Below are 144,179 nucleotides of genomic sequence, written 5' to 3'. Positions count from 1 at the left end.
TCTGAGAAGCCAGGGGAGGGTCGAAGTTTCCAGTGAGGCCCTGCCCTTGGTGCGGAGAAGTTCCCCCGGCTGTGCCGAGTACTCTCCTGAGTTCACATTCATGGGGAACAACAGAGCCTTGTTGGGCCAGTCACAATGGGGAGCTTGTAGGGATGACAGGGATACGTGACACCCCACTGGGGTTTCCCTTTGAAATCCGCCTAGGGTCTGAGTCGGAAAGTGAAACAGCAAGATCTCAGGGCAATGCTGCAGGGGAGGTATTCCGAAACCCACGCTTATCTTCGCTGGCCTCCACCCTCTCCCTGGAAGCCTGTCTGAGTGGCAGTTGGAACCACTGTCTTCCCCGTATTATCTCTCCACCCATGCCCTGGATTCCTCTCCACTCAGCCTGAGCCTGTGAGATTAACACTACAAACTGGACCATTACCCTTTCCTTCAAGTGCATTTCTGCATATTTCAGATATGTGTGAAGAGAGGTTACAGAACTGTACAGAGTATCCTCCCTTTCTCGATACGTAGAATACTCCGCATCCACACAGATCATGGAGACAGACACCAAGTGGGAAGGCATATGATAGCTTTTTTTTTTTTTTTAACAACCCCCCACCCGCCTTTTTCCTTCCCAGCTGTACTTCACACAGAAGTCTTGCTCAGACTTCATTCATTCAGCAGCCTTTCATGAGACTGACTTTGTTGGAGGGACTGTGCCTGTGCTAGGCTTTGGGGACACAAAGACACCTGCTAGCTCTACCTGGAGGGGAGCCAGCTCTTCATCAAAATAAGGTCTCCACGAGTTACAGGGTTCAAGGTGCATGTGAGTTATGGTAGAAATACGGTCCGCGCGCTGCCCCATTACAGATGTACGTAATAGCTGTGCAACACATTTTTGGTGGGTGACTAGGTTAGGAAAATAAAGGCAGAACACTAATTGTGGAACAGAGTGGAAGCTTTTAGCTGGAAGTTGAACAGTGTTGGACTTTTATTTTTAAGAAACTTGCAAGGCACTTAATATCCGATTTAGAGACGGAAGCCTGCAATCGGAAAGGTAATTTAATGATAAACTAAATGCCTTCATCCAAATTAGGAACAAACTCAAACAAGAGAAGCCTGGGGCAGGGGGCCATGAATGTGGTATTCTTGAAGAGCATCAGAGTCCTCCTTGAGCTCCCTGTGTGTTCAGCATTGTTTGCATTTTGCATCCCCAGGAGCAGGGAGGGCGTGTGACATTAGGTCTTGTCAGCGCCTTGGGTGGCTCTGAGGTCTCTCTCATTCCACAACCTGGGGCAGAGATCTAATTTTCATTCATTTTCCCAGATAGTTCACTAATATTTGGAGGAACTCCAAAATCTCCTCCACCAGCATGTAAATCCTTCCCTGCTCCATGTGTTTATCGGCTTCCAGCCATCTGTTTATGGAGTTTGTGCCCGGGGAAAGCTTGCAGCCTCGCAGGGAGGCTGGACAGACCCACAAGAACCAGGGGCCTCGGCGCCCTCCGGCCGGCCCCGAGATAGAGAGAGCATCATCAAGTCCGATAAGGCCTCCTGCCTGGAGGGCCTTATCAGGTCTACAGAGAAAGAGCCAGCTCTTAGCCAGCTGGTCACCCAGGAGGAAGGCCCGGGAATGGAGAAGTGAGAAGTTTCAGCGCTGTAACTCAGGGCACAGCTCCTCTGACTGTGGCCGGAAAACCACAAATGGAAAAAGAAAAACTGCCCTGAGAAAACTTTGAGAACTTGCATGAAGTGCACACTATCAGTGCCGGGGCTTGATTTCCTTACCCGAATTCAACCAGGCAACCACACACTTTTCTTTTGGACTGCAGAGACCCCTCTGCCCAGCTAGTCTCAGCTTCTGGATGGTCTGACAATGGGCTTCGATGGGAAAGGCTGGGACTTGTGGGTCCTCCTCAGTTCGGTTTCCAGGAAGGCCTCGGGGAGTTCAGTGCCTGCAGCTTAGCCGGGGCCCCGCCTGGGACCCTCCAGCTGTGGTCCGGAGCCCTGCTGCCTTTCCAGGTCCCCAAGCCCTGGTTCTGTGTGACCTGCCAAGTTCTGTGCCAGCTCTGAGCTCAGTTTCCTCGTCTGCAAAGCATAGCCGCTGGTGGTGCTTCTGTCCCAGGCTGTTGTGAAGAGTACAGATTAGGTCCAAGAAAATCATTTTGGAAAGCCTTAAAGCACGATTTCAATCTCTGGGTTAACTATTAACTAAACGAATCACTCACCATAGAAAAGCCAGTGTCTACCCCAAACTAACTTTCCCCACTCTTTTCTCACTTCTTCTTTTTCATAGAATCGTTACACATTTTGTTATTAGACAAAGTCAGTAAACATCTAGTGAGTTCTGCAAGGACACTGGGCTATATAGGTTCAAGTTGAAGTGCCCCCAAGAACCTTACCGTCCAGTTGGGAAAAAAACATAAACACACTAGAAGTTTTAAATGGTACTCATGACAAATTATGTAAAAACAGGTAAAATGTAAAAAATATATATAAATTATATTTAAAAACTCCCTAATGCACCATGAATTACTGTATTAGTTTGCTAGGGCTGTCATAACACACTGGGTAGCTTTTGAGACAACAGAAATTAATTTTCTCATGGTGCCAGAGGCTAGAAGTCCAAGATTAAGGTGTTGGCAGTTTCTTCTGAGGCCTCGCTCCTTGGCTTGGAGATGGCCTTCTCCCTGTGTCTTCACGTACTCTGTCATCTGTGTGTGTCTATGTCCCAATCTTTTCATGTAAGGACATTAGTCTTTTGGGATTAGGGCCCACCCTAATGACCTCATTATTACTTAATTACCACTTTAAAGACCCTATCTCCAAATACAGTCACAGTCTGAGGTACTGAGGACTAGTACTTCAATATAACAATTGTGGGGACACTGTTTAGCTTACAACAATAACCAACTAAATGATGTAGACTAGGGATCCAGATGCTACCAGGGGAGTCTTGATGAGCCACAAATGGACTTCTGACAGCAAGCGTGGACAGACCCAAACGCACAAATCCTTCTTTGGTTCTCTTGGTGATAGGCTGCTTGCAAATTGGTGCTATTTAAATAAATTGCTATCGTCAACAAAACCAAAAGACAACCCACAGAATGGGAGAAGATATTTGCAAATGACATATCAGATAAAGGGCTAGTATCCAAAATCTATAAAGAATTTATGAAACTCCACACCCAAAGAACAAATAATCCAATCAAGAAATAGGCAGAAGACATGAACAGACATTTCTGCAAAGAAGACATCCAAATGGCCAACAGATACATGAAAAAGTGCTCAACATCTCTTGGCATCAGGGAAATCCAAATCAAAACCACAATGAGATACCACCTCACACCAGTCAGAATGGCTAAAATTAACAAGTCAGGAAACGACAGATGTTGGAGGGGATGCGGAGAAAGGGGAACCCTCCTACACTGTTAGTGGGAATGCAAGCTGGTGCACCCACTCTGGAAAACAGTATGGAGTTTCCTCAAAAAGTTGAAAATAAAGCTACCCTATGACCCAGCAATTGCACTACTGGGTATTTACCCCAAAGATACAAATGTAAGGATCCGAAGGGGCCCGTGCACCCTAATGTTTATAGCAGCAATGTCCACAATAGCCAAACTGTGGAAAGAGCCTAGATGTCCATGGGCAGATGAATGGATAAAGAAGATATGTATATATGGAATATTATATAGCCATCAAAAAATGAAATCTTGCCATTTGCAATGACGTGGATGGAACTAGACGGTATTATGTTAAGCAAAATAAGTCAGTCAGAGAAAGACAATTATCATATGTGGAATTTGAGAAACAAGGCAGAGGATCATAGGAGAAGAGAGGAAAAAATGAAACAAGATGAAACCAGAAAGGGAGACAAATCATAAGAGACTCTTTTTTTTTTTTTTTAAAGATTTTTATTTATTTGACAGAGAGAGATACAGCGAGAGAGGGAACACAAGCAGGGGGAGTGGAGAGGGAGAAGCAGGCCTCTTGCCGAGCAGGGAGCCTGATGCGGGGCTCGACCCCAGGACCCCGAGATCATGACCTGAGCCGAAGGCAGACGCCCAACGACTGAGCCACCCAGGCGCCCCCATAAGAGACTCTTAATCTCAGGAAACAAACTGAGGTTTGCTGGAGTGGTGGGGGATGGGAGGGATGGGGTGGCTGGTGATGGACACTGGGGAGGGTATGTGCTATGGTGAGCCCTGTGAATTGTGTAAGACTCATGAATCACAGACCTGTACCCCTGAAACAAATAATACATTATATGTTAATAAAAATAAATAAATTTTATAAATAAATAGATAAATAGATATCTTCTAGTTAAATACGTTTGATAAAATTCTTAATGTATTTTTATTTCTACAGGATATTGTATCAAACATTCAACTCCAAGGAGAAAGTTCATATAATCATTTGAATAAATGACTTTGCTTATGGAAAACAGTAAATGAGTTTATTGCAATACAGTTATTTTTGTCTCTCCCCTCTCTCTGCCTTATTCCTTTTTTAAAAGATATATTTATTTATTTGAGAGAGAGAGAGAGAAGGAGAGAGAGTGTGAGCACAGAGGGGAGGGGCAGAGGGAGAGGGAGAGAGAGTCTCAAGCAGACTCACCGGCGAGTGCAGAGCCTGATACGGGGCTCGATCTCATGACCCTGAGATCATGACCTGAGCTGAAATCAAGAGTCAGATGTCTGCTTACCCAACTGGACCACCCAGGCAACCCTTTCCCTTATTCCTTTGGAATGAGGATGGTCCACAGGCTGTGGAGACTTTACTAGACGCAGGCCATAGTTACAAAGGAGGTGAGCAGTAAAGCCAATGTGGGGCAGGAGAGATTTGGGGAAACTCGGTGGTGTGGAGCCTCCATATAGAGGAGGTGGCCCTGGTGCTGGGGACTGGAGTGTACCCATATATCAGTAAATCCAGTTTCCCCAGCTTGTCATATGGTTGCACGGAACTTCTCAACTGAGTTTTACAGAATACTTCTATAGTAGTTCAACGTGGTTCTAAATTGTGTTTTTCTATGTGTATGTACCACAATCTATTTAAAAATTCAGTTTTTTTTTTATATCTAGACTGTTTTCAACTGTTTACTCAAAAGAGCACTGCAGTGAACATCTACGTGATGAGTTTTATTTGCATTTAAATTCTTACTCTCCTGTAACCAGACTTTTTTTAGTACAAGCAAAGTGTTCTGCTCTCTGGACCTATGACGGCTTGCTTCTGCTCCTTAGTCATCAGGGTTATACCCAGTTACTGAGCTGGTGTGGCTATTATACCCTTTCTCTCCTGACACACACACACACACACACACACACACACACACACACTTCCCTGACTGCTTTCTTCTGTAGGGAGACACAACGCAGAAGGAAGGAACAGCAAAATCAGAGGCTGGAGTCTCCACCCCAGAGACTGGAGCCCTGCAGTAAGCCCCAGGAGACTTGTGAAGGAAAGGCTTTGAAAGTCTAGGTCGGATTTACTCAACTAGAGTCAACAATAAGGCCTGCCTTGCCACCAAAGTAAAATAGAGAATTAAGGGAATTGTTTCAGCAGCTGCTAAAATCTTGACTAATTTAGCCAAAGCCCCTAATTTCATTTTTTACAGTATCCATTTCACCTTAATGTCTATTCTAGAACAATTGTTTTGTTTTGTTTTGTTTTGCATAAGTATTTCAGAGACAACCATGGGTTAGCGAGTGCATATTTGGCACTTGGTTAGGAGAATAAAGATTAAATACAATACTTTTTGACATGGTTTTCCCCTTTGTTTGAGCTAATTCCTAAATATTTCTAGATTAAATTTTGAAATTAATTTCTAACTTCTAGCACTACTGGAAAACCAGAATCTGTCATATTAAAAGGCAAGTATTTCTTGTTTTATTTATTAATTTTGTTTTTGTTCAACTAAAAGGTAATGGGAACTTCTCGACTAATAGTAGAAGTCTGCCCCTGCAGCGTGAAAAGCTCTCATAAACAGTATGTAAATGAATGGGTTGTGTTCCAATAAAACTTTATTTATAGACACTGCAATTTGAATTTCATTTTCATTTGTCATGAAATAAAATACTCTTCTCCTTTAAAAACCTATTTATATATATATATATTTTAAAATATTTTATTTATTTATTTGAGAGAGAGAGAATGAGAGACAGAGAGCACGAGAGGGAAGGGTATCAGAGAGAGAAGCAGACCCCCTGCCGAGCAGGGAGCCTGATGCGGGACTCGATCCCGGGACTCCAGGATCATGACCTGAGCTGAAAGCAGTCGCTTAACCAACTGAGCCACCCAGGCACCCTAAAAACCTATTTATAAATGTAAAAACCATTCTTCTCTGACAAGCCTTACAAAAAAAAGGTGCTGGGCCAGATTTGGCCGGTGGACAATAGTTTGCTGACCCCTGACCTAGAAGAACTGAGAAATTTCGAATATTCACCACTATCCTTTGGTTAGTTACAGGAAATTGAAGGACGGTTGCTCTAAGATAAGTGAGATAAGGTGTACGAGCCAGGGAGTGAAGTTTTCTTGCTTTAAGTATTTCTAGAGACTGGCTAGAGCCCTAGGAAGTCCATAATAGTCGTGTCCCTCCCAGGTTGCACTGGTTACTTGTTGCGCGGTGGCCTTTAACAAGGGCCACAACATGTTTTGAATGAAAAAGCACCTGCTTACAATGCTAACCAGACTCAAAGGCAGAAAGCATAGCAAATGAAATCTTTCCATCCAAGCAGGCTTTTCCGGTAGTGAAACTAAAAACGCAGCAGCACATACTGGTCAACCTATTTTCACATTTGTACTTGAGGGCACGACACGGTGACCCCGCCTGGGAACTCTGCTACTCTGAGCAGCTGTGCAGGAGAAGCCGCCAGACTTCCCCAACAGGGAAGCTAGCTCAAGACTTTTGTGTAGTGGGCCTGCAACTACCTTTAACCTTGACTCCTTCTTTCTTTTTTTAAATGGGATTTTAAGTCGCATTACTTGAGTAATAATTACTTATTATTAACATAGAACATAACATATAACAATAATAATTACTTATTATTAACAGAAATAATAACCTGTACTTTCTTGGCGCCTTCACAACACTACAGCATCGTTTCATCAACATCCCCATAATAGTTCTGATGTTTTGAGGCAATACCGTTTCTGGAACAGTTGTGTGCTAAGCCCTACATCATCTATGACAACCTCTCAAACAAAGGGGCTTCAGTAAGACTGGGGGCTGTAAACGCAGGTGCGAATGACTCTACAAACTTGAGCCCCTCTATGACACCATCTCTTCGTTTCTACTCCCAATTATTTTGCGAACCTGCAATTGTTATTTCCATTTTAACGTGCAAAGACTCAGAGATGCTGAATCGCTTGCCCAAACTGGATCACATTATTGTCTTATGACCTCAAGCCCAGTATCGTCGCTTCTTTATGATTAAAACAATATGATCAGGAAGGTGAGGGTTTTAGGTTCAAAAACGAGAAGACCTAATGACGTTAATGTTCATGCCTCTAACTTTACTCATTTGCAAAAAGAAGAAAATTTAAATTTACAAAATTCTTAAGAAGGTAGTTTTTTATGTAACAAAAATAAAAGTTTCTCATCAACCTCCTGACAACCACTTTTTTATATTGAGATATAACTGATATATAATATTGTATTAAGTGGACAACATGATGATCTGATAGATGTATATATTGTGAAATGATTACCAAAATGAATTCCATTACCACACATGGATACAACTCTTTTTTCTTGTGATGAAACTTAAGATCTACTCTCTTAGCAACTTTTTTTTAGTATTTTGTTCTTTTTTTAAATTGAGATTTAATTGATTTAATTGATATAACAGGTACACAACACAATGATTTGATATTTGTATACATTGTGCAATGATCACCACAATGAGTCTAGTTAACGTGTCACCATAGGTACAAAATTTTTTTCTTGTAATGAACACTTTCAAGATTTACTCTCTTAGCAATTTTCAAATATGCAATATGGTATTGTTATCTATAGTCAATATGATGTACATTATTATATCTCCGGGACTTCTTTTTTTTTTTTTTAAGATTTTATTTATTTATTTGACAGAGAGAGAGACAGCGAGAGAGGGAACACAAGCAGGGGGAGTGGGAGAAGGAGAAGCAAGCTTCCCGCGGAGCAGGGAGCCTGACGCAGGGCTTGATCCCAGGACCCTGGGATCATGACCTGAGCCTAAGGCAGACACTTAACGACTGAGCCACCCAGGCGCCCCTCTCCAGGACTTCTTTATCTTACAACTGAAAATTTGTACCTTTTGACCACCTTCCCCATCTTGCCCACCCCCTATCTCTGGCACAATCTGTTTTCTGCATCTATGAGTTGGTTTATTTTTAAATTGCACATATAAGCAAGATCATATAGTTTTGTCTTTCTCTGTCTAATTCCACTTAGCATAATGCCCTCAAGGTCCATCCATATTGTCACAAATGGCAGGATTTCCTTCTTTTTTACGGCTGGATAATATTGCACTATCTATATCTATATCATCTATCTCACATTTTCTTTGTCCATTAATCTGTTGATGTATACTTGGGTTGCTTCCATATCTTGGCTATTGTGAATAACATTGCAATGAACCTGAGGGTGCAGGTATCTTTTTGATATAGTGATCTTGTTTCCTTCAGATAAATACCCAAAAGTGGAATGGCTCCATCATATGTTAATTCTACTCTAAAATTTCTGAGGAATCTCCATATTGTTTTCTAGAGTGGTTGCAGCAATTTACATTGCCACCAATGGGTCACAAGTGTTCCCTTTACTCCAAATCCTCATGGACACTTGTTAATTCTTGACTTTTTGATAGTAGCCATTCTAACAGGTGTGAAGTGATATCTCATCGTGGTTTTGATTTGCATTTCCCTGATGATGAGTGATGTTGAGCACAGTTTCACGTACCTGTTGGCCATTTGGATATCTTGTCTGGAAAATATCTATTCAGATTCTCTGCCCATTTTTATATTGGATTTTTTTTCTTTGAGTTTTATGAGTTCTTTATATATTTGGATATCAAGCACTTACCAGAGGTATGATTTGCAAATATTTTCTCCCATTCAGTAGGTTACCTTTCCATTTTGTTGGTTTCCTTTGCTGTGCAGAAGCTTTTTGGTTTGTTGTAGTCCCTCCTGTATACTTTTGCTTTTGATCTCAGATCCAGAAAAATCATTGCCGAGACCTGTCAACGAGCTTACCACCATGTTTGTGTCTGCTTTAATGGTTTCAGGTCTTATGTTTAAGTCTTTAATCCATTTTGAGTTGATTTTTGTGTATGATGTAAGAAAGTGATCCGGTTTCATTTTTTTTGCATGTGGCTATCAAATCAAGCTTTCCCATTGATTGCAAAGATTGTCCTTGGGGCACCTGGGTGGCTCAGTTGGTTGGGCATCTGTCTTCAGCTCAGGTCATTATCCCAGGGTCCTGGGATCGAGCCCTGCATCAGGTTCCCTGCTCAGCGGAGATCCTGCTTCTCTCTCTCTCTGGGCTTCTCCCCCTGCTTGTGTGCTTGTGCTCTCTTACTCCCTCTCTCTGTCAAATAAATAAATAAATAATCTTAAAAAAAAAGTTTACAAAAATTAAAAAAAGAAGAAACTGTCCTTTCCCCAGTGTCCTTTGTTATAAATCAGTTGACCACATATGTGTGGGCTTCCTTCTGGGGTCTTATGCTGTTCCATTGATCTATGTATCTGTTTTTATGCCGATACCACACTGTCTTGATTACTATAACTTTGTAATACAGCTTGAAATCACAGCGTATGATGCCTCCAGCTCTGTTCTTCATTCTCAAGATGGCTTTGGCTATTCAGGGTCTTTTGCAGTTCCATCAAATTTTAAGATTGTTTGTTTTATTTCTGTGAAAAATGCCATTGAAATTTTGATAGGGATTGCATTCAATCCGTATATTGCTTTGAATAGTATGGACATTTTAACAGTATTAATTCTTCCAATCCACAAGTATAGAGTATCTTTCCATTTATTTGTGCCTTCTTCATTTTCTTTCATCAAGCTCTTATAGTTGTCAGTGTACAGTGTTTTACCTCCTTCCCTAATTTATTCCTAGGTATTTGATTCTTTTGATTCTTTTATTCTTTTTGATGCAATTATAAATAAAATTGTTTTCTTGGTTTCTCTTTCTGATAGTTCCTTATTGGTGTATAGAAATGCAATTGATTTTTGCATATTGATTTTGTATCTTGCAACTATACTGAATTTATTAGTTCTAACAGTTTTTTGGTAGGGTTTTGGGGGTTTTCTATATATGATATCATGATATCTACAAATAGAGACAGTTTCATTTCATCCTTTCTGATTTGGATGCCTTTTATTTCTTCTTCTTGTCTAAATGCTCTGCCTGGATTTCCAGCACTATGTTGAATAAAAGTGGCAAGAGTGAGCACCCTTGTCATGTTCTTGATCTTAGAGGAAAAGCTTCCAGTGTTTCATTGTTGAGTATGATGTTACCTGTGGGCTTGTCATATATGGCCCTTATTTTGTTGAGGTACACTCCTTGTATACCCGGTTTGTTGAGAGTTTTTATCATGACAACCATCTTTGATTCCTAATTTTTCCTTAAGAACAATGACTAATACTAGCTAGTCCTTACCACATGCCAGACATACAGAGCACTTTACAAAGTCATGTCCATTAACTCATGTAATCTTCGTGACCACTTTATGAGATAGGTGTCATTATTATCTGTTTTTCAGTTGGAGAAACCAAGGCACAGAAAGAGAAAGTCCATTTCTAGATGCATCTCTGTATCCTTATAGGTCTGGGGCATAGAGAGATCCCCAGTTTGTTAAGTTTCATTTGGGCAGAAGAGTGCAATAATTCTGGAGACAGAGTATCTGGGTTCGAATCCCAGCTACCTTGTTTACTAGCTCTTTGAACTTGGGACAAGTTACTTAGTTTTCCAGTACTTCAGTTTCTTGATTTACAAAATCAACAAAATACTACCTATCTCGTAAATTTCTTATATGTGTTAATGAGTTAATATACACAGAGTTTTTACAAAGCTGTCATCATCAAGACAGTATGGTACTGGCACAAAAACAGGCACATAGGTCAATGGAACAGAGTAGAGAACCCAGAAATGGACCCTCAATTCTATAGTCAACTAATTTTTGACAAAGCAGAAAAGAATATAAGACAGTCTCTTCAACAAATGGTGTTGGGAAAATTGGACAGCCACATGCAGAAGAATGAAACTGGACCATTTTCTTACACCATACACAAAAATAAACTCAAAATGGATGAAAGACCTAAATATGAGACAGAAATCCATCAGAATCCTAGAGGAGAACACAGGCAGCAACTTCTTGCTAGACACGTCTTCAAAGGCAAGGGAAACAAAAGCAAAAATGAACTATTGGGACTTCACCAAGATAAAAAGCTTTTGCACAGCAAAGGAAACAGTTGACAAAACCAAAAGACAACCTACTGAATGGGAGAAGGTATTTGCAAATGTCTTATCAGATAAAGGGATAGTATCCAAAGTCTATAAAGAACTTATCATCTCAACACCAAAAAAACAAATAATCCAGTCAAGAAATGGGCAGAAGACACGAACAGATATTTCTCCAAAGAAGACATACAGATGGCCGCCAGACACATGAAAAAATGCTCAACATCACTCGGCATCAGGGAAATCCAAATCTTTAAAACCACGATGAGATCCCACTTCACACCAGTCAGAATGGCTAAAATTAACTACTCAGAAAATCACAGGTGTTGGTGAGGATGCAGAGAAAGGGGAATCCTCTTACATTGTTGGTGGAAATGCAAGGTAGTACAGCCACTCTGGAAAACAGTATAGATGTTCCTCAAAAAGTTAAAAATAGAGCTACCCTATGACTCAACAATTGAACTACTAGATATTTGCCCAAAGGATACAAATATAGTGATCTGAAGGGGCACCTGCACCCCAATGTTTATAGCAGTAATGTCCACAATAGCCAAACTATGGAAAGAGCTTAGATGTCCATTGACAGATGAATGAAAAAGATGTGGAATATTTTTCAGCTATCAAAAAAATGAAATTTTACCATTTGCAATGACGTGGATGGAACTAGAGGGTATTATGCTAAGTGAAATAAGTCAATCAGAGAAAGACAATTATTATATGATTTCACTCATATGTGGAATTTAAGAAACAAAATACAGGATCCAAAAGGAAGGGAGGGAAAAATAAAATAAGGCAAAATCAGAGAGGGAGACAAGCCATAAGAGACTCTTTACTATAAGGAACAAACTTAAGGTTGCTGGAGGGGAGGTGGGTGGGGGGATGGGGTAATTGGGAGATGGGCATTAAAGAGGGCACTTGATGTAATGAGCACTGGGTGTTATATGCAACTGATGAACCACTAAACTCTACCTCTGAAACGAATAATACACTATATGTTAATTGAATTTAAATAATAATAATAATATTGGGCGCCTGGGTGGCTCAGTCGGTTAAGCATCTGCCTTTGGCTCGGGTGATGATCCCAGAGTCCTGGGATCAAGCCCCGAGTGGGGCCCCCTGCTCAGCGGGGAGCCTGCTTCTCCTTCTCCCTCTGCCTGCCCCTCCCCCTGCTTCTGCTCTCTCTCCTTATCAAATAAGTAAATAAAATCCTAAAAAAAAAAAAATATACAGAGAGGTTTTAGAGCAGTCTCTGTCCATTGTGAGTACTGTATTATTTCCTTTACCATAGTAGGGGTTGGCTCTGTGGAGCTGTTTCCCAGCTCTAAAGATGACTTGTGCTGATATCATCCATTTGAATCTGCTTTCTGGAATGATCGAGGGCTGGGCTGACAAATAGTTAATGAGGAAGTGAGACAGATAAAGCCACATTAAAAATGATAGTTATATAATTACGTAACAAATACTACATATTGATGTATGATACACACACACACCACACTTTTTCATTTTTTATTGTGGTAAAGTATACATAAAACTTACCATTTAAAATATGCAGTTCAGTGGCATTAAGTACATTCACATTCTTGTGTAATCAACACAACTGTCCATCTCCAGATTTTTTTCATCATCTCCATCATAAATACTGTACCCATTAAACAGTAACTCTCCATTCCTCCCTTCCCCGAGCCCCCAGTAAACACCATTCTATTTCCTGTATCTATGAATTTGACTGTTCTAAGTGCCTCGCATAAGTGGAATCATCTGGTATTTTATATTTAGATACATAGTTTGAGCACAAAGAACTGTGTGCATGAGTTAGAGGTTATCCATATGCTACACACCCATTTTTTTTTCCTTTCTTCTTTTTCTTCCTCTTCATTTTAAAAAATAAACCATCTTTCTTTTTTTTCATGTGGAAAGAAAGATCCCCCAAATCTGGGGAGGAGGCACATAGACTTTGGGGCAGGGAAACAGTGGCAGAGGAGAAAGATGAGCCTCACAGGAGAGGAGGAACAGGAAATCATTAAGTCATCAAAATTATCCCTCTAAAAAGAGTAGTAACTCTCTAGAGTCTTATCTTCCTGCTGATTGAAGTGACTTAGACTGCATGTCCACTTCTTTTTTTTTTAAAGATTTTATTTATTTATTTGACACTTGCCAAAGCAAGAGAAGGAACACAAGCAGGGAGAGTGGGAGAGGGAGAAGCAGGCTTCCTGCTGAGCAAGGAGCCTGATGCGGGGCTCTATCCCAGCACCCTGGAATCATGATCCGAACCTAAGGCAGCTGCCCACTGACTGAGTCACCCAGGCGCCCTGCATGTCCGCTTCTAATCCAGTTGTTGTGACAGGGCAGATGTAACTATACTGATTTGCTTTGGCTACTCTCGGCCCACCCTTAGATGGCTGGGGGCCATCTACCCAAATCCCATGACAGGGAAATTCAGGATCCTTTTGGAATGACTGGTAGGTTGGTAACCATTAATAATATCCTCTATGATAGTGCATGGGTTATTAACACCAAACGATGTGTATTATAACTTAACGAATATTAAGTCAGAGCTTAAAATACCCCAAGTCCAACTGGCCCTGTTTCGATTCAAGTGCTGACTTGAGAGGCTTGCCCCCTGACTATGATGTGACACTGATAGTTGAGTGTTGGATCTGGTTATAAAAGATCCGGGTTGTGGCTCTTGCCCTTAAAAACAAATTTGTTCATAGAACCATGCCATTGGCCCTGAGCTTTAGAGGCACCATATATCATCGACACCAAAAGGCACACAGTATGGGGACCTCCACCGATACTCTTGGCCTGGGTCCTGCAAATGGTAGGTGGGGCAGGCCACGGATTCATCGAAACTCTCTCGATCTCTGCTCCTGTGTAAGACAGGGATGATCACGGCTGCCACACATCATCCCGCGGTGTCAGGCAGACCAACTGAGATAGCAGCTATCTGGAGGTACATGCTGAACTACGAAAGTATTACACACACATATGAATTGCTACAACATACAGTTGTTGCTATACTCTCTGGAAGGATATAGTTGCTTTACAGGTTTTGTTTTTTCCAAGTGCCAAATATTTAGTTTTGATTACAGATCTTTTTTTTAAATGATTTATGGCTCACTTTTTCAACTGGAGCAGGTTGCTTTCAACTCTAGGGTGGGTGAGAGAGAAGCAATTTTTAAACTTGTCACATTGCAGGCTTCCAAATTCAAAAACTAAAAAAAAATATCTAAGAAAGAAATTTAAAAAGTTTAATGTAAATTTATAACCATTTAAAAAGCAGTAAAGAGTAAAATTTGATCTTTAAAACTCTCCTTTTACATACAAACAGTAAAAAATCTGGCACAGCTAGGCTAGAAAGTAAACTCAAAATTGTTACTTTAATATCAATCACATGGTGATGTGAAAATCTCACTAATTTTTTTAATTGTTTTCATCAATAGAATAAAAAAAGTAAGTTTATCATTCAGATAAATGTGGATGGATATGAATTTTCCAAATATAGTTAAAATGTTTAGGTAAAGACTGCCCTGGACAAATGTATTTGGGTTATATGTAGTGTTTTATAATGCTGGCTGGGCGTTGCCTTTCTCGTACGCAGAAAGGAGAAGTCAATGGATTTGTGAGCATGAGTAAAGAGAGGAAGTGTTCATAAGAGTTCAGGGCAGAAGTCAGAGATTCAAGAATTGTATGTGCTGTTCTTGATCTTGAAACTAACTGATCACGTGATTGTGGGTCAGTCTCAATTTCTATAAATGGAAAGATTAGATGATGCTATAAATCCTTACCATATATTGGATGCAGTAATTTGTAAGAAGAATTTTTTGCCATCTTCCCACAAAGGTAAAAGGACAATGACAACCTAACTATTTTAGTTGAGGACACAAAAGGCTGTGATTAATACAGGGTTTTTTTTTACATTTTAGCAGAGGTTTTCTGCTCAATGTTTCAACTCAAAGAAGCGGTCCAAAATCTGTCTGAGGATTTTGTGTGAGGGATCTGCAGGTGAGTAGGGCAGAGAGTCACAGGAACTCAGAGAAGGCAATGGTCCATAGAGTTGGCAAGAAGGCACTGTAAGGTAAGGGAGTGATAAGGAAGGCCTCTGAGCTCAGAGAGCTAGGCTGAGTTGCTTTGAGTCAGATGACTACGGTGTGCTGGGGAAATGTCCTAGCCGAGGGAATGGCCTGTGCAAAAGCTGGAACTGAACAGTAGGATCAGGGCTGGATGGTAGGATGAGGGGAGACTGGGTGGTGTGGCTGGGAGACGAGCAGGAGTGGGCTGGCCGTGCCGGCCATGGAAAGGCATTCGAGCTTTATTATGAGGGCAGCATGAGGGAGGGTTCAGGAGTGATACTCAGGGTTTTCTCCTGGATGGAATAGCCATTAAAGAGTTATAAGTTAATCAATGGAGAGGGAGTAGCGAGACCTAAGAAGGGGGCCTCAAAGGACACTATTTTTTGTTAGAAGATATACCTTGGAGATTCTCTTGAGCTGTAAATGCATTTATGTGCTTTCATAGTCTTAATAGTCCCAGTGTAAATAACCATTCATCTTTAGGGAATATTTGGGTTGTTCTCAAATTTTTCCTTCTATGCAATGAACATCTTCATGTATATGTCTTTTTTTTCTCCCCCTCTTTCAAGTATTTATTTCCATAGGGCTGATCCTCAGGAGTCAAGTAAGTGACAGAGGGAGTATATTCAGACTAGACTGGGGGCTGAAGATGAAGAGGCCAGGATGGACCAAGACCACTTCTAGAGGTGAAATGGAAAGGGAGAACCGTGAGGCCTATCAATGCATCAGTGTGTAAGGCCCAGTAGGAGCAGCAGAATCCAGGGATAAGCCGTTAGACCCGAGGGACACAAGACAAGAAACTGTGTATTTGTAACTAGAGGTACCTGTTGGAACTTAAATTCTCAACTTGTAGCCACCAGCTTGGGTTGACAGTGAGCGCTAAAGGACTCTGAGCTATCTTGGATTCCATTCCATTGCTTTTGCAAAAGGCACTAATGATGAACAACTACTGAATGAGTGAATTATTTATCATAACAAGCTACCATGGGATGCTACTTTTAAATTGCTAACTGATGAGATAAAATCTGGTATCTAAAGGTTGTTTTAACTGGGATTGTGAGTTCCCAACGTCTAGCAGTGCATACTTATTTGTTTAATAAATGATTATCAGGGAGAAGTACATTTCTTGTTTGTATACAATTTTTTTTTAAAGATTTTATTTATTTATTTATTTGAGAGAGCGAGAATGAGAGAGAGAGAGAGAGCACATGAGAGGGGGAAGGTCAGAGGGAGAAGCAGACTCCCTGCTGAGCAGGGAGCCCGACGTAGGACTCTATCCCGGGACTCCAGGACCATGACCTGAGTTGAAGGCAGTCGCCTAACCAACTGAGCCACCCAGGCACCCCTGCATACAATTTTTATTTCCTCATGTACATTAATGTTTAGATGCTTTTTTTCTATTTATTTACTAGAAAGGTAATTTCAAGAAATGAATTTGAATAAAGGGAGCATAGGTCTTAAAACTTAGAGTAAAATGCTTCTTCTGTCTCTTGCTGTGGTGCAGGTTGAGAAGGGATTCCCCAGAATGGCTAATTCCCCAGAGTTCTCCTGGAGCCCGAGCTCTTCATCGGCTCCCAGAGAGAGGCTGTCAGGCCTAAAGGAATTAAAGCAAATCCACCCAAGATCCATATTCAGTCTAGGCTCAGAGGCAAGTCACTGTGGCAGTTACAACAAAAACCTTCAGCATGTTATGTTCACTATGTTTAATCTCTGTTATATTATTGTTAATTACTTAAAGGATTAAAATCATGATTATACTTCATTTGGGACAATTAAACTATCATAACCTTAATGTAGGATTTCCTAAGCTCTTATTTGAAATACTGTAAAAGAATCTCCATATTTCTAGTTGGAAGGAGGAAGACCTGTGTACACTATTTCATCCTATGTCATAAAATGCAAATCTGGTCATTTCCCTTTCCAGCTTCAATTACTATGTCGGTCAGCTGGGGATGAAATCTGAATTCCTAAGCATTTGAGTTTTAATTACTAGATACCAAAGCCTCCAAATGAAAGCGTTCTTTTTTATTCTCCAGAAATCTAGATCCACACGATCTGAACAGAAGCCACCAGCAACTGGCCCCATGCAGGTACTGAACACAAGAAGTGTACCTGGATGGGGTGCCTGGGTGGCTCAGTCGGTTGTTTCTGCCTTCAGCTCAGGTCATGATCCCAGGGTCCTGGGATCGAGTCCCGCATTGGGCTCCCTGCAAGGCTGGAAGCCTGCTTCTCCCTCTCCCACTCCCCCTGCTTGTGTTCCTGCTCTCGCTCTCTCTCTCTCGCTCTGTCAAATAAATAAATAAAATCTTAAAAAAAAAAAGAAGTGTAGCTGGTACCAATGAAATGTACCATTAAGTTTAAAATACACACCGGATACCAGAAACTTAGTGAGAAAGTAAAATATCTCATTAATAAGGGTTTATTTACATGATGAAATGACAATATTTTCAACAGTTAAATATATTATTAATTTCACCTGTTTATTCTACCTTTCAATGTGGCCACTAGAAAATTTAAAATTACGTTTGTGGCTCATGTGAGCTAGATGATCCCCATTAACACTCTTCACTATTTCCACAGGGCGTCTTGCTTAATTACAGAATGCCTTCCCCATTCAGAGCTGGAGAATAAACCCACTCTTCTCTTGCAGAAAGGAGAGTTTTGTCTTACAGAGTCTCCAGGAACTGAGTGCCTCCTAGGGAAAGTAAGGAGTTGCCCACGGGGCTGACACTAACCTGCCTCTCTGGTGCGAGCTCTATCTCCTAAACCTCTCTCAGATCTGCCTCTGCCTTCGGTCCTCCCTGCCACACACACATCGCTGCTGTGGGTGAGGGCCTCCTCCCTTGACTCCCTTGCCTCTGGCTTCCGGTCAGGCTAATTCCTGAGTCAGAGAGCTCTCTGGAAGGGAGTTCTTCATCTGGAGTCTGTGGCCCCCACGGGGATCAGGGTAGAACGCAGGTAGTCTGTGAACGTGCATGGCAAACGTAGAAACAGGCTCCTAGCAGTACCTGTGCTCTGCAAACAATAGACATTTTACATGTTTTCATGTAATATTCTAGTTGTTGCAGCTTTCTTGAAATACCATTTACAGGTCTCACTACTTGGAAACTGCAGTAGCTGGTAGACCCTCCAGCGGATTTTATTTAATGTGTTGATTAAAGAAAAGCTACACTGTGTTCCGGATGTAGCGGGTACTCCTTAGCACAGCATAGGGCAGCATGCTTACTCTTCAGCAACCTCACCATGGGTTTGACATTTACTGATGCCCAAATAGACTCTGCATGCTTTTGCCTTTGTGCCTTCTAAATGCCGTTTCCGTTCTTGGAGCGTCTTGTCCTGATTTGTTAACCTGTGATAACTTACCACTCTGTTCAAAGGGCAGCCTTTTCATGGTGCAAAGGGCATCGTGTCACACTTCTCGGCTCCTTGAGGGGACAGTGTGGGTCTTTATCATTTGCCATCCGTCCCACTGTTTCTCAAAGTGTGGTATCTAGCATTGTTTTAGGTAGTAAATGGGTGAACATTTTTTATCTTAGTATACAAATATTAAAAGGGAGAGTGATTTTTCATTTATGATAGTATTTGTTTTTCATATATATTTTAAGTTTAAAAAAATTAGCTGAGTTAAAAAAAAACTAACCCTACACATGGACACAGACATGGCGATGTTATGATGGTAGCAGACAACTACCTGAAGTCTGGGCAGCCCTGGCCTGACTCAAGTCTTGCTTCTGTCTGGTTAGGCTGTGGTCTGGGCGGATGAGGGCTTGGGGAGCGTTTCATGTTTTCTCTTAGACCCTCTGCTATTGTCTCCAGAATTTGCCCAGGCCTACTTCTGAGTAGTAGCTTGAGATAAGACATTAACATTTGGAAAATGAGTGAGCTGTACACACTCAAAAACATTTTTTAAAGATTTTATTTATTTGACAGAGAGAGAGAGAGCACACGCAGGGGGTGTGGCAGGCAGAGGGAGAGGGAGAAGCAGGCTCCCCGCTGAGCAAGGAGCCCAGTGCAGGGCTCTATCCCAGGACCCTGGGATCGTGACCTGAGGTGAAGGCAGACACTTAACTCACTGAGCCACCCAGGCGCTCCACACACAAAAATTTTTTATGCCAGTTTTCCAATCTTTTTATGACAGAAATTATAAAAAAAGTTAAACAAAGCAAGTAGATGCCATAAGATAATGTACTAACTTTATATCAATAAGCCAAAATCTAAGTGAACAGATATTTCCTAGGAAATTATAAGTTATTAAAAAAAACTTACGGAAGAATTAAAAAAACTGAAAAGAGGATTTAAAAAAATGCTACAGTGAAAATCTTTCTTGAAAAAGTATCAGGCCCAGTTTTCCTGGAGTTCTAACCAAGGGTTCAATGAACCAATAATGCTAATGTTATTTAGGATTCCGAAGAAAATGGAAGCATTTCCAAAGCATTCTGCCAGAATAGTCTAACTCTGATACCAAAACCAGGTAAGGTGCACAAAAAACAAACAGAGTAAACTTACCAAGTGAAATCCAGTAGTGACTAAAATAATACATTATAATAAAGTAGGATTTAGTGATAAATGCCCATATGGTTGAATAATTTGAAATTTTAAGAGCAATTTAGTACGTTATTAGATTAAATAAGGACAAAAAAACCTCTAGGATAAAGTACTATCTCTAATTTTAAAAGCAATCTCTAATATTTAATAGAAATACTTCTAACTTTTCATTGCAAAATAAAAAGCAAGGAGTAAGTGACATTAGCATAACATTCCTGGCAGTTCTAACCAATATAATAGGAGAAGAATAAGAATTAAAAGGCATACATTCTGTCAAAGAGAAAAACTTTTACGTGGATGTCATGACTGCCGATTTAGAAAATCAAAGTAAATCAGTTAATAATAGAACTATTAAAAAGAGTTCAGTGAGGTGACTGGATGTAAGAAAGTAAAAGCACTGTTACATGCAAACAATACACCCAGTAGGAAATAGTAACAAAAAGATCCCCATTCAAAATCAAACAGTAAGTGTGAAATACCAAGCAACAGACTTGGCAAAAAAAAAAAATGCAAGATTTATACAACTAAAATAATGAAGGCTTTACAGAAAGACACAGAAGATCAGAAAGGGACATACATTTTAAGTCTTTGGATAGAAAGATTCAATGCTGTGACATCATTCTTCCTCAACTGAAAATTTAAAATCCTAAAGGAGATTTTAAAAATAGAACTGACAAATTCAAGCTCACCTGAAAAAGTAAAAAATGCTCAGGAAGAGCCAAGAAAAATCTGAAAGACTAATGATGGGGGTATTTGCAACTATTAACATGTACAAGGAAAATTACAGTAATCAAAACATATGGCACAGGAATGGACAAGTGATTGATGGAACAAAAAGAATTCCAGACACAGAATTACACACACACACACACAGATTTCAAATTAATGGAGAAAGTTTAGTTCATTTACTAGAAAATGGTGAAAAAATTAGATGCCTAACAACACATGCATTTGAATAATAATTATATATATGAAAAACTGCTCATCCCTCACTAGTAATCAGGACATGCCAATTAAGATAACTTTGTTGTTTGTTGATTAATTTGGTAATAATAAGAAGTGAAAACATGCCATGTTTTTGAGAGTCTGGGGAAAAGTGGCCCCTTTTATGCAGTTAGTGAGAATATATAGTTTTCTAGGGCAACATGACAACTTCACTAAATATAAAGATAAGCATGACTTTTAACCTAAAAATTTCACTTCTAGGATCCTACCCTACCTAGAAATATACCCTGCAGTATCATCTGCAGTTGCAAAAACTGGCAACAATTTAAATGTTCATAGTGGGGTAATGGTTAAAGAAATTCTCAGATCTGCACTATGTGACGGATAAAAATGATAGTGCAAATGTGTATGTATTCATGTGGAAAAATTTGTAAGGCATATTAAACGAAAAACAAAGTCAGGTGTCAAAATCATATAATCCCATGCCATCCCATCCCACTGTGTGTGTGTTTATTAGTTAGGGAAATGTCTTGAAACACACATATCGAGGTGCTGGCGGTGGTGGACTTTGGGAAGTGGAATGGAAATGTGGGAAAGGAGGTGGAGAGGAAGTGCCCCAGACAGAAGGTGAGGGTTGGGGTGTCACTTTTCGAGTTGTTCACTGTGTTGAAATTGACAATTCATATTCATTTTTTACAAAAATGTCTTTTAAGAAGTTTTGCAATTTAACAAAAGAAAAAAGAGAGCTGGATTAGAACAAGGGCTGATCACTTCCTCACTTCTGTCTTATCTGAAGCAGCTCCAGCAGCTTTACTTTTTATCCATTTTACGTATTTGGCTTTTGGTAAGATTTTATTTGAACACAGGAGCTGCACAATAAAGTTCTTTTAAGCACTAATAATCCATGAACAAGTCTACAAATGTTATATCTCTGTGTGATTCGTGGAGAGAAATATTTTAATCTTGGTTAGGTTTCCTTTTCTACTCATATAAGGTTATGTACGCTCAGAAAGATAAACTAGTTTTAATATTAACAATATATAAATAAGAAAAGATATTGTGGAAAAAAAGGTATGCATGAAAGGTTAAGAGACACAAACTAAAAAACAAGTGGTGATTTTGGAAATCTGTTTTTACTCCTCCACTTCCTACCTCAGTGGCTAGGTCAAGTCACGCTCTAGTTCTAGAGGCCACGTGTTTATGACCAATGCTGCCATTAATTTAAAAATGATGACCAATTTATGATACATAGACCAATGTTCCATGATGACGGAGTATAAAAACAAAGAACGCTGACAGATTTTGATGTTGCAAATCAATAAAAAAATTAACCCTTCATGACTGGCTCTATTGCTTCTATAGTGCAGGACAATCGGGCACACATTGTAAAGTTTCAAGAGACAGAAGTTAGCACTGCTTCTCCATTCTCCAACAAAGTTGTTTTTATGTAAGTTATTCTTTCCAGCACTTACTGGAAATTCCATTTTATTTCAATTCCCCCAGCTCCATCCTAGCCCAAACCATGTTTTGTTTAATGTTTAACATGCTCACATTATGAAAAGATCAAGGTCCCAGATCCCTGATAGCCAGAGTCCTGTGTCCCTGTAGAATTAACTGAACACACATAATTTTAGATGAATAATTAAGCAACACACATTCTTCCTTTCATTGTCATTTTAATAGAAAAAGAATATAAATCCCAATGTTACAAAATATATTTCATATTGTTTTTGTAATTGAAATTAAAAAAAAAAAACCACCAACTCTATAAAATAAAAGGATGTAAGCAAATTCCAAATGGAGCAAAGACATAAAAACAGTAAAATTCTAGAAGAAAGCTTGGACAAATGTATGTGTATTCTGGGAATGGAAAAGATCTTTCTTTTTTTTTTTTTTTTAAAGATTTTATTTATTTATTTATGAGAGAGAGAGAGAGGCAGAGGGAGAAGCAGGCTCCCAAGGAGCAGGGAGCCCGATGCGGGACTCGATCCCAGGACCCTGAGATCATGACCTGAGCTGAAGGCAGACGCTTAACCATCTGAGCCACCCAGGTGCCCGGAAAAGATCTTTCAAAAAACCATAAACCCAGAAGCAACAGAGAAAAAGACTGATTGATAAGTCTGACTACATAAAAACTTAAAAACTTATTTATGGCAAATAAAAAGTCACAAAACAAGCAAAGGCCAATAACAAACTGGAAAAATGTATTTGCAACATCTACTGAAGCCAAAGGGCTCTTTAATTTATGAAGAATTCATGCATATTAATAAGAAAAAGGTAGTAATCCAAAAGAAAAATTGATGATAGGAACAGTCAGTTTAAAAGGGGAAAACTATTGTAAGACCAATGTATATGAAAATATGCTCAAATCTCATTCATACTTGAGGAATACAAACAGTAAGATACCATTTTTCTGACACGTGAGATAACAAAATTAAAATGCCTGATGATGCCCACAATAGTTGATAGTTGCGAAAACTGAAAACAGCCGAAGTGTCCATCAGCAGGGGACTGGTTAAATTAATTATAGTGTATGGAATACAAGATAGCCATGAAAAGGTATGAGGTAGATCTCTGTGTATGTAAGGACAAGGAAAGGTCTTCAAGATATATTTGTAAAATGTACATAGTTTAAAAAAAGATTAAGTAAAAAAAAGGAAGGAGTATTGAACAGTGCATGAATGAGAGGAAAAAAGTATATTAAAGTATACTGCAATTCCTTTTCTGTCTTCTAAAGGAATTATAAAATACTGTTGGCTGTAGTTATCTTTAGGTAAATGAATAAAGGGTAGGGCCAGGGTGGGAGAGTTTTACTTTTTATTTTGTACCCTTCTGTACTGTTTTATGTTTCTACCCTTAAGGGTTTAACATTATTTCAGCAGGGGTCAAATGGGCAGATAGACTATGGCTCATTCATTGTTTTCTTTTATCTCTATGTTAGAAAAAACACAGTAATTGTTTTTTACACACACTTACACACAAAGATGTTAAACCAAAACATATGCAATTATTAAAAAAACCCAGAAACACACACATACACATATACACATTGTCTGACAGTAAGCGCAGGGGAAAACCTACCTTTTCCATTTCAGTTACTTACTATCCTAATGTGTAATGTACAGAGTTAATATTATCCAAAGATGTCAAAGTACTTCATTAATATTCCTTAATCTGCTTAATGTAAGTTTCCATTTCATATGGTGATATAAGATGGTGGGTACAAAGTATTAGTGAATATAGAAAGAAATCCCAAGGGTCTCATCTGAATAACGTTCTGACCACACATGAACTTTGTCCTTGTACCACCTCACAGTTATGATTCAGAGGCTGATCTTCGAATCAGGTCCCCAAAATAAGCAGTGATTGTCTTCAATTTATTATTAAGAAAGTTTTGTTCAATTTCCACTTGCCCTCCAGGCCCAGCTAAGGACGCCACCTAAAAAAAGGAATGGAAGAAAGTCACACATAACATAAACATGATTTCAAAATAAGTATTTTATTTATATGCTTTATTAAATAATAAGACTGGGTTTTCATTTAAGTTTTTCAAAATAATGAGGCATCTCAAATGTTCACTGTTACTTTCCAGGCAGGCAAGCAAATATTTATGCAGTATTTGGTGGTGGAAATACTTGTTTCCAATAATATGGGTAAGACCATTGTGCTATGTTATTTGTACAGGGCCTAATCTCTCCAATGCCAGAAGCTAAAGAACTCAGAGGAAGAGAAAATGAACATATTCTTCCCAAATATCAAGAGTAGGATGCTTTACCAACTGAGCCACCCAGGGGCCCCAAGACATGTAGTTTCTGTAATTCATTCTGTGATTATAATTGGCAAAACTGTTTATTTTGTGAAGAGAGGTGCTGTTGGTTTTATTTGGTTTGGAGGTTGAGAAATCTAATCTCAGTGGTATTACACAGGCCACACCAGCATCTGGCTGAAGGGAAGATTTATTGTGCATCACCAATGAGTATGCTTTTTTTTTTTTTTTTTTTATTTTTTTTTAAAGATTTTATTTATTATTTATTTGAGAGAGAGAGAATGAGAGACAGAGAGCATGAGAGGGAGGAGGGTCAGAGGGAGAAGCAGACTCCCTGCCAAGCAGGGAGCCCGATGCGGGACTCGATCCTGGGACTCCAGGATCATGACCTGAGCTGAAGGCAGTCGCTTAACCAACTGAGCCACCCAGGCGCCCGAGTATGCTTTAAAAAAGCATTTCAACTTCCTCTTAGAAAAAAGTCACAGATACAGAAATAGGGAAGAAACCACAGGTCATTCTAAAAGAAGCCGTCCCACTAAACCAGTAGCAATGTCAATGTCAATATCAACCCCCATCTCCAAGAGGGACACAAAGTGATGGTTGTGTTTTCATCAGTAGGAATAGCTGACAACTGGAGTCAAACACAGGATCTGTCATAATGATAAAAAGCACACGTGTATCCACTATTCACTAATAGGCAATAAATTAACGTAAAATTTTAGAAATTAAAAGTATTCAACTAGTCTCAGAGTGGCAATTATAGGAATAATTGTTTCATTTTCTATTTTGGTACCTTTATGCCAGCTTGATTTTTTTTTTTCCTTTTTTTAAGTAGCTCTACACCCAATGTAGGGCTTGAACTCATGACCCCGAGACCAAGAGTCACGCTCCACCACCTGAGCCAGCCAGGTGCCCCTGCCAGTCTGATTTTTCATAAGGAAGGGTAAAATGGAAAATTTTGTCTTTACCAATAAAAGGCATTCTGACTGGTACATCTACAATATAATTATTTCACAGTAATTTTTCTAGGAGTTAGATATAACTCAGGTGAAGTATTTCTCCTGTTCCTTTAAATAGTGATTTACTTAGAGGAAGCGACATTGGCAGCAAAAGCTGAAGTTTTCTCTGGGGGAATAGTGTTGGTTGGGGAGGAGAGAGGAGTGGGGAGGAGAGAAGAGGGCAGATTAAGAGAACCAAGCAGAGCTGAAACCATAGCAAAAATCTGTTAGGATAGGTCTAGCAGAAAACCAAAAGCAAAGTCAGAGGCAAACTTTAATACCAGTTCAACCATCAATTTAGAAAGATCTGAAAAATAGGAATACTACCTATTTCCCTCAATAGTGTATTTTGTGAGCCATAAAGAGAATAATTTTTAAAAAATCTCTGAGAAGGTGGGGTACTTTCTTTTCCCTTTCTCCCACCTTTTAGAGGGTTGCCTGGACTTGGGTGCTTTGGATAAAGGAGTGGAGATGTCCTCCTCAATGTGTGGGGGTTTTTCCAGGTCTGTTGCAAAATAGTTAACGAATTATTATTTTATTCAACAACTATTTACTGAGCGCTTAGAGGTTTTTGTCCCAGACAGTGGAGTGCAGCAAAAACAAAATAATCTCTGCCTTCATGAAGGCTGGGAGAGTCAGATGACAGACAAATAAAACATGTGTGCACCATTCCTGATATTGGAGGAAAAGGTGAATCTATATCAAAATACAATGAGAAAACTTGTTTCTATTCAGTGTTTAGAGAGAGAAAAAAAAAACTTAATATGTTACTTTCACATGTTCTAATTAAAAACAATTTCTAGGGCGCCTGGGTGGCTCAGTTGGTTAAGCGACTGCCTTCAGCTCAGGTCATGATCCTGGAGTCCTGGGATCGAGTCCCGCATCAGGCTCCCTGCTCGGCGGGGAGTCTGCTTCTCCCTCTGGCCCTCCCCCCCTCATGCTCTCTCTATCTCATTCTCTCTCTCAAATAAATAAATAAAATCTTTAAAAAAAAAAAAATAAAAACAATTTCTAACTTTAGCCTTTTTGTACTTTTAAAGGTTAGCATTATGGAGTTGAAAAGACTATAAGGTTATGTAGTTCAAATCAGTAATGCTTTGCTTCAATCAAATGGCCAAATTAAGGCCATTAACTTCCAACTGTCTTTATTTTTCACTAGCAGGTTTAACTGGCAAAATGTTATTTGATTCTTTCCCCTTTCTTAAAGTTTAATAAATTGAGAGAGAGGAGGAGGAAAAGAGGGGGTGAGACAGGGGAAGGAGAGAAAAACATAGGTAGATAAATAGATAAAGGTTAACAACGGCTCTGGATTACACGCTATGTTTTTGGCATATTACCCAAGTATACTAACAAGATTTACCAAAAGAAATCCCAATTATTTTGGATTGGCACTAGAACTAAGACTGGAACTCTCATCAACTAGATTTTATAATAGTTGTTCCTTGGGGACTGGGAAAGGAGAAACGGGTAACTATTATTTTTACTAAAAGGGATAACTTTAGTAAAAATGAAAGGCATTGAAGATTTAAGAGCCAACTAAACATTCAAAAGTGCATTTCTTTCTTTCTTTTTAAAAGTAAACTCTACACCCAACATGGGATTTGAACTCACGACCGACCCTGAGATCAAGAGTCGCACGCTCTACTGACTGAGAGCCAGCCAGGCACCCCTGCATTTTTTTCAAAAGCAAACTGATTTGAAGTAAAAATGTATGGCACCTGAATGAGAGACAATAACCACCAAACTGGAACCTAATGGAAAAACATGTAATCAATATCAAGGACAGGAACACTTTATTGTAAGAAAGATACAGAAAAATTAGAGCACTGAAAAACAGTCCTATTACTACATTGCAGAAGTGGTTATATCGCAATATGCAAAAACTTGCTTAGACACAAATTACATCAGGTGAAAATGAAGAGTATTTTTTATGGGGTCTATGGATTTCTGCCAATTAGGGACTGGAGTAGCAAGCACCTGAACGATTATTGGCTGTGATTAGAAACGAGTGTCCAACAGGCAAAGTACCTTATCTACAGTTCCTTTCGCCTTCATGTTCCTTTTCTGACATCCAACTAATAATTAAACACAAGTCAAAGTAAGCTGGATAAAATATTTCTGATGAACATGTTCTCCGGGAGATAAAAGGATATATTTTTTATCAGTAGAAAACCAGGCAACACTCAAAACTTATACTTATTAAGATTAGTTCTATTTATCTGCACATGGTAAACAGAAATGAGATTTTTATGCGTAAGTGAATGAATCTTGGGCGCCTGGGTGGCTCAGTCGTTAAGCGTCTGCCTTCAGCTCAGGTCATGATCCCAGGCTCCTGGGATCAAGCCCTGCATCGGGCTCCCTGCTCAGCGGGAAGCCTGCTTCTCTCTCTCCCACTCCCTCTGCTTGTGTTCCCTCTCTCGCTGTCTCTCTCTCTCAAATAAATAAATAAAATCTTAAAAAAAAAAATTTTTTTTTAAGTGAATGAATCTTTTTTTTTTGCTAATAGTTTTTCAGATAATTTGAATGCTACCTCAGGCTCTCAGGTATCATTTCCTGTTTCCTTTTTTCCAAATATTTACTTGATTAAAAGAAGTATGATTTTTAAAAGCCACCATTATCAACAGGGCGGCAGTGGGGATATGTCAAAAAAAATTCTCCTGGGCATTAAAAGTTTACCTGCATTAGTCTCTTAGGAGAAGGCTACCAAAAATCAGTTCACTAAGCTTTACTTTTTACCTGTCCTCAGAGCTGGAATCTGGAAACTGGAAACATGAAGACTGTTCTTAAATTTAACTAGTTACATAAAGCACAACAGACCGGAGAATCAGGAAGTCCCCAGCTGTTAGCACAGGACTTGTTCGTAGCACTATGTGTGGTATCCTTCTATTTATCTACATCATTTACTGAAAAAATTTACCCAAAGGGATGAAGAAAATATAAGCTTATGTTCAGAAGCATTTGTGCCTTTCCAATTCCACTTACGAGGCCAGGTGCACAGCCCCTGTGGAGAATGAGAATATACAGAGTACAAGAACGAACAACACTGCGCTATTGTCCAACAGCAAACTTCACAAGGGAAAAGCCGGCTAATAAACGTGAGAAGCTGGTCAACTATGTCCTTAACTGCAACGCATGTACTAAGCGGTAGGTTTCGCTAGGAACAGAGGTGGTCTGCGAACCTGGGTACCAGTTACTAGACGAGATAAGAGAATACCTGTGGCAGACAAAGCTCAGCAGCAAGTGCCTTCTAGTTTGTGGTGAATTTTTAGCTTTCTTTTGCTTTTCTCACCAATCAAGAATGGAACAGAACTGATTCAGCAGAAATTCTTCATAATTCCTTTTGCTTCTCTTGTCACCTCCACTTCTGTTCTCTGCTCCCAATTTCAGGGTGGGCTAACTCAGTGATAAGAGATGGATCTGTTCCTTTTGGTAATGAATCCCTTATCAGTGGGAGACCGTAAGGCACTGCCATTGTGAAAGAGAATGACCAGGCACATCACTGAACTCCCCTTTTCACTCTTCTGTAACTTTAGGCTGGTTTATAACCTGACTTGTCTACTCTAGCTGCTGTGATAATCCAATGAAATGTGCTGGGAGGCCCCAAACTCTTAAGTATGCCATTCAGACAAGAAACATTTATTAAACATTTATAATTAAAAATTATTTGTCTTGTATACAAATGCAGGGTACTGGTCCTTTGTAGGATGAATGTACTTTTGAGTGTTCGGAGTCTGGTTATTTTCAGGTTCAACAGTTTTAGAGTTTACTATTCCTACATGTACCAGAAGTCCAATCCAGTTCTTGGTCCACCTGCTATTCTCTCCTTCTTCTGGTATCTACACATGGACTAAGGGTCCTCCACTTTTGGGATGACTTTGTCGTACTTACCATGTGGACAGAGTTTTGGCTATCTGATAGTGCTGCCCTTAGACCAGATTTCTACTATGGAAATTTCATTTAGAAGAATTTGACACAAATTTCTTATCACTCTTAATATTTAGAAACCAGTAAGCCTGGAATAAATTTTTCATTTATTAAATAACTAGATATTACAATAGCTTATAATTAATATTTGCAAAGAAATTAGTGGTAAATTTTTCTTGTACTCAGCTAAAAACAAATGCTAATGAACTGAATTTAATTATATTTAAAATATTTTTCCAAATAACAATATTTCCTAATAGTTTCCATATTGATAAATAGCTTTAATTACTCAATTGCATAGTTGTATTCTTCTATGTGGTTTTGGAAATGTTACCTATAAATAAGTCCTCCTTTCCTTCCCTTCTCCTTCCCTGCCTGGTTACCTACCTAATGAAATAAGTTATGAGAAGTGTGATGACTGCTCTAATTAGGGGAACCTGCCCCTTCCCAGATATGACGTACTGGTTTCAGTGGGAACTTCAAGAACTCTGCCCACCAGAAAGAGGAGCCCTCTTGATTAAATCTCACAATTTCTATACTTAAGGATACAACTTAAACAATTGCAGGTTAAGTTTTACCTGGTATTAGGTCAATTTGCAAGTACTTTCCTGTTTTATCAGGAAATAAAATAGGTGGGGCTTGGCCTACTTGTTACTATGATGTCTGTGTGGGGTAAGTCACAGAAGGTGGAGCATGTCTACTAGACAAGTGCCAGGAGTTACATGATATAGGCCACCTCCCAGTTCACTTTTCAACACAGTTCTTAGGGATGTTGCTCAGTGTTGCCCTGCATTCTATACTGGTTTAAACAAATTACAAAGGAAAGAGCTTTAAGTTAATTTGACCTGAAAAGCATAAATGCTATCACTTTTCTGACTCCAAATATTTTAAGAGAGAAGGATAAGGAGGTGCTGGGTCACACCAAGCCCCAGCCACTCCTCCCTGCATTCCAGTATCTGCCTAGGAGACAGGGCTCCTTCTGGTTTGAGCTTCCACCCACAGGGACGTCATACAAACATTCTACTCTGCTCAGAGACCTCTATCCATACTGTGTATGTTTACTTTTTAAAACAGAAGTTTTCCATATTTGGAATGCCTGGTGGATCCAAAGCTAGTATTGGCTGCAATTGTATGACTGTCAAAGGAAAGAAATGAAAGAAAACACAGCAAGAAACACGCATCCAGTAGATAAATATATATACCCTGGGCCCTCTGAACTGAAGCTAATCAGTTCCAAAGGTTCACTTGTGATTTCCCTCCAAAGAGCCTAGCACAAAAAGACTTCCTACATTAGTTAGTTGTTGAGTTGGATAGTTGAGAGTTTGGGTAACAAGGGAATATGTGTCCTGGAGTAACCCCCACACAGAAAAAGGGAATAAAAGACTGAGATAATAGGGGACCTAGAAAAATATTTTACTAGATACAGAAAACAATTGGCCTCATCTCCCACGTGGAGAGACTACAGGACAAGCTGTATCTGTATTGGGCCCATATTCAGTTCCATTACCCCAAATATAAATATTCTCCAGAGTATAAACCTCCCTGGATGAGAAATTAACTGTTCTTTATAGACATTTCTATGGGAAAAATGCAGCCCGAGCTTCAAAAAGCCAACTCATAAACTTGAGGAACCCAGCCCATTTGTAAGTTCAGGTTGCTGTGACATTCTAAATGTTCCTTAACAAAAAAACTGACTTCTCTGTAACGCTGCTCTCATTCTTGCAGTTCTGCGTTTTCTCTCTTTCTAAAAATCCTACATATGGATAGATTTTCTTCATTTTAAAAAGAAAAGCTGACTTCCTTCTGTAATTTGATCCCAATACCAAACAATATAATGTACTTGAAATCTCATTTCCTTTTTGACTTTTATTATTCTTCAGTGTCATTACTCCCTCTACAGGTAGAAGATGTAAAATCACCAACCTTGATTCTAGTAGGTTTTTGAAGTAAACCAACAACACAAGTTAAAGAAAAAAGTTAACTTCCTCCTTGGGCAAGTGTTAATTTAACTAGAAAAAATGTACTCATTGTAACTTTTGCAATAAGTAGTAAATTTCCTATTGTCATTCAAGGATCCAAGTCAGCCCATCTAATATTTAATACAAGGATCATATAACCTCTTATGAGACTAGTTATAGAGCATAATATTTACATGGGCAAATAAGAATTATGGAATCAACAGGCTCAACCTTATCTGGAGTCTAGGATGCAGATCAGAGTCACATAAGTAGCAGGTATGGCTTAATATCAAATTTGATATAAAAAATAAAAGATAGTAAAAAGGCAACCCATGGAATGGGGAAAAATATGGGCAAAGCATATACTGACAAGGGATTAATACCCAGAATATATGTATGTGAATAGACGGTCAACATCACTAGTAATCAGAGAAATGCAAATCAAAACTACAATAAGATACCATTTCATACCCATTAGGATGGCTATTACAAAACAACAACAAACAAAAAACAAATGTTAGCGGGAATGTGGAGAAACTGCGAATGTGGAGAAACTGCAACTCTTAAAGAACTGCCGGTAGGAATGTAAAATGGTTCAGCTGCCATGGAGAACAGTATGGTGGGTCCTCAAGAAACTAAGCAGAATTACTCTATGAGTCAGCAGTTTCGCTTCTGGCTATATACCCAAAAGAACTGAAAGCAGGAATAGACACTGTGCGCCCATAGCAGCATTATTCACATCAGCCAGAAGGTGAAAATAACCCAAAATGTCCACGGATGAATGGATAAACAAAAGGTAGCATATACATACAATGGAATATTACTCAGCTTTAAAAAGGAAGGAAATTCTGACACATGTTCAAACATGGATGAACTTTTAGGGTATTACACTCAGTGAAAAAAGCTAGATAAAAAAGGACAAATGCTGTAAGATTCTACTTATTTGGGGTTCCTAGAATAGTCAAATTCATGGAGACCGTGGAATGGCAGTGGCCAGGTAATGGGGGAGTCAGTGTTTAAAAGTATAGAGTTTCAAAGTAGAGAGTTTCAGCATGGGAAGATGAAGAAGTTCTGAGAAGGATGGTGGGGATGCTTGCACAACAATGTGAATGTATGTAACGCCACTAAACTGCATGTTTTGTTAGGTGTCTCTTACCACAATTCAAAAAAAAGCCACTCAGGCAATTCCAATTAGCAGCCAGAGCTGAGAGCCAGTGTCCCAAAGACCAAGGAAATAAGCCAAGATTGGGAGAGTGCGACAAACTGATACAAGAATATGTCCTTTCAAGCGAGTATATGTTTCTGATAAGAGAAAGAGAAAAATATATTATCTGGGATTCTATCATTTCATAAATATAAAACCTTCTATTCTATCCTCTAGAGAAAATATGTCATCTTTCCATACTGGCCCTCTTCAAAGTGTTAGTAACATTTACATTCTTCTCACAAAAACTCTGTAACAGGATCTTCAAAGTCACATACACGAGACTTTATTGAGAGTTTATGGGCTAGAGGCACTGAGTATCCACCTACTCATTTATGCCTCAGAACTGTCGCCAGACAGCTAGTAAGTGGCAGGGCTGAGACTCAACTAGGTCTGTTAGACTCTTAATATCTCTCTCTCTCTCGTTTTGAGCCCATTAACTGAACATTATTCACATATGCTCACTTTGTCATTGGTGCTCTTGCCACCTTCTCAACTCCTATAATCGAAGCTTCTTTAAAGTCCAGTTTACGTTCTAGATCATTAGAGCCTTTCCTGAGGTCATCACAATGAGAGAGCCAGACATTTAATCTCCACCTTTTTAATGAGAAGGTTGCATTGTTACTTACGTCCCCATGACCAAAGCCCTAGGAAGATGCTGACACAACAGAGGGAAACCAAACAAAAGAAACCTCTGGAGACCCAGAAGGGTCTGAAAGTGTGTGTGTAGGATGGAGGGGAGTGCCTCTGCCTAGGGCAGGAGGGAAGTGTTTGTGCTTGTGCTTGTGAGAAGCTAAGACAGGAAGAAAAAAAACAAGAACTTAGAAATTCTGCTCTCAGGGCGCCTGAGTGGCTCAGTTGGTGAAGCGGCCAACTCTTGATTTTGGCTCAGGTCATGATCTCAGGGTCGTGAGACTGAGTCCCGCATCAGGTTCTGCACTCAGACAGGAGTCTGCTTGAGATTCTCTCTCTCTCTCCCCCTGCTTGTGTTCTCTCTCTAAAATAAATTAAAAAAAAATAAAATAAAAGAAATTCTGCTCTTGGTGCTCCCTCCCAATCACCCTGCATTTGGTATATGCTGCCTCACTTACAGAAACAGGGAACGCTGGTCTATGTTCAGGAGTAAAGGTAGGGCAGTCTGAAAAGAAATCCTGCTGTGAAGAGCTGAGAGCAACAGGTGGGAACTAATCCCTGATATCCACTGTCTCACTCTTCCTTCTCCACACCAGTGAGCTGATGAATGACGGTAGAAGATTAAAGCGTACAGCCTTTAAATCTGCTTTTGTCCAGCTCCTCCTCAAAGGTGAGGAGTTGTGTCCTGAGACATCTGTAGTCTTGTGGGACCTGGGCTGGCAACCCCACAGCTTACCTACTTTCATCCCTTGAGGTTATCACTGGGGCTAACACAGACTGCAGCAGTGGTTCTCAACCCAGGCTGCACATTAGAATGATCTGGCAGCTTTAAAAAACTGGTTAGATCAATTTCTGAGGTGGGGCTCAGTTACAGTTTTTACAAGGGTCCCCAGGGACCCTAAACACAGCCTGTCTCCTTCTGCATTACTTGAGAATAGCCAATACACAGTAAGACAAGATATTTGAGGATGACAAGTATTTCATGGAAGAAAAACAAAATGGATTCTAAATTATATGAAATTCAGAAAGGATAGACCAGATTAGGAATTTAAACTTCTTAAAATAACAGTAAGAGATTTAGAGTGTAAAAGAAGAAAACAAAAAACAGTACAGAGATATTAAGTCTAAAGAATATAATAGTTGAACTAAAAAACACAACAGATGAGATAGATAATAGAACACATATACCTGAAGGAGCAGCTAGTTGGAAGACCAGATCTCCCAGAAGAAAAAGGAAGAGAAAAAGCACCAGGAAATACAGTTATGAAAGACTAATGTCCACATAAGTGATGCCCCAGAAAAAGGAATAAAAGTGGTGAGAAATTTAGTTCAATAGACAATGAGAGAGAATTTCTTCAGAACAAGATGAAAAAGGTCAGAACGACAGGGTCAGCTCTCAGTATCAAATAGGAGAGAAAGAAAAACCTCAGAGCTAGTAACACTACAGTAAAATTTAAAATATAAAAAGACAAAAGATTTTCAACAGAATGCTTATTACACATTAGATATGCAGTAAGTGTTTATAGAAAGCAAATCAACAAAAACATGAAGACATCATCGAATCTTTATGAGGCAGTTATACCAAATCCAATTCTACAAGAGAAAAAAATAACATTATTAAATAAGTGTTTATGGGAAGAATGGCATAAGGACATTTAAGTCATTTAACTCATTTAACTATTAGTCAAGTGTCCTACATCCCAAGACTATAGTTAAAATTGCTTCTGGCCAAATTAAAGTTTTATCTGTCTGTATATTTCTATTTAGGCTCCTCTTTTGAGGAATACCTAAAACCTCTACTCTCAAGATAGGTCTCAATAAAGACAGATCTTGGCTAGTTTAGGCATGTGCATTTGAAACACAACATACTACCCTTTCCACGTTATCCTTTCAGAACATATAATTAAAAGCCCAAAGGGTTCTAATTTATGTATATGTCCTCCGGGAGTTGTGGAGATGAAGTGGATGAAACAGGCATGGATTTAACTGCCAAACACCTCCAGTTTTCTAGTAATAGTCAAAAAGCCAGAGACTTCTCATAAATACGTTCTCAAAGGAAGGCCTTGTATCTTTTTTCTGCCCATTTTTTTAAGTTATGCCAGAGGCTCATAGAAGTTCTTAACTAGTGGCTTACCTGGTCAATATCAGCATTTCTTGGAAGAAAATAAACAATATTATTAGTGATCTTCCGGGAAAGCCTGAAGATTTCAAAGGTGGACAACAGTTAAGGAACGGTAACAAAAACAGCAGTTAATTTCTGATCAGAGATATGTTCTTATGTCATAACCCAAATGTATTTTGATATGTAACTAAGAGACACACATTTAGATCCTCTAATGGAACCTAAAAGAGAATTAAGTAGCAGATTTTGTAATTCAGATGGGTCAGAGATTGGAAGTTAAGCCTATTCATTCGATTATCCTTATGGAAAGCAGCCAAGAGTCAGAAATACACTTTCTCTTTCTGCCATTTCCTAATCATGAAAATAGAACAGGAAAGCATAATACTACCTCTTTCCAGTAAAGAATAAAGACAAGTAAATCTGGTCGTTGTGGATTACATTCTAAATTTTAATTAGCAATTTAGAAACATGCTTCCTGTTAGAGTCAAACAGATGATTCCTCTGGGGAGGAGAGATAAAGAAAGGGACAAATAATAAAAACTATTCTTTATGAAAGAAGGGTTTGCTTCAGTATCTTGGAAGAGTGACAGGAAACACTTGAAGATGCAAACAGAATTAGCACAAGCCAGTGTAAGCTGAAGAAAAGTTAAGGGATGGTCACCTAGAGTCTATGGACAGGTCTTGAGGAAACTCCCAATTTCCAAGACAATAATTTCAAGCAATTAATATTTCCTAATTCTTGTTTTCTAATGATAAAATTGGACAGTACCCGAAGGAAATATGACTTCACATCTGCCATTCCTCTTGGAAATCAACCACTACTTAATTTTTACATACTGGCTTTTTATGTAAAATAAACTGGAATCCCACTTCACTAATCCCTCTATGAAACACACACAGTCACTCACATGCACACCTTTCTCTCCATAACCACTGTTTGAGTAAACTCTCAGCCTTCCAAAGGATATCCATCAGGAGACATCATGGTCCTGATGTCAAAGGTCTCCGCAGTAGCGTAGTCTGGTCCTCCCCAAGGGGGGCTAAGAAACACAACATCAGCCTTTAAATGTGAAGCCAGCAGGAGGAAATCTCCACAGATGAATTCTATCTTGTCTGCTACTCCATAAACTTCTGCATTATTGCGAGCAAGATCAATCTTCACAGGATCAATATCAACGGCAATCACTAAAAGTGGGAAAAGAAGAGTCAATGACACTGACCTATAGAACAGTTCATCTTCTGAGCAATCTGATTTTTTTCTCGGTCTAAGAACTTTTTTTTCTTAAAGATTTTATTTATTTGACAGAGAGAGACACAGCAAGAGAGGGAACACAAGCAGGGGGAGTGGGAGAGGGAGAAGCGACGTGGGGCTCGATCCCAGGACCCTGGATCATGACCTGAACCAAAGGCAGCTTAACAACTGAGCCACCCAGGCGCCCTGGTATAAGAACTTAAAGACTAAGGAAGTTTGGCACATATACCAGAGATAAAGACCTTAACTAAAAATTTTAATCTAAATTAGAAAGATTCACTTGTGTAGTACCAAGAAAATGTGACTGAAGGACCTGGCTTTCAAAGTTGTGTCACTCAGCTTTTCCAAAGTAAGTAGTGACAGTTGCCACATAGTATCTACTGAGAGTTGAACACATGCTCAGCACTGTGCTCTGAACAGCCTGAGCAGCAAACACTTGGAAAGGTCACTGACTGCATGTCAAGCCTGTAACACTAGGATTTCAGAAACGACCAATTTCCTAAAATGAGATGCAGCCTCCAAAGAAAGACAAATTTGACAACTTCTACAGAAAAGCAAATTAAAACACATTTTGACAAACCCATATAGCCAGCTTATGAAGAAGAAACGTAAAAACATCTGCCGATAATTTTTAATGAGACATCTTAGGAAGAGGGAACCGACAACGTTATGTTTTCATCGAATGGGTTTTCATTTAATTTATTGCAATTTCATAATTAGCAATGCAAACATAAGTTAATTTTAGCTCACTCCTATCTGGCAGTCAATAACTCAAATGCACCTGTATGTGCACCAGTGTGCTGGTGGCAGTATTTTATATTTGGAAGGGCTAAATGGAACCCTGATGCATACACCATGGTTGTCATGGAAACATAGTTGTTTTCTAGAAAATGACGTTTGTTAACTTTTGAGAAATAATGCACTAAATAAATCACTTGAACAATGAATATACGCTCCAATTACATGTTGAAATCATGCGTTTACAATGCTATTTTTTCTGTTCTAAGTAAACTAACATTCGTAAGAGAAAAGATGAAAATGTCCTTTTTAGCTATTCAATCTGCTCCATTTGTAGTACAGAGACAGATGGAAAGATATGCTGACAACACTAGAAACTCAATAGGAAAATGATTTTCAACATCAAATATATTCAGTCAATCCTCCTGTTTTCATCTTTATTTCTCTTACAGGCTGCTTTGTTTTTAGGCCTAACAGAATGTAAACACTCAGTCTATCATGTAAATGAAATGCTGGCAAATGCTGGATGACATTATACAGAACTGCACTGTCCAGTAATGGTAGCCACTAGCCATACGTGGTTATTATCTTTAAACTGATTAAAATGAAATAAAGAATTTAGATCCTCAGTCGCACTGCCACATTTTTTAAAGACTTATTTATTAATTTGAGAGAGAGAGAGTATGCGTGTGCATGCATGAGCTGGGGGAGAGGGAAAGAGAATTCTCAAGCAGATTCTCCACTGAGCGTGGAGCCTGACACAGGGCTCCATCCCAGGACCCCGAGATCATGGCCTGAGCTGAAATCAAGAGTTGGCTGCTTAACCCACTGAACTACCCAGACACCCCCACACTGCCAAATTTCAAATGCCCAAAAGCCACATGTGGCTAGTGGCTATCATACTGGACAGTGCAGATACACATTTCCATCATCACAGAAAATTCTATTGGATAGCAGTAACACTGAAGTACACAGAAAGGGAAAAAAATCTTTAACATCGAAGTGCAAAACTTTGTGGATTCTCTAACCATTCAGTTGAGTACATGCCTAGACAACAACTGGGTCTGGGAGAACATGACAGAAGTAGCCTTCCTTTAGCTTTGGACCCACATTAGATATTTTTCTTTACCAAATGTGTACTAAGCTACAGAAAGCCTTGGCAAGAGACCTATATTCATAGAAATATAAATCTACAATATGGATGGTTTCCATAATATTTTGAAAAAATTTCCAGATCTATTTGCTACTGTATCATAGGGCAGATATTTTAATTGTCATGTTACGATACAATGTCAAAATGAAGACAAATTTGAAAAATTTTGAGGAAAAAATCATTTTCATGCAATAAACACTGATTTGAGCTCACAGGACCGGCTAATTTGGCAAGCGCAGAGAACTTTGAGAGTAAATAATGAATTTGTGGAAAACAGGAAAATAAGTCCTATTCCAGTTATGTGAAGACAACTTTCATTCAGGCTATTAGGAGACCATATAAGGTGAGAAGCGTCATGCCCTAGGGCATGATTTAATAGGGGTTACAGTTCATCAGCATGGGTCTGGGTCTTCAATGTTAAGTTTTCCTTCACCATTTTCTAGCTTCTATATTATGCTTCCAGAATCATACTTTCCTAGTTAATATTAAAAACTTTATATAAATTAATGAGACTTAACTGTAATTCACTGAAATGGAAGCTATTTGTATAATACAAAGATGTTGGGGGAAAAAAGCATCTTCAGAGTATGACTTAACAATTGTTATCTTTGAAAAATCACATATACTACACTTTTAAAAGAATTTAAAAAGAACAGGGATATCAGAAAAAACGGAGTAAAAATCCTGGCTTCATGACTCAGCTATGCCCATTTGGGCAGACCATCCAATTTTATAGTTTTCTTTTCCTTAGGAAATAGCACACATACAACCTGCTTGACATAGTTCCTGGCACATAAATAGTGATAGAGGGTTTCTTTTTCATGATTCCAAAGTCAAACAACCACAAGAATGATCTAATACTTAGAAGATTTCTAGAGTTTTACAATGCACAGCTGAAAGGTATTACAGAGGTTACCAATTTAAAGTCTCCTTTAAATTGAGGTTAAATGATGTCCAAAGTCATAAAGGTGGCAAAGCTGGAACTCCCTGTCCATTCTTCTTCTAAAGAATGGTTTCCCATTTTAAAATTTTTAGTTTTATATAATGTTATAATCTTGGCTTCACCAAGCTGTGTCCGTGTAATCTTGGGCAAGTTATTTCATCTCTTTATTTCCCAGTTTATCTATGAAACGCAGACAGTAAAAGATACACCTCACAAGATCACTGACTAATAAATTAATACATATTAAGCACTTACACCAGTATGTGATACAAAGCGTATGCTTACTATATGCTAGCTATTATTATTTTAAAAATTTGGCATTAAATTACTAATTATATATTAAATCTCGGCAAAGATAGGCTAAAGCAAAATGAAACATTTAGTGAATAAATTAAAAAGAAATTACTTTTCTTCCTTTGATGGCTAATTACCTCTCTTTCCTGTTAAGGCAAACTGAATAGTATTTCCTCCAACTCCACAAAATGCATCTACTACAATGTCACACTTGAAGGACTGGCTCACCCGGCCAGCAATGTGTTCAGCAATCTTCTCAGGAGTAACTGAAAACCAGCCCTCTGTGAAGGGAAGAAGAGTATTTCTGTTAAGATATTCAGTTTCAAGAAGCCAACCCAAGCATAAACATAGCTAACATTACTATATATTATATATACTTAACCAAAACTTAGTTTCTCTTTTTTTCTTTTTTTTAAAAGATTTTATTTATTTGACAGAGAGAGACACAGCAAGAGAGAAAACACAAGCAGGGGGAGTGGGAGAGGGAGAAGCAGGCTTCCCGCTGAGCAGGGAGCCCAAAGTGGGCTCGATCCCAGGACCCTGGGATCATGACCTGAGCTGAACGCAGATGCTTAACGACTGAGCCACCCAGGCGCCCCTCTCTTTTTCAAAAATTATAAATTACTTAGTTTTTAAAAAGTTCCACAAAGCTCATTATACAAAGGAGCAGTACCATTTCCATTCCCAATTTCCACCAAAGCAACCGCCTCAGTTCTTGCCTGATTCTCTTGTAATATACTTCCAATAATTGAATGTAATTTTAGTTTTTCTGTTTGAAGTATTAACTACTGACTATTATGGAAAATGGAAAGTTAGCTATCCAACTGGCCAACTCCCCAAACTCCACTGAGTTTCCTCATTATTTCATTTCTTTTTTTTTTTTTTAAAGATTTTATTTATTTATTTTTTAGAGAGCGAGCAAGATAGAAACAGTATGAGAGGGGAGAGGGTCAGAGGGAGAAGCAGGCTCCCCGCTGAGCCGGGAGCCCGATGTGGGACTCGATCCCAGAACCCTGGGATCATGACCTGAGCTGAAGGCAGACGCTTAACCATCTGAGCCACCCAGGCGCCCCCTCATTATTTCATTTCTAACGGGTAAGCAAACTGACCTCCTTTCCCAATAGGATTAACATTTTTTTCAGAAAGATATTTCTCTGAACAAAATGATACACCAATTTTCCTGTTCCCTTTCCTTACCAAAACTTTAAATGGCTCCTTATTGCTGGAAGAATAAAAATATACACTTCTTTTATAGAATTAAACAGCTTTTATCCAGTCTTATTTCTCCAAACTCCTATGCACTTTCTTCAATACACAACATTTTGTAAATAATTATAAGAGGTCACAGAACCCAAAATTCTAACCCCAGATCAAGCCTCCTAATTTTGACAGTTAATAAAGACCACTGTTTAAGTAGCCCCAATATGAAACTAAGCATCAATTTGTAGAATTGAATTAAGGAAGGTGTTCAAGACATAGCAGGAACACTCACAGAAGAACTTGGTTTCCAGTGTTAATTCATTAGTGTCTTTCTGCACTAGGTATTTCATCATCAGATGTTCTGCTTAATAATCTATTGATTCCTTTTGCTATCTGTCCTAAAATATAGATTTAAGAATAGATTAAACCTGAATGTGAAGTTTTAAAAACACATATATCCAAATTGAGAGATACTGTTGAAAATAACTGGCCACTTTTCTTTGGAAAATGTCAAAGTCATGAAAGACAAAAAGGCTGAGGAACTATTCCAGTTGAAAGGAAACTAAAGAAACATGAAAACTAAATGCAATACACGATCCTATACTGGAAGTAAAAACAAATGCCATAAAAGACATGATTAGGATAACAGATTAAACTAGAGTCTGGACTACAGATGATAATACTGTAGCAATGTTAAATTTATAATTTTACCATTGTTACATAAGGTATCCTTGTTCTTAGAAAATACACACACAAGTATCAAGGGGTAGGAGCAACTCGACCAGAAACACACACAGAATGATAAAGCAAATGTGGCAAAATGTTAAAAATAGCCGAATCTGGGTAAAGGGCATTATGAAAAATTATTACTATTCCTGCCACTTTTCTGTAAGTCTGAAATTATTTCAAAATAGTGTTAAACATTATATATAATTTTTACCTCTGTCCAATTTAATCCCATCATCAAAACGGGAGAAGAGCCTGTATCTCTGGGCCCAGTATTTTGCCAGCTCAGGAACAGCAGCTATCTCAGGAGGCAGACCAATTACCTTTTTGTTCTTGTTTTTTTTCTTCTTCTTCTTCTTTTTACTTTCTGCTAAAATAAAAGAATATAAATACAGATGCTCACTATGAAAAAAGGCAATCATAGATGAATTCATCTAAAGAGTGCAGCCACATTCAGTATTTACAGTTTGGGAATGTACTGCAGACCATGCAGGCAACGGCACCCCAGGAGAAGCGGGAGGGCATACTGCAAACAGCACTAACTTTAGATTAGAGCCTCTATTTTCCTATTTATAAGTTCCCTGAGCTTGGACAGTAACCCAGGCTCTCTAAGATCCAATTTTTAATTCTTCAAAACGAATGAATGAATAATATTTCACCTACTTACTTCACATGATTATTAGGACATATGTAGAGATACTATGTAAGTATAAAAGTTATTACTTCTGTTAGAGAAGACACTGCTTTAGTTGGTCAATTATAGAAATCCAAACATTTCTCTTTCCTTCTTTAAAACAAAATCTTCCAAGGACTGATTAAATCCCTAACTTTCAGCGTGGTCAATCCTCTAAATCCAGATGTGACCTGAAGGTCGTATGGCCTCCAGGAAATTAAAACAGGTCACTGCTTTAATGTTAATAGAAAAGGATCTCATTCATTCAGAGACTGACTTTTTCTTAAACAATTTTTATTAATTTGGTTACTTGGTTTAAGTTCTGAGCAGATTAGAAACAACTTAGAAAGATTGCTGTCACAGCTAAGTATAATGACAAGAATTGGTGTTGGCAAATAAAACTACTACATTTAAATGATCCTCAAGGATAGGACTATGTCTTAATATGGTCATCTGATCATTGCAAAGAGCACAAGGTGTCATCAACAGCAAAATGTACTAAGAGTTTTTTAGGAGAGGGGACACTAACATTTTGAGTGAACAGTTCCTTACTGTCCAAGACCATCATGACACGACATAATGTTAAGCAACCCAAAGTACTAAATGCCAGCACCCCCAGGTCATTCTAACAGCCAACATCTTCCAAATGCCCCTGAAGTGGTGGTATCACCCCAGCTGAGAACTACCAGCACTATGAGGCAAGGTAATTAGGGAAGTAGGAGAGGGCAGGAAAATGGGACTGAGGAATCAGACAACCTGGTATTGAGTCCTAGCTATGCCACCTACTGGCTCTGTGATCTCAGGCAAATTTCTTAGTTTCTCTGAGCTTTACTTTCTGTATTTTTAGAATGAGGATAATCCCACCTACCTCACTGGGTTATTTTATAGATTAAATGAAAATAAGGCACATGAAGGCATTTTAGAAATCTGCAAGTACCGCATGAACATCAGTTGTACATGACAATAAAAAAATTTAAAACTACCTTAAGTATGCTTTTTAGAAAGGCAAAGAAGTATATGATACACAGAACACAGCTCTACACACACACACATATACATACACACAGAAAAAAAAATTAAGATTCAAATGAGGTATTTTCCTCAATACTAAATTAAGAAAAGAGACCATCACAATATAATTGTTTCATTAGGGCAAGTCTGAAATCATTCATCAATAAAAATGAATACATATCAAATGAAAATTTCTAACCCATAAAAGCCTCAATGTTCCACTGAGTACAATTATAACAGAACATTTACTGTAGAATACATTCAAACAGTGCAAAAAGGGCATAAAGTTGAAATGTGACTCTGTTCTCCATTCATTACAGGCAACTACTATAAATACCTTATGTCAGTGTACCATCCAAACAATAACTACCACTACCAACAACCATACCACAAAAGCCAAAGGGAAAAAAAAAAGAATTATCAAAAGGAAAACCAGGGCAATGCCAAATTTCAAGAGGGCTAAAAGGGACCGCCAGTCACTTTTAGCCCAGGGAAGAGGGTAGTGGCAGAGACCAATACTTAATGGCATAGACAGAGGTACTCAGTTTTCTCATGTGTTTGGCCTTTTGTTTTGTCATGCTTGCTCAGCCAAGAATGTAGTGTTCTGGTGCCAAAACATAACCACTAGCATATTTACACTTGCTGTGCCTTCTCTCTACTGAAAAATAAACAGCAGTGAATCCTTAGGTATAGATGATTCATAAGTGAAAACTAGGGAAGCACATTATCTAAACTCATTAGCAAGTTGAAGCATACTTAGTCTTACCTTCAGTTTCCACCTGAAGAGAATCTGGTGTAATCTGAGTAACACCATCTTCCTTATCTGTAATAGCTACTACTGTGCTGTCTCCTTCATTTTTTTTTGTTTCAAGTTCATCAGCTGAAGACATGGCATGACACTTTTCAGGCTCTGGATTACTTGTCTCCAGTGGGTCATCACCTTTTTTAACAGACATTTCTTGTTCCTCTGAATCACTGCTTGTGCAGGTGTCTTGCACATTGTCATGAGAAACTGACTCCTGTTGTGCTTCCTCCTCCATTGGTTCATTAATCCATTTTAGGAATTTTTCTACCTGAAATTTTAAGTCGTCACAAGCATGAATGAATTCCAAATTACATAGAATATTCCCACCTGTTTTACCATTTGGACTTCACTGAGAAGCTGTTGTAATTATTAGCTCTAATAAGTACACTGTATCATACAAGCTAATTATACATAAGTAATTCTAACTACACTTTCGTATCTGGACATATCATGATCTTATTAAAAATTTCTTTAAAAGGAAGAAAGTATCAGATTAAACACATGACAATGAACTTCCTATAATCAATTAACACTAAGAGGATAAAGCTCAACTGTCCCAGTAGCTTTCCATAAAAGGCTTCTAACAATATAACCATACAGTAGTGTGATATTACCATTACAAATGTACCTACTAATTGTTGAGTCATTATTATTAGCTTTTCAAATTATACAGACCTTTCTTCAATGGCCCAGGCTATGTTTAACTGTACTCAGCATCAAAGATAAACTCTAAAAAGATCTAGTGCCCATCTATCTGTAAGAAAAAGAGTGCTATCTTAGAATGCAAGCTACCCTTTAACGGGGCAGTAGGCCAGTAAAATGATTCCTAAAAACTGGATTTCTTAGAAACGTTAACAAGGTGTTAACAGATAATATGTACTTCCTTGCAAACTTTTGTAACAAGAATATTCTTCATAACAGATCTTCGTGACCTTTCTGAGTTAGGAAAATTCGAAGATGAGCATAGACAACAACCCAGAATCTTCAAAGGGACTGTACCTATACATCAGTCGGATATCTAATGATACAACAGCCATATTTCTTTTCTCCTTGGCAATACTTAGCAGTTATGTTTCTGCTATTTGTCTACAGATGGATGTATGGGGACTATCACATCCAACATGTAATAAGTTCTATAAGACTGATTGGTCTGATATTGGGAAATGTGTTCCAGATATAACCAGGGCCACTAAAATATTAAAATATCACCAGCAGCCAACCCATCCGAAATATAACAAAAATAAAGCCAGCTATAAATCTGTAGCATGTTTTGGAAGAATGCTGAAGTTGGGAAGGATAATGTATCCTAAGGGTAAAACAAAGTCATCACAGGGTCTGAGATTTTGTTTTGTTGACTGAAGGAGCTGCTGGAGAGGTAATTGATACAAAGGTTTTGCTCACTAGAAGGTGTTTTTGTTTTTTTCTCCTGTAATGGATAAGCATCACTCATCAAATCAAGCAAAAATACTTCTAATTACCTTTGTTTTTCAGGTGCTTGGACAGCAGGTATAGCAGAGTCCAAGAGAGGGGACATGAATATTCCAGTTAGCAGTGTAAATCACTAAATTAGCATGAGACTATTAGGATGAACTGGTTAGTGCAACGTTTGATTGATCACCTCTAGATGACCTCAAAATTAAAGCTTACAATAAATGCTGGACCAGAAATTGACTTCCAGGATCCTACTTAGCCTGAGGCAGATGAGAAATTCTGTTACTATGTATACGAAGCAATTTTATCCATTCATCTTTCCAGACACTGATACTAGCTTTCAAAACATCCCCTTTTCGTATTACTACCAACTTATTCTATTTCAAATTTGGTTCACATGATATATGCCTTTAGGAAGCAAGGGGAAGACAATTTTAGGTACCCTTATATCTGGTAGAAACAGGATTTCCACTTGAAAAAAATTTTAGGGAGTCAAGCTTACAAAATGAAATTTTATCTATAAATAAAGAACAAAATTTATACATACCTTAGTCAAAGTTTTGCTTTTTTTGAACGTTTTTTCTGATTCTTCAGTAAAGAAAATGTGTTTGTTTTTCATACTTATTTGTCTTCTCATGTCCAGGAACTTTGACTTATACTTCACATTCTTCTGTAGGTATCTGACCTGCCGATGACTGAAATTTGAAATTCCTCCGTATCTGTGACCAAACCAAAGGAAGTTGACTCAAACCTTAAGTTCTATGAGTTTGTTTTCTTATATGAAAAGAGAATAAAACTGACAATTTTCACTATTTTTCTACTAGCAGCCACCATTTTAATTTTATTTTTCTAAATTATAACAATTATGAAATAAAGTTTGAATGTAGAGGAGTTTAAGGTCTTGGTTATATGCTAATTTCCAAGTAAATGTGAAACACCAGTTGGGGATATCAACATACCTTATATGTAACAGAAAGCAGATGTTAAAATGTAATAAAGAAATAGCAGAAAAATATAACCCCACTGCACGTTAGGGAAATATAATCTTTTCTCATGGTGAGATGATACCAAAGTGCTTTAATACATATTTGGGTACATTTGAATTATTTTATTTATTTTATCTTTTAAATTTTTACTTAAATTCTAGTTAGTTAACATACAGTGCAATATTGGTTTCAGGAGTAGAATTCAGTGATTCATCACTTACATATAACCCCCAGTGCTCATCACAGATGCCCTCCTTAATATCTGTCACCCATCTAGTCCATTCCCCACCCACCTCTCTCCATCAACCCTCAGTTTGTTCTCTATCATTAAGCGTCTCTTATGGTTTGTTTCTCTCTTTTTTATTCTTCATCTTCCCATATGTCCATCTGTTTTGTTTCTTAAATTCCACATATGAGTGAAGTCATATGGTATTTGTCTTTCTCTGACTGACTTATTTTGCTTAGCATAATACACTCTTAGCTCCATTCACGTCATGGCAAATGGCAAGATTTCATTCTTTTGGATGACTGAGTAATATCCCATTGTATATATGTACCACATCTTTATCCATTCATCAGTCGATGGACATTTGGGCTCTCTCCATAGTTTGGCTATTGTTGATATGAATTATTTTAAAAGTGGTCACTATTTTTTTAACCTAAATTCATCTGAGCTTAAACCCCTATTATCAAAATAATTAGAGAATATCTGCTGATCTAACCATCTGAATTTTTCTAGTCCTAAATCATATAGATGTGCTACAAAGACTTCTTTGACCATTATCGAGCCTCATTTAAGTACCTCTTCCACAGTCCCCCAGACTATTAGAAACTTAAAGTGTAATACACAATTTAGCACTTATAAACTCCTGAACAGTTGAGTGTTAAATGTCAGGTGTTATCTTCTAGCCATATTATAAACCTTTATAAAAAGTCAATTTTATGCCTTTCTTTTTTTTTTAAAAAAGATTTATTTATTTTATAGACAGAGCACGCTCACACAGTGGGAAGGGGCAGAGGGAGAGGGAGAGACTTTAGCAGGCTCCGTGCTGAACATGGAGCCCTGCCCCACTACCCTGAGATCATGACTTGAGCTGAAACAAAGAGTTGGACCTTCAATCGACTTTGCCACCCAAGCACCCCAATTTTATCTTTTTTTTTAAAGATTTTATTTATTTATTTGACAGAGAGAGAGACAGCTAGAGAGGGAACACAAGCAGGGGGAGTGGGAGAGGGAGAAGCAGGCTTCCCACTGAGCAGGGAGCCCGATGCGGGGTTCGATCCCAGGACCCTGGGATCATGACCCGAGCCGAAGGCAGACGCTTAACGACTGAGCCACCCAGGCGCCCCCCCAATTTTATCCTTTTTAAGTAGAATTGGGAATCCTAAATAGAAGAAAAATTAAATCCCAGGTAACAGAATAAATCTCCACAAATGTATACTAGCAAGAGCCACCCAAGTAATTTCTCAATAAAATTATATGTAGGTAGAAATAAATTCTGCCAGAAATTTAAACATGGCAATATTGGGAAAATATTTTATATTACTTATCTTTAGGATCTTTAGTTTTAAATGCTTGTATGAGCTGCAACTGCCTTCAAGTACCATAAGGAAGAGATAACTGATAGTTTAAAATATATTCATAGTATTATAATTATGAGCATGTATTTCTGAACTAATTTGGATTCAATTTATAAGTCAATTTTGAGATCTATGCCCTTTTCTTGCTGACTTCATAATACATAGGTATCAGTTAAAATTTCACAACTAACAAAATAAGTCTCACGCCTTAGAAACATCAAAGACCTTAATCTTGGTTTAAATCACTGGTGCAAGCTGACATAAATGGTTAAGACTTTAGTGTGCCTTAACTACTCAGTTTAGTCTTCATGCTATATGCAATAGACCCTTCAGTTTTCTTATATATAATTTAGTTTTCTTATATTTTCTTCAGTTTCAGATTTCCTATAAATCTCAGATTTAAATGCTTGGGCATTTAATCCCAGAGAAAACTTATACTTTCTGTATACAAATGTTCATAGCAGTTTTATTTGTAATAGCAAAATATCACACACAATCCAAATGTCCTATTGCATAGATGAATGGTTAAAACTGTGATATATCCATACAGTGAATACTATTCAGCAGTAAGTAGGAATGAACTATTGGTAAATGCAAAACCTTGTGGGGAACCTCAAGGGCATATGCCTAGATCTTAGGAACAACCTAGAAGTACATACAGGGTGGTCAATTAAACACACAAGGACTAGATAAATGTGCATGTACTGATAAGTCAGGATGTTCATGGTACATTGTTGAGGGAAAAAAAAAGCAAGCTGCAGAACATGTATAATATGATTCTATTTTTGTGTTTTATAAAAAGGGAGTAAGCTGTTTATATGTACATAAGCATAAAAACACATGAGTAAATTAGGAAGGACATATGCCAAACACTGTCTACCTCTGAGGAATGATTTAAAAGACTAGAAGGTGTTTGGTTTTTTTCTCCTATAATGGATAAGCATCACTCATCAAACCAAATAAAAATACTTCTAATTACCTTTGTTTTTCAGGCGCTTGGACAGCAGGTATAGCAGAGTCCAAGAGAGGGGACATGAATATTCCAGTTAGCAGTGTAAATCACTAAATTAGCATGAGACTATTAGGATGAACTGGTTAGTGCAACATTTGATCACCTCTAGATGACCTCAAAATTAAAGCTTACAATAAATGCTGGACCAGAAATTGACTTCCAGGATCCTACTTAGCCTGAGGCTGAGTAACGCTTTATTACTTCTGTTTTGAGTTTTAATGTTTTCATAACGAAAAAGAAAAAAGGCTCCTGCAGATTTGAACTTTTCATGACATGCTCCCTTTACATATCAGATGTATACAAAGGTAGACATGTGAGATGCAAGGTGAAAAAGGGAACCATGCTTAGAAAAGAGCTTGGCCTGAATCCTCGATGTGATCCTCACCAAGTCATACCTCTGTGGGCTGCAGCTGCTTTATCCATGAAATTGTAATAATGATATTAGATTGCTATGAAGTACAACTGAGTTAACAACACATCAATATATCAAACGTGCAGTAATCTTTCTATGAGAGGTTAGTGTTTTAACTGTAATATCTCAAATTCTATCAAATCTATAACCATCATTAGCTATTTGAATATCAGAGAACTTGAAGATATCTGAAGTGTTAATGATTTCAGGAAGACAACAGTATTTCCGTTATATTTATATATAATTACTTTTGTCCTGAGCCATGCTTGAATCCTAGAAGGGAACCATTGTCATCAAAGTCTGAATCTGGGTTTTCATCAATGTCCAGTTCGTGGCTAAACAAATAAACAAGAGGTAAACAGCGATAAGCCAGAGCCCACCAGTGCAGGCAAATATCAAAAGATACATATAGTCAACCTATACACACTTTCCTATTGCAACAGTCAACCACAGCTCCCAGATCCAGGAAGACAGGAAAGAGTAGTTTAATCAGATTTTCCAAATATGATAAAGTACCCAGCAGTGTCTGGAACACAGCAATAAGTACTCAAATCCCAATTATCTCTGTTCTTGAACATGGCACTAATACAGACCCCTCCATTCGCCTTTGGAAAAACACCTGTAAAAACTGCAGCCTTAAACTAATCTCCTAGAGTGGTATTTTTAGTTTTCCTTAAAAATGAAGACAGAAGCATTTGAGAAGTATCAAAGCAACCAAAAAAATTACAAAAATATATATATATCAAGAAGAATAAGGTTGTGATACAAGTGATAATAAGTAACCCATGATCATCGATCTATTAGGGATGCCTTCTAGTGATCCCTACTACCTGGTGACAGTACCAAGTAAGAGAAAAAGGTGAGAAATAATTCTTACAAATTAAGTTAAGGTCACTGAACATTTACGGTGGACTTACTAGGTTCCAGAAATGTAACCTAGTCTCTGCCTCCAGGAACTAAAGGAGGAATTAACCAGCACTGTATACCAGGTAGAAGGAACACAATGGAGGCATGCTTTTATGTATATACTAAGTTACTGAGCCTCCAAAGCTTATATATTGTTTTTTTAGAAGCTGTATGGAACATAAAAGTCTTATGTGGAACACTTCATATCCTGTCAAAGAAATAAAATGTTACTAGCTAACATCTGAGTTCTGCAATGTCCATCCTTTTCTTGTATTTTACGGAATTAGCATTTAACCATATCCTACCTATATTACTTGCTACTTGTTTAATTTTACTATCAACAGTATACTAGCACTGCTTCCAGAAGAGTTGGTCTGGGTGTTAGACTTGGAACTGCCATTGTTTTGCTATGTAACTCTGGGCATAGCACTTAATAGAACTTCCTTGAGAGAAACCATATCAACTTATCTATTAGTTAAAAGCTGTCATCCATTGATAGCTACCGTCAGATATATTACATGCTAGTTTTTGTCTTCCCAATGAGCTCATAAAAAAAGCAGCAGTTCCATTTTAGAAACAAGAAACTGTGGCAGAGTAAGAGTTGGGATTTGCTGGGTGTTCAAAGATGCAGCGTCTTACTAGCATGTCTTGTCTTTTCTCCTCACAGGATTAACAGTACTGCAATATAACAAGCATTTAAAGCCACTCCCTCACAGACACAAATGTTCATGCTACCACACCGTGGAGAGAGGTAATATGCAACTTGCCTCCTCTTGAGTTTGCTTGGCTTACGTTCAGGTGGATCTTCTTCACTCTCATCTCCATCAATACTGTTGGGATGTGGTCTTTCTTTGATTGTGTTTGCTTCTGAAGAGTCCTGTGAATCTAAAGAGGCAGAGATATTGCAGTGGATTTCCCCTTTAGCTTAACAACTCTTCTGCCTTTTGTAAAGGCCATCAAAATATTTTTTTTTTTTTAAAGATTTTATTTATTTATTTTGACAGAGAGAGACAGCGAGAGGGAACACAAGCAGGGGGAGTGGGAGAGGGAGAAGCAGGCTCCCCGCGGAGCAGGGAGCCCGATGTGGGGCTCGATCCCAGGACCCTGGGATCATGACCTGAGCCGAAGGCAGCCGCTTAACCGACCGAGCCACCCAGGCGCCCCAAAATATTTTTGTTACTTTCCTGCAATGAACTGTACATGCACATCAGGCACAGTAACAGACCACATCTACCTATTTTGTGTATCTACACTCAGAGTCTGAGCATAAAAAACCTATAGCTATGTCTATCAAAATTTAAAAGTTTAAAGTTTAACTACTTAAAAGTTTTAAGTTTAACTACTTAAAAAGCAAACTAAAACTACTTTTTCCTCATAGCTGTCCAAATCTACACAAAGTAATCCACAGTTACCTTTGTGATAGCTGAACAGTTATCACATTTTGATGGAAATTTAATTAATTAATTTGAGGGAGAGAAAGAATCTCAAGCAGACTCTGCTGAGCATACAGTCTGTCATGGGGCTCTATCTCATGACCCTGAGATCATGATCTGAGCCGAAATCAAGAGTCTCATGCTTAACTGAGTGAGCCACTCACGCACCCCACATTTTGATGGAATTTTAACTTAAATCACTCTGAAGACAGCATAATGCATTGATTAAAAATGATTTCTCCTTATTAAGAAGTAAATACATTTAGTTATCTCTAATATAGCTCTTAAATTAAAAGTAATAGCAAGGTAAGCTCCACCATTTAGAAAGAATATTTTTAACTTGTGGTAGCTCCAACTGAGCTTCAGCTTCAGACTGGCACAAGGTGAGTGGGTGGGACTGGAAATGGGAGAACTGTCTGCAGTGTAGACAGTGAGAGGCTTTGATTGTGTGGACGCAGACTATGTCAGGAGAACACCCAACTACAAACAGAAGAAAACATACTTACAAAGAAATGCAATATATACCTGTGTGTGTGTTAAAAGATTTTATTTATTTATTTGAGAGCAAGAGAGACTAAGAGAGCATGAGTGGGGGGACGGGCAGAGGGAGAGGGAGAAGCAGTCTTCCCGCTGAGGAGGGAGCCCAATTTGGGACTTGATCCTAGCACCTTGGGATCATGACCTCAGCCGAAGGCAGACACAACCTACTGAGCCACCCAAGCACCTCTATACCTTGTGTTTTGATCTCAAGGCAGGATCTGAAATAAATTAAAACCCAGAATTCTCAGATTTATCCTGATGGCACTCACCCTGGGACTAATTAAAGAAATGGACAATCTATACATATAAGTCAGGAAATAGGCAACAGATGGCACAGACTATGAGGTTTTTACTATGTCTGACAAAGGGAAAAATAGGAAGATAAGGGAGGATGATCAAAGGAATAACATGAAGGAGTAAGACAAGGGAAAATACATTGGGCAGTATACATATTTCAGGTTTTATGGTCAAAATCAGCATAGAAAGTAATCAGGAAAGTATAGAAGAGTATCAAAAGACCAATGTAAAATAATCACATTATTTACAAAAATAGGAAAATAACACTAAAATAGAAAGGAATGAGAATACCTAAGCAAGCTCCATAGGAAGAGCACAGAGATAAAAGAAATTAAAAAATAGGTAGAGCCCTTCAGTAACTCTCTAAAGGAAACTCTCAGCTAGATGAAGATCAGCAATCTGAGGAGCAAAGCAAATCCAATTGTTAAATAAAACGCCAAAACCTTTTACTTCATATAGGAACGAGGCTGAGAAGAAAGTCCTATATTATAAACCAGACTTTTCTAGCACCAAACATCAAGGATGCCAAGAAGACATCTTAGTGGCCTTCTGGAAATTCAGAAGTTATAAAAATGTTCTCCTCTCTCATTTTCCTGGTGCCATCAGTTAGAATCCTCCTTCCCAGAAAGAGCATTCTTACCAACCTCTGACTTTTCTTAAAACACCTCTCACTGGCTTTCTTCAGTCCTTTCTTTAGTTCTTTAGACACCAGTTTGCATGATAGGTTTTGTTTTGTTTTAAATCACTTAGGCTAGAGTCAACCAAGTTCCTTATCCTGAAGTCAATCCTTCCAGTTATAAATTAATACCATGCCCTGTTGAGATTCCCTACAGAGCAAGACTTCATTTGTTCTGAAATAAATTCCAGTATGACTTACAATCAGATTTGTCTGATGTCCACTGTGTACACTGAACCATTCTCTAATACGCCTCCTATAAATTCATTTGCTCCACAGAAACTTGGAAATTCCACACTCTATTAAATTTCTCAAGGGAGTTCCAAGTTTTAATTCACTGGCCACCTAGGTACAAGTGGAAGGAATGATACTTTTGAGAACCCTTAACAAATATTCTTTTTATTTACATGAAAAGGTAATAAACAACTTGTGATATATGGATTAAATCATATGATACTATAAAATGTAGTTAGCATTGTGTAACCCTACCATAAAGGATAGGTGTTAATTATTTTGATCAGTGGGTTAATCTTCCCAACTGTTATTTAATAGGATAAATCTTGGCCAATCTTACCCTGAGCTGGTTGGTTTGTGCTTCTGTTCCCAGACAAGCTGCTGTCCTTGGTTCCTCCATTACATGGTTCACTCTGGCCAGAAGCAGGGCATTCTCTGCTGCTGCTGACTTCACTTAGCCACTGACGTCCATCACAACTTACTGAAGAATCTAACTGGCTCTGTTCCACTTCCTCTGAATTCAAACTTATATTACTAATTCCACCAAGGATTTCATTATGCTCTTTATCACTTGAACTAGAGCTTTCACTATCAATTGTAACAGATGGAGATGGAGAAGACATTAAGTCTGCTTTCATGCAATTCTCATCTTTCTCATTGTCAACTTCTATTTTAGACCCACAAGTATCTGGTTCACAGGTTTGTGAGGGCTCAAAAGTCCAACCCTGAGCTTCCCAATACTGAAATTGTTCCAAATAATCCCAATAAAGTTGACTATAATGTTGTTCCCATTCCTCCTTTGTATCAGGACTGTTCCAAGGTTCAGAACATAGTATCTGATCTGAATGTTTTTCTTGCCAGCTTTGCCATAATAGTCCTCCACCATATTCATTCCAATACTTTTCCCATTTTTCTGTGATTTCTAGCTTTGGAGATAATGTATTTTCAACAGGAAGATTTTCAGTTTCAATGTCTTTTTTGGTTTGAAGTTTATATGTTTTGGTGCTCTCATACTGTTCAACTGAAGATGGATCATCTGAAGCCAAAATGTCATCTTCTTCATATTCTTGTCTCCAAGATTCTCTCATAATTTCATCTAAGTACTTCTTTTGATGTTTTTTCTTTTTCTTTTTTCTTTTAACTTTATTTCTAGTATTCATAGACACCTACATAAGATAAATAACTTGAATATAAAATGCATCTCATAAACTGTAATAGAAAGAGAATCCAAGTCTATTTTAAACATTAAATTAAATAATATACCGTCAAACCCCCATCCTGGCTTTTTAGTTATACAAACAAGTTAATCTTACTATTTATGTTTCCAGGAGGAGGAAAAATCATACATGAATGTATATTAAAACTTGCAGTTTTAACTAATTTATAAATATGTTTAAAAAGAGATGGAATGCTCTAGTTTATGAATATAAAAAAAATTCTTTGTGGTATCTTAAGAAGAAAACTAAGAAAAAGAAATATAAATAACTTACCTCAAAATTCTTATGTGCAGATATCCCACCAAACTGAAGTGGTAGTCCCATACTTCTCATGAGTTCAGCTTCAGAATCAAGTTCACTTTCATCTAGGCCTAAGCCTTTACTGTCATGTGACTCTGCAGTGCCGCCCTCCTCCTCTTCTGTAGCTTGGTCTCCTACAGACAGCATTTGTTAGCTTCATTTTATGTAGATGCAGGTTTTTTTCAAAGGTTTATTTACTTGAGAGAGAGAGAAAGAGCGTGCACGTATACACGCAAGCCCACATGAAGGGCAGAGGAAGAGGGAGAGAGGCAGACTCCCCTCTGAGCAGAGAGCCCAACATAGGACTCAATCCCAGGATCCTGAGATCATGACCCGAGCCAAAATCAAGAGCTGGACGCTCAACCAACTGAGCCACCCAGGCGCCCCTCATACTCATTTTAAAGAGGAACCGAGACCCAGAGTTATGCAAATGTTATGATTATTAAGGGGTAATATACACTAATAAAAAACAGCCAATTAAGAATCAGGAGACAACTTCTAGTCTGGCTCTGCCTGCCACCAGCTGCCCATTCAACTTACACTTACTGAGCATCTCCTCTGTGCTGTGCACTGTGCAAAGCACTGAGGATATAAGAGGGAACATGGCAGAATAACCACAGGGAAAACACCTACATTGACATTCCTTATATGCAGTAAACTAGATCTAGTAAACTAGATCAGTGAATTTATTTTTTTTTTTAAAGATTTTATTTATTTATTTTACAGAGAGAGACACAGCGAGAGAGGGAACACAAGCAGGGGGAGTGGGAGAGGGAGAAGCAGGCTTCCCGCGGAGCAGGGAGCCCGATGTGAGGCTTGATCCCAGGACCCTGGGATCATGACCTGAGCTGAAGGCAGTCGCTTAACGACTGAGCCACCCAGGTGCCCCATAGATCAGTGAATTTAAAATGATGATTTGTGGAGTTTATTTTAGGAGCTAGTAATAAGAGAGGTGAAAAGTATGTCTTTAGGCCCTTCATGGATATTTCAATCACAACTGGGATTTATAGTCTGTGACTGTGAGCGAGAAATGATTTAATGAAAGCTATTAAAAGTCTGAAATCCTCTGAACTGGAAGATCCTTTCAAACTCCCTGATTCTCCCAGAAAACCTGTTTTATTATAACAAAACAAGTTTAGCTTTATATTAATATGGTTATATAAAAGTGTATCACACCATTAATTGGACAAATGCCATTCAAATGCTCTATTAACCATTTAAAATGTGAGATAAATATCACTTTATACATTAGCATACTCAATTAGGGCTGAGCTACACTCCAGCTAAATGATCGTAGACAATAGAAGAGTTAATCTTACAAAGTAAAAATGGAGACTGTAAAGAAGAGGAATCTTCTGTGTATAAATTCTACTAAAAGAAATTGGGAAAAAGATATCTACCTAAATAATAAAGGGGACTCCACTCACCATTCCATTCAATGAACTTATGAAAGTTCAGGAGGGAGCAAATAGGAAAAACAAATGTGCTTTTATGTTCCTTTCATGGTATGCATATTTTATGTTCAGTAGGAGCTTGGTGTCTAAAGAAACCTTATTTGTACATTACATTGAAATACAAACTAAACACTTCATTCAGTGATCCACTAAAGAAACGTGATTTGTTCCATCATTGTGAGAGTTAAAGGATTTTTAAGGGTAACATGATGCGCTTTACTTGTGCTGACTTTAGCCTAGAACTCACGCTAGTTTTCCCTGTATTTAGAGAAACAAGATCTGTGTGGAAAGAACAAATGGGGTCACTGAGGGAAGTCTAAGAGAGAGCAAGACGGTTTTCAGGTAAGTAGGTGAGACTCAAAATACATAACAAATTCAATTTGTTACTTGGGAAAGTTAACCCAGATTGTGCCTTCTTTACTTCAAGCAGAAGACTATGGATGTTCACCTGGCATTTATCCTGAATAATTTATCTATACAACCGTTAAAGTATCTAAACAAGGAGGTCATTAGACTGAGGTGGCTTGAAGGCCTTCGTTGTCTATGTAAGCAAACCAAACACCTAAGCCAGAATCAAAGCACTCAAATCTAAGAAAATAACAGCTAAGAACAACTAATCACAAACAGCTAACTAGGCTTCCCCAAATGAGGTCATTGCTTAAGGCAGAGCCAATCAATAATTTCCTTGCTTTGCTTCTACATCTTCTCTATAAAAACCCCTCCCCTAACTCCTGTCCTGGAGTGGTGCTCCTATCTAGGGAGCTGGTACTGCCCGAGTTGCACAGTTATAAGCTCAAATAAACTCTTGAAAATTTTAATGTGCCTCTGTTTATCTTCCAACACAATAAAATTTTGCTGAAAAAACCTTATGTTCTCTACTTTTCAAAGCTTCAAATTTTAGCTTGCTCTTATCTAATGGCAACAGCTCAGGAAGGAATGCTACATAGAGCAAAAGAGGCTACCTCAAGTCCATACAGGAGCTAGCTACAGAAAAAGAAAAGATCTGCTTTGACAGGGGTTCTAGAACCACGTTATAATAAAAAATAAGGACTGTCGATGATTACTGGTTGTCATTTATATTTTATGCCAACAAATTAATATAGTATTATAACAAATTATATTTAAAATCAATACACTATTACTTTGAGCACAAAAAGGGCCATATTGTTTTCTACTGTATTACCTGCATTGTCGCCATTGCCTTTGACATAGTAGCCTTTTAATCCCAAATTGCACAATTTTCGATCTCTACAAAGCAAATTAAACAGTCAATATTGAAATAAATTAAATTATAAACTTGAGAAAAAAACACGTTTGAGGCAGCACAGATTAATTAAAAAGGTTAAGGAACAGAAAAGCAATTTGCTAATATATTTTCCTCATCTGTAATATACAGGTAATAATACATATCTCGTGAAATTGTTATAAGAATAGTATTTGTAAAGTATTTAATATATATCACATGGGAAGCATTTATAACTGTAACTACTAATTATTTTTTTTTTTTTTTTTTTTTTTTATTTAAAAGATTTTATTTATTTATTTGACAGAGAGAGACACAGCGAGAGCAGGAACAAGCAGGGGGAGTGGGAGAGGGAGAAGCAGGCTTCCCGCGGAGCAGGGAGCCCGATGCGGGGCTCGATCCCAGGACCCTGGGATCATGACCCGAGCCGAAGGCAGACGCTTAACGACTGAGCCACCCAGGCGCCCCTGTAACTACTAATTATTAAAATTAAATGGTAGTTCTGGTTTGGGGGAAGAAGCAATCTTATAATACATGAACAATGAAGTGTTCTCTAAATTTGCTGTACAAAGTAAGCAGAAAAATGGAAAGATTTATCTTACATATATATAAATCCACATGCAGACCCTACTCCATTTGCAAATAGGCCAAGTTATCATTGCCTAGTAGACAAGCTATTCATGGTCCAAGCAAAGGCTGTTTTGGGGACTAACCCCAAAGTTCTTATTTAAATATTTTATCAAACTCAAACATAAAACAATCCAGCATCAACAATTTTAAATTTTATCTACCTACCAACCTACCTACCTAGGTAAGCTCTAAGCCCAACATGGGCATTGAACTTAAGACCCCGAGATGGAGAGTCGTATGCTCCACCAACGGAGCCAGACAGCCATCCCAGTCTCAACAATTTTTAAAAAAACAGTGAATGATTAAACTTTTCTTTACATATCTACTTCTAAATTTTTTCTCTATCTGCTAGGATGGGAAATTATCTAACCCAAATAAACTTAACAGAACACTTAAAAAAATAAAATTTTGCTATTATCTTTCTACCGTTAAATTCAGCTATAATAAACTCCATCACAAGTGCCATAATAAGGCTATCTTTAAGTATTAGCTAATACTGTTTTTCTAATGGGGCCACAATAAATTCAACAAAATAAAATTCTTGTATACTTGATATATTTCACTATCCTCCTGTTTATTTTTGATACTTTATAAAATATAAAGTAGGTGATGACTCATAGCAGGACAGCAAACAAGCCAGTGGATGAAGTGCAAATGTGCTTTGGCAGCATGCCCACTGGCCCCCAAGAACATTGGACAATGGAGAAGCGGTTAGGGTGGTGGGGGAGATCAGCAGCTATACAGAGGATATCAATGGTATGCCCACCAGTACCCACGGATATGGGGCACTAGATGTCAGGTGGAGGAAAAGACTAATATGGTTGCAAGATTTGTTACATTGAGCAAATAAGTAAATACACTGAAGATAATCATAGCCAAGATTTTCCACCCACATACATGTATTTATGTATGTATGTAAAATTCGATACATCCTGTGTCTGCTGAGTGTAGAGGCAATGGAAACTCAGGAGCAATGAACACAATGAGCATCCAAGTCTTGGTTTCTGAACACTATACTCTGCTAAAAGGAGCCAAGGTACCCTTGGAGAAATGGCAGCTCCAGGTTAAAGCATGAATTGTAAAGATAAGACTGGGTCACCTTCTGTGCCAGGTTAGGAGGAGGTCAAAGAATGCCAGGGACACATTAAAATGATAATCAAGCCACCTCAAGGGGCCCATACCACCTAAACTGAGACAATACGAACATCAAAATAAATGAGAATAATAAAATAGAACTTATTAATAAAATGAATAATCCAGAGTCCATGTTAGTGTAAATAAAGAAATAAACAAATACATGGGGAGAGAAGGGAAAGTGCTCCATACAGAATGTCAACTAATAAAAGTAGAATGACAGAGACAGAGAATTGCTCTTTGGCAACCTTCAGAGGCAGCTGATTCAGGCAGGAACAGGGTACTAGTAACACTGGAGTACCTTCCCCCCAAATACCAATACATACGAAGGGAACCACTGTGACTTCACAGCAGAGATAGCTATGAGACTGCAACATGATTAGGTAACGGAGGTCAATGTCACCGGGGGTGAAATGGGTCCACAGCAAGTGACTGAAATGATGCAGAGCCAAGCACAGGATCACAGGGGGGCACGCGCGTGTGTCTGTGTGTATGCAGAGGGAGAGATGGAGCAAATGCAGTTAACTGTTAACACTACGTGAATCTGGGAGAGGGGAATATGAGAGTTCTTTGACCTATTTTTGGTTTTTTGTTTGTTTTTAAGTTTGAACCCATTCTTTACTCCTCTAGTGACCTATTTTTCCAAGTTTGAAATTATTTTAAAATGATTTACTAAAAAAAAAATTAAGTAAAGCCTGTTATTTATAGCACAAACTTTATAACAAAAATCTACTACTCCATCATTTCAGCATTTTCCTATGTTCTATTCTAGGCTTTGTACACAACAACACAAAATTTTACATAACTGTAATCATAGTGTAGGTATTTTATATTCAGATACGTTAATTAACACAAGGTATTTTTTCATGTTACTACTGAGCCATTATAAAGATTATTTTTAAGAGCTCCATTACATCATAATTATGTTTTTTTCATATATATAATATATGGAAACCTGAATATGCAGATGAAATAGAATTATTATTCTAGAGCTCACAAGACTGCAGTATGTTAATATAATGTCCTAAGATAATAAAACTTAGTTACGATATTAGGTTCTATTTCCTGCCTTTGAGGAGAGGTGTACAATAACCTTACTCACTATGAGAATCAACTCAATACTGAGATTGAGTTGCTAATGCTCATTTTCTGTTTTCTGCTACATGGACTATTTTCTCAGTTTAATAATTTATTCTAGAATTTTGCTATCAATCAATCTGTTGTTTTTTTTTTTTTTTTTTTTTTTTAAAGATTTTATTTATTTTTGACACAGAGAGAGAGCACAAGCAGGGGGAGCAGCAGAGAAAGAGGGAGAAGCAGACTCCCCGCTGAGCAAGGAGCCCGATGCGGGGCTCGATCCCAGGACCCTGAGATCATGACCTGAGCCGAAGGCAGATGCTCAACCATCTGAGCCACCCAGGCGCCCCTCAATCTGTTGTTTTAAGACTGAAACAAACAAACAAGACCGTGAAACAGACCTTTTCCCTACCTGGAAAGTAGGGTTATACTAATAAGCCTCTGAACTTCTAGCATGTCTCCAAGTCTCAAAGACTTCTCATATGGCTACTGGAAATAATTCCAAGATCACATTCTTTTTGTTCTAAAGTGTTATAATTTGAGCATTGAATGATCTAAAGGAAAAAGCCATTCTTTTCTCTTCACCTATTTTGAACTCAGAATGTAGTTTCTAAAAGTAAATAGTGCTTCTAAGTTTTAAGATTATGTATGAAATTATCTGAAATTTAAAGGATGAATGTTTTGGCTCAAAAAAGACTAAATTCAAAGTAATTGGTGATTTATATGGCAATTAAATTGTGTTTTAAATAAAGTTGCTTTAATTGGAATCCAGTAGCATATTGTTTTGTAGGGGTCTTACATTCTCTTTCTCTTCTTTTTGGAAAGGAGGCTTCATGAAGACAGCCCCATGACTCAACCCAGCTTCAGGCGAAGAACTAAGTATGTAGTCTTGGCTTTCTTTTGCTTTTTACACAGAGTTCTGATTATCGCTCCCTACCACTCAAATATATCCCTGTTTATCGCCACTCTTTAGACCTCTTTTCAAATGTTACTTCCTCCAAGAAATCTCTTTGATCTCTTTGGAGAAAGGTTAGGTTTCTGTATCATATATAGCTGTACTTCTTCTCTCTTATAGTACTTACAACTGTAATTAGCTAAGTGATCTCCTTTGCTAGAAAGTAAACTCAAAGGTTGTAGGGACGGGCTGTGTCTTTTTTTTTTTTCCCTACCAAACATTTTTATTGTTATGTTAATCACCATACATTACATCATTAGTTTCTGATGTAGTGTTCCATGATTCATTGTTTGTGTGTAACACCCAGGGCTCCGACGGGCTGTGTCTTGTACCCCAGTGCCTACCAGTGTAGCTAATACAAGGAAGCACAAAAAGCATCTGCTGAATGAATATGTGCATGTATGTACACAAAGACAATACTTTTAAAAAATGTTTCATTTCCTTTCGGATTAATTTTCCGATTACCCCACAGAAACACAATGACAAACAGTAAGAATTGCTTCAAACTTAAACTCTACTACAATAAACTATATTAAAAGTCTAGCACATAAAATTTGCCTCCACAAGTTGAATCTAATAATCAGCCTGTGAGATAACTGGGGTAGATACACCTGTTTTAGGAATGAGAAAAAGATTCAAGTGGCTAAACTCACACACCTAATATAAAGAAAGCCATACCTGGAGTCCAATTCTTTAGTCAGTTTTTCCTGCCCACTGGCTATCTTCCGTGCAGTGCAATGTTTACCGCAAACACGTATTTTCCAAAAATACAGCTCAAAAACTGATGTAATTAGAGTTAAGTCTTTTATCTCAGGTAATTAGTTCTATTTCAGCGCATTTGCGTAAGGTTTTAAAAAATGTTAACCCACGAAATTTACTTATTTAAAGCCTTCAACTTGTGATGTCACAGCCACTAAGGAGATTTCATTTTACACTTCGCTTCCCCCGATTTTTAAATGTCCCCTCATTAAAATGAAATGAATCAGCTATCACATTTTTTCACGGCAGCCTACAAAGTAGATTTTACTTGTTCACTTAATGGCAATCGGCGACCTCTCCGTGAAGCCCGAGGACTTTTTTTTCTGAAACATCACCCTGCCCAAGGGTCTTACACACTCCCGATGGTGGATCCCAATTCCAAGTAGTTTGCAAGGCCTACATTTCTGGGAAATAACTGTGGTAGAGATGAAGAGGAACACGTTTTTACTTACTCCACAAATGCCCTGGAGCAGAGGCAAAGAATCTTATAATCCTCTTCTAGGTCTTCAATGAAGAGAAACATTTCAGCCACGCGGCTCCACTTCTCGCAGCACATTTTACCACCTCAGTGCAAGACGCTCTGCGGGAGACGGCACGGGACAGGCCTTCCCGGCCTCTGCTCGGTTCCTGGAGACCGAAAAGAGATCCCGCCGGCGCGACCAAGGGGACATCAGGGGTTAGAAACGGGCGCGGGGCCGCACGAGCCTGGAGCGGGCTACGGAGCCGCCACCGGAAGTGGCTCCCGGAGCCCACGGGAAGAGGCGGGGCGATGGGAGGTGTCACATTAAACGCCGTCCGGGCTACAGCTGCCGTTTGTCTTTTTCTTCCCAGGTTGCTCGGGGGTGGAAACCGGCTGCTGAAATTTTCTCTTCTTCCCTCGGTCGCTGAGCCACCGAAGAGCTCCCGCCACTGCTCGAGGGTGAGGGCGAGTCGCTTCTGCCCCTCCCGCCCGAGGTGTGTCGGTCCTCATCTTGGCCACCTCGCGCTCCTCCCCGCCGGGCGCACGGCTCCGCATCAGTCGCGCGGGGCTCAGAGCGGCCAAGGCCGCACGTCTAGTCTCAGTGGGGCAGCCCCGGAGTCCCCGGCGGGGGCGGGCGGACTGGGCTTCCCGCCGCACTCGGTGTAAGCTCGGGCATCGGAGTGGCGGGGAGGGGTGATCCTGCCTGGGTCACAACGAGCCCATTCACTCCACCGCGCATCCCCCTTCGCGCTCAGAAACCTCGTTTCGTCTCAACTTGGGCGGCGGGGCGAGGTGTCAGAACCTCGGCAGAAGCCTCTGGGCTTGCCCGGTGACCTTTCTTTCCAGGATCCGAATCGAGCCTTCTGTACTCGGGAGGCCGCAGGAATAAGTGGTTAAGAAGGCTTCACGACAAGTCGGGCTTGGAATCCGGGTTCGATGCTCCTTTGCTACCTGTGTGCTCTGGGAAAGCGACTTAACCCTTCTGAGCCTCCTTGTGGTCATCTGTAAAATAGGAATGATGCATAGTCCCTGCTTCCTAGGGCTGCTGGAAGGACTAAATGAAACTGTGTATATCAGACCTCTCATATACTATTAATAGTTTTAGTGGGTACCTGCTTTGTGCGCGGCAGACACTGCATTGGTCCCTGGGGTTTGCAGCCTGTAGAACAGGTCTCTGTCTGTCCTCAAGCTGCTGCTGCGTAAGAAAAATGCATGTGCACTTAACCAGGATGCCGAAAACTGGAACACCACTGCTAAATTTGAAAAAGGCAGTTCGTATTTGGTGTGTGGTAGTCGTTGAGACTGTCCAGGCAGCTTCCTCAGAGAAGCAAGTTCGAACTTGAAGGTGGTTGGAGCATTTCAGGACTTGGTTGTGCTATTAATGCCAAAATGGCATTGTTATTTCTTTAGAATGTATAACTGAGGGTAAAATCCGGATATTTAAGACAGTCCCTGATATTTTGGTCGCATTTACTATTGGATGGAAATAGAAGGTTAATTTTCAAATGAAATGTTTATTTCCACAATCTTACTTCTGTCTTACTTTGATGTCGGAGATAGGCTCATTTTAGTGACTCAAGGAGGTAAGAGTGCTGCACAGTTACAGATACACCGGTATAGATGTGCCACATTTGGGGGATGAGGATAGGTTAAGAAAAAAAGGTAGAATAGTAATTATCAGAGTGGAAGATTTTAGCTAGAAGTCGAAGGACATTCTGGGGTTTAAAAAAAAACAAGACACAAAACCTTGAAACGTAGTTCATAATAGAACCTAGAGTTTGAAGCTTGAATCTAAAAGGTATTGTTTTAAAGATAAAATGATTAGGTTTGCCAAATAGATTAATTTATATTAGATAAACTACTTTTAATTTGAAGTGGAATGCTCATTCACTAGAACTGAGTCCTAAACCCCTGTTAAACAATTATTAAAAATGTAGAAAGGAAAAGGGAAAATTAATTTTACTTCAGTGAGTACTTAATTTAATTGGCATTTTCAATGTATCTTCAATGTGCCTTATATACTAAAAGTAAGAAATGGATCTGCTGCCATCCATGGTGCTAAAAGTCCTGATAATAGGTGTTTAAAAACAGATTTATTTCCTTAAGGTTTTCTAGAAAACAAAAGATCCTCTATTCTGATTTAATAGTTTTTGAAATACTTTTATTTTAAAAATGTATAAAGTCAATTACAGTAAATGTTCCTCACCATCAATATCAACATGGTGATATTTTCTTTATATGTGATGCACAGGACTATGTTTAATTGTAGATTTTTTGTTGTTGTTGTTAGGAAATGACCTGGAATTTTGGTAATTAAAATATTGTATCTCCTCCAAAACATCTTTTAACAATTATATTTTTTAATTGGATTAAAATAAATGGGTATGGAGTCAAATATAGTCTGTGTTAAATTGGAGGGGGAGAAGGGCTAGGCATAAGTAGAGGGAAGACAGAGATTGGAATCTTAACATTTTCAGCCTTTCTGTAAGAGAGAGAGAGGGAGGGAGGGAGATGTTAAAGTGTAATGAAAACCAGAGTAGGAAGTAGGAGAATCGGGTTTTAATTTTGGCCCTTGGTTCTTCACTGAATTAATTTAGTAACTTTGGGCGAGTCAACTTGGCTCTCTCTTTTTAACTGGTTTCTGCAAAATTAAGAGGTTGCATTCATTGAATTCTAAAGCCATGCTCTCATATTATCAAAAGTATCTTATCAACTCAAAAGCTTGTTATTCAGACTCTTCCCATAGTTCTTGAGTGGCAAGTTTTAGGGCACTGTCTTGGTCCACATCTTTTGTCAAAGATTTGAATGAACATAGTTAAGGTCTATCTTTATTTAGGTGGTACTTGTTAGGTGCCTACTATGTGCCAGTCATATTATTGTAAGTGCTTTACATATGTTTTCTCATGATTTTGTTTACCAGTGTGTCCCCCAGTGTTTAGAATAGTGTCAAGCGCAAATTATTTGCTTAGTAAACATGTTGAGTAAATGAATTAATAACCCAATGATTTAAGTCTTGTCTGAGCCATGCCCAATACACTGTATTCTGTCCCCTCTGGCCTAGTTAAGGACTGGTCTCAACAATTATTCCTCTCCTGCATCATCTGTTTCTTACTCTCCCACTGATGCATTACCATCGGTATTAAAGACTGCTATGTTTTCTTTCATCTTAAAACAACAACAAACTTGGCCCACATTCCTCCCTAGATACTCACCTATTTCACTGTTCCTTTTTGCATCAGCATTCCTCTGAAGAGCTGTCCATATTTTCTGTTTCCAGTTCATTTTCTCTTACTTTTTCATGAATTTACTCTACCCGACTTTCATCCCCACTGTATCAAAATAGTTCTTAATTATCAGGGTTTGTCAATGTCTCTGTGTTGTAAAACCCAATGATCCATGATCATTTCTTAGACCTCTCCACATCATTTGAAACCGCTGAATACTCCTTTCTTCTTGAACACTTTGTTACTTTGACATTCAAGGTGCTACTCCTGGAAGGGGAATGCTGGTTCCTCATTGTTTTCCCAACTTCTAAAATGTTGAGTGCCCCAAGGTTCAGTCCTGGGGACTCTTTTTTATTCTATATTTCCTCCTTAGAAGGATCTTTTTTACTTTCATGGTTTTCATACAATCTATATGTTGCCAATTCCCAGATATATTTCTCTAAACCTGATCTTCCTGCTAATCTCTATGACCAGCTGCCTATTTAAGGTCTTCACTTGGATGTCTACTAGAATATTAATACATTCAAAACTGAATTCCTGATCTCTATCACACTCTCAAACCTGTTCTTCCTGTAACTCCATCTTTGCACAAGCAAGCTAATAATGATGATGCCAGCAATACTCACCTGGTGCTTATATAGTGGAAGGTATTCCTCTAAGCTTTTTTTTTTTTTAAACATATATTCTTCACAACAGTCTTACTAGACAGGTACTGTTAATATCCCCACTTTACAGATGGAGAGACTGTGGCTGACTTGGTAAGTAACTTTCCTAGGTCACACAGTAAGTGGCAGAGTCTCCTGGAATACAGACCCACCTTGCCAAAAAACCGTGTAGTCATCCCAGACTTCTCTCTCTCACTTATGTTCTGTATACATTCATCAGCAATTCCTGTTGGCCGTATCTTCACAGTATATCTAGAAATTGATCATCTCTTACAGACCTTCACTCTGTCACCGTTGTCCAAGCCACTTTCATCACTTATTTCAATTATTGCCTGAACTTCCTATTTGTTTCCTGTGCAGTGTATTCTCAACATAGCTGTCATTTAAAACCCAAGTTAGGCAGTCTCAGTCTTCTGGTGCCTTCTTCATCTCACTTAAGATAAAAGCAAGCCTACAAAGTTCTACAGTGCTACCCCTCTGCCCATTTCTGACTGCTCTCCCTATCATTCTTCCTCAGCCTGCTTCCTTGCTGCTCCTCAGACCACACCAAGTACACATCGTTTGTATTTACTTTTATTTTGGCCAGAGTTCTCTTCCAAATACCCACATAGTTTGCTTCCTCACTTCCTCAGTTCTCTGCTCAAATGTACCTTTCAGAGAGTCCTTCCCAGGCTATTATATATAACATAGCAACCCCCCTCCTACCCTCTGGCCTGCTAGAGACCTCCATTTTCCTCTTACCCTGCTGTATATTTTTCTCCATAGCACCTATCATCATCTAATGTAGTATATGTACTATTATATCCCAATTTTACAGATCTTAGCAAGTTGAGGTACAGGTGGGTTACTGTACATGCTCCTCTCAATATCAGACCACTAGAGTCAGTCATGGGGAGTGACCTGAGTGCTGAAAGGTTATGAAACTAGGGTCTGAGGAGTGGTTCAAAGAATTAAGGATTCTGACCAGAAAATGGGATTTTGCAGCTCATCATAGCTTTGTTAAAACTTAAGAGTTTGTCTAATGGAAAAAGTTCTATGGTATAGAACTAGGTGCAGTAGGGAAAAGTTACAGTGAGATAAATATGTGGAAGATCTTTTTAGTAGTTTGATGGATGGTTTTGAAGATGGAATCGGACACCTTTTCAGTTTTCTGTTGTGGAAGGGTTTAAGTCAAAATCGAGGATGACCATTCTGGAGGAGGTCCTTGCATGCAGCACTGGGCCACTGTTCAGGGACTACTTATGAAGATGTCCCTCTTTGCTGATCGGTGTCTGTACTGTGTTTGGTAAGTCAGAGTGTAATTGAGGATAAGAAGTATGGTTCTATTACCAATTTGAGTCGGGGGGAAGTACTAAAGAAGGTTTTAAAATCACAACATGTTATGGTCCTGTTAAAATCAGAAATGAGACCAGATTATTAGGGCAATTGTATTAAGCAGTAAGGGTCAGATCATCAAAATGATTGGTTTTTAGGCCTAGGAACAGCTCCTTTTAACATATTTGAGAGACTGTCATAAATTTTAGTTTATTAACAATATTTAAAATCTCTTTTTCTGTTGAGGTGTAATTCACCATAACATTGACCGTTTTAAAATGTACAACTTCATGGTTTTTAGGGTATTCCCAAGGTTGCACAACCATCATTACTATCTAATTCTGGAACCTTTTCATTATTCCCAAAAGACACCTCTGTTTCCATTAGCGGTCACTTCTCATTGCCCCCTCCCCCAGCCCCTAGCAGCCACTTACCTTTCTGTCTTTATTGATTAGCCTGTTCTGGGTATTTCATATAAATGGAATCATACAGAACGTGGCCTTTAGTGTTTGGCTTTTTAAATCTAGTATGTTTTCAAGGTTCATGCCTATTGTAGCATGAACCATTACCTCTTTCCTTTTTATGGCTGAATAATATTCTTTTGTAGGGGTGGAGCATATTTTATTGATCCATTCATCAACTGATGGACATTTGTGTTGTTTTTACTTTTGGGCCCTTAGGTGTAGTTTTGCTATCAACATTCATATATGAATTTCTGTGTGAATGCATGTTTTCAATTTTCTGGGATACATATCTAGGAGTAGAATTGTTGGGTCATAAGGTAACTCTATGTTTAGCTTTTTGAGAAACTGCCAAATGGATTTCCACAGTGTTGCACATTTTACATTCCCACCAGCAATGCATGAGGTTCTAATTTCTCCACATCACTTACTTTCCATTTTTGTGATTCCAGCCCTCCCAGTGGGGGAAGCTCTCATTTTAAAAGTAGTAAGTTTCACTATGTTTATGTTGCTTTCTAAATTTTCAAACCCTGATACATTAAGGGTTCAAATCTTTAGATGGATTGATGAGAATATGATGTAATTAAAGCCCACATCATTGTATGGTGACAGATGGTAGCTACAGTTGTGGTGAGCACAGCATAACATATAGAGTTGTCAAATCACTATGTTATATACCTGAAACAAAAATTGTGTGTCAACTATACTTCAGGAAAAAAAAAAAAATAAAGCCCAGATTGTGGGCTTAATGTGTGTTGTGTTTACCTTCTGTTACCATAGCAGGCCTACATTTCTCACAAGTAAATGCTGTTGGTTACAAGGAAATTAAATTAGACTAAGTCTTCCATCCCTGGAGGACTAAGTCAAAGTGTATGCCCTGTTAATAAGTCAGTCAGCAAGACAATCTTGGCATAAAGACAACATATAACTGCTCTTGTATATCTCTCTCTCCCTCCCTCTCCATCCCTTTCTTTATTTACTCATTTCCTGTCTCAGCTATAAAGGGTTTGAGATGATTTTCATAAAGATTATGTAGCATGGAGTAATGACAAAATATCTCTAAGAATAGAATCAGAACCAGGGAAGATAGGAATGAAAGAAGGAAATTTTGTGTAGGACAACATGATCGCCTGGGTGGCTCAGTTGGTTAAGCGACTGCCTTCGGCTCAGGTCATGATCCTGGAGTCCCGGGATCGAGTCCCACATCGGGCTCCCTGCTCGGCGGGGAGTCCACTTCTCCCTCTGACCCTCCCCACTCTCGTGTGCTCTCTCTCATTCTCTCTCTCTCAAATGAATAAATAAAATCTTTAAAAAAAAAAAAAGACCTAATGTAATTATCTCATTGAATATCCATATTTGACATCAGCTTATTATCTGGCAAAGTTACTAAGAAGAGACATGGTCAGTTACACATTTTACCTTCATACTTTTTCTCCAAAGAAGCAAAGGTTTTTATAGCTCTGAATTTTAAAAAAAGTCTCAGGTGGGTTTTTATGTAATGGAAATAAATGGTGTGTAGAGCTGTCCTCATTAAAGCACTGGTAACATGAGTATAATTTTTAACTGTGGTACACTAGTGTGGGGCTATAATATTTGTCACACATTTGTGAATGTCTCTTGCTATTTATTTTATGGACACTTTAGGTATTAATATTTTTCTTCCATTTGTATTCTCTGTTTTCCAGAACACATACACTGAAGCTTGGGACAAGATATTTACCTAATTTCTGGTAAGTTAAGTGACTGGTTTAGAGCTAAGTGACATGAAATAATTATACGGCTATAGTTTTAGTCATTGAACATTTAAGAGAAATTTTAGTGACTATAAGATAAAAATGGCAGGGATAAATTTTTATTATTGCATAATGTTAAAAGAACAGAGAATTTTTTGTGAACCTGCTTGTAAAAGACAGTAGCCAAAAACGTAGGTCATCATTTCCTAAAGAATTGGATTACTTTTATTGAATCACATATTGATGCTTTCCTTTGTGAAGAACAGTTATCTCAACATAACCTAGTTTAAGATAGAAACTTAGTATGATCCACTTAAGATATAAGTCAAATTATTAAGATCAATCTGAAATTTCATTCTTCATCAGGTTTATTTTTCTCTCTCAATTATAGCTTGTGAGTTACTTCAAAAGCTAACCCTGACATGCTTCGTGAGCATGCAAATGAAACCTTACAGTTTTCACATTGAAGTCTGCAACAAAGTTACCATTAACAATCTACTCATTTTTGGTATTAAGAAATGATTCTATGCAGTATTTATGTAGACTAAAACATTTAACTTTTCAGCTGTGAAGAGAATAACACTGGATTATTTTTCCCTTCTAGTGGCCAAATTAAAGACCTACCATGACAATGAAGAAAGAGACTGAATTTGTCATTTTCACCTAAAGAAAAATGATAGACAAAAATCAAACCTGTGGTACAGGACAGGATTCTATGCCCTATATGACTTGTCTGATTCACATACTTGAAGAATGGTTTGGTGTGGAGCAGTTGGAGGACTATTTGAATTTTGCAAACTATCTCTTGTGGGTTTTTACACCACTAATACTTTTAATACTTCCTTACTTTACTATCTTTCTTCTCTATCTTACTATTATTTTCTTACACATTTATAAGAGGAAGAATGTATTAAAAGAAGCCTACTCTCATAATTTATGGGATGGCGCAAGGAAGACGGTGGCAACTCTCTGGGATGGACATGCAGCAGTTTGGCATGGTAAGCAAGATGATTTTGCTGTCTGTGTGTGGCTGTTCATGTGTGTGGCACTGAAACTGTATTATCATCCCATTTTATTGATCAATACTGAAAAATATAAGGGATATTTACTATTTCCTTTTATCTCTTTGCATGCATATGTCTTTCTTAAAATGAGTTTTTCCAAACACATTAACTTCCATTAAACAAAGAACCATACAACAGTGTAAGCTCTTACTATAACCTAAAATATTAAAGTTTATATGTAAGACATCTGAAAGACTAAGAAACTAATTAAAACTGTATAGAAACCTGTAGAAATCTGCTTTAATTATTTAGTATTTAATTGCATTTTGTTCAAAATAAGTTTGACTTATTTTTGTGTAGTGTATTTTTAAATGAATATTAACTAATAATATTAAATATAATTTGTATACCATAATTTACCCATTTCCTGTTTGATTCATTTCAGAGGTCATATGTCTCTTGAATAAATGAGATAGGAACAAGTTTCTCTCTAGGGTATTTATCCTTTTCTTTATCATTTGAGAGATTGTGTTGTTCTACATTTAATGATTGGTGTGGTTCTTTGGATAACATGAAAATTACCCTCTTGTGGCCTATTATCAAGGACTTGGTGTCTTTCTCTACCAATATTTATCTTATCTGTTGGTCATTTTTGCATTGGAACTATAAAAAAATAGAATTCAGTAGGTGTGTAACAAAGTTGTACTTTCTGTTTCATTTTGGGCATCAAAGTCATTTCACAGAAAGATGCAGAAGTACAGATTTTGAAATAGATACCAGAGGATATATACCACGGGAGTACAAGGCTGCTATTAGCAAAGATCACCAGTGACATGCTTATTAGGCCAGTGTGTCATCATTTTAATGCTACATGCAGTCTTATAAAGTCTTTTTTGAGCACTTCTTATGCCACACACTGTCGAATGTTTAACATACATTCTTCTAAAACTTAGAATAGATTCTACATCTTATCTTATTTTACAGATTTCCTGTGAGGAAGTTGAGGAACAGAGAGATTGTTATTTGCCCAAGACACACTAGGAAGCTAGGAAGTAGACAGGATACAATCTCAGCTCCAGAGCCTGTCCTCGTGATCTGTGCTGTGTGGTCAGTTTGTCCCAGGTTGGGAACTCAGGGTCAAAAGTAGTGGTATTCAGCAGGTTTGCAAACAGGAGCCATATGCCTTTGATGTATTGAATTCTGAATATTACTCATTAATACTAATGCTCTCGCCAGTCATTACAACTCTCATGCCCTTTTATGGTTGTTTTACATGAGACAAGATGATACTTCAGCATATCACATGTGTACATGTGCAGAGACTGCATCTTTGTAGGCTGCTGTTGGTTTATTGTCTTTAATACGGTCACACACAACTTAAGTGGCATTGTTTCCAATACTTGTTGGGAATATATATCCCCCTCCCAAATATATATCCCCTATATTTCAGGATAATGTATATCATAAGGAATTTGAGTTTATTTTGATTTCAGGAAACATGATTTAACTTAGATAACTTCAAGCACTAAGCTTATTTTGTAGTAGAATATAATTTTGAGGTGTTTTTATCTTTCTGAGGTATTTTTTTTATACCTTTTTATTTTTTAAATTTTATTTTATTATGTTATGTTAGTCACCATACAATACATCATTAGTTTTTGATGTAGTGATCCATGATTCATTGTTTTCATATAACACCCAGTGCTCCATGCAATACGTGCCCTCCTTAATACCCATCACTGGACTAACCCATCCCCCCCTCCCAAAACCCTCAGTTTGTTTCTCAGAGTCCATGGTCGCTCATGGTTCATCTTTCCCTCCGATTTTCCCCCCTTCATTTTTCCCTTCATTCTCCTAATGTCCTCCATGCTATTCCTTACATTCCACAAATAAGTGAAACCATATGATAATGGACTTTCTCTGCTTGATTTATTTCACTTAGCATGATCTCCTCCAGTCCCATCTATCTTGATGTAAAAGTTGGGTATTCATCCTTTCTGACAGCTGAGTAATATTCCATTGTATATATGGACCACATCTTCTTTATCCATTCATCTGTTGAAGGGCATCTTGGCTCTTTCCACAGTTTGGCTATTGTGGACATTGCTGCTATGCACATTGAGGTGCATATGGCCCTTCTTTTCACTACATCTGTGTCTTTGGGGTAAATACCCAGTAGTACAATTGCTGGGTCATAGGGTAGCTCTATTTTTAATTTTTTGTTTTCCAGAGTGGCTGTACCAATTTGCATTCCCACCAACAGTGTAAGAGGGTTCCCCTTTCTCCACAACCTCTCCAACATTTGTTGTTTCTTGCCTTGTCAATTTTTGCCATTCTAACTGGTGTAAGGTGGTATCTCAATGTGGTTTGATTTGAATTTCCCTGATGGCTAATGATGATGAACATTTTTTCACGTGTCTGTTAGCTATTTGTATGTCTTCTTCGGAGAAGTGTCTGTTCATATCTTCTGCCCATTTTTTGACTTGATTATTTGTTTTTTGGGTGTTGAGTTTGAGAAGTTCTTTATAGATCTTGAATACCAGCCCTTTATCTGTAGTGTCATTTGCAAATATCTTCTCCCATTCTGTGGGTTGCCTCTTAGTTTTGTTGACTGTTTCCTTTGCTGTGCAAAAGCTATTTATCTTGATGAAGTCCCAATAGTTCATTTTTGCTTTGTTTCACCAGCCTTTGGAGATGTATCTTGAAAGAAGTTGCTGTGGCTGATGTCAAAGAGGTTACTGCCTATGTTCTCTAGGATTTTGATGGATTTCTGTCTCACATTGAGGTCTTTCATCCATTTTGAGTTTATCTTTGTATATGGTGTTAGAGAATGGTTGAGTTTCATTCTTCTGCATGTGGCTGTCCAATTTTCCCAGCACCATTTATTGAAGAGACTGTCTTTTTTCCGTTGCATATTTTTTCCTGCTTTGTCGAAGATTATTTGACCATAGAGTTGATGGTCCATATCTGGGCTCTCTATTCTGTTCCATTGGTCTATATGTCTGTTTTTGTCCAGTACCATGTTGTCTTGGTGATCACTGCTTTGTAATATAGTTTGAAATTGGGCAACGTGATGCCCCCAGCTTTGTTTTTCTTTTTCAACATTTCCTTGACGATTCAGGGTCTTTTCTGATTCCATACAAATTTTAGGACTGTTTGTTCCAGCACTTTGAAAAATGTCATTGGAATTTTGATCGGGATGGCATTGAAGGTGTAGATTGCTCTGGGTAGCACAGACATTTTAACAGTGTTTATTCTTCCAATCCATGAGCATGGAATGTTTTTCCATCTTTTTGTGTCTTCTTCAATTTCTTTCATGAGTGTTCTGTAGTTCCTAGAGTATAGATCCTTTACCTCTTTGGTTGGGTTGATTCCGAGGTATCTTATGGTTTTTGGTGCTATAGTAAATGGAATCGTTTCTCTAATTTCCCTTTCTACAGTTGCATTGTTAGTGTATAAGAAAGCAACTGATTTGTGTGCATTGATTTTATATCCTGCCACATTACTGAATTGCTGTATGAGTTCTAGTAATTTGGGGGTGGAGTCTTACGGGTTTTCCACATAAAGTATCATGTTATCTGCAAAAAGAGAGAGTTTGACTTCTTCTTTGCCAATCTGAATACCTTTTATTTCTTTTTGTTGTCTGATTGCTGTTGCTAGGACTTCTAGTACTATGTTGAACAATAGTGGCGAGAGTGGGCATCCTTGACGTGTTCCTGATCTTAAGGGAAAGGCTCTCAGCTTTTCCCCATTGAGGATGATATTCGCTGTGGGTTTTTCATAGATGGATTTTATGAACTTGAGGAATGTTCCCTCTGTCCCTACACTCTGAAGAGTTTTAATCAGGAAAGGATGCTGTGTTTTGTCAAATGCTTTTTCTGCATCAATTGAGAGGACCATGGGTTCTTCTCTCTCCTCTTATTAATGTGTTCTATCACATTGATTGATTTGTGAATGTTGAACCACCCTTGCATCCTGGGGATAAATCCCACTTGGTTGTGGTGATGATCCTTTTAATGTATTGTTGGATCCTATTAGCTGGGATTTGGTCGAAGATTTTGGAATCCATATTCATCAGGGATATCAGTCTGAAATTCTCCTTTTTGATGGGGTCTTTGCCTGGTTTGGGTATTAAGGTAATGCTGGCCTCATAGAATGAGTCTGGAAGCTTTCCTTCTGTTTCTATTTTTTGAAACAGCTTCAGTAGAATAGGTATTATTTCTTCTATGAAAGTTTGGTAGAATTCCCCAGGGAATCCATCAGGCCCTGGACTCTTGTTTTTTGGAGGTTTTTGATCACTGCTTCAATCTCGTTACTGGTTATTGGCCTATTCAGGTTGTCAGTTTCTTCCTGTTTCAGTCTCGGCAGTTTATAGGTTTCCAGGAAGGCCTCCATTTCATCCAGATTGCTCAGTTTATTGGCATATAGTTGTTGATAATAATTTCTAATAATTGTTTCTATTTCCTTGCTGTTAGTCATGATTTCTCCCCTTTCATTCATAATTTTATTAATTTGGGTCCTTTCTCTTTTCTTTTGGATAAGTCTGGCCAGTGGTTTATCGATCTTATTAATTCTTTCAAAGAACCAGCTTCTAGTTTCGTTGATCTGATCTACTGTGTTTCTGGTTTCTAATTCATTGATCTCTGCTCTAATCTTAATCATTTCTCTTCTAATGCGTGGCTTAGGCATCGTTTGTTGCTTTTTCTCTAGTTCTTTAAGGTGTAGAGTTAGTTGGTAAATTCAGGATTTTTCAGTTTTTTTGAGTGAGGCTTGGATGGCTATGTATTTCCCCTTTAGGATTGCCTTTGCAGTATCCCATAAGTTTTGGACCAATGTGTTTTCATTCTCATTGGTTGCCATGAATTGTTTAAGTTCTTTGATTTCCGGGTTGACCCAAACATTCTTGAGCAGAGTGGTCTTTAGCTTCCAAGTGTTTGAATTTCTGCCAAATTTTTTCTTGTGATTGAATTCCAGTTTTAGAGCATTATGGTCTGAGAATATGGAGGGAATAATCTCAGTCTTTTGGTATCGGTTGAGACCTGATTTGTGACCCAGTATGTGTTCTGTTCTGGAGAAAGTTCCATGTGTGCTCGAGAAGAATGAGTATTCTGTTGTTTTAGGGTGGAATGTTCTGTAAATATCTATGAGGTCCATCTGGTCCAGTGTGTCATTCAAAGCTCTTGTTTCTTTGTTGATTTTCTGTGGAGAGTGGAGTATTGAGCTTTCCGAGATATTTTTAAATACGCATTTATGGCTCAGAGGAAGGAAAATATATAGTTCTTAGTCTGTTTTAATTTTTTTATGGTAACTTGACATTATATTTTATTAGGATAAGTGATACTCTTTTAAAAGTGATTTTTCCTTATTCAGCCATTAAAAAAACGAGGAAATCCTGCCATTTATAACAACATGGATGGACCTTGAAGGCATTATGCTAAGTGAGATAAGTCAGAGAAAGACAAATACTGTATCATTTCACTTATATGTGGCATCTAAAAAAGAAAAAACCCAAACTCATTGAAAAAGAGGTCAGACTTATGGTTATCAGAGGCAGACGTTGGAGAAGGGGGATTGGAGGAGGGTGGTCAAAGGTACAAATTTCCAGTTATTAGATAAATAAGTTCTAGGGATATAATGTACAATGTGACTATAGCTAACAGTGCTGTACAATATATAGTAAAGTTTTTTTTTTTTTTTAAAGATTTTATTTATTTGACAGAGAGAGACACGGCGAGAGAGAGAACACAAGCAAGGGGAGTGGGAGAGGGAGAAGCAGGCTTCCCGCAGAGCAGGGAGCCCGATGTGGGACTCGATCCCAGGACCCCGGGATCATGACCTGAGCTGAAGGCAGCCGCTTAACCGACTGAGCCACCCAGGCGCCCTATAGTAAAGTTTTTAAGAGTAAATCCTAAGAGTTCTTATCACAAGGAGAAAAACTTTATTTCTTTATTCTTATCTATATGAGATGATGAATGTTAGCTGAACCTACTGTGGTAATAATCATTTCACAATATATGTAATTCAAACCATGATACTGTTTGCCTTCAGCTTTCATAGTGATACATACCAGTTGTTTCTCAATAAAACTGGAAAAAGTGATTTTCTTTGCCCTGTTGTTTAGTGACATATATAAAAGGCATTTGTGTGCATATTTGGATTTTGTATTGGTATCAAATCAGTTTTAATTCATGCTTTTTAAAAGAATCTTCAAAGGAATTTTTTAACTAATAAATATGTTCATTGTAAAAAAGAAAGTGGCAAAAAAACATAAGGAAAACGATGGTCACCTAAAATTTACTATTGCACTTGAATTTTATTAATATTGTGGTGTGTTTATAATTTTTTATATGTGCTGCCAACTAGTATTTTTCATGTCACTAAGCCTTAGTGACTTCTGATGACTACATGGAACTCTGTAAATCTTAATGAATTTAGTCAGTTATCTGTTGAATCATCACTTATAATTTGTTCACTATAAGTATCTTTGTATAAGAATCTATCCAGTGTGGGGCGCCTGGGTGGCTCAGTTGGTTAAGCGACTGCCTTCGGCTCAGGTCATGATCCTGGAGTCCCTGGATCGAGTCCCTGGATCGAGTCCCACATCGGGCTCCCTGCTCGGCAGGGAGTCTGCTTCTCCCTCTGACCCTCCCCCCTCTCATGTGCTCTCTCTCATTCTCTCTCAAATAAATAAATAAAATCTTTAAAAAAAAAAATCTATCCAGTGTTTTCTGTTTTGAAGTTGTATTTTATGTCATACTGTACATAATTTAATGTTTTGTCATTTTTCAAAAAATTCCTGATTCTTATTTGCTGCATAGTATAATGCCTATAGTAAATCAAAAAATATTAATTTGATGTTTCTTAAATACCTACATTTCTAGGCAGTTTGCTTGGTGGTAGGTTGATGAAATCCCTACGCCCAAGTTAGCTTTTAAACTATTAAAAATTTTGACTTATTTTTCAAAAAAACATTATTCCTAGAAAATATGAATATTTTTAAAAGCTGGACTTTTAATATTTAATATTTCCCCTGAAAATTAATAGGATCAGGAAGAGTCCTCAGTAAGATATCTAGATGTTTTTGAGAAAAGTAAAAGCTATATATTTTAGCACAACTGTAAAGGTGAGGACTGTAACTTTCACCTTAGGGAAGTAAGGAATATTTCATTTTGGGGCTTTTAGTTGTTTTTTTTTTTAAAGATTTTATTTATTTATTTGAGTGAGAGAGAGAGAGAGCATGAACGGGGGGGAGGGGTGGAGGGAGAAGGAGAAGCAGACTCCACACTGAGCAGAGAGCCCGATGTAGGGCTCGATCCCAGGACACTGAGATCATGACCTGAACCTAACTGACTGAGCCACCCAGATGCCCTTAGTTATTTGTTTTATCTTGTTTTATTTTGTTTGTTTTACAAGGGAAATTTACTTCATTGTCTGAAAATATGTATGCTTACCTAATGCTGTCATAACTGGTTAAATTCATTGACAATACAAAATTTTTGAAAAATACGATGGTTTGATTAAGTAGGCTGGTTTATGGTTTATTATTTATGTTATATGAGTTAGTTTTATTTATTTATTTTTAAAGATTTTATTTATTTGACAGAGAGAGAGACAGCAAGAGAGGGAACACAAGCAGAGGGAGTGGGAGAGGGAGAAGCAGGCTTCCCGCGGAGCAGGGAGCCCGATGTGGGACTTGATCCCAGGACCCCGGGATCATGACCTGAGCCGAAGGCAGACGCTTAACGACTGAGCCACCCAGGTGCCCCGAGTTAGAGTTTTTTTTAAATGGGCCATAATAGCACAAACTTAACTTTCTTTTACTTTATATTTTATTATTATTTCATAAAGAAATGGATACATTTTATTCACTAAAAGAGTCCTATAAATTAAACAATATGTAGCGAAGTCTATTAATTAAATTGAGGTATTAAGAGACATCTCCTCTCTACTTCAGTTGGAAAAGCATTTCCTTTAACCTCTTCTCTTGTCTTTTATTGAGTGAGGGACTGCCTGAGCTTAAAACCAGGTTCTCCCCAACTACTGGCTGCTGGCCTTGACAAGTTACCTAACTCCTTTTCCCACTTCCCCCTCTCCTTTCTCCTCCCTGCCTTTTGCAACCATTATGATTTTTTCTAAAAAATTTAGAATTACAGAGAAGTTGCAAAAATATATTTTTTCCTGCGTATTTTTCATCCAGCTTCCCCTAATGTTAACATCTTACATAACCATTTCTACAGTTATTGACTTTATAATGGTACAATACCATTAACTAAGCTACAGGTCTTACTCAACTCTTACCAGTTTTCTCACCAGTGTCCTTGTACCAGAGTCCCATGCTACATTTAGTTGTCATGTCTCCTCCAATCTATGATGGTTATTTAGTTAGGTGTTTTGTTTTGTTTTGCTTTGTTGTGTGTGTCTTTCATATCCTTCACAGTTTTGAAGAGGACTGCTCAATTATTTTGTAGACTCTCAATTTAGATCTGATGTTTTTCATAATGTGACTGAAGTTATGCATATTTATGCATATTTGACAAGAGTACCACAAAAATGATGATGTGTCCTTCTCAGTGCATTATATCAGAGGTTCATGATGTTGATATGTCTTATTACTGGTGATACTAACTTTGATTATGTGGCTAAGGAGGTGTCTCTGGGTTTCTCCACCATAAAGTTGCTATCTTTTATTTTGTAATTGATAAATATCTTGGGGGGACCACTTAAAATTATGTAAGTAACCTTCATCCTCAAACAAGATACTTAATGTTTTTGAACCTCATTTTCCTAAGGATTCAGTGAAATTTCATGTAAAGTAGTATTTAGCATAATTTCTATTACATACTAAATGTTTAATAAATGTTAGCTATCATAATTGTAGAGCATCTTTTTTTTTAAGATTTGTTTATTTTAGAGAGAGAGCAAGAGCACATGCAAGCAGGGGGGGCAGTGGGAGAGAGAAAGGGAGAGAATCTCCAGCAGACTCCCTGCTGAGCACGGAGCCCGATGCAGGGCTCCATCTCATGACCCTGAGATCATGAGCTGAGCTGAAATTAAGAGTTGAACGCTTAACGAACTGAGCCACCCGGGCACCCCAATGAGCATCTCTCTCCAATAATTTGGATGGCACCAAAATACATTGTCTGTATCTTGATCATTATTAAGTTCAACTTAACATACCTATGTTCAGAGTCCCTAGCATTTTCAAGATATTTTTTTTAAAGATTTTATTTATTTATTTGAGAGAGAGAAAGAGAGAGAGCATGAGAGGGGGGAGGGTCAGAGGGAGAAGCAGACTCCCCGCCGAGCAGGAAGCCTGATGTGGGACTCGATCTTGGGACTCCAGGATCATGACCTGAGCTGAAGGCAGTCGCTTAACCAACTGAGCCACCCAGGCGCCCTCAAGATATTTTTAACTATTATTTTTAGTAAGAAATGCATTTTGCTATCAAGTATACACACACACATATATATATATATATATATACCATTTCATGAAAAGTATATGTACTTTCTACAGTGATGTTTTATTTTCTATTCTACTTTCTTATTTAAAAAGAAAAATGCTCATAACTCACTAAAGTGATTTCATAACTCACTAATAGATTGCAACCAGCATTTGCAAATCACAGATGTAGCTTAGTATGGGCATATCTGTAGTACAAGTTACAGTATAGGGCGAGAGCACAGACTTTGGAGTTAGACAAATGTGGGTTTACACCTTGGCCCCACCACTGTGTGACCTGGGCCCAGGGTCCATACTACTCAAAATCTGCTCCCCCCCACCCCCGGACAGTGGTTGGATGGACAGTGACAATTAATTGCCATTGTGATTACTTTACCTGAGCTTGTATTGTTCATGAAATCCCCTAAGTATTTGGTATACTATGGGCAGGAGATGATAGGACTGCACTTTGAAACTAACATTGGGAAGAGGGAGTGATAGATTTAAGAGGTTTTGGAGGTAAAACGTAAAGACTTGGTGACCAGGTAAATATGGAGTCTTGAGGGAAGAAGGACTAAAGTGCCCTTAAGTTTCTACTTTTTTTTTTTTTTAAGATTTACTTATTTGAGAGAGAGAGAGAGAGAGCAGGGGGGAGGAGAAGAGGGAGAGAAGCCCAAGCAGACTCCATGCTGAGTGTGGAGCCCAGCACCGGGCTCTATTCTATGACCCTAAAATCATGACCCAAGCCGAAACCAAGAGTCCGATGCTCAATCAACTGGGCCACCCAGGTGCCCCTAATGTTTCTACTTCTGCTAGACAGGGAAACATCGGACAGGAAGCATTCCATTTAGAGGCAGTCACGTGAAAGGAAGCACAAAGATGGAAAAGTATTTTTAGGGAGCCACCTTTTGTCCATATAATTCATGAAAGAATTTGACTAATAACACTTGATAGGCAGTTGGGCTCTAAAAGACCTTGAAAATGTTGGACTGGAGTGTAATCTGATGCTTTCTGAGCAGTAAGTGATATATCACATCTTTGCTTTAAGAGTGACACCATTTAATATTTGGACTTCATGTTTATTGCCACTGTCGTAAACCATAGTTTTTGTCAATAATTGAATTAACTGAATGTTTCTGCTTTCAGCTGATGATTTGGTATTATATAAGTACAATTATTTAATTTTTTTTTTAATATTCTGGAAGGCAAGAAGGAACCTCAGAAATATTCTGTGTAGTATCCCTCAAAGAAGTATTTCTTATTTCTCAAAAAATTTATCTGATGAGACAATTGATTCTTTTGGTAACTCAAGACCACCTCAGTGATTGTTCTGTAGAGCCAAAAGTAAATCTAATTACTTGAATTAGAACTAGGTAATTAGAAAGAAAAGTTAAAAGTATACATAATCTCAAAAAATCATTAAATTCAATTTTTAAAAACATTATTTTAAGTCCATTTGAGATATTACCAAGTACTTTATTTTAATATTAGAATCACAGTTACCACACTTAACTTTCATCTGTTGGGTGAAGACATTACAGACTACTTCAGAAATGAATTTCCTGCTCTAAAATTTACACTGAAGTCTTAATTATTCAAGTTTGTTTCTTAGCAAATCAAATGGGGTTAAACTTAAGGAAAGAAACAGATAGTTTCAGATTTTCATATTCTGGACTTTCCTTTTGTCTCTTACACATGAACGGCGGGCTCCTTGGGACAGCTGCTCTGTGTGGGGCAGTATGGCTTTAGGAGCTTCCTTTCCTTTTCTGCTCTAGTCACTTGAGATATTCTTCCTTCTTGGCTTCCTTTTACTTTGAGCCTAATTCTGCCATTGGCCTCTAAATGCGTGGTTTTTTTCCCTTGTTTTGGTTTTTTTTGGAGAAAGATGTCTACATTTTTATTTAATTGAATGAAATGGAGTATAAACCAAAGTTGGTGTTTCTTTTATGACATGAAAAAATAGTAATAGCAAGAACAATTTCTGTATCACTTCATAATTTTATTCCTTTTTAAAAATTGAGATATAATTAACATATTTCAGGTGTACAACATAGTGATTTCACATTTGTATATATGTGAAATGATCACCACAATGAGTAGTTAAAATACATCATCATACATAGTGACAAAAATTATGTTTTCTTGTGATGAGGACTTTTAAGTTTTATTCTCTGAACAACTTTCAAATGTATAATACAGTATTACTATAGTCACCATGCTGTACATTATATCACCATGACTTATTTATTTTATAACTAAAGTTTATATTTTTTGACCCCATTTTGCCCACCCCCTATCTCCTGCCTCTGGTGACCTCCAATCTCTTCTCTGTATCTGTGAGCTCATTTTTTTGTTTGTTCGTTTGTTTTTTAAAGTCCATATATAAGTGAGGTCATACAGTATTTATCTTTCTCTTTCTGACTTATTTTACTTAGCATAATGCCCTTAAGATCCATCCATGTCACAGATGATGTAAGATACTGTTCTTTTTTTTTTTAATAGGTGGATAGTATTCCATTGTATGTATATATGCTGTATCTTTATCCATTCATCCATTCATGGACACTTAGGTTGTTTTTATATCTTGGCTATTGGAAATAATGCTTTAAAGTGAATATGGGGATGCAGATCTCTTTTTGAATTAGTGTTTTTGTTTGCTTTGGATAAATACCCAGAAGTGGAATTGCTGGATGGTGTGATAGTTCTATTTTTAACTTTCTGAGGATCCTCCATACTGTTTTCCATAGTGATTGAACTAATTTACATTCGCACCAACAGTGCATGGGGGTCCCCTTTTCTCCATATCCTTGCCAACAGTTATTTCTTGACTTTTTGATAATAACTATTATAGCAGATATGAGGTGATAGTTCATTGTGGTTTTGATTTGCGTTTCCCTGATGATTAGTGATGTTGAACATCTTTTACGTACTGGTTGGCCATCTGTATATCTTTGGAAAAATGTCTAGATTCTCTGTCCATTTTTTAAATGGATTGTTTGTTTTTTTGCTATTTTTGAGTTGGGGGAGAAGTTATAGGAGTTCTTTGTGTTTTGCACATTAACTGTTTATCAGATATATCATTTGCAAATAACTTCTCCCTTTCAGTAGGTTGCCTTTTCATTTTATTGATGGTTTCCTTTGCTGTACAGAAGCTTTTAGTTTGATACAGTCCCATTTGTATATTTTTGTTTTTGTTGCCTTTGATTTTGGAATCAGATTTAAAAAATCATTGCCAAATCTGATGTCAGGGAGCTTACTGCCTATGTCTTCTAGGAGTTCTGTGGTTTCAGGTCTTAACGTTCAAATCTTTAATCCATTTTGAGTTAATTTTTGTGTATGAGGAAGATAGTAATGTAGTTTTATTCTTTTAAATGTGACCATCCAGTTTTCCCAACAGTGTTTATTGAAGAGACTATTCTTTCCCCATTGCCTCTTCTTGGTTCTTTTGTCAAAAATTAATTGACCATATTTGCATGGGTTTATTTCTGGGCTCTCTATTCTGTTCTGTTGATCTGTGTGTCTGGTTTTATTTCAATACCATACTGTTTTGATTACTGTAGCTTTATAATATAGTTTGAGATGGTGCCTGCAGCTTTGTTCTTTCTCATGATTGCTTTGGCTCTTTGGGATCTTTTATGGTTTCATATAAATGTTTGGAATTGCTTGTTCCATTTCTGTGAAAAATGCCATTGAGATTTTGATAGGGATTGCATTGAATATGTAGATTGCTTTGGCTGGTATGGACATTTTAACAATATTAATTCTTCCAATCCATGAGCATGGAATATCATTCCATTTATTTGTATCTTTTTCAGTTTCTTTCATTAATATCTTAATAGTTTTCAGTGTATAGGTCTTTTACCTTTTTGGTTAAATTCATTCTAGATACTTTATTCTTTTTCATGCAATCTTAAATGAGATTGTTTTCTTAATCTCTCTTTTTGATAGTTTGTTATTAGTGTACAGAAACACAACAGATTTCTGTATATTGATTTTGTGTCCTGCAACTTTACTGAATTTGTTTATTATAACAGTCTTTTGATGGAGTGTCTAGGGTTTTCTGTATAGAATATCATGTCATCTGTAAATACTGACAGTTTTACTCCTTCCTTTCCAATTTGGATGCCTTTTATTTCTTTTTCTTGCCTAATTGCTCTGGCTAGGACTTCCAGTACTATGTTGAATAAAAGTGGTAAGAGTGGGCATCCTTGTCTTATTTCTGATCTTAGAGGAAAAGCTTTCAGTTTTTCACCATTCAGTATGATGTTACTGTGGGCTTGTTATATATGGCCTTTATTATGTTGAGGTATGTTGCCTCCATACTCACTTTGTTGAGAGTTTTTATCATAAGTGGATATTGAACTCTGTCAAATGCTTTTTCTGCATCTATTGAGATGATCATATAATTTTTATTCTTCATTTTGTTAATGTGGTCTATCACATTGATTGATTTGCAAATGTTGAACCATTTTTACATCCTTATAATAAATTCCACTTGATCATGGTATGTGGTTTTTTTAATGCATTGCTGAATTTGGTTTGCTAATATTTTGTTAAGGATTTTTACATCTATGTTCATCAAGGATATTAGCCTGTAATTTTCTTTTCTTGTGATGTCCTTGTCTGGTTTTGGTGTCAGGGTAGTGCTGGCCTTGTAAGATAAGTTTGGAAGAGTTCTCTCCTCTTTTTTGGAAGAGTTTGAGAAGATTTGGTATTAATTCCTCTTTGAGTGTTTGGTAGAATTCACTGGTGAAGGCTATCTAGTCTTGGACTTTTGTTTTTTGGGAGGTTTTTGATTACTAATTCAATCTCCTTACTAGTAATTCATGTGTTCAGATTTTCTGTTTCTTCATGATTCAGTCTTGGAAGGTTGAATTTATCCATTTCTTGTAGGTTGTCCAGTTTCTTGGCATATATTATTCATACTAGTCTCTTATCCTTTGTATTTCTGTGGTATCGTTGTAAGGTCTCCTCTTTGAGTTCTGATTTAATTTTTTGAGTACTCTCTTTTTCTTATGAGTCTAGCTAAAGGTTTGTCAGTTTCATTTATCTTTTCAAAGAGCCATCTCTTGATTTTTTTTTTTTTAGATTTTTATTTATTTATTTGCAAGGGAGCTAGAGAGTGAGAGAGAGAGAGAGAGAGCATGAGCAGGGGGAGGGGCAGAGGGAGAAGCAGACTCCCTGCTGAGCAGGGAGCCAGATGTGGGGCTCAATCCCAGAACTCTGGGATATGATCTGAGTTGAAGGCAAAGGTTTATTAACCAACTGAGCCACCGAGGTGCCCCATGTCTTGGTTTCATTGATCTTTTGTATTGTCTTTTTAGTGTTTATTTCACTTATCTCCCTTCTCACTCTATTTCCTTCCTTCTATAACTTTGTCCTTTTTATAGTTTCTTGAGGTGTAGTTAGGTTGTTTATTTGAGATTTTTCTTATTTTCTTGAGATAGGCGTTTATCACTGTGAACTTCCCTCTTAGAACCACTTTTGCTATATCCCACAGGTTTTGTTATGGTATATTTCCATTTTCATTTGTCTCAAGGTATTATTTATTCTCTTTTGATTTCTTCATTGACTCATGGGCTGTTCAGTAGGCTTTTTTCTTTTTGCTGGGACCGGCTGAGCCTGAGGTCCACGTGGCACCTGACAGCAGTGAGATGGGAAGGAAAAACAGATCTTATGACTAGAGCCATGCTCACATTTCATCTGCTACCCAGAGTATAAGTTCCAACTCTTGTGATAAAATATGCAGGGCATTTTCCTCTGAAGCATTGGTGGAGTTTACTTAAATCTTTTATATTCCCCACAAACACCAATAACACAGGATTGCCTTAAAAAATGTGTTGGTATAGCAGTGTAAAGGGCAGTAGGCAGGTTAATCTCTTTAGCTGGCAGAGGAGAAAAAAAGTATGGACAGGAAGCCAATGTAAACTGGGTCATGTTAGAAGGAAGCCTCCAGAGGTCGTCCCCATCCCCCATCTCCACCAACCTTTCATCTTGTCATTTGCTTGTCTTATTGAAACTCTTGTTCCCCTTATAGTGACTTGGAATAGGGTTAACAATGTGGCAGGAAGGAGAGATAAGGGGTGGCACGAGTCTTTAATTTCACTTGTAGTACAGGAGAGATGTTTTCTTGACATCTAGTTCAAATTTGTCATCACAGTGTTTTCCCCTGCATGTAGTAGTTAGATTTTATAAATCATTTTTGTTTTTGATGAATAAAATGGGGGGAATTTCTAAAATATAATTTATATGTTTGTGAATGAAACAAAAGTTTGCAACATTAGTAAGTTACCCATTTGTATGTAACAGTTTAAATGATGTTTTATTTTGCATTGGGTCAAGAGTTTCTTAAGAGTTTTATTTTTATCAATGAATTATTTAGTATGCCAAAGCAGACCCTCAATGAATTATTTTATGACTAACTGTTAAATTTTACTCTAGATTGTGTTATCCCAGGGAAGCCATAACTTAATTGATGTCTCCTGCCCTGGCCCTCTTCACTAGTCCCCTTTATCTGTTCATTTCCCCCTTTTATAACCTGCTGGTAACAAGTAGAATCTCATACTCTTGTGAAACTACTCTGTATCAAGCTTACACAGAAGGGTCCAGATTATGTTATAGAAACTAGTGGATTCAATAAAGTATGCTTGATGTTTCACAGATGTGTGACTCCTTGAATAGCCTTGATTAACATTACCAGAGATAGTCTTAAGTTTTAATATTGTCTATTAGGTTGGAACCCAAAGGTTCTTTATATTTTATAGATTCTATGATTCTAAGATCTTACATGGTTTTTTCATAGAAGGCAATAATGACTATTGCTTTTATTCATAGACTATTTAAAAATTAATATTCCAAGTATTATACAAAGAACTTATTTTCCTAAATCATTTGACTATAAGTACCTACATTATCCTCTCTTTAAATATACACTTTTAGTGTATATTTCCTACAAATAAGGATGTTCTCATATTTAACATCAACAAAACCATTAAAATCAGGAAATTAACATGGATATGTTACTAATCTTTAGATCTCATTCAAGTATTTGGCTTTCCATTAGACTCATTGTTTTTATAATTTCCTTCTATCTGCTGAAATTTCTTTCTTTTCTTTTTTTAAAGATTTATTTATTTTAGAGAGAGTGTGTGTGCAGTGGGGAGGGGCAGAGGGAGAGCGAGAGAGTCTTAAGGAGACTCCACTCTGAGTGCAGAGCCCGACATGGGGCTTGATTTCACGACCCTGAGATCACAACCTGAGCCAAAACCAAGAGTAGGATGCTCAACCTACCTCACCACCCAGGCGCCCCATCTGCTGAAATTTCTAATCTGATTATGTATGTGTCCTTTAACATATTAACCATGGTTATTTTAAAGTTATTATCTGATAATTTAAACATTTGGGTCTGGTTCTTTTGATTAGACAATCTCTTGACAATGGATTTATTTCTTGATGTTTTGTATGTCTCACAATTTCTTTTTATTGAATTCTGGGCATTACTTGTAAAAGAACAGTAGAGAATGAGGTAAATACTTATAACTGAAAATTGACCTTTTGCTGTCAGGCCATTAGCGTCGGGTGGACTTTAATTCAGCCTACTCTGTAATTAAACTAGGTTTGGGTTTTATCCTAGCTCTACGTACCTTCAGTTCAGCACAGACTACAAAATCCTGCTGCTACCTTGTGCATTAGTATAGGGCCTGGAGTGCCAGAGGGTTTTTCTCCATCTTCCTTCTCCATCCTCAATCCAGTATACTTGTGCCACAGAGGGGGTCTCTCTTTGCCTTTGCTTAAAACTCCATGTGAAGCTTGTGGTGGGTTGGGGATTACAGGGGCCGCTCTTCAATTTTCTTGGTTTAGCCAGAATTGTACAGAGGTCCTGTCTGCCTGAGGCTCAGGTGTGAGGCTTTCTCAATGTCCCTTTGCCTCTTCCCCATGGAAGGCAAACTCTCCCTTGTGTATGTGGGAGTTTGGGGTTGGCAGCAAGTCTCTTGCTCTTCCTCTGAGTGGTAGCAGATCTCTGCTTGATGTCATTTTAGAGCGTGGGCCTACTCTCTACCTCATCCTTTGGCTTCTACCCTTTCCCAACAGTGGTGGACTTCTGCCTGAGAGTGGAGTGGTAGGGTGAGGCAAGGGTGAGGGGAGAGGGGGAGTGAGTTCTGTCCTTTCCAGCATCAGATGCTTTTTGTATATGCCCTTTTCTTAGAAGGGATGGGAGAGTTTCCTGCACCTCTCCCAGTGTCAGGTTTTGCTTTTCCAAGGGAAGCTTCTGAGAAGCAAGTGGGGTTTTGTTCTCTATACCATTTGCAGGGGCTCTCTTGGGTCTCTTCCCTGCTGTGCCCCCACTTTTTCTTATAAGCAACCACTGAGTCCTGTGGAGGAATGTTGGTGAGTGTGAAGTCTTGTTTGTATCTGGGATTCCCGGTGATTCTACACTCAATGGTCACCTGCACTTGGCCTTTAAATTTGTTAACATTTCAGTTATTTTCTATTTGCCTACTTTTAGGGCACCTACGTCTTCTTCCCATCCTTGGTTTGTCTCTCATTAGAGGAGCTTGTCTCCCATTGCAGCTGTCGATTCATCTATTTGAGAGAGCAACCTCAGCTTTCTTACTGCTTTTTCTTACTTTTAGGGTAGGGGCGAGGTTCTCTTATGGCTTGAGTTTATTCTAGTTTTCTCCTTTTCTGTTTTTGTAGCTACTTTCTCCAACAGTGAAAAACCAGGCTCACGTTATCCTTAATGTGTAGACTCATTTGACCAACCCCCCTGTATGTAACCAACCTCTTATCACTGCCGCCGTCCTTTGCCACTCACAGACACCATCTTACCCCACTCGGGCTGATACCCCATACTAGGCCACTGAAGTGTCTGCATACTATCCTCTAACCCTCATGCTTGATCCCACCTGTGGGTCCCCTCCCTTTCCCACTCAGGCCCCAGCACCATGTTCTAGGCTCTCCTCCTGTGGGGGTGCACTCACAACTCTGCTTGGACTTTGACTCTGGGCCACCTCATGTGGATGGCCTCCTCACCCTGCCTTGGCTCCAGCATGCACTCCAGGCCACCCCTCCACCCCAGACTTCGCTGTGGCCCACCTAATGGCTGTAGGACTGATTTGTGCAAGAAAGGAAGGAGAAAAAGGAAGGCTCATGCACTTCTATAAGAAAAGACTGAGTTTCTGACTTAGTAAACATCCTTTAGTGTAAATAAACTAATAAATATATTTTAAGCATCTGTATTTTGTCTTTCTAACAGGTTATGAAGTTCATGGGATGGAAAAAATACCAGAAGAAGGACCAGCACTTATAATTTTTTATCATGGAGCTATTCCTATAGATTTTTACTACTTCATGGCTAAAATTTTTATCCATAAAGGCAGAACTTGCCGTGTAGTAGCTGATCACTTTGTCTTTAAAATCCCAGGTAAACTTTGACTGTAGATAGTGATATAAAAATGTTTAATTAACATGATCAAATTATGTTAAAGTCTGTATCCTTGAGGTCTCTAGTATCATTTGGAAAATCTTTTTGCCTTTTTAGGGTAATGCACTTAGCTCTAATTTGGGAATATCTAATTACGCTATTTAGGTAGTATATCTAAATATAAAAACATTATGGTCAAAAATGTTATCTAATTTTTTCTTTACAAACAGGTATTTAGTCATTATTTTTCTAAGTTAAATGCTGAACTTCCACTTTAAAAAAATAAATTGTAACTTTTGCCACGTAATTAATTTATATTTTGGTATAGAAGGTAGTTGATTTTTCATATGATGAATTTTTCAATGAGATATGATTTTTGGAGTTTAACTTCATAGTAATTAAAGTTTGATTACTATCAGTATTATAGCAAATCAGAATTATTTAAAAAAATCAACCATATTGCTTCAGAAATCCTATCCTAAAGAGTCTATATGTCTTCATCATACTTGACTTGCCGTCTAGACTTATAACTCTTAAAATTAAGGACTATATTCTTAATCTGTTCGTAAAGGCTTTATACCTTTTTAAAAAGATTAATTAACCAAATAGTTTTAAACAGAGTTTTTAAAAAGCCATTCTAAAATAAACTCATTGGTAATAAATCCTATTTTCTTTTGTCATTGAATGACCAGAAATAAGCCAACAAAGCTTATAGTATGTCCCCTAGAATAATAAAAGCCAAAGCCACCCATCAACCAGAGAGACAAACACCAAGCAATGAATTAAATAACAGTCTACTCAGTGGCTTTCATAGACAAGGTTAATGTTTTGGGTATCCTTGTGTCTGTATAAGCTAAATTAGTTAGAAGAGGTTTTTCTTTAGAAAGCAATATGATCACTTTATAATAAATTTGAAAACTAGAGAAAAGGAAAACATCATTATAATCTTACCACCCTAACATAACCAGTTATCATTTTTATTATACTTCATTTTTAATTTGCATATTTTTGCATGTTTTGCAAACTCTTTTGTGTTCTTTTTAAAAAAAATGTAATGTTAGCATTAACATTTTACATGCTTTATAAAGAATAGTTTTAATGTATGACTAAAATATTTACTTAACTAGTTTTCTCTTATAGAATATTGGGTTGCTTCCATATTTTTTCTTTTTATACATAATATAATGTGAATATTTTTATTTAGCACTTGGCTTTTAAAAAGATTTCCCCTTTCTGATCTTGTAATTTATGAAACCTATTATGAAAATGCATCCCGTTAAGTCAATGAGCTTTTAATATAATATGGGGTGAATATTATTTCAATCTTAATAATATTTATAATCTTGCTTCAGATCCTTAAACCTGTGAGAAGTTTTCACTACTCATATTTCCCATTCTCAAAAATAATGTATTACAATAACATCAGTCCTCCAAAGTTCCAGTTTAGGATTTGGTTAAAATAGTTCATTACTGATAGGATTATTTCTTTGATCCATAAATAGTTGTGCTTTGAAAAACTGTATAATATTAAGACTTGGAATTGGCTGTTACTGAATTAAACCATCACTTTATTAAAAACTCTTAATGATTTTGCTATTATTATTGATTTAAAAAAATTTTTTTTTTTTTAAAGATTTTATTTATTTATTTGAGAGAGAGAGAATGAGAGAGAACACATGAGAGGGGATAGGGTCAGAGGGCAAAGCAGACTCCCTGCCGAGCAGGGAGCCCGATGCGGGACTCGATCCAGGGACTCCAGGATCATGACCTGAGCTGAAGGCAGTCGCTTAACCAGCTGAGCCACCCAGGCGCCCGACTTAAAAAATTTAATTGTGGGATTAACATCATCTAACTTCTAATTTCAGCAGATTTGGTTATGGCTTGCCAGTTTTGGTAGGGCTAAGTATAGTCAGATTTACATTCTCTTGAGTGATTCTTTTTCTTATAGGGTTGAAGGAAGATTAGATTTGTGATTGCTGATGGGATATCATTTCTTTATTGCTCTAATAAATACTGTAGACAGTGTTTGGCCCTGAGATGCAGTGGAAGGAGCTTTGGACTAAACATACCTGGACTGGAATCTCCGCCCTGCCATCAGCTAGGTGTGTGACTTTGAGCAAGATACTTACCCTCTGAGCCAACTTTCTTTGTCTGAAAAATGGGGATCAGAATCCCTGCTTTCCAAGGATTTTGTGAGTTTTAATTCAGAGTTTGAATATGTACTGTAAACCAAGTAGTAGGTGATTGCTGAGGAGATGATCAATAGGAGGTGATCAATAAGACATAGCTATTACTTTACCAGCAATGTTAATTTTATGTAAGCCTTAAGAGTTCTTGTTGATTTCAAAAAAAAAAATAAGAAAAGGAATTTACTGATTTAAGTGTAGATATTTATGTAGGTTGTAAAGATTTTTGTCTTGAAGAACTGGACAAGAAGTACTTAAGATATATCTTCATGCTAATGTTTCTTACAGGGTTTAGTTTATTACTTGATGTATTTTGTGCTCTACATGGACCAAGAGAAAAATGTGTTGAAATTCTGAGGAGTGGTCACTTGTTAGCTATTTCACCAGGTGGAGTTCGAGAAGCCCTAATTAGTGATGAAACCTACAACATCATTTGGGGTAATCGTAAAGGCTTCGCTCAGGTTGCAATTGATGCAAAAGTGGTGAGTTGTATAAAACTAATTATTAAAGTAAAGCTAGGTTGAATTTAAAATAAATGCTTACATAGTGGGCCAGAATATATAAGAATTTAGATATTTTCATTGCGCTACTTAAAAATTAGTGTACATAACTCTTTGTAAGGATAATGATAGAGAAATATTCCTTGAGCTTGGAATGCCATCTTAAAAAACTCAATCTGGAAATTTGGCAAATATCCATCCAAGTTTTATTTTACTTCAAAATCCAGCTTCTTTTAACTAGATTTGTAAAATTTTTTGTATTCCTTCAGTTACATCTTTTTCAAAAGTATAATCATTTCAGTTCTATGTATTTTAAGCCTTTGGTATGATTGAGTTGGCATATTTCAGTGATGGTTGTTGGTTGGTTTCATTGCAATTCTTTTATCTGTGACCAATTTGTATAATAATAGGACTTGAATAATACATAACTCCTATTATTTTTTATCAGCAAATGTGATCAGCTATCTGATAGTATGAATAAAGATGAGAAATAGATATTAGTGTAATTTAGATCTTTTAAAAAGATTTTTATAAAAGAATTAGTCAATAAAATTAATGTTCCTCAGGGATCCACAGTAATTATTCTACTTAGCAGACTGGAGAATGTGAAAGCCATTTTGTCCTTTTCTTTTGCTTTGGAAAGTAATTCTCAACTTTTTGGTCTCCATATTGTACTTTATCCTATGAAACACTTACTTATTACTTATGGAATGTTTCTTCTTTGTTTTCTGTTTTCGTTGTAGATTGTTTGTCAGAAAAAGAAATGGTAGGACCTTTGACAGAATAGTGTTCTTTTTCCAGGCCAATTAGTTAGAGACTGTTGCCAATACTTTCATGTCTCAGTTTTTTTGTGTACCCATTGCTGCTACATAGAGACCAGTATGCACCCTTAGCTTACCTGTTCATCTTGCAAAAACGATTAAAAAGAAAGAGTTTATGGATGACTCATTCTAACCCAAGACCAGTATTTGGAGAAAAACGAAAGTTTTCTTTTTTTTTAACTGCGGAGTTAAAATAAAATGCATTGAGCTTTATTCTCTCCTGTACACATGTACACGTAACTACTAGAAGTTATTGCTGTAGTGCTTTAGTAATGTGATCCCAGAATAAGAGTTAATGTACTTGCCCAAGTGTTTAATAATAGACAACATAAAAATTTAAACATTCTTGTCCTACAGTAGATTATAAGCTCCCAAAGGACAAGATCATCTTTTTATATTCTGAGTCCTTAGTACAATGACTAGCACTTAGTACAATGACTAGCCCTTAGTAGGCTATTTGAATTGAATTGATTTTTTTTTTAAAGATTTTATTTTTTTATTTATTCATGAGAGATAGAGAGAGAGAGAGGCAGAGGCAGAGGGAGAAGCAGGCACCCCGCGGAGCAGGGAGCCCGATGCGGGACTCGATCCCAGGACCCTGGGATCATGACCTGAGCTGAAGGCAGACGCTTAACTGACTGAGCCACCCAGGCGTCCCGAATTGATTTTTTTAACACAGTATTAAGCACTACTAGAAAGGGACATTTGGAATTTAACTTTTTGTTAATAGTATTAGTGATACAGAAAATTAATTCATAGCACATTTTATTTCCCAAAAAGTCTTAAGCGCTGATGTATAAAATAAAATTCTAGAATATATGAATAATATAAAGTACAAAAGGATATATGCACCATTGTACAAAAATTAAGGGTAATGAAAGTAATGTCTATTAAAGCAATGATAAAAGCTAAAACCCTAATCAAGATAATTTAATTTTCAGGTTTATATTTTGAAAGGATTATTTCTCATGAAGTTTAAAGGTAAAAATGACAAAAATAGATTTGGAATTATATAAATTGATCATGAGATTCTAATTTCTCATCCTTAACTTCACAGATTTAAGGAACATTGCCTGGAAGAAGGCCGGAAAGAAAGAAATTATAGAGAGAAAGGAACAATTTTTTTTCAATCTTTGCTAGAGTTTCTAGATAATTAATTAAGATAATCTAGATAATTTAAGGTTTTTGTATGAAACTTGAGAACATTTTATAAACATCCTTTTGTAAGTTTAAAGCCAGAAATCCTTAACATTGTTGATTTACAGGATAGCATTGTACATTTGATAACTATTGTACCACCCCAACCTCTTGTAGTGCTTTTAAAGGCTTTATGTCAGTACTTGTACAGTAAGTAGGTGACATATATAATTATTCCAATGTTACAGATGAGGAAACTCAGGCACAGAGAGATGAAGGGATGGAGGGATCGGGTCATACAGCAAGGCAGAAGCAGAGCAGAGCATACAGTTCAGGACCACAGGCAACCGGGGCTGTTGCCATCCCTGACTGCATTTCACAGTGAGTCTGCTGACCTTGAGATTAGAGGGACCTTCCAGATACATGAGGGGGCTCTTTCAACCATATATAGAGATAGTCGTAAATGGTACAAGTATCCCATCTGGAAAACCCCTTCATAGTCCTCACAAAATCATCATAAACTTTGGGTAAAAATTTAAGACTGTTGGAGGAATAACTACATTTAAATTGTGACATAGTAACAAATTAAAGTGAAAAAACCTAGATTGTCAATGCAAGTTCACACAATATTGGTAAAAAATGTTTAAGGTTTATCTGAAAGTTACGGGCTTTTTAATATAATTTAAGTCACTCTTATTCTGTGAAATTGCTGAGAATTTTTAGGGAACTTCATATCTAAATAAGTTGGAAAAATATTAGCCCATTTACTCAAGTTGGAAAACAACTGATGTAAAAGAAGATAACATTTTTTTTTTTAATATTTTATTTATTTGACAGAGAGAGACACAGCGCGAGAGGGAACACAAGCAGGGGGAGTGGGAGAGGGAGACGCAGGCTTCCCGCCGAGCAGGGAGCCTGATGTGGGGCTTGATCCCAGAACCCTGGGATCATGACCTGAGCCGAAGGCAGACGCTTAACGACTGAGCCACCCAGGCGCCCCAACATTTGTTTTAATAAAATTGTTTATATGTATTATATCAATCCATAAAATAACCTTTGAGATAGTATAATTATTATTATTCCCACTTTATACATGAAGAACCTGAAGCATAGACATGGTAAGTAACTTGTCCATTGGTGCTCACTTATTTTTAGGGGCAAAGTTTAGACTCTAAGACCATATTAAACTAATTCCCCAAGAATAGTTTCAACAAAATACACATTCTCTTTCTCTTGCACACATGTGCACACACGTACATAAGGAGACACATGTATACATGCAAACAATTTAATTCTAGGTTACTTATGCTAATACCTTATATGCAAAAGGTGTACAAGGAAAGGAATGGATAATTGTACTACAGTATCAAGTTGTAATAAAGTAATGCTTATAGCTTTAAGGCTGTTAGCTTGAATGCAAATTTAGAAACCATATGCCCAGACTCTAGCCTGGAATACTGAGCCTGCTAGGGTAAGCATTTTCCTATTTAGTAGGTTCTAGATATATCGAGCTTCTGGAGAGTAAGCTATTTAAAGGGTGGTATGTACCCTGAAGAGTCTTTATAAAGTGCATGCTTCAGTATGAACCTAGGGGTTCATGCCAGTCAGACATAAATCCAGCAGTACTGGTCAGAGAAGACAAAGGGTATATATACGAGCTGAAAGGTTTCTGGTCCTTTTTGGGCATTTTATGTTCTCAACTCTAAAGACATTTTATAATTCTTTAAAACATTAGGATGTCAGCAGTCACTATTTCGCAAAACTAGTGGTGGTTTCCTAGATCATAATCTGAATTTTGTACGAAAGAGTCAGTGTTTTCTGTTTTAGCTTTGTGAATTAACACCATGAAACTTTAAATTCTTCCATCAGAGTGCCTTTCTTTACCTGACTTCTTTTTTCCAAACTGGTTTTAAGATTGCTGCTGCCTGTTTCCGACACTTTATATTCAGAGAATACAAACTACTTCATTATGTGCATTGTCTCTCTGTCCTGTGTCTTCATTCCTTCTTTAATTCATCCACCACACTTTGTTTCAGCACCTAGTCTGTTCCAGGCACTATTCAGGTGCTGGGGATACAGCAGTAAACAAAACAATGTCTCTGCTGTTAGAGGTCTTCCTTCTGGAGAGGGGAGAAATACACTAAATAAATGATCAGTAGTTCTGTGTGAGGTAATAAGTTTTATGAAGAAAGCTATACCTGTAGTCCCTTTCCTTCAGTCCACCATATTTTACTGTTTTCCACAGCTGAGTAAGAATGGCTTTTTAAATGTCAGCTTATTTAAATATCTCCAACCCTGTTCACTAAGGCAGATAACTCTGTATTAGACAAATACTGATGGTAGAATGTAAGTAAAGTGATACTCAGTTTTCTAAATTCTAAAACATCGTTTAATTCAATGTATTTTATGTGCATTTTAAAGTGTTTTTATTCAATTTTTTATCTACTTCAGTTTCACCATGGTGGAACCTCCTTACATGATCCTTTGCTACTTCATCATTGTTTTAGGACATTTAATTAAGGTCTCCATTTAAAAAATCATACTTAATCACAGATATTCATGGAATAATAAAAACCATGAACTTGTGAGCAGAAATCCTCTAAAATCAATGATAAAAGGAATTGTTTTATATATTTTCCTTTTTTTTGCAGTCTTATGCTTTTCACTGATGTTCAAAATTTTTAGATTTATTAATCTCACACACACAAAAATAGTGTTTCCGTAGTTCCGTGACAGCATCTTGCCAAAACCTGTCATTTAAATTTATATAAATTTCCCCATAGAGGGAATATCTACCTTGTAACTTTTTCTCCAGTGAGCACACTATTCAGTGGGCCACCAAAATCAGTTTAATTTACCACATTAATTTTATTTAATGAAATTAATGATTACTGCAATCTTTATTTTGAGTGTCAAGAGTTTATGTGGAAGGTAGGAAAGTTGGTAAATGAAATATTATGTATTACCACTAGAGGGTAGTGTTTCTAATTTTTGTTTTTACAGATGATCAAGTTAAATTTAGTCTGATAAATCACACTGGTAATAAAAGTATACCTTTATTTTAAAAATACCTCATTCTCATAATCTTGAACAGGCCCTCAAAATTTTGCATTATTGACTCAGTGGAGATATTGAATGGATCAATATATTTACTTTTTAATTCAAATTCTCTCTCTAGCCCATTATTCCTATGTTTACACAAAATATTCGAGAAGGATTTAGATCACTTGGAGGAACAAGTAAGTTCTGCTTCATACAGTTTTTCTAATTATAATGTAATATTTAGAATGAAATACTTGGGCTTTTGAACACTCTAAGAAATTCTTTTGAATTACTACTTTAGATAATGGATATATTATTTAGATGTTTTTCTATTTAAAGTCTAAATGATAACTGACTCTAAGTAATGGCAGTTCTGAGATGTTAGATTTTTATTAAGAGTCTCGTATACATACTGAAGCTTATTTGTTTCATGGGCTTCTTAAAATTACAGAGTGAGTTATCTAATTTCCTTGGTTGAACCACGCTGTTGAGGTTTAGAACAAATGTACCCATTGCCCAGACTATCTTCCTAACTCACTGCTGAAGAAGTTGCAGCTTTAAAAATGGCTGACAATATGATACTGAATTAAGATTAACAACCTAAGGATGTCTGCTTTGGTTCATTTCTGTTACTTCTTGTTTTTTGCTTTTTAAATATTTTGAACCATGATACATTTATATTGTAAAGTTCTTTTTGCCTAACTTTAATTTATGGGTAACAAAATAAGCTTTGAGTGTAGTTATAGGAGTGATAACGATTAGAAGTGCTTTTTCTTTGCAATTCCTCTGTTGTTTTCTTTTTATTTTGAAATTTTCAGTTTGTTTTTATACCCTATGGTTTATATATTTGATTGACTATATTTTATATCCCTAGCACTATATTGTTCCTATCCACATACAGTTCCCCTCCTAAAAAACTTTAAACTTCTGTTGTTTCTTTTATGTGTAATGTTGGTATGTTGTTGATATTCTATTACTTTTTTTAGGTGTTAACATTTTTTCCCTTTTTTTTTTCAAATTTAAGGTGGAAAGGCAGATTGATGTGAGGTTTAGCTGTTGCTGTAGAATTATTTCTTCTAATTTTCTCTCAGGTTATTTCTTCAGAATTTAAGTTGCATAACAAATTATTCCTAATTTTGTTTCTTTAATCATAAAGTGGTTTAAAAATTACTGTTGACTGCTTTTTGACTTTCTTTTTTTACTTAATCCTCCAGTTTATTTTACATTATTACTGCTTTTAATCTTGCTAAATTTCATACTTGGTCATTAGCATTAGTGATTCTTTGCTACTCTGCATTTTTCTTAATTTACAATAATGTTTTTTCTTTACCTATTTATTGATGCATTTTAGTTTCACGTTTATGTGAATTTATCTTATGCTTTTATTTTTTTTCTTTTATTCATATAAGTATTTGTGAGTCTCTAGACTTTTTAGCTTCTAGCTTTTGGTTGCAGTCTTTACCCATGGCTTTGTAATAATAGTAATTGGTTTGCCTTTTAAAATTCTCATATGTTTGAAAGCTCATTTTTAAAAAAATTAATAAACCTTATTTTGGGGGTCATTTTTAGCTTTACAGAAAAATTGAGTGGAAGTACAAAGAGTACTCATAAAGCTTCTCACCACCCTCCAGCTTCTCATATTAACATCTTACATTAATGTGCTACATTCGTTAGAATTGATGAAAAGCTCATCTTTAAAAAAAAACGTATTGTATTAATTGCCAGGAGATGATACTGTTTGCTGTCTTCTTCTAAGTCTTACATTATTATTAATTTGAAAGTTTACAGTTGCTCAGAATATTTAACCAATTAAAATAATTTTGTTTGCTTTAAAACAGGGTTATTTAGGTGGCTTTATGAAAAATTCCGCTATCCATTTGCTCCAATGTATGGCGGTTTTCCAGTGAAATTACGCACCTATTTAGGTGATCCTATCCCTTATGATCCAAAGATAACAGCAGAAGAATTAGCTGAAAAGGTAAATTATTCTTTCTTTCTTAATCTTTGAGCAGATTTTTACTTTCAATTATTATATTGAAGTTGAATTCATTAATTAATTCCACAGACACGTTCCTGAGATCAGTGGCGCTTTTTCCCCCAGGGGACGTTTGGCAGTGTCTTGAGACATTTAGTTATTGTCATGACAGGCAGGTCCTGGGAGGTGGTGGAGCTACAGACATGTAGTGAGTAGAGGCCGGGGATGCCGGTGAACTTTCTACCATGCACAGGACGGCCCCCCGCAACAAAGAACCACTCATTTTAAAATGTCACAAGTGCTGAGAGGTTGGGGCTCTTGGCACTGGTAATTAAAAAGTGTCATAAGTGATGTCCAGAAGAAAGAGTTGACTTCCATAAAAAGAAAGTGTTGTTCTTGTTTGATAGAAATATCCTGGCAGGAAAATGGAATAGTTTTCAAGAGTGTGGGTTATGAAATCAGGTCGTTCCTAGCTCCACTATTCATGTGCTGTGTGACCTTAGGGAGTCTGCAGAACAGGGAAAAGAATAGTACCCACTCACAGTTGTCCCTGAGGATTACGTGAGATTGTACATGATCATTGTTTAGAACAGTGAGTGAGGGGCGCCTGGGTGGCTCAGTCATTAAGCGTCTGCCTTCGGCTCAGGTCATGATCCCAGAGTCCTGGGATCGAGCCCCGCATTGGGCTCCCTGCTCCGCGGGAAGTCTGTTCTCCCTCTCCCTCTGCCCCTGCTTGTGTTCCCTCTCTCGCTGTGTCTCTCTCTGTCAAATAAAATCTTTAAAAAAAAGAACAGTGAGTGACATACAGTAAGTGCTCCGTGAATGCTGGGTATTAACATTATTAGCAATAGTGAATACTGTTGTCCTAGGAACTTGCAGTCCAGTGTGGGAGCTGAAGAACTAAATCAGCGTTGATGTGGTGATGCATTAACCACAATGGTGTGCTTACAGCAAGGTTTCTTAACCTGGGTGCTACTGACATTTTGTTGTGGAGGCCTGTGCTGTGCACGGGAGGATGCTTACCACTGTCTCTCACCTCTACTCGCGAGATGCCAGTAGCACTCCCCATCCTCACGTGACCCTCACCGATTGTGATAATAAAAAATGCCTCTAGACCTCTTCATGTAACGCCCAGCGGGGCAAAATCCCATCTGATTGAGAACTGCTGTCTTAGGGTATTATGGAAGCACAAAGGAAAGATATCTAAATTAGATCGGGGATGCCTCCTTGAGAGAGGTGATGGTTGAATTCAGTTTGGAAAGACAAGGAATTAGCTGGACAGAGAGTAATGAGGTAGAGGAAACTGAATGTATAAATGATGGCAATATGATATAGCATAAAATCTTTGGGGAGTTGAGAGTAGTCTTTTATAACTAAAAGGAGTATATGTTATGGGAGATCAGGCTAGAAACACAGGACGGGTCTGGACTATGATGGCCTATGATTGATTTTGTTTCCTGAAAGCTGGGGCAGGGGTGGCATGTGGTGCTCTTGAAAATACGTGAATGGTGTAATAGGTTTGCGTTTGCAAAGATCACTGGAAACAATATGGAGGCTGAATTTGAGTGAGACAGTAGAAGCTCAAAGGGGAAAAAGACTGCTTTGTGAAGGAAAAAATAGGAAAAGCTTTCTGGAATGAGGGCATTTGTGGTGGGTCTTGAAAGAAGGATGTGACTTGGACATGTGGACTTGGGGTTGGAGGAAGAGTATGAACAAAGAAATGGCGGTAGGGAAGTTGACCATGTACCAACAATGGTGAGCAGTCTGAGGGGGTTAGAACAGCAGGGTTGGGAAAAACTGCCTGATAAATTCTCCTCCAGGAATTTTGCAAAACACATTAACATATTAAAGGTTCTAAGAAGCCCTGCAACAAAGAGGTCTATTTAACTTTGTTTCAAAGCACATTTTCCATTCTCACCTGACCAAAACCCTCTCCTTGTTTTTCCTTCAATAGCACTTAATAACAATTGGGGAATCACTAGCTTAATGGGTAGGGTTTGGTTGAGATGAAATCGGAAAAGTAAGTAGGAGCTATATTTATAGGCCCTTAACTATCAGACTAGGGAATTTGTCTACCAAATACATTTCAATTAGGATAGGCCTCTGTTTGGGAGTGGCTCATATCAGTTTCATTCAAATTTGTTTGGCGGAAGCAAGCAGATGTATAATCTGTTTCTCTACAATGGTTTGTGAGGATGACTCTAGCAATTGTGATTACTTAGATACACATAAGTGTGCTCTTTAAGAGCAGAGGTTATGCTATGAATTCTTGTGTCTCCAGTTCCCAGCACAGCGTTTGGTATTTAATTAGATCTCAATAAATGTTTGATGAATGAATGAATTACATAATGATATTTTTATCTACTTGAAAGGGAGAGCAAGGTGCAGATTTGAGAGATTTTACAGAGATAGAAAATACCAGACTTGAAACCTAATTCTATAGCTACCTGCAGGATATGTATGTATATATTTATATGCATACTTTTAAAAAAATTTTTATTTATTTATTTGAGGGAGAGAGAGAGCACAGGTGAGGGAGAGGGAGAAGCAGACTCCCCACTGAGCAGGGAGCCTAGCACAGGGCTCAGGGCTGAGATCATGACCTGAGCCTAAGGCAGATGCTTAACCAACTGAGCCACCCAGGCGTCCCTGCATAGGTTTTAAAAAATATTGCACTGGAGTTTGGGAGAAAGATGATGATGAAGTTTTAGAAGTTATCTGCATGAGACAGTTACTGAAGTCATGAGCTTTACAAAGCAGCTTAGAAAGAGAAGGAAGAGGACTTAGGACAGACCGTAGGGCAAGTAACATGTAAGGGGTGTGCCAAGGAAAACACCCAAAGCTGACAGAAAGGGAGATGGCAGAGAGGTGGGAATAAGTAAATTTGTGTGAGAGAAGTCAGCAGGTGAGGATGTTTAAAAAACAGGAGTGATCAGTAATATTCATCCCTGCAAAGACATCAAGGAAGAAAAGACCACTCAGCTTGCAGTTACACCTTCGGAGAGTATAAAACTAGATAAAATCACCTGGAGAATGGGATGAATGTGTTTTGATTACAGCTTTATACCAGCCTTTTGTATGTATACTGTGATTTTTTTTTAAGTTTTATTTATTTATTTTTTTTAAAGATTTTATTTATTTGAGTCAGAGAGAATGAGAGACAGAGAGCATGAGAGGGAGGAGGGTCAGAGGGAGAAGCAGACTCCCTGCCGAGCAGAGAGCCCGATGCGGGACTCGATCCCGGGACTCCAGGATCATGACCTGAGCCGAAGGCAGTCGCTTAACCAACTGAGCCACCCAGGAGCCCTTTTTTTAAGTTTTAAAGTTGTGGTAAAAAATATAAAATTTATTACTTAACCATTTTTAAGTGTATGTTTTATTAGTGCTAAATATATATTTACATTGTTGTGAAACCAATCTCTAGAACCTTCTCATCTTGCTAAATTGAATCTCTATACCCACTGAACACCAACTACCCATTCTTTCTCTCTCTCTCTTTTTTTTTTCATATATATCCATCAATATTTTATTCTGGTTCCTTTATGGTCTATGCAAGATTCTTTTTCTCCCCCAGCTTTATAATCGAGATATAATTGACATATAACACTGTAAAAGTTTAATGTGCAAGGTGAAGATTTGATACATGTGTATATTGTGAAATGATTATCACAATAAGGTTAGATGATACTTCCAGCACCTCATAATTACCATTTTGCGTGTGTGGTGGGAATATTTATGACCTTTTCTCTTAGCAACTTCCTAACATATAATATAGTATTATTAACTGTAAGTAACCATGCTGCACATTAGATCCTCAGAACTTACTCATCTTACAACTGTAAGTTTGTACCCTTGGCCAACATCTCCCTATTCCCCCACACCCTGGCAACCCCCATTCTACTCTGTGTTTCCACGAATTCATCTTTTTTAGATTCCGCATATGAGGAGAATCATACACCAGCTCACCACTTCTTCCTTGCAGCCCCTGGCAACCCCCATTCTACTTTCTAGTACTATGAGTTGGACTATCATAGAAAAGTGGAATCATAGTGACTGGCTTATTTCACTTAGCATGTCTTTCAGGTCCATCCATATTGTAGCATGTGACAGGATTTCCTTCTTTTTTTAAAGCTGAATAATATTCCATTATATGTATATGGCACATTTTGTTTATCCATTCATTCATTGTTGGACATTTGGGTTGCTTCCATTTTCTTGGCTGTTGTGAATAATGCTACAGGTAAAATCCATGTGCAAATATGTCTTCAAGATCCTGTTTTGAATTCTTTTGGATATATACCAGAAGTGAGATTGCTGTATCATATGTGGAAAGAAAAAACTCCAGCTTTTCCCTCCTATAGGGAAAAGCCCAGTTCTTTTGTACTATGCCTTTCTTTCACTTGTGAGTCTCCTTTACTTTTACACACAACGTGACTTCTGACACTTCTGGTCACCAAATGTGTGGAGGTTTCTCCCCCACCAAGCAATTCTCTTGACACCAGCTGGAGGTCCTGTAATTTAACTCAGTTCGGACACTGTCTACCTGGAGATAGCGTAGATGCCGCAGGGTAAGGGCTCAGTCCCACAAGGCTATTCCCACCCCACTCTAGATGCTAATCACGAGTACTGGGTCCTCAGGTAACCCACAACTTCTGTCTGAGTTGGCTACAAATTGGAGGTTCCCATGACCCCTCCCCAGGTTCAATTAATTTGCTGGAATGTCTCACAGAACTCAGGAATACACTTACTTTTATCAGTTTATTAAATGGTACGATAGAAGATACAGATGAACCGCCAGATAAAGAGATAATGTAGGGCAAAGAATGGGAGGGCTCCAAGTGCAGGGCCCCTGTGGAGTTAGGGTGCGTCACCTTCCTGGTGTGGATGTGTTCACCCACCTGGAAGCTCCCTGAACTCTGTACTATTGGGATTTTATGGGGGGTGATGGAGTCGAGCTGAAAATTCTAAGCTTCTAATCATGGTTTGGTCTTTCTGGTGACCAGCTCTTATCCAGAAGCCATCCACAAGTCCAACAGAACAAAAGACACTTTTATCACCCAGGAAATGATAAGGATTTCAGGAGCACTGCATCAGGAACTGGAGTCAGAAACCAAATATTAGAACAAAAGGTGCTTCTAGTACCCTTATCACTTAGGAAATTATAAGAGTTTCAGGAGCTCTGTGCCAGGAGCCAGGAGCAGAGACCAATATGTATTTTCTATTATTTCACACTATGATAATTCTATTTTTAACTTTTTAAGGAGCCTCATCCATACAGTTTTCTATAGTTGGCCATGCCATTTTACATCCCTACCAGCAGTACACGAGGGTTCCAATTTCTCTGCATCCTCGCCAACACTTGTTATTTTCTGTTTTGTTTTGTTTTGTTGATGGTAGCCATCCTAATGGGTATGAGATGGTATCTCATTGTAGTTTTGATTTGCATTTCTCTAATGATTATCTCAACTGATGTTGAGCATCATTTCGTATGCTTGTTGGCCATTTGTGTATCTTCCTTGGAGAAATGTGTGTTCAAGGTATTGGCTCATGTTTTTAATCATATTATTTGGTTTTTTTGTTGTTGAATTATAGAAGCTCTTTATATATTCTGGATATTAACTCCTTATTAGATGATTTGCAAATATTTTCTCTCATTCCATAGGTTCCTTTTCACCCTATTGATTGTTTCTTTTGATGTATAGAAGTTTTTAAGTTTGATGTAGTCCTAGTTGTCTATTTTTGCTTTGTTTCCTGTGCTTTTGGTGTCATATTCAAGAAATTATTGCCAAATCCACTGTCATGAAGCTTTTCTCCTACATTTTCTTCTAGGAGTTTTATAGTTTAGTTCTTTAATCCAATTTGAGATAATTTTTATATATGATGTAAGATAAAGTTCAACTTCATTCTTTTTTAATGTGGATATCTAGTTCCCTACCATCATTTGTTGAAGAGACTGCCTTTTCCCCATTGTATGGTCTTGGCACCCTTATCAAAGATCATTTGCCATATATGCAAATGTTTATTTCTGGGTTGTCTGTTCTGTTCCATTGGTCTATATGTTTGTCTCTATGCCAGTATCACACTGGTTTGATTTTTGTAGCTTTGTCATATGTTTGAAATTGGGAAGTATGAGGCCTGCAACTTTCTTCTTTTGTCTAATATTTAGAGTCCTTTGAAATTGCAAATGAATTTTAAGATTTTTTTTTTCTACTTCTGCAAAAAATGCTGTTGGGATTTTGATAGGGATTGCCTTGAATCTGTAGACCACCTTGGATAGAATGGACAACTTAACAATATTAAATCTTTTAATCCATGAACACAGATGTCTTTCTGTTTATTTGTGTCTTTAATTTCTTTCAGCAGTGTTTTATAATTTTCAGTGTGTGAGACTTTCTCCTCCTTGGTTACGTTTTTTCCTGAGTATTTTATTCTTTTTGATGCTCTTGTAAATGGGATTGTTTTTTGTTTTTTGTTTTGTTTTCAGAGTGTTCATTGTTAGTGTATACAAACACAACTGAGTTTTGTGTGTGGATTTTATATCCTGCAACTTTGCTGAATTTGTTTGTTAGTTCTAACTGCTCTTTTATGGAGTGTTTAGGGTTTTCTATGTATAAGATCATGTCATCTGTGATGACATTTCCTATGCATAAGTCTGATTTAATCCTGTAGGGTAGACCTTATTATTGCTGTTCTACACGTAAGAAAACTGGATGATTTAGTCAGTTTTGCTGGGGTGTGCTGCAGTAACAAACAACCAATCTCAGAGGCAGTAAAGCTTACTTCTTGTTCATGTTGTATTTCCCCTGAGGTCCATCTCTTCTTTCTTCTGGGTTCAGGCTGATACATGTGGGATGTTGCCATGGTAAAAAGAAAATGTCAGGAGTGGAGCCTTTTAAAGTTTCTGTTTGGAAGTGGCTCACTTACTCCCACTGACATTTTACTGGCCAAAACAGTCACACGGCCACACTAGACTTGACTGGAACAGTATCTGTATTCTTCCCAAAGGATGGCCCAAAAGACAGGGGCTGGTATGCAGAGGGAATGAATCATTGTAATCTATTATACCATACTGGGACTCAGCAAGACCAGACACTTAGAAAAGGATGTACAGCTGAAACAGCTATAATGTTATATTAGATGAGACTATTCAAATCAGGTAGGAAATTCAAATAGGTAGGAAGTTTCACGAAGGGAACAGTAAAGAAACATTATGTGCCTTGTCTATGAACTTCATTCTTAGAAAACTTACCACCAGTTATGCTGCTGGTCCATTAAATACTCACAGTTTATTGTCCTCCTGCATCCTGAAAACAAAACTCTTTGACACTGGTTTTCAGGGTCAGGACATGCTCTCTGTGTGCATGATGCTTCTCTCATCTTGATCCTGAAGTGATGCCTTACTGATAGGGCTCCACGAGCTTTTACACCAGGGTGAGACCTTACCCAGTGACGTTGCTTCTACCTGCATGCACTTTACTATTTATATAACACATTTCTTTGCTGCCCCCAAACAGTGCATTCTCCTGTAGAATATAACCGAATTCTGTTTTGTTCTTTTAAAATTTTTTTCCTGTCTATTAGGATTTAAGTGGGTCAGAGCTACTTAGGAACACTTTTTACAAATACCATATATTTTTATGGGCAAAATAGAAGGTAATAGAGAAAGAGGGGGAAAAGCCTGGTGTGGAGGTTCAGGGATCTGGGTTATAATCCTCGCACTACCACTAGGCAGCAATGTCACTTTGGATGAATATGTTCTTCTCTAGGTCCCAGTTTCCTTATTTGTAGAGCAGATAAATTGAACTAGATGATCTCAGACGTTTCTTTCAGGTCTCTTAAATGAACCCTGTTCCCTTATTTTCCTCAGTTAAGGAAAATTCCAGTTAAATTCCAGTGCCTTGATTTTTCATATGAGGTTTTTTCATATGAGAGCAAAATTTACTCACATTTATGTCACTGGTAGAATTAGATATTTTATATATTAAAATATATAAACATAGTACAACCTTACCTATTTAAGTAAGAAAGAAGGCCTTTCTGAATCCTTGAAATACCTCAATTACCCTCTCCAGTTACTTTATGTACTTTATTATCAGTACCAAAAGTAACAAGTAGTCTACCAAAGCATAGTAGAATTTCTTGGGGGAATTTATTTAAATACATCCATACATAGTTGCCATATTCGTATTTTTGATTGTACGTTGTCATTATTGAACTAAAGTATACTTGAAATAAGGAATACTTGAAATTTTCCTTTTGTGAATATATTGTCATGATTTTCCAATCTTCATTGTTAATAATATAAGCATAAACTGTAAGATAATGATCCCTGGATTATCACAAATTCAGAATTATTAGCATCCAAATTAATGTAGAAATGAAATCTCATTTAAAAATGGGTGATAGATTGTTCAGTCATTTGACTGTGGAAAACCATTTTGTAAGCACTATCTAAATCTAAATTAAAATATAGTGTGCTAATGCTGAACAGGGCACTTGGGACATTTCCTGAAAGTTCTCTCAGCTTAATCTATTGTTCCATCTCTGCATTTACAGTGTCTGTTTCTGTCTGTCTCTTTAACTCTCTCTCTACAGTCTCATCCACACATCCACACATATATGTAAATATAGGTTTATTCATATATACATACATATATCATATATATGTATTGTTAGGGTGGAAAGAAGTTAGAGAGAAGTGGATAGATATGAGTGGTATTTGGGAGGTGAAACAAATGGATGTTGCCAATGGATTAGCCATTGTGAGTGGGAAGCAGGAGTTGTTAAGGGTGACTCCTAGGTTTTGGCTTACTTGGCTAGGTTTCTGGTAGTGTCATTTGCTGAAATAGGGAAGGAACTAAGAAAAAGACAAAGTATGAGGGAAAGAATGTTAGGTTAGTCTTAAGGATATTGAATTTGAGGTGCCTTTAAAACATTCATGGGAAGTCATATTGAATATTCCTATATGAAGCTGAGCAGGCTGGAGATACAAATTTAGGAGTCATCAGCAAATGAAAGTTAATTAAAGTTGTCTGAACCTTTGAAGAATAAGTCAGTGCCTGATTTTGGGATTATAAATCTGCAAAGAAGATTGGAAAGGAGCAGGCTGAAAGCTAGAAGAAAAGCTAGCTTTTCCTCCAGTATGAGAATTTCAGAAGCAAGATCAATGGTGATTTAGAGGTCAAGTAAGATTAAAAGAATGTTACTGGGTTTGGTGACAGAAAGGTGTCATTGGTGATTTTGCAAGAGTTGTATTTTCTTAATGCATTGCCCTGATAATTTCGTCACCCACAGCACTTCCTTGACACCTCAGTTCATATTAAATTAAGCCTATACTTTTTCACTTGGCGTTTAAGGCCTTTCATGATTTAATTGAATTCTAATTTTAGAGCCTTGTACACCCAGCTTCTGAACACATACCTGAAACTCCAGCCAAACTCACGAACTCACCATCCCTTAGGCAATTGTTTTCCTGTGGTCTTTTTCCTCCTGCTTTTGCCTTCACTGTCAGTGAAATCTTACTGGTCCTTGGAGACCCAGACCAAAGAGCAGCTCATTCATGTGTCCTTCCCTGTCATTTCCCACCAAATGAGCTCTCAAGTCTGAACTTCCAAATGCTTTCTTTTCACATCTCAGATGACAGGTACATCTTACAAATGATCTTACGTTTTTATTACTTTGTACTTGATCCGTTTATTAAGTTTTGAGCTTGAGATTAGAGACTTGTTTCACTAATGTTACAGCTTCCAAAGCATCTGTTTTCTAAATACATGAATACAATTTAAAGAATATACTTCACAGAAAACAACCTGTATTAGCCACTTTTAGTCACTGTGCCAAGTACCTGAGGACATGGTTGCAATTTCATTTAATATTTACAATAAGTGTATGAAATAGTTCTCCTTTCATAAATGTGAAAACTTGTGCTTTAGAGAGGTATACTTTTTAAAATAAAGATTTTATTTATTTATTTGAGAGACAGTGAGAGAGGGAACACAAGCAGGGGGAGTGGGAGAGGGAGAAGCAGGCTTCCCGCCGAGCAGGGAGCTTGATGCAGCGCTCGATCCCAGGATTCTGGGATCATGACCTGAGCCGAAGGCAGACACTTAACGACTGAGCCACCCAGGCGCCCCTAGAGAGGCATATTTTTAAAATACATCTTTGGGCTAGGGTTTATTAATTATATTTTAAAAGAGATGCAGCTCAGACTCTTCACTATAGAGAACTAATGGATCATTACTGGAAGGGAGGTGAGTGGAGGGATGGGTGAGATAGTTGATGGAGATTAAGGAGGGCACTTCTGATGAGCACCGGGTAATGTATGGAAGTGGTGATTCACTAAATTGTACACCTGAAATTAACATTACACTGTATGTTAACTAACTGGAATTTAACTAAAAACTTAAAAAAAAGATGAAGGTCCAAGATTTACAAAAAGAAGGCTATTGAAAGGCTAGCATCTGAAAGGAAGTGTGTATGTGGGTACACACATGCATTATGTGCATGCACAGAAATTTTTTTAGATAGCCACAAACTGATCTAAAAGTAAAAATTATTGAAATATGTCGTGAATTGAATGGGAAACAAATAGTTTTGGGAGATTTCTTATTATATCTTAATAGACTTTTCCATTGCTGTGACCTAATTTAAATTCCTGTTAAACTCTCTAGAAATTGACCTAATGAACTAAAAAGTATATTAGCTCATTCATAGTTTTCCTCACTTTGTCCTCTTGCACTGCCTGCTGTAGTTGTTTGGGTGTGTAGTGATGAAAGAAAAATACACAAAAGTTTATTCATGAATAGAAAGGAGTAAAACTTCCACTAGAAAATTTCCTACTACTTTTTTTCTTCTGATTTTTCTCCTTCAGTTCCTTGTAGTGTTTATTGTATGCAAAGCATTGCTGTGCTCGGTGCTGGAGAAATACAAAGCTATGTCTTAAGGAACTTACAGTCTGGTGTAGAAAATAGCCATGTAACATTAACTGTACTTCCAGCATAATAAAATCAGTATGAGGACTACACTACACTGTGGGTGTGCTGAGAAGGAAGTCACTAATTTTGAGGAGAGATGGGTGCTAAATTAAGAAGGACTTTTTTGAAAGTAGTATATTAAAATCTTTACAACATAAATGATCTATTTTGAGAACTAAAAGAATAATGGCTTTTCTTTTGTTTTCTTAATAGACAAAGAATGCTGTTCAAGCTTTGATTGATAAGCACCAAAGAATACCGGGAAACATTATGAGCGCTTTGTTAGAACGTTTTCATAAAAAACAAAAGACCAACTAGAAGACGATTTAATCCATTTATATTAGTATGTTTGTGTCTGTGGTACTGTCCTCTAAATTTTGTACGTTCTATAATTACTATTTAAAAAAAAATGTTAATAAGCATCCTAGACTGAACTTGTTTGTTTAAAATTGTATTGTTGATTTTGTTTTTGCAATCAATTGTGTCACATTTAAACAGTAACTCATTACATGCCTAATAATTCAGAAAATGATCATGTTTCTTTTTATAAATTCCTGATGATGTATAATAAACATATAGATTTTAAAAGTTAAGTTCATTAATAATCGCAGTTTAGGTTAAACAAACATTCCTAAAATATTGCATCTAATTTCTGCATCTGTTGCACTGAGCTAATTTTGCAGGATGGCATAATTCAGTACAGACACTGAAGTTAGAGAAGAAATACTCTTTCATCCACCTCTTACTCCTTTCATGACCTTGGGCGAATCATGTAATGTTTTTATGCCTCAGCAATTCACTCTGTAAAAACATGCTAACACATTGTTGAGGAATATTATTTTAAATTCTTTTTTTAAATTTTAAATTCTTTATATTTGCCCTGATTGATAACTATAGAACTGAAATTATAACTGAATTAAACAATACCAAGAATTTTTAAAAGTTTATGTATATATTTGGTCCACACGATGTTTAAATTATTTATTTAGGTATGATGTCAAGTTGCCAAGCACAATGGAAAAGATACACTGTTTTTCAAATTGAATAAAAAAGAGATTAGGAACAGCAAAATTTCTAATAATTATTATTATTTTTAGTATTATATTTTTTAACAAGAATCTGTAGACACACCATATAGGGTGTGCTATGCATTGTCAGCTATGTAATATGGCATTTAATAGTATAAGGTTAAAAATCACTGTTGTGCTCTGCATTTCGTATGTTAGAAGTTGATTCTAGGCTGATAAAAGCAGAGCTAAAGAAAGTTCTGCTTTTGCTCAGTACCATGGCTTATTCAGTTTGACTTTGCAACCAGTCAAATGGTTTATTGTTTCAATAAAAATATACTTGAAGGATAAATTTATGTGAACACAAAGCTTTCTGAAAAATTAATGGCTTTCAATTTGTCTCCTTGAAATCTGAATTTTAAAAGTATTTAAATGGAAGAGTACCAGAAATCAAATGCAGTATCTCCCTCTTCCTTTTTTAGATATTAAATTACTTGGATTTTTGTATACATTTTTGTATAACAAGTATATATGTATATGTGTAATGTATATAGAATTAAGCAACATAAAATAAAAGTAAAGGTGAATTGCAATTCATTTTCTTGTGAAATTGCATATGTGATTTTCTTATTTTAAACTGTTTTTTTGTTTTACTGTTTATTCATTTTTCACCCACAATCATATTCATCTATCTCAGCCACAGAGAGTAAACTTCACTTTCTAATGTAATAAATATATTTTAATTTCAATTGCAATGAAAAGAGTCAATTAGTGATTATTTGCAGCTTTTTTCCCCCCTCTAGCAGTGAACAGTGTTTGTTTGAAATCAATAAATATTTCCACAATGAATGAATAAATGATTATAAAACAAATGAGAATAATGTTTTGGGGCAACGATTGGTTTTTAAAAATGGAAGAAAGAATAATATTCATTGCTAATGTAGCAAAAGCTATTATTTTTTACAGTATTTAAGTTTTACTGCTTTACTTAAAATCTTTTGTTTTCTGATACTCAGACTAACTAGAAGCCATCCTGTCTCGCTCAATGCAAGATCTTTATCTTTGCTATTTGAATTTAAGTGCCATTTAGAAGAATGAGGGAATATGGTCAAATATAGAAATGCAAGTAATAATGAAAAGGGGATGTTCTTAACCCTTTTTTTTTTTTTTAAATTTATTTATTCATGAACTTAACCCTTTTTGAAGGGAGTGTTCACAAGTCTGATGAAAGCTAGGGACTCTCCAGAAGCATGAACATGGCATACCTCTGTGGCAAGTCTTTCATATCCTTTAAAAAAAAAAAAAACTTTAACTTTGAAACAATATCAAATTTACAGAAAAATTGCAATAGTAGTATACAGTACTCCCATATACTCTTCACCCAGATTGACTAATTGTTATGTCACATTTGTTCTCTTCACTCACCCCTCCCGTCTCTCTCTATATATATATGTATATATAAATTTATAAATAATTTTTTCTTCTTTTTAAAAATGTTTTCTTCTGAATCAACTGATAGTAAATTGCAGATACCATGCCCCTTACCTTTACCCTTGATTATAAGGCCATCCATTCATAGCACCACAGAGCAATGATCCAAATTAGGACATTTATCATTGATATCTAGTATTATCCAATCTTAAGTCCAGATTTAAATTTCACCAGTTGTCTCAATATCCTTTATATCAGTTTCTCTTCTTGATGCATGGTTCACAGCAGGATCACATATTGCATTTAGTTTTCGTATCTCTTTAGTCACCTTTAATCTGGAATGATTCCCTAGCCCTTTGTCTTTAACGATACTGACATTTTTGGAAAAGACAGACTGTTTTGTAGATACCCTTCACTCTGTTTTTGCATGATTTGATTCAGGTTATGCATTTTTCCAGAAATACTACATAAATGATGCTGTGCTCTTTCAAGTGTTTCACGTCAGGAAGCACATAATGTTGGTTTTTGTCATTAGCAATGGTAGTAACTTTGATCATGTGGTTAAAATGGTGCCCACCAGGTTTCTTCCTTGTAAATTTTTCCTTTGTATTAAGTTTATGGAGAGATACTTTGAGACTATGTAAATATCTGTTTCTCATCAAACTTTCACTTTCCAGTTTTAGCATCCTTGAGTTGACTATTTCCTGAAATAATTACTACTATGAGGTTTTCAAAAGTGTGATTTTCTAACTCTATTCTACATTTATTAGTCAGCATTCTACTATAAGAAAGAATTTTCCAATTTCTGCTCTCCCCACCTACTTGATGTTATCATTGTGGACTCTGAGATTCATATTTTGTTCAAAGGAATATACTTACAATTTTAAGTAATTTAAATATGAGACCCTCTGAAGTTTATAGCATTTATGAACCTTGGAAATAATATTTACAAGGGTAGGTGGGATATGTTTTTGTATTTGTATCTGATTACTATTTTTAAAATATATTTTTGTTACCTTTTTATTGTAAAATGTACATAACAAAATTTATCATTTTAGCCCTTTTTAGGTATATAATTCATTGGCATTAAATACATTTACAGTATTGTAGAGCCATCACTACTACTCATTTCCAGAACTATTTCATCATCCCAAACAGCAATTCTGTAGCCTTTAAATAATAACTCTCCATTCCCTGCTTTCCCCAGCCCTTGGTAACATCTTTTCTACTTTCTGTCTCTATGAATTTGCCCAATCTCTGTATTTTATATAAGTGGAATCAAAATATTTATTCTTTCGTGTCTGGCTTATTTCACTTAGCAAAATTATTTGGTGTCTTCTTTGACTCCAGATAACATAGTTCCGTTGCCAATTCTCCAATCTCTGACATCAACTGGGTTTCCTATACTTCCATTCAATTCTGACACTAACTATTGGAGGGAGTTAACACAGACCCTATAAGGTAAGGCCTCAGTCCCATAAGGTTGTCCCCATTCAGGTGCCAGTTGCAAATAGGGCCTCCAGGCTACCCCCACTTCTGCCTCTGTCTGGCCTACTACAGATTTGGAGGTTTCCGTGACTTCCTCCCATCCTCCCCCTCTCAGGTTGGATAATTAGTAGCACAACTCACAGAACTCAGGAAAAAGCCATACTTACAATTTTATTATAAAGGATACAACTCAGGAACAACCAAATGGAAGAGGGCAAGGTATGGGAGTAGGGGGTCTGTCAAAGCTTCCATGTTCTCTCTGGGTGTACCACCTTCCCAGCATATGATGTGTTCACCAATCCAGAAGGCTCCCCCAAAGCTTATCTTGGCATCATTGGTTGACCTCTCTCCTCCCTGGAGATTGGGGATGGGGCTGAAAGTTCTAACCCTCTAATCACATAGTTTTCCTGATAACTAGCCCCATCCTGAAGCTATCTAGCCTTTCCCCACCATACCCAAGTAGGAGTCATTAGCATAAAACAGGTATTCCTATCACTCAGGAATTTACCAGGATTTTAGGAGCTCAGCACCAGGAGCTAGGAACAAAGACCAAATACATATATATTTTATTACACCACAATAATGTTTTCAAATTTCATTCATAAAGCATGTATCAGAATTTCGTTCCTTTTTATGGCTGCAAAATATTCCATTGTATGTATATAGCACATTTTGTTTATCCAAAGTGTTGTTTCTACCCTTTGGCAGTTGTGAATAATGTTGCTATGAACATTGTTGTACAAGTATCTGAGTTCCTGCTTTCAATTCTTTTTGATACATACCTAGGAATGGAATTGCTGGATCATGGTAATTCCATGTTTAACTTTTTGAGGAACTACCAAACTAATTTCCACAGACTACCATTTTACATTCCTGACAGCAGTGTACCCGGATTCCATTTTGCCCATATCCTCATCAACACTTGTTATTTTCAATTTTTTTGATCCTAATGGGTATGAAGTGGTATCTTATTGTGGTTTTGATTTGCATTTCCCTAATGACATGATTTAATATCTTTTCACGTGCTTGTTTGCCTTTTGCATATTGTCTTTGGAGAAATGTCTATTCAAGTTCTGTTTTTGTTTTAAGAGTTCTTTATATATTCTGGATATTAATCCCTTATCGGTTATATGATTTGTGTTGATCCCATTCTGTGGGTTGTGTTTTTACTCTCTTGATAGTGTCCTTTGTTGAACAAAAGTTTTTAATTTTGTTGAGATCTAGGGGCTCCTGGGTTCAGTCATTTGAGCCTCTGGCTCTTGATTTTGGCTCAGGTCATGATCTTGGGGTCATGGGATCGGGCCCCACATTGGGCTCCCCACTCAGCAGGGAGTCTGCTTGGGCTTCTCTTTCACCCTGTCCCTCTGCCCCTCCCCCACTCTCTAGAATGGCTAATAAATCTTTAAAAAATTTTTTTGTTGAGATCTAATTTATCTACTTTTTCTTTTGTTGTATTTGCTTTCGGTGTCATATCCAAGAAATCATTGCCAAATCCAATATGAATCTTTCCCCCTATTTTTTCTTCTAACAGTTTTATGATTTTAGTTCTTAAGTTTAGGTCTTTGATCCATCTTAAGTTAATTTTTGTGTCTGGTATAAAATTTATACATTTGCATGTGGATGTCCAGTTTTCCAGAACCATTTGTTGAAAAGACTGTCCTTTTCATGTGTGGTCTTGGCACCCTTCTCAAAAATCAAATGATTGTAAATGCAAGTCTTTATTTCTGGACTATTTATTCTGTTCCATTGGCGTATATGTCCATATGCCAGTACCACTGTTTTGATTAACTTTGTCGTAAGTTTTGAAATCTAGAAGTTTGAGTCCTCTTTGTTCTTTTTAAAGATTGTTTTGGTTATCTAGAGTCCCTTGAGATTCCATATGAATTTTAGGATGGGTTTTCCTGTTTGTGAAAAAAAAACTATTGGGATTTTGATAAAGATTGTATTTAATCCATACATTGTTTTGGGTAGTACTGTCATCTTCACAGCATTAAGTATCCAACGAACAGGATACTTTCCATTTATTTATATCATCTTAGATTTCTTTGAGCAATGTTTTATAGTTTTGAGTGTTCGAGTCTTTGCATTTTATTCTCTTTCATTCTATTAAACAATTGCTTTCTTAATTTACTTTTCAATGTTCACTGTTAATGTATAGAAATGCAAGTACTTTCTGTGTGTTAATTTTGTTTCATCAACTTTGCTGAATTCATCTATTTAACAGGTTTTTTTGGAGGAATCTTTTTTTTTTTTTTTTTAAGATTTTATTTATTTGTCAGAGAGAGAGAGCATGCACAAACAGGGGGGAGTGGCAGGCAGAGGGAGAAGCAGACTCGCCGCTGAGCAAGGAGCCAGACATGGGACTCAATCCCAGGACCTGGGATCCTGACCTGAGCCAAAGGCAGATGCTTAACCGACTGAGCCATCCAGGTGCCCCTTTTTTGGTGGAATCTTAACAGTTATCTGTATATAAATTCATGTCATCTGCAAACTGATAATTTTGCATCCTCCTTTCCAATCTGGATATCTGTTATTTCTTGCCTAATTGCTCTGATTAAAACTTCTGACTATGCTGAATACATGTGGTGAAAGTGTGCATTTTTGTCTTTCTATGATTATTTTTCATGTTCAAAGATGAAAGAATAGATGTGACTCATATCTCTTCCATGTTGTTTGTTGATTTTTTGTTTTTTAAAGATTTTATTTATTTGACAGAGAGAGACACAGTAAGAGAGGGAACACAAGCAGGGGGAGTGGGAGAGGGAGAAGCAGGCCTCCCGCCGAGCAGGGAGCCCGACGCGGGGCTCGATCCCAGGACCCTGAGATCATGACCTGCGCCGAAGGCAGACGCTTAACGACTGAGCGACCCAGGTGCCCTGTCTGTTGATTTCTAAACATCAGGCTGGTTTGTGGTATTAGGATTAATTTGAATTCTGGGTGGCTTTATGATCATAATTCAGTATCTGTGAAACATTTGTTCTGTCTCGTTCATCCCATTTAATTTACCCTACAGAAGCTATTTATTTGTCCCATTCTTACCTCTTCTCTAATATGTGCCATCATCCAGCAGTACTGAAAACCAAGTACTCATTATTTATTCAAAACCTTTATTTAAATTCCACATTTAACATTATTTCCCCATTCAAGACTATTGTTTTATAGGTAAAAGAACACATTCATCAACTGGTGGACAAAATCAAATTCCAAGCAGAAACTCTCACTTTTAAAATTTGGCTGTCTAAATATTATCTTATACAAATAAAAAATGACCCTAAACTCTATAAATCTAAATCAGAAGACACTATTTTTCTCAAAAGGCTATGTATTATTGTTTGCCTCTCCTCAAAAATTCTGTAACACAAAACTGTCTTTGGCTTATTCTGATCAATAAAGGAAAAAAAGGATTCTCAACAAAATATATATAATAAAAGCTCTGTAATTTTCTGCCATTGAAATTGGGCTTGGTCTAGGTATCTATTAAATTGTGGAAGTCAAAATACACTCCTATTTTTTAAAATCTAATTTTCATTTATATCAAAGTAGTACATGTGCTAAATAAAACTTACAAGGAAAAGTAGCAGTCGTCTATCCTCTCTTTTCCCCCACCCCCTATCTCCTACTCTAGACACAAACACTTTCAGTTCTTCTAGCTTCTTTTGGTAATTACTTCCAAATAACATGCTCATATACCACGACTTCTAGATTTATCTGCTGATTTTCCTATGGATTTCCTACCAAGAAACTAGTGATTTAATTCATTTACATCCACTGCTTCCCATACCTCTCCTATTCCCATTCTTCTAATAGAGTTAAAACAACGGGATGAAATTAGTATCCGGTGTGATTTGCAACTATGCAAATATGTTTACAGCTTAGCCAGATAGTGTATTATGATTAAATTTCCTTTTTTGAACAGCCTTCTCACTTCCCCTGCTGAATTAGTAATTATCTCACTTTCTGTTCGGTTAGTTTTCCATGGGCCCTAACAGTTCCTCCCTGAAGTGTTCTACAAAGCTGTTAAAACCAGTCGAAACAGTTTTATGGTGAAGCACACCAGCCAGGCTATTTGCTGCACTCTCTGTCTGCTGAGGTCTCGCATAGTTTCTCTCTGACCCGGCTATGGCATCCTAGCAAGTCTTCTGACTTCTCTCTTTTGGATTCCTGCTTTCTGGATCCCATTCTTCCTTTTTCTTGGCTTAAGCCCACTTTTGGTGGGACACATCCTCCAGTAGTTTCCTGAGAAAGGTTGCGTGAGACACACATGTTTAAGCTTTTGAGCAGCTTCGGGGGTAGAATTCTATGATGGAAATCATTCTCAGATTTTTTTTTTTTTTAATGTGAGACTTGAGTTCACAACCCTGAGATAAAGACCTGAGCTGAGATCGAGTCAGACACTTAACTGACTGGGCCACCCAGGCGCCTCCATTCTCAGGATTTTTGAATCATTTCCTATTATCTTCTAGTATCTATTGTTGCTCCTATAAGATAGTTCATGGCATTTTGGTTGTAAATGTTTTCTGTGGGACCCGTTTTTCTCTCTGGTAGTTTCATTTTATCCCAAGTCTCCTGCAATTTGTTGATACTTGTTTAACTCTATCCTTTGAGCTGGATATTTGATGAATTCCTTTTTTTTTTTTTTTTTCAAATCTCTTTCTCCCTTTCTCTCTTTCTTTTCTTTCTTTCTTTCTCTCTTTCTCTTTCTTTCTTTCTTTTTCCTTTCCCTTCCTTCCTTCCTTCTTTCCTCCCTTCCTCCCTCCCTCCCTCCCTCCTTTCTTTTATGAGAACTTGAAAGATTTGCCCTCTTAGAAACTTTTAAATATGCAGTACAGTATTGTTAATTCTAGTTAACATGCTGTACATTGCATCCCCAGGGTTTATTTATTTTACAATCAGAAGTTTGCACCCTCTGACTCCCTTTACCCATTTTGCCCACCCCTTACCCCTGCCTCTGGAAACCACCAATCTGTTCTCTGTAGCTATGTACTTGGTTTGGTTTGTTTTTTGTTTTTTAAATTACACATAAAAATGAGATCTTAGGGTATTTCTCTTTCTCTAATTTCACTTAGCATAATGCCCTCAGGTCCATCCATATTGTCCCAAATGGCAAGATTTTATTATTTTTTATGACTGAGTAATATTACACACACATACACACACACACACACCATATCTTTATCCATTCATCCATCAAAGGGCAGTTATGTTGTTTACATATTTTGGCTACTATAAATAATGCTGCAATGTACACCAGGCTGCAGATATCTTTTTGAGTTAGTATTTTTGTTTTACTCAGATAGATATCCAGAAGTGGAATAGCTGGATCATATGGTAGTTTAATTTTGAATTTTTGAAGGCACGCCCATAGTGTCTTCCACAGGGCTGCATCAGTTTACATCCCTACCAACGGTGCACAATGGTTCCTTTTTCGAGGGACATTGGGTTTTTTCCGATTTCTGGCTATTGCAAATAAAACTGCATATAAATATTTTTGTACAAGTCTTAGGTGAACATAGGTTCTCATTTCACTTAGATAAATACCTAGGAGTGAAATTGCTGTGTGTATTAGTTTCATAGGATTTCTGTAACAAATTACCACAAACTCGGTGGCTTAAAACAAGGGAAATTGATTCTCTCACAATTCTAAAGGCCAGAAGTCCAAAATCAAGGTGTCAGCAAGGCCACACAAAGGAAGAATCCTTTCCTTGCCTCTTTTAGTTTTTCATGGTTGCCAGCTTCCTTGGCTTGTGGCCACGTGGCTCTGATCTTCATCTCTGTCATCATATTGCCCTTGCCTCTGTCTTCTTTGCATGCTCATATTCCAACGTGTTGGCCTTTGACTGCAGGTGACAAAAAACACATTTAGTCTGAGTGCACACAGCTCCCCTCTGAGGCTTACTGATGGAATTGAGAATGTATGGGGAAGCCAGGTGTCACTCCAGGCATATTTATATTTATGAGAGTTTCTTGAGCCATGCTACTTCCTTCCAGGTTCTCTCTCTTTTTAAAAAATATTTTACTTATTTATTTGACAGAGAGACACAGCGAGAGTAAGAACACAAGCAGGGGGAGTGGGAGAGGGAGAAGCAGGGAGCCCGATGCGGGGCTCTATCCCAGGACCCTGGGACCATGACCTGAGCCGAAGGCAGACACTTAACGACTGAGCCAACCAGGCTCCCTGCTCTCTCTCTCTTTTGGCTCTGTCAGGGTTCTTGGTTGCAAACAACAGAAACTAATTCTGGTTAACTCAAGCAGAAGAACCGTTTTTGTAAGGATGTTTGTTAGCTTGCGTGATCAATGGAAAGTCTACATTTTTGGGCTTCAAAGATGCACAGTCACCAATGGAACAAACTTATGACACCCTTGCTCTTGAGCTCTGGCTCTGTGTCCCAGGTTCCTTGTCTCTACCACCCATGTCAGGAATAATCTCTGCCTCATCACTTTTACATTATCTCTCAAGATTCAACTCTCTAGGCAGAAGCATCTAATTGGCTAAGTCAGGACATGCAACCATGCCTTAGTTGTGAACGAGCTGAGAAGAAATTATAACTGTCCCTTCACATTAGCTACCCTACTGGGAGCATCCTATTCCTACAAATTTGGTTTTCTCCAAAGTAGGAAATGTGTTTAGCTTCTAGGTAGCCCAAACAAAACAAAAATCACAAATGTTTGCTACAAATACTACAGAGTTCCTGGGGCACCTGGGTGGCTCAGTGGATTAAGCGTCCAACTCTTGATTTCAGCTCATGATCTCATGGGTCGTGGGATTGAGCGCCATGTCAGTCTCCATGCAGGGCGTGGAGTCGGCTTGGGATTCTCTCTCTCCCCCTCCCTCTACCCCCACTTGTGCACTCTCTCTCTCTCTAAAAAACAGCAACAACAACAAAACAAATTACAGATTTCCTTTAGTAATTTTTTTTCCCTAAGGTTCATTAGGGATGACTGTATTTCTTCTACTTCTAGTCCCATAGAGGATGAATTTGTCTTACTTATAACCTCTATTACTACTTTGTTTGGAACTGAGGCAGAAACATAAAGCTTGACCTTACAGCATTATCTTGACCAGAACTTCTCACACTGCCCAGATATGTTAGCTAATGCCTATCATTTGGTGAGCCTTTGTTCCCTTGTTTACTGTATCAAAAATGTCATAACCAAAATTACATCATAATTTTTAAAAACAAACAAAAAAAGCTGGCCAATAGTAAAGAAATTTTGGAAGCATACCCAGTTGGCATGTGGCTATATAATAAATTTGAAACCTTGCCCTCCTTCTCAGACTCTCTTGACTTCCTCCTCTTTCTCGATTCCTTGGTTGGCCCACTCCCTGCACCATGTTGGCCTTCCAGTTTTGGACTTTGTTAACACTTTACACAGAAGAATATGATATTTGCCTTTCCGAGCGGCTGCCAATGGGCTGGATGATACTACCTGGGCACGTGAGGGAATTAGCTCCCCTTGTGGTGAGTACCAGTGAGGGGGAGCCAAGCGATGAGTGGAAGTTAGGCCTGTGCATTCCCTTCCTTTCTCTCTGCAGTGGACTACTCTGAGATGCAGTCCCTCTTTACAACCCTTCTGGAAGATGGTATGTGGTGAATAAACATACTGCAGAGCAACCTGCTGTTTTTTGTTGTCACTGAATGAAAAACAGCTCGAGCAGTCATGCTAACACATCCCATTATGCTGTGTCACAGTTCTGCCTGCCTTACCTCTCTTTTTACTTTACCATTGATGCCCTCGGCTTGCATTTCCTAAATAAAATATTAGCATCTTAATCCTTGCCCCCAGCTCTGCTTTCTAGAGGATCTGGGCTAAAAGCAAGACATGGATTTTAAGAAAACAACTCTTAGTGGACTTACTCTGTCCACAACTACTGAATGTGATGGGTGGAAGGCTCATTTCCATAACTGACCCATTCTGAAAATCTGGGGAAGAAGTAGGGAGTTTGTCTCTTACTCCTAACAGAGATTCTAAACAAATCCAATCTTCCAGAGCAGATAGTTTTGAAGCTATACATTTATAAATCTGAGCAGCAATGATTTATAAATCTATGCTTCTGGTACAAAAGTCAGAGGCATGGAGAAATTTGGGGTTTTAGTAATATCATGCAGATCATGATATTATGAACTGGCTGGAATAGGGATAGGCAGTCCAGTGTGAGCACCAGTGGTAGGAATTCCAAGAAGACTTGTGCTTTCCCAGTCCTCATCACATTGCCATTGGGAAACTGAAACACATTAGCAGACTTAGAAGAACTAACCAAAAATTGTCTTCTGTCCAATGATCATCTCGAGTCATCTCTCATCATTTGAGCAATAATTCTGCATTCTGTTAGTGATTTTATTATTCTAGCACTTCTTCATTTATTTTAAAAGTCTAACCTGAAGTATTGAATGAGGCATAACAAGCCTTTAGAGAAATCACTTAACTCATTTAACAACAACATTTAACAACAGAATTTATAGGCATTCCTCATTGAAAATAAACGTAGTGATTCAAAGGGACACATGCACCCCAATTTTTATAGCAGCAATGTCCACAGTAGCCAAACTATGGAACGAACCCAGATGTCCATTGACAGATGAATGGATAAAGAAGATGTGGTGTATATATACACACGCACAATGGAATATTACTCAGCCATCACAAAAATTGAAATCTTGACATTTGCAACAACGTGGATGGAACTAGAGGGTATTATGCTAAGCAAAATAAGTCAGTCAGAGAAAGACAAATACCATATGATTTTACTCATATGTGGAATTTAAGAAACAAAACAGATGAACATAGGGGAAGGGAAGGAAAAATAAAGTAAGACAAAAATAGAGAGGGAGGCAAACCATAAGCAATGCTGAACTCTAGGAAACAAACTGAGGGTTGCTGGAGGGGAAGTGGGTGGGGGGATGAGGTAAGTGGGTGATGGGCATTAAGGAGGGCACTTGATGGAATGAGAACTGGGGATTATATGCAACTGATGAATCACTAAATTCTATCCCTGAAACTAATAATACAGTATATGTTAACTGAATTGAGTTTAAATAAATAATAAAAAAAAGAAAGAAAATAATCCATTCTGACAAAATGAAGACTACTGTCATTCTTCCAAATTTCCATTCCTCTAAACTCCTCTTGGGGGGCTCCTGGGGGCTCAGTTGGTTAAGCGTCTGCCTTTGGCCCAGGTCATGATCCCAGGTCCTAGGATCCAGTCCTGCATCGGGCTCATTGCTCAGAGGGGAGCCTGCTTCTCCCTCTGCCTGCCGTTCCCCCTGCTTGTGTGCCCCCCTGCTCGTGCATGCGCACGCTCTCTCTCTTTCTGTCTCTCATAAATAAATAAAATCTTTAAAAAAAAAAACAACTCCTCTCGGACTTTCAACCACTTTCACATAAGTTAATTAAATATAGTGCTAGCTTTCCCTGCCCTTTCATTGTTTTATTTCCATCTTAGCTGCCTAAGTAGGATATAAACCTCTTCAGGACTGTGACTCTCTTTTTCTACTTTCTTTGTGTCCTTCAGAGCATAGAGCGATGCTTGGGCACATAATAGATGCTTAACAACTACCTGCTGATTAAAAACTTATACAGTGAGTAAAGCAGCAATCAATCACTATAGAATTTGGAACCTCAATGTATGAGTTAGGATGAGTTTGTCTGCATGTGACAGAAAACCCCAAGTAACAGTGGCTTCAAAACATTGGAAGGTTATCTTTCTTTCACTTAAAGGAAATCTGTGCCCTGGACCTTTCCATCATTATCTCCTGCTGCCCCCGAGTTGGGTCATGGTCCATGACGTGGTTCAAGGTCTAGGCTCCTATTGTGGTCCAGACCACAGAAAGGAGGGTGGGCAGAAAACAGCTCTGCCCCCCTCCCTCTAAGGGAGTTCCTGGAATTCTTCACATAGTACTTTAGTTTACATCTCAACACCCAACACTTACTCAGACAACTACATCTTTTTGGGGGGTGGGGGGTGGAGAGCAAAACAAAGTTTATTGAGTGACTGTGAAGTTTCTTGAGTGATAGTACGAAGCTCCCCAAGAGGGAGGGGACCTGAGAGGGTTGCCACCGGAGTTTCTAAGTCTAGGGGATTTTATGGGCTTGTTGGTGGGCTGTTTTAATCTGATTAACCCTCCATGTGCCTGTCATCCAATCAAGTTTTTGTCATCTGTCTATCACATGGGAAAGGGTGGAGGGCTCCTTCCAGAGTGGTGTAATCCTTTTAAGGGTGGTTTCCCCTTAGGGTGGGGGCTCCTTGTCCCTGCCTTCCTTTCTTCTTCTTCTTTTTTTTTTTTTTTTATTTTATTTTAAAATATTTTGGGGAAGTGGCAATTATTCATTTATTTTTTTAAATTCAATTAATTAACATATAAAGTATTATTAGTTTCAGAGATACAGGTCAGTGATTCATCAGTGTTATATAACACCCAGTGCTCATTACATCACTCCTTAATGTCCATCACCCAGGTACCCCATCCCCCCACCCTCCACCCCCCCTCCCCTCCAGCAACCCTCAGTTTATTTCCTATGATTAAGAATCTCTTATGGGTTGTCTCCCTCTCTGATTTCATCTTGTTTTATTTTTTCTCTCTTCCCCTATGATCCTCTGTTTTGTTTCTCAAATTTCACATATGAGTGAGATTATATGATAATTGTCTTTCTCTGATTGACTTATTTCGCTTAGCATAATACCCTCTAGTTCCATCCACATCGTTGCAAATGGCAATATTTCATCTTTTTGATGGCTGAATAGTATTCCATTGTTTATGTATACCATATCTTCTTTATCCATTCATCTGTCAATGGACATCTGGGCTCTTTCCACAGTTTGGCTATTGTGGACATTGCTGCTATAAATATTGGGGTGCAGGTGCCCCTTTGGAGCACTACATTTGTATCTTTGGGGTAAATACCTAGTAGTGCAATTGCTGGGTCGTAAGGTAGCTCTGCTTTCAACTTTTTGAGGAACCTCCAGACAACTACATCTAACCACAAGGGAGGCTGATGGCAAAGTGTCCAGCTATGAACTGAGGTTCCTATTCCTGAAAAAGAAGAAAGGACACCAGGAAACAAAATTAGCACCCTTTGCTACAGTCACCTTGATGAAATCATGAGGTGGGAAAGCATCTCATTTGACTGTGGACTTGCAGCCTTGGTCTACTTCTCCTGGCAGATCCTCAGACTCAAGGAGGAGGGGGCCACAATTTGGAAACTATGAGGAAGGGAATCCCCAGAAATGAGAGGATTTATCGCTTTGGGGAAGGATATAAACTGAGGCACACAGTCTCGTGCAACTCTGACCTGGTTTCAACTGAACAAGTGGGGTGGGAATCAAGTCCGGTTCTCAATTCAGGACCCAGAGGTTTGGAGGTAGTCAACGCAAGTTATTAAGAGGCCATTGAGAGATATGGGGTGAGTGAAGAGGCTGCCATCAGGGGAGCCAGGGGAAAAAGAGATAAAAAGCAGGCCCTGGAAAGGAGGCACTGCCTTGGGAGCTGGGGGCATTCAGCAGGAGGCCAAGCCAAGTTAGGCCATTTTCAAGAATCAGGAAATACACACACAGTAATAGATGATTTAGAGTCCAGCCCCACCTTTCTAGGATGGTTTTTAATCTTACAGTGGAGGTATCATGGCAAAATAGAGGTTTCTAGGGAAACTTTGTTTTTGGTTGGAACAACTTTTCCTGTTTATTTATTTATTTTTTAAAGATTTTATTTATTTATTTGACAGACAGACACAGAGAGAGAGGGAACACAAGCAGGGGGAGTGAGAGAGGGAGAGGGAGAAGCAGGCTTCCCGCTAAGCAGGGAGCCCGATGCGGGGCTCGATCCCAGGACCCTGGGAACATGACCTGAGCCGAAGGCAGACGCTTAACGACTGAGCCACCCAGGTGCCCCAATTTTTCCTGTTTAAATCCTCTTTAATAGATTTCTAAAATACAAAAGTAAAGCATGTTCTTTGTAATGAGTGAATTTGTCCAAAGGCATAAAAGAAAATAAAAAGATCTCCCTCATGCCTCCACCTCTATGAGCCTCTGAGGTGTGTGTTGTCAGCCTTCTGGTATGCAGTGAACACCTTCCTCTTCTTCCTCATGCATGCAAGACATATTCAAATGGATACGCACTAGATGGAAATGTTGTACTCTGGGGGGTGTGTGTGTGTGGTGTGTGTGTGTGCGTGCTGTTTTTGCAAACATAAGATCTGATTATAAACACTGTCTTGAAACCTGCTTTAAAAGGAAAAAAATCTATCTTGAACACCCCTCCAAATGAATAGATAAAGACCTAACTCATCCTTTCTAATAGGTGCATAATACTCCACAACAAATACACCTTTCCTTTGGTAAACCATCTTTTTCCTGGTGGATATTCAGGAACTCATTTGATAGTCATCTATCTATGTTAGAATATCTCATTTCTGTGAAAGACTTGCAGATAAACTCCAAGAATTAAATTAGTGTGGCTGAACCTGAGAAACATCAATATTCTTCACGTCTCCCTTCTTTGGGGGTCATAATGGGATCCAATATTCCATGGAGAACCTGAGAAGAGAAATTCCCATCAAGCCTTCAAAGGGTAAATATATTATATGACAGTGCATGACTATTTACAAATTTTGAAGTGTAAGAACTTCACCAAAATGCCAAAGAGGACAAAAGAATTGCTGGAGTAAGCATCCACCTTCCCAGGGAACAAAGTATTAAGTTAATTAAGATGACAGTGGTGTGTTTTGGGTCTGCATGGAACCCTTTGTGTCAGTCAAGAGGAGAAAAATCATCTAAAAGTGATACCCCCAGGATAGAGATTAAGCAGTTGCATGAAAAATTGCCAATCCTATAATCTGTAACTAACTAACCAGACATGACAAGGGCTGTCATGGTGCCAGGCTCTTTGTCCCAGCTCCCCCACAGCTCAGTCTGCGTCAGGCTCCCCTAATGAGACTCATCCGTAACTGTCTCCCTTCAGTTCGGTCTCCCTTCAGCATTACCCAGCATCACCCAGCAGCTAGCCCTTCCTTGTCGTGCCAGTCCCCCTTCCAAGGCCTGGGAAATCTCTCGTAACCTGACAAGGCTCGGAAGGCTTCATTTTAAACATTGTAAATAAGAGAGGATCCCAATTTAATAACAGCAGACAACAGCTGCTGAACACTCATCACGAGCCAGGGGCTGTTCAAAGCACTTTAGGTGTCTTCTAAAAATCCTTTAACAACCTTGTAAAGTAGGCAAATAGGGGGACAGTGTCGGTATAACATGAAAGCATCATGGTTCATATGTGGTACCCCCCTTTGCTAATATTTTAAGTTGATCAAAGGCAAGCTGTTTCATGAGTTAACGAAAAAACCTGAGCAATGTACAAAAAAACTTAAAAGGGCCAAAATTCTGCAGAAGTGCTTTCTTCAGTGCACGTGACTGCTCTAGTGGATTCAAGAAGCACCATTCTTTCCACAAAGTTAAGAGATCTGGGGGCGCGGGGCAGCAGGTGCTGAGGAAGAAGCTGTGAGTGTTCTGTAGGAAGTTGTTTTTTTTTTTTTTCCCATTGATGCTGAAGGTTGCTCCCATATCCATATTATTTTAATTTTGATGTAACAGGTGTCTATTAGAAGCAAGTGCCTTCAGAGACTTACCTCTTGAAAGTGCAAGCCTTGGCTGTGGGCTGCAAAACCTGATTCTTGGTTGGCCTGTGGTTCCAGATGCCACTGCCCGGAGCTGGGTCCCCACCTGCCAACCAGTTGCCAAAGCATGTTTATAAAGCAGAATGTACCCACTTGTCGTAAGGTCTGTGCCTTTCAAATAGCTGAAAATGCTAGGATCCCCTTCAAAACCAGTCAAACATATCTTCACAGTGAAGGACTCTAACCAAGATGTGGAATTTGTCATCATCAAAAATGATTTTCTTCAAAAAATTGTACAGTAACCCAAGTCATATCTCTAACATATGAAAAGTGAAAGAAAACTAAATTTATTCGTATTCAATTGGTAACTTAAAAAATTGAAATATTCTATTAAAACTAAAGGACAAAATTCATGAAAATAGAAGAATATAGGAAAGCCACATTGAGGTGGTAGGATGAAGTGCCTTTGCATTTAAAGTCCTGCATTGTTGACCAGGTTCACAAGTAGAGTCTTGCTCCTTGCCCTTTCTCCCTCCTTTCATCTATTGATTGTAGCCATACAGGGTTTCTTCTTTTATGGTTTCTTTGCACCTTGCCCCCACTTTTCCTCTGCTTAGCTGCACATTTCCCTCAACTCCTCTTGCTTTCCTTGGCTAACTCTTGTTCAGCTAAAACGTCATACCCACTTTGGTCTTCTCTGACACCACAATGTTGGCTGCCATAGATTTCCTTTCTATTTCATTTGTCACATTTGTAGTTTCTTAGCACATATTATCTGCCAGAAGCATTATAGCATTGTGGTTAAGACTTGGGTTCTAGAGACATCCAAACTGGGTTTGAATGTTACCTCTTCCACTTCTTAGTTACAATAGTTTGGGTAACTCACATGACCTCTTTGAGAAGAACAAACAAACAGAAAACAAAACTAAACAAAAAAACAAGATGTACCTCTCTTGGACACTGGATACATGTCATATATTATTGTCAGCAATGGTTTGCATCATTAACTGTTGTGTCCTTGTTTCCTTCCAGAATACTTGCCATGTTATACATAATCACTGAATACATGAGCAAAGTGTATGAAAAGATTAAAACATTTTCTTGTGGTAACATCGTTTGACTTCATATAAAAAGGTGGTTTAATTTATTTATAAAAATGCACCAATGTATTTAAATCCCAAGCAACAAGTTCTACTAGCTAGGAAATTAGAACCTGTTCAAAAATGTTTTTCTCTATTGACAAATGGAAAGAATTTGATCCCCTAAAGATCAGCGTTCGGGACAACACCAAGCCTAGAATGTAGACACAACAAAGAAATCCCCCTGTAAAATGTATTGTATTGAGTTTTCTGCAAATTGAATCTAGGAATTGTTCATTTTTATTGATTGGCACTGCCAGCCTGGGATGCTACAATGAGGTATCTTTTAAGTGTTCCGTGATAACAATTAAATAGATTTTGTGAAATCTGTGTGGAGCAACTTTGGGAAATGAACAGTTGTATTTCATGTGTGTTTAAGACTGAAAAAGACTAATTGGCCTTACATTTAGGCAAGCATGGTATTGATTAGGTTTCTTGAGACTCAGGGCGATAAAGCACTATACTAGGCTAGACAGGGACATTGTGAATCCAGAGAATATTTTTGTTTTTAAAGCACTAAAAAGATAATTACATAAAAGACATAGTCCATCCATTTTCTCCTGGAAAAACTTTATTTTTCCTCATTTACCCAAGTCCCATTATTTGAGCATGTATTCTCTCATTTCCCATTCCTACTCACTAACACTAAAGACGTTAGTTTTTACGAAAAAGGTGGGTTACAGGATTCTTCATGCACTTCACATTGCATGCCTGCTACCACTTCAATACCCTTAGTTGCCCATTTTAACCAACAAAAAGAGCCGCTTTTCAGATCTATATCTTCTGCTTACAACATCATTCATGTGTCTTTGCTACTGCTGTCTACCGACCTCCAGATGTAATTTACAATTTCCTCTCCCCTAACCTTCCCCCATGGTGACTCTTGGTCCCCTACCTGATTAATGAATCATCTAACATTCTAAGTTGCAGCTGGCCTTGACCCTGGAGGTCCACCATTCACCCTGAAACAGCCATTCCTGTTTCTTCCTTGCCGAAGAGCCCCACTTCGGTTTGAGTGGCCACACTTCCCCACAAGACACCCACAGAGTTGCTGAATAGTCCAGTCCTTTCCCCTTGCCAGAGATGTGTTTGGGGTTCGCATGTGACCCAGTTTGGGTCAAAGACCCAGGAGGGTAACTATAGTGGGGTCTTCTAAGAAATCTTTTCCTCGCTGATTAAAAGTGAGAAGTACGAGAAGAGATAGCTTCTTGTCTCTGTTGCCCATTGCTACGTCTGGAACATAACGTGGGAGCCACGGCCATTCTTGCAACCACAGGGGAGCTAAACTAGGCTAAGGATGGCAGAGTGAAAAATGTCAAGAGACAAAAACAAATCTGAAATGCTAGATTAGCTAAGCCTGGGGCCATTCTGCCTCCTGGTGAAAGAAAAAAATCTTCCTTGTTATAAGCCAGTTGAACTGGAAATTTCCTTCTTCATTGTGGTATCTTTTACCGTGATATTTCCTCATCATTAGATTTAGGCTACGCATTTTTGGCAGGAGCACTGCTGAAATGAAGTGCTGTTGTGTTCTTCCTAGTGAAGCTGTCAGGAGGCCCAGAGGGTCCACTACCTCTAATACTGGTGAAGTAAACTTGATCACTTGGTTAAGGTGCCTGGTTTCTCCACTCTAAAAGTCACTGTTTTCCTTCTACAATTAATAGAAGGGAGGTACCTTGATACTCTAAGTTTTTTGTTCTCCATCATATTTTCACCCACCAGTATTAGCATCCATTGATGCCTAAATCATTTATTACTGTTATGGTTGTCAAATAGTGTATCCTATGATTTTTTTTTTAAGTTTTTAAACTAAAATTGTGGGAAACATATATAAAACATGCCATTTGAACCTTTCTTGAGTGTATAATTCACATTGTTGGGCAACCATCACCACTACCCATTTCTATAACTTCTTAGACATCTCAAACTGAAACTCTGTACCCATTAAACTCCACCCCCCGCCCCCCCCACCAGCCCCTGGTGACCACTGCTTTACTTTCTGTCTCTGTGAGTTTCACTGCATAGGTACTGCATATAAGTGAAATCATTCAATATTCTTTTGTGTCTGGTTTATGTCATTTCACATAATGTCTTCAAGTTTTATTCATGTTGTAGCATGTATTAGAACTTCATTCCTTTTACAGGCTGTGTAACATTCCACTGTGTGTATATACACTGCATTTTGTTTATCCATTCATCCAGCCATGGACGTTTGGGTTGTTTCATTCTTTTGGCTATTACGAGATGTTGCTATGAACACTGATGTACAAATACCTATTCAAGTTCTGCTTTCACTACTTTTGGGTATACCTAGAAGTGTAATTCGTGGATTATATACATGATATTATGTTTACTTTTTTGAGGAGCTACGATAATTTTTTCTAGGTGCTTGTACCATTTTACTTTCCTCCCAGCAATGCCCAAAGGTTCCAATTTCTCTATATCCTTGCCAATAATTATTTTTTTAAAATTATATTTGACATTTTTATTTGAGGCTGCAAAAACAAAAAAAAGCAAACAAACAATAACGACAAAGAAACTTGAAATAGGCTTGTCAAATGATGTAAAATCATCTTTTCCAGGGGAGCAGAAGGTAAACCATCCTGCTTCACTGCTGCTTGCACTCTGCTGGGTTTTGATCCTCCTTTGAGTCATAGTCTGGATCATTTTCCTCATCTCTTTCTTCTTCCCCTTCCTCATCTGCTTCTTCACCTTCTTCATCATAATCATCATCATCATCTTCGATAGTTTCTCCAGTAAAGTATAACACTGATCTTGGGATTATACGCTCACGTAAGAAGTGCCCAATTTCAAAGTCTGCAGCAAGGATAGCTTCAGCAGCATCATCCAGATCTCCACTCTCAGGAACTTCAGGAGAGGCAAAAAAATTAAAGAAAGAGTCACTGGAAACTGTTTTGGTCACAGTACAAACTGTCCCACATCCCTTGTGTTTCTGCTTCTTCTTAATGGTTTTCAAAGTGACATTCTTTCCTTTTTTCCAATCTACCTGGCACCCTGTACAACCCATAATTTCTGGCCCATCGAAAGAAAAGGGATCAGAATCATCTGGTTCTGACCTCATCCTATATGTCTTTGTCAACACTTCATTTGTGAAATGTTCATGGGGTTCAAAGTGAAATTCTAAGACAAAACTCATGGGCTGGCCAGCATCTGAGAACTTCACTTTAATATCTTTCAAGTGCTTCAAAATAGGTTCATCATGTTCCTGAACCATATCACTGAGCAAGTCAACGTTCTTAAAACAGTCAACCAGAATTCAGGAATTCCCTTGGGGTCTTCTTTTTCTTCATCCTTTTTCTCCTCTTCAATCTTGGCTTTTTCTTTCAGCTCCTCCAAAATTTCATCCTCCTCATCTGGTTTCCATTCACATTCTTCTTCCGTAGGTTCATAAACTGCATTAATGATCTCAAATCGCTTATCAAATAGAGGCTGATAGAGAACAGCATATTTTCAGACCATGAACTTCCTCATAGAATTTGGCTTCTATCTGTGCACATTTAACTTGAAGATTTTTGAGAGCATTCACTCATCTTTTAACTACCCTAGGCAAGCTTTCAGTGTATCCTGTTGGTGTTTCTACCAGACCATCAAGTCTTTCTTACATCTTTCTTTTTTTTTTTTTTTTTTTTTTTTTTTTTTTTTTTTTTTTTTTTTTTTAAAGATTTTATTTATTTATTCATGAGAGACAGAGAGAGAGAGAGAGGCAGAGGGAGAAGCAGGCTCCCAAGGAGCGGGAAGCCCGATGCGGGACTCGATCCCAGGACCCTGAGATCATGACCTGAGCCGAAGGCAGACGCTTAACCATCTGAGCCACCCAGGCGCCCACCATCAAGTCTTTCTTGAAGGGCTGCAAAAATCTGAGGATTTTGCATCATCTGAACAGTCAGCTGACGCGCTTTGATTTTTGTTTCTTCACCAGTTTCTTCTTCTTCTACTTCTTCAACATCTTCCAAATCTTGATCAAGTTCAGACTGTTCTTTGTTGTCAACATCTGCCATGTTGTAAGAACTCCAAATATCAGTGGCTAGCACGGGGAGCCAGGCGGTCGGAGCTGTGCAGGCAGTGACTCAGGACGGCGGTGGGAGGAGCAGGAGGCCTAATTATTTATGTTTTTAAAAAGATTTTATTTATTTGTCAGAGAGAGAGAGCGAGCACAAGCAGGGGGAACGGCAGGCAGAGGGAGAAGCAGGCCCCTGCTGAGCAAGGAGCCCGATGCGGGACTCGATCCCAGGACCCTGAGATCATGACCTGAGCTGAAAGCAGACGCTTAACCGACTGAACCACCCAGGCCTCCCTATTTATGTTTTTTTTTTTTAAGATTTTATTTATTTATTTGACAGAGACAGAGAATGCATAAGCAGGGGGAGTGGCAGGCAGAGGGAGAGGGAGAAGCAGACTCCCTGCTTGGCAGGGAGCCCAATGTGGGGCTCAATCCCAGGACCCTGGGATCATGACCTGAGCCGAAGGCAGACGCTTAAACCACCTGAGCCGCCTAAGCATCTCTATTTATGTTTTTTTTGATAGTTGCCATCCTATTGGGCATGAAGTAGTGTCTTATGGTTTTGATTTATACTGTCTGAATGATTAGTGATGTTGAGCATCTTTTCATGTGCTTATTGGCCATTTGCATATCTTCTTTGGAGAAATGTCTAACAAGTCCTTTGTTCATTTTTGAATTGGGGTGTTTGTTTTTGTTGTTTTGAGTTTTAGGAGTTCTATATGTATTCTAGATATTAATCCTTTATCAGATGTATTTGCAAATATTTTCTCCCTTTCTATGGGTCTCCTTTTCACTCTCATGTTAGTGTCCTTTAAGGTGCAAAAGTTTTAAATTTTGAACAAATTCAATTTATCTTATTTTTCTTTTGTTGTATTTGCTTTTGGAGTCATATACAAGAAATCATCGCCAAATCCAATGTCCAAATGAAGTTTTCCTCTGTTTTCTTCTAAAGGTTTTATGGTTTTAGTTTTTACCTTTAGGTCTTTAATCCATTTGGAGTTAGTTTTTGCATATTGTGTAAGGTACAGGTCCAACTTCATTCTTTTGCATGTGGATATCCAGTTTTCCCAGCACCATTTGTTGAAAAGGACAAGATTTTCTTTTGAATGTAGCAGAAAACATGTTACCTCTGAGGTTCTCAAACTTGCCCAGGTCAGGACACCCTTAGCATCTTAATACATTTTTTTATGGTGCATTGAGTCCAAAAGAAATACCTAACAATCCCACTCATTGAATAGTTAGGTCTAAACAAACTAATATGTATTCATTCTTGAACAACTTAGCCACTTGAAAAAAATACTACACATAAATTGAAAGAAAAAAATACTATTTTAATTTTATTCTTAAATAACACAACTACTTCCTAATGCAGTGTGTGTTGGGTGATGCGTAACATCTCAGACCTTGGAATCAGATTGGATACTGGAATCAGATGGTGCCCTCATTTCCTGTTCACATTGGTCTTTGAGTGGTTTTGCTTTCTGTCTCTACAATTGTGGAGAACTCACCCTTGCAGAGATATGATGTCGCTGAATGTAAGTAGTGTGGTCTGATGTTGGAACTGTGAACTATTTTAAGCTAATAGTTCACATGGCATCTCTGTGCTTGCCTTGAGCATGGCACCCTGTGAATTTGCTGTGGCATCTCAGCATTTGGTGCAGTTTGGGGCTGCTATCTTAGCTGATACAACTTCTTTAACTTTGATGACCCTCACCTCCACCTCTCCCTTAGCCAGCTGCTCTGATGACCACCCTAGTTCTTGCCTGATCTAGAAGATATTTATCTTTTACTCCTATATTCTACTCTTTCATACCTTGATCACATTATCCTGTTGTCTATCTCACATTCTTTCTCCTGATTGCTACTTTTACTTCATGAAAATCTCGAAGTTCTTCACTTTTCCCCTTCCCGCCAATCCATCAGCTTCTTTCTGCTTAAGCATTTCCCCATCTAGCCCATCATTCAACATCTCTACTTATGTCCCCAGCCCACTGAACATTAAAAACTCCATGGAAATTGGGGTTAGTAATCTCTAACATCCTTAAGACCCTAAACATTGCCTGAAGATCTTTTATATAAGTTCTTCATGGCTATCCCAAGATGATCCCCAACTTTCCCCTCATTTCTCAAAATCCCCGCTATAATGCCTTCAGCCTCATAATTAGTGGTCTCCATGAACTTTACTGAGGAAACAAAAATCATTACCCTCATGCTAGAACTCCCTTAGCTCTCTCCACCCGCCACCCATAAACATCTCCATCTCTACTCAGACATCTTGCTCTCCTCATGGTTCAGTAAAGGAGGGTCCCTTGCATCTGTCAAGGAGAGTCCCACCACCTCTGTTCACATGCCCCATTTGTCCCTGAGGACGCACACTCCACCTTCTCTACCTGCTGTCTGCTCTGGCAAGCCAAGCCCTTGACCTCTGGCTTCTGGTGGGGTTTGGCCAATGGACTCTGTCAGGAGACTGGGGAGTGGAAGGAGAAGAAGGTCTGTTGCTTGAGCCCCCCGTGCCCTCCGTGACCAGCCCTGGGTTGACAGTGGCTGCCTGTCTCTGTCAAGCCAAAGTTCCTGCTGGGCGGTCCTCTCTTAGAGCTGGGACACTTTCTCCTCTGGTCCCTTCAGGCCACAGGTGGCAGTGGCTTCTGCTACTAGGCCAGGAATGCTCTGCTCTTCCTCTTTGGTTACTACCCCTGTCCACACCCTGGTAAACAGGTCCTTCATTGAGCTCTCTTTGAACACCTGTTTTGAGTGTGTCATCTGTTTCCTGTTGGGACCCTGGGATACAGATCCCCCCTCTATACTTCCTTATGGCATTTCTTTCTAGAAGTTGCCGTTCTCTGGCTGTTTGTCATGCTGATGATAAACTAATAATAATATACCAGTAACTATGATTTATTAAGCAGTTTTGACATTCTAGGTGCCATGACAATAGTTTAGCATGTGTGATCTTATTTAAATACTGAAACTGCTGCCATTTGTTCACATCCCCCTTTTACAGATGCAGGACTTGAGATTGACCGAGGATAGGCAATTTCCCCAAGATCACACACTAGAAGTAGCAGAGTTGGAATTTGAGCCCAGGACTGTGAGGGACTCACCTGTTAGACATCTAACCACAAGGACACATGGCCTCATTATCAGTCCAGATGGGTTGTCATGACTTTCTAAAAGCAAAGAAGAGACCAGGAAAAAGTCCAACACGGTTTGCAGTGTCAAACTGATGTTACTATTTTGGGGGTTTAAATTTGGTGTTTGAGTCCTTTGGTTCATGAGGAATGCAAAGCAGCCAGCTCTGGAGTTGCAGCTTATTCCATCAGCGTCGTGTGGCAGAGCTGGAGTGCAGTGGGGACAAAATGTTTGTGGCAGTGAGCAAGGATGAGCAGGGGGGACTGCACAGGGACAGTAAGTCTAAACACAACCTTCTTGCTCCTCAGTCCATCAGGAAAAGGAGCATTTGTATGCCATGGGGACTGACTTTTAGGTTAAGCTCTGCTCTGCCCTGCCATGGAAAACATTCATGGCCCTTCAGTGAAGTGCTTTCTTCACAAGGGACTGAGTGATACCAGAAAACATTAGGAAAGTTCTCCAAGAGAACAACTATTGTGCCCTGTGTAAGAAAACAACTCTAGTGGTGCCCCCTGGGTGGCTCATTTCTTCTCACACTGCAGCCACTCTTTACTCTGGTCACCAAATGTGTGGCTGTTTCCCCCCACCAAGCAATTCTCTGCCACACCAGCTGGGTGTCCTACAACTTAACCCAATTCTGACACTATCCACCCAGAGATAGTGTGGATCCCACAGGTTAAGGTCTCAGGCCCACAGAACTGCTCCCACCCCACTCCAGATGCCAATCACAAGCAGCAGGCACCCAGGTCACCCACAACTTCTGCCCGACTTGGCTGCAAACCCGAGGTTCCCAAGATCCCCTCCTTGAGTTTAATGAATTTGCTACAGTGGCTCCCAAAACTCAGGGAAACACTTACTTACGTTTAGCAGTTTATTAAACATGTGATAAAGGATACAGATGAGTAGCCACATGAAGAGATATGTAGGGGGAAGTCTGGGAGGGTCCTGAGTGCAGGAGGCTCTGTCCTTGTGGAGTTGGGGAGTGTTATCCTCCAGGTGTGGATGTGTTCAGAAATCTGGAAGCTCTCTGAAGCCCATACTGTTGAGATTTGATGGAAGCTTCCTCATGGAGGCATAATCAATTATCAACTCCATTTCCAGCCTCTCTCCCTCTCTGAAGGACAGGGGACAGGGCTGAAAATAGCAAGCTTCTAATCATGGCTTGATCTTTCTAGTGACCAGCCCCCAGCCAGGAGCCATCCAGGGGCCCAACCAGAGTCACTTCATTAGAATAAAAGTTGCTTCTAGTACTCTTAGGAAATTACAAGGGTTTTAGGAGCTCTGCACCAGGAACCAGGGGCAGATGCCAATATACATATTTTCTATCATCTCAGATTCTCTCACCTAGAAAATGGTTGATATTCCAAAGTCTCTTTTGGAGCCTCTACAGAATGCTCTCTGTTCTCAGGTAGATCGAATGATGGGTGGGGATGTGCTGTTGAGAAAGAGTGAAACAGAAATATTTTTTCTTGATTTTCTTTTCAAGATGTTGGGGGTAATTAGGCCAGGAAGAATGTAAGTGGAGATAAACATAATCCTCATTCTTGCCTTGACCTCTTTAGCTTTGGCCAGTGCTTGGATAATGAACACATATCTAGTAACTGTGATTCAAATAAATCCTTTCTCAATACTTGCCCTTGAAATCCAGTGATTTCCTCCTGAATCTAAGCATCGCTTTCAGAGATAGCACAATGGGAGTCCAGCAAATGCATAATTTAGATTCTTCCACAGAACATCTGCTAAGTTTCTATCTTTTGCTATTCTGGGGAAAGGGGCTGGATACGTCAGAAAGATCCGAGAGTTCTAGAGCCAGTTCTGAGCAGCTTGCCCCTGGCTTCCTCTCCTATTGCCCTCATCTACCTTCTGGTCTGCCCCCATCAGAGGTGCTTTGTGAGCAAAAGGCAACTGGCTGAAGAGGATAGTCCTTCTCCAAGCCTCGGAGAGCCCCAGAGGTCCAGAATTCTTTTACATGTCAGAGCTACATGGCTTCCTATTCTACTTTTTAGGTCTTCACTTTCTCTTCTGCCATCTCGACTCTTTGGCTTTGGGATTTATTTATACCTAAGAATAGGGGAAGAAAGGAGAAATGTGGCTCTGTCATCATGGACTACTGTTCCATTTATTTACCACCTACGGGGTGAATATGTGTGGTTTATCATGGTTACCAATCTTAAATCTTTTGAACCTAATAGGAACTTGGTAGAATGGACTGTACTGGGGAGCCATTATTCCATAATTTTTTCTTTTAATTATTTTTCCCCCCAAATTGAGAGATTCTGAAAGAAGACTTTTCCAAGAATTGAGTTTCTAACTTACTCCTTATCCATTTCAAAGCATTTTTTTGATTTTCCCATTAGATCATAGGAGTGTTGCTTTCTTTCTTAGCTTCTCAGATTTCTGAAGTTGAGGGAAGAAAATTCTGAAAAAGGGAAAGCCAGTGTTCTCTGAGTAGCAGGAAGAAGGAAGTGATTTTCTTCATGCCAGAGGGCAGTACTGTGGTGAGTAGCGACTCTTTCCCAATGTCACACTGCTGTTCTGGGGGCAGCTTGCTCTAGTAGCCTTAAATTATGCACTTGAATAGTAAATAAAATAAAATAAAATAAAATAAAATAAAATAATAAAAATCTTCCATCCTGTGTCACTCTATATCAGTGTTGTTTAATCTCTGTAGAAGTAAATTCTTGAAATCTAAATACTTTCCAGTATTAGGTTTCTTGGCAGAAATACTTCTGATGGCCTTATGTTTTTTAAGGCCTAACTAGAAGCATGCCAAACCTTTTATTCTAAGTATCTTGTAAAATGTGCAATCCTTTGTTAGAAGGCTTTTTATTTGTTTGTTTGTTTGTTTATTTTAAGCCCAGAAGCTCTTCTATCACTTTTGCTGGAATCACCTGGGATATACCTGTAAAAAATTCAGAATCCTGGGCCCCACCCAAACCTACTAAATTGGAATGTCTGAGTTGAAGCCAAGGAATCTGCATTTCTAACTTGTGCCCCGTGTTTGAGAACCTTGGTTCTAAATCACATAGACGCTAATTCCAGAGCAAAAAATTCTCAATCTGGGCCTAGACCGTTATTTCTCAACCCTGGTTGTATATTAGAATCACCTGGAGTGTTTAAAATATAAGATGTCTGGGCCTTACCCACCAACAACCGAATCTTGGTGGAGGTGGGATAGTGGCGGTAGGATTTTTTTTCTTCTTTTTTTAGCTTCTCTAAGTGTTTCCAATGTGTAGCCACAGTTAGAATTTCCGATCTAAACCTAGAGGCCTAAGAATTGCCTTCAGGATGTTTGTCAATAAACTTGCTGAAATGGCATAATATACAAAAATTGGAGTGACTGCCTGGCTCACAGCGAATTCCTCCTCTCCACAGTGTAGGAATCCAGTGGCTGGAGGCCACTGACCCAGCTGAGATGCCAACCCAAGCCAAGTTCATCAGTATCTTTGCCTTGGAAGTATTTTTTGTTCTTAATTTTTTTTTCATTTTTATTTTTCCTTTACTAGACAGTTTCTCAAAATAAACATCACTTTATTTTTTTTCTTGTAATAAAAATAACGCATTAGTAGGAATAAATCTAGACGATACAAAAGGTGTAAAGCAAAAATGAAAATTACCTCCATCCAGAGAGAAATCTTATTAACATTTTGATGAGTGCCCTTCCACATTTTTTCTATGCATATATAAAAAATATGATTGTACACATACTATATTGTAATCTTTTTTTATTAAATGTAACATATTGTGGGCATTTTTCTTTATAATGAATATTGGTCTTCATGATTATTTTTAAATCCATATAGCAGCATTCCACTGCATGGCTTTACCCTAATGTATTTAATGAATTTTCTACTGAGAATTGAAAAAAGATACTTTCCATTTTTTCCCTGTTGTGAATAATGCCATCATGAACATATTTGTACATTAAGCTTTGTATGCCTTTCCACTTATTTCCTTAGGATAAATTGACAGAAGTAAGATTGTTGGGTAGAGGGTATGCATATTAAAAAACTGATTACATATTACCAAATTACCCCCTTTTGCAACTGATCTTCCACGGCTGCCATCATAGCCTGAGAGCGTGCTGTTCCGTGCATTACCAATACTAGCATTAACAATCTTAAAATTATGCCAAACTGGTAGGCAAAAGTTATACTATTTATTATTTAATTACTTTGATTACCTGATAGGGGAAGCCCTGATCAAATTCTCAGAGAGAAAATTTCCCTTGAGCCATGGAAGCCACTAGGGCTCAGTCCCATATTGGGGAAATAACAAGTGACAGAGTCTGACAAAGGCTAAGATGACATCCTACTTATTATTTTTTAGGTGTCTGCTTTTGAGGTCTCTACAGTGAAATTCCTGGCTGTTTTGATTTTCAGTTCCCCTTTTTGTCCCAGATATGTAAATTAACTTGAGAAGAATCTGGAAAAATCTTGAAGAACTTACTCACTGCCCTTCCATCCCCCTCACCTCAGGGTGAAGTAGCGTGAAACAGTGTCTGGCTCTTCAGTTTACTATGTCACTGTGTCACTTAACTTTGGTCCTTACACTTCCGGCTTCAATTTTTTTTAAAATTTTTTTATTCTTATGTTAATCCCCATACATTACATCATTAGTTTTAGATGTAGTGTTCCATGATTCATTGTTTGTGCATAACACCCAGTGCTCCATGCAGAATGTGCCCTCCTCAATACCTATCATCAGGCTAACCCATCCTCCCACCCCCCTCCCCTCTAGAACCCTCAGTTTGTTTTTCAGAGTCCAAAGTCTCTCATGGTTCGTCTACCCCTCTGATTTGCCCCCCTTCATTCTTCCCCTCCTGCTACCTTCTTCTTCTTTTTTTTTTTTCTTAACATATATTGCATTATTTGTTTCAGAGGTACAGATTTGAGATTCAACAGTCTTGCACAATTCACAGTGCTTACCAGAGCACATACCCTCCCCAGTGTCTATCACCCAGTCACCCCATCCCTCCCACCCCACCTCCCACTGCAGCAACCCTGTTTTTTTCCTGCAATTAAGAATTCCTCATATCAGTGAGGTCATATGATACATGTCTTTCTCTGTTTGACTTATTTCGCTCAACATAATACCCTCCAGTTCCATCCACGTCGTTGCAAATGGCAAGATCTCATTCCTTTTGATAATATTCCATTGTATATATATACCACATCTTCTTTATCCATTCATCTGTCGATGGACATCTTGGTTCTTTCCACAGTTTGGCTATTGTGGACATTGCTGCTGTAAACATCGGGGTGCACGTACCCTTTCAGATCCCTACTTTTGTATCTTTGGGGTAAATACCCAGTAGTGCAATTGCTGGATCATATGGTAGCTCTATTTTCAACTTTTTGAGGAACCTCCATACTGTTTTCCAGAGTGGCTGCACCAGCTTGCATTCCCACCAACAGTGTAGGAGGGTTCCCCTTTCTCCGCATCCCTGCCAACATCTGTCATTTCCTGACTTGTTAATTTTAGCCATTCTGACTGGTGTGAGGTAGTATCTCATTGAGGTTTTGATTTGGATTTCGCTGATGCTGAGCGATATTGAGCACTTCTTCATGTGTCTGTTGGCCATTTGGATGTCTTCTTTGGAAAAATGTCTGTTCATGTCTTCTGCCCATTTCTTGATTGGATTCTTTGTTCTTTGGGTGTTGAGTTTGATGAGTTCTTTATAGATTTTGGATACTAGCCCTTTATCTGATATGTCATTTGCAAATATCTTCTCCCATTCTGTCGGTTGTCTTTTGGTTTTGTTGACTGTTTCCTTTGCTTTGCAAAAGCTTTTTATCTTGATGAAGTCCCAATAGTTCATTTTTGCCCTTGCTTCCCTTGCCTTTGGTGAGGTTTCTAGGAAGAAGTTGCTGCGGCTAAGGTCGAAGAGGTTGCTGCCTGTGTTCTCCTTTAGGATTTTGATGGACTCCTGTCTCACATTGAGGTCTTTCAACCGTTTGGAGTCTATTTTTGTGTGTGGTGTAAGGAATTGGTCCAGTTTCATTCTTCTGCATGTGGCTGTCCAATTTTCCCAACACCATTTGTTGAAGAGACTGTCTTTTTCCATTGTACATTCTTTCCTGCTTTGTCAAAGATTAGTTGACCATAGAGTTGAGGGTCCATTTCTGGGCTCTCTATTCTGTTCCATTGATCTATGTGTCTGTGTTTGTGCCAGTACCATACTGTCTTGATGATGACAGCTTTGTAATAGAGGTTGAAGTCCAGAATTGTGATGGCACCAGCTTTGCTTTTCTTTTTCAACATTCCTCTGGCTATGTGGGGTCTTTTCTGGTTCCATACAAATTTTAGGATTATTTATTCCATTTCTTTGAAAAAAGTGGATGGTCTTTTGATGGGGATTGCATTGAATGTGTAGATTGCTCTAGGTAGCATTGACATCTTCACAATATTTGTTCTCCCGATCCATGAGCATGGAACGTTTTTCCATTTCTTTGTGTCTTCCTCCATTTCTTTCATGAGTATTTTATAGTTTTTGGAGTACAGATCCTTTGCCTCTTTGGTTAGATTTATTCCTAGGTATCTTATGGTTTTGGGTGCAATTGTAAAGGGGATCGACTCCTTAATTTCTCTTTCTTCTGTCTTGTTGTTGGTGTATAGGAATGCCACTGACTTCTGTGCATTGATTTTATATCCTGCCACTTTACTGAATTCCTGTGTGAGTTCTAGCAGTTTTGGGGTGGAGTCTTTGGGATTTTCCACATAAAGTATCATATCATCTGCAAAGAGTGAGAGTTTGACTTCTTTGCTGATTTGGATGCCTTTTATTTCTTTTTGTTGTCTGATTGCTGTGGCTAGGACTTCCAATACTATGTTGAATAGCAGTGGTGATAGTGGACATCCCTGCCGCGTTCCTGACCTTATGGGGAAAGCTCTCCGTTTTTCCCCATTGAGAATGATATTCACTGTAGGTTTTTCATAGATGGCTTTTATGATATTGAGGTATGTACCCTCTATGCCTATACTCTGAAGAGTTTTGATCAAGAAAGGATGCTGTACTTTGTCAAAAGCTTTTTCTGCATCTATTGAGAGGATCATATGGTTCTTGTTCTTTCTTTTGTTAATGTATTGTATCACGTTGATTGATTTGTGGATATTGAACCAACCTTGCAGCCCAGGGATAAATCCCACTTGGTCGTGGTGAATAATCCTTTTAATGTACTGTTGGATCCTATTGGCTAGTATTTTGGTGAGAATTTTTGCTTCCATGTTCATCAGGGATATTGGTCTGTAATTCTCCTTTTTGATGGGGTCTTTGTCTGTTTTGGGGATCAAGGTAATGCTGGCCTCATAAAATGAGTTTGGAAGTTTTCCTTCCATT

The 144,179-nt window shown here is 38.0% G+C and overlaps 2 protein-coding genes and 1 pseudogene across 4 annotated transcripts; 1 reads left to right on the top strand and 2 right to left on the bottom strand.

Moving 5' to 3' along the window:
• Positions 1-24,143: 24,143 nt before the first annotated feature.
• Positions 24,144-63,413, bottom strand: TGS1 (trimethylguanosine synthase 1). Of its 2 annotated transcripts, none has more exons than XM_044914212.1 (13): positions 63,121-63,413; positions 58,054-58,118; positions 55,390-55,550; positions 54,240-55,065; positions 51,487-51,604; positions 50,062-50,148; positions 46,370-46,541; positions 44,353-44,659; positions 42,117-42,272; positions 40,114-40,257; positions 36,565-36,781; positions 35,609-35,687; positions 24,144-24,430 (listed from the first exon to the last, which is right to left on the bottom strand). In XM_044914212.1, exons 1-13 carry the CDS (start codon positions 63,222-63,224, stop codon positions 24,308-24,310), a joined length of 2,559 nt encoding a protein of 852 aa, XP_044770147.1. In that variant the 5' UTR covers positions 63,225-63,413; the 3' UTR covers positions 24,144-24,307. The 2 variants fall into 2 exon arrangements, with proteins under 2 accessions (XP_044770147.1, XP_044770148.1); XM_044914213.1 differs by having other exon boundaries at positions 42,117-42,269; positions 63,121-63,388.
• Positions 63,414-63,498: 85 nt separating this feature from the next.
• TMEM68 (transmembrane protein 68) lies at positions 63,499-112,759 on the top strand. Of its 2 annotated transcripts, XM_044914631.1 has the most exons (9): positions 63,499-63,587; positions 70,478-70,522; positions 71,130-71,523; positions 90,228-90,395; positions 92,870-93,063; positions 94,844-94,883; positions 95,288-95,420; positions 98,218-98,278; positions 99,920-100,058. In XM_044914631.1, the coding sequence occupies exons 3-9, from the start codon at positions 71,199-71,201 to the stop codon at positions 99,986-99,988; spliced, it is 990 nt and encodes a 329-aa protein (XP_044770566.1). In that variant the 5' UTR covers positions 63,499-63,587; positions 70,478-70,522; positions 71,130-71,198; the 3' UTR covers positions 99,989-100,058. The 2 variants fall into 2 exon arrangements, with proteins under 2 accessions (XP_044770566.1, XP_021544259.1); XM_021688584.1 differs by lacking the exons at positions 94,844-94,883; positions 95,288-95,420 and adding an exon at positions 111,243-112,759 and having other exon boundaries at positions 99,920-100,059.
• Positions 112,760-132,298: 19,539 nt separating this feature from the next.
• Positions 132,299-133,724, bottom strand: LOC110579028 (annotated as a pseudogene).
• Positions 133,725-144,179: the final 10,455 nt, after the last annotated feature.

Source organism: Neomonachus schauinslandi, chromosome 4 (assembly GCF_002201575.2).
Source record: "Neomonachus schauinslandi chromosome 4, ASM220157v2, whole genome shotgun sequence".
NCBI classification, from domain to species: domain Eukaryota; kingdom Metazoa; phylum Chordata; class Mammalia; order Carnivora; family Phocidae; genus Neomonachus; species Neomonachus schauinslandi.
The sequence above is the reverse complement of the archived record's forward strand: the minus strand, read 5'-3'. Positions and strand labels throughout refer to the sequence as shown.

Bases quoted from the DNA above. Each gene is read 5' to 3' on its own strand.
- TMEM68 (XM_021688584.1), top strand. From the start codon at position 71,199: ATGATAGACAAAAATCAAACCTGTGGTACAGGACAGGATTCTATGCCC. The intron at 90,396-92,869 runs GTAAACTTTGAC...TGTTTCTTACAG, and splicing joins CTTTGTCTTTAAAATCCCAG to GGTTTAGTTTATTACTTGAT. The intron at 93,064-98,217 runs GTGAGTTGTATA...TTCTCTCTCTAG, and splicing joins TTGCAATTGATGCAAAAGTG to CCCATTATTCCTATGTTTAC.
- TGS1 (XM_044914212.1), bottom strand. From the start codon at position 63,224: ATGTGCTGCGAGAAGTGGAGCCGCGTGGCTGAAATGTTTCTCTTCATT. The intron at 51,605-54,239 runs GTAAGATTGGCC...CTGCCTCTTTAG, and splicing joins CACAAACCAACCAGCTCAGG to ATTCACAGGACTCTTCAGAA. The intron at 46,542-50,061 runs GTAATTATATAT...GTTTGGTCACAG, and splicing joins AAGCATGGCTCAGGACAAAA to ATACGGAGGAATTTCAAATT.